This window comes from Acomys minous (assembly GCF_964271855.1).
Source record: "Acomys minous genome assembly, chromosome: 20".
NCBI lineage: Eukaryota > Metazoa > Chordata > Mammalia > Rodentia > Muridae > Acomys > Acomys minous.
The window spans coordinates 13,271,877-13,416,055 of NC_140502.1; the positions used below are offsets into that span (position 1 = coordinate 13,271,877).

General features: G+C 42.5%; 7 protein-coding genes across 12 annotated transcripts; 1 reads left to right on the forward strand and 6 right to left on the reverse strand.

Annotated features, from left to right (window-relative positions):
* Positions 1–7,277: 7,277 nt before the first annotated feature.
* Positions 7,278–38,187, reverse strand: NLRP9 (NLR family pyrin domain containing 9). 2 transcript variants are annotated; one of them, XM_084770971.1, is made up of 10 exons: positions 38,068–38,187; positions 28,234–28,567; positions 22,723–24,307; positions 20,047–20,214; positions 18,130–18,294; positions 15,606–15,773; positions 12,830–13,000; positions 10,059–10,229; positions 9,309–9,479; positions 7,278–7,632 (listed from the first exon to the last, which is right to left on the reverse strand). In XM_084770971.1, the coding sequence occupies exons 2-10, from the start codon at positions 28,502–28,504 to the stop codon at positions 7,482–7,484; spliced, it is 3,021 nt and encodes a 1,006-aa protein (XP_084627097.1). In that variant the 5' UTR covers positions 28,505–28,567; positions 38,068–38,187; the 3' UTR covers positions 7,278–7,481. The 2 variants fall into 2 exon arrangements, with proteins under 2 accessions (XP_084627097.1, XP_084627096.1); XM_084770970.1 differs by having other exon boundaries at positions 28,234–28,574.
* Positions 38,188–44,628: 6,441 nt separating this feature from the next.
* On the forward strand, positions 44,629–67,046 carry LOC311591411 (uncharacterized protein). Of its 5 annotated transcripts, XM_084770976.1 has the most exons (5): positions 44,629–44,859; positions 51,961–52,087; positions 58,989–59,027; positions 61,478–61,604; positions 63,252–67,046. In XM_084770976.1, exons 3-5 carry the CDS (start codon positions 58,995–58,997, stop codon positions 64,505–64,507), a joined length of 1,416 nt encoding a protein of 471 aa, XP_084627102.1. In that variant the 5' UTR covers positions 44,629–44,859; positions 51,961–52,087; positions 58,989–58,994; the 3' UTR covers positions 64,508–67,046. The 5 variants fall into 5 exon arrangements, with proteins under 5 accessions (XP_084627102.1, XP_084627100.1, XP_084627103.1 ...); XM_084770974.1 differs by lacking the exon at positions 51,961–52,087; XM_084770977.1 differs by lacking the exons at positions 44,629–44,859; positions 51,961–52,087 and adding an exon at positions 55,635–55,897.
* Positions 67,047–88,439: 21,393 nt separating this feature from the next.
* On the reverse strand, positions 88,440–89,372 carry LOC311591073 (vomeronasal type-1 receptor 4-like; the record flags this gene model as incomplete). Its single annotated transcript, XM_084770442.1, has 1 exon — positions 88,440–89,372. One exon carries the CDS (start codon positions 89,370–89,372, stop codon positions 88,440–88,442), a length of 933 nt encoding a protein of 310 aa, XP_084626568.1.
* Positions 89,373–101,301: 11,929 nt separating this feature from the next.
* Positions 101,302–102,204, reverse strand: LOC311591074 (vomeronasal type-1 receptor 4-like; the record flags this gene model as incomplete). Its single annotated transcript, XM_084770443.1, has 1 exon — positions 101,302–102,204. The coding sequence occupies one exon, from the start codon at positions 102,202–102,204 to the stop codon at positions 101,302–101,304; it is 903 nt and encodes a 300-aa protein (XP_084626569.1).
* A 12,799-nt stretch (positions 102,205–115,003) lies between these two features.
* LOC311591075 (vomeronasal type-1 receptor 2-like) lies at positions 115,004–115,906 on the reverse strand (the record flags this gene model as incomplete). Its single annotated transcript, XM_084770444.1, has 1 exon — positions 115,004–115,906. The coding sequence occupies one exon, from the start codon at positions 115,904–115,906 to the stop codon at positions 115,004–115,006; it is 903 nt and encodes a 300-aa protein (XP_084626570.1).
* Positions 115,907–126,269: 10,363 nt separating this feature from the next.
* Positions 126,270–127,172, reverse strand: LOC311591076 (vomeronasal type-1 receptor 2-like; the record flags this gene model as incomplete). The annotated part of the gene is made up of 1 exon (XM_084770445.1): positions 126,270–127,172. The coding sequence occupies one exon, from the start codon at positions 127,170–127,172 to the stop codon at positions 126,270–126,272; it is 903 nt and encodes a 300-aa protein (XP_084626571.1).
* A 12,087-nt stretch (positions 127,173–139,259) lies between these two features.
* On the reverse strand, positions 139,260–140,162 carry LOC311591077 (vomeronasal type-1 receptor 2-like; the record flags this gene model as incomplete). The annotated part of the gene is made up of 1 exon (XM_084770446.1): positions 139,260–140,162. One exon carries the CDS (start codon positions 140,160–140,162, stop codon positions 139,260–139,262), a length of 903 nt encoding a protein of 300 aa, XP_084626572.1.
* Between the last annotated feature and the right edge of the window lie 4,017 nt (positions 140,163–144,179).

Consider the following 144,179-nt stretch of genomic DNA (forward strand, 5'->3'; position numbering starts at 1 on the left):
TCGCTTTGTAGACCAGGCTGGCCTCAAACTCAAAGGCATCCGCCTGCTTCTGCCTCCCCAGTGCTGGGATTAAAGGCGTCCGCCACCATGCCCAGCTTTAACCTCTGTCTTTTATCTTATAATTCTTGGATTTTTAAATGATTTATTTATTTTTACTTGTTGTGCATTTGTGTCCTGCTTATGTGGATGTGTTTGTGAGGGCATCAGGTCACCTGGAACTGGAGTTACACACAGCTGTGAGCTCCCGTGTGGATGGTGGGAATTGAACCCAGGTCTTATGGAAGAGCAGCTCTTGACTACTGAGCCATCTCTCCAGCCCCCTCCCCCGTCTTTGACTTTCTAGTCATGCTTCTTCCCTTATTTCCCCAGTGCCCTTGTAATCTCTGGCTTCATTTCTTTACTTCTTATCCCGCCTTTCCATATTTTCCCCTAAATTCAGTTTAGACATTTACAACATTGATCCTTTAAGATATTTTGGGTTTTAATTGATTGTTTTGTTGTTGTTGTTGTTTGTGTTGATTTCAAATTTGAGTTTGGCTATTTCTTACAGTCCACTCATTTGGGGGCATGATTTCTTCTTTTTGTCCTATTGCTTTCGGGCTCAGAGTTTTAAGCTTTAATTTATTAGTATGAGATCTCTCCATTTTTTTTTAAATGTAGAAACATATTTGGATGAACTTGTCTCTCACAATTGCTCTCTTTGTGTCCTAAATGTTTGCATATGCTGTTTATTCATTTTTATTCAATTCTAGAAATTCTTTAATTTTTAAAAAAATTTTTCTTGACCAGTTTTTTTTTTAATTCAGTAGTGAGTTGTTCAGTTTTTATGAGTTTGTGACCTTTCTGTTGTTTCTGTTGTTATTGCTATACAACTTTAATCCGTGATGATCTGAGAAGATCCAGGGTGTTATTTCAATTTTCTTGAATCTGTTGAACTTTGTTTTGTGGCCAAGGATCTTAGAGAAAGTTCCATGAGGTGCTGATGAGAAGGTGCATTCTTTTGTGTTTGGGTGAAATGTTTTATAAATATTTATTTTATAATACCTGTTAGCTCCATTATTTCTAGGTTTAAATTTTGCCTGGATGACTTGTACACTGGGGAGAGTAGGGTCTTGAAGTCTCCCACAGCCTGTGTGTGATGATCAAAATGTGATTTAAGCTGTGTAGTAGTGTTTCTTTTATGAACTTGGGTGTCCTTGGCTTAGGGGTATAGATGTTAGGAATTGCAATATATATTTGGTGTATTAGTTTTTTCTTTGATGAGTATCTAATGTCCCTCCCTATCCCTTTTGATTAGTTTTGTTTTGAAGTCAGTTTTAGTCAGGTATTAAAATGGCTACCCCAGTTTGCTTCTTAGGCCCATTCACCATGTTTTCACCCTGAGGTAATGTCTACCCTTGATGTTATGGTGCATTTCTTATATCTGCAGCAGAAGGGATAGATCCTGGTTTTTTTGCATCCAATGTGTCATTCTGTATCTCTTTATGTGGGAATTTAGACCATTGCTGTTATTTGCTTGTTGTTGTTGTCATCATTGGTGGTGGTGGTGGTGGTGGTGGTGTGTGTGTGTGTGTGTGTGTGTGTGCGCGCGCGCGCACGCGCGCGCGTGCACGTGTGCACGTGTGCGTCTGCGTCTGTGTCTGTGTCTGTGTTCCCCCTCTTTTTATTTGTTGGCCTGGGAGTATTTGTTCCCTGTGTTTTCTTTAGATTGATGTTTTCTTTCTAGCACCTTCAGTAGGGATGAACTTATACATAGCTATAGTTTAAATTTGGCTTTCTCATGGACTGTCTTATCTTCTTCATCTATGCTGATTGAAAGTTTTGCTGTGCATAGTAGTCTGGGCTGCCCTCTGTGGCCTCCTAGAGTCTGAGCACATCTATACAGTCTGAGCACATCTGTACAGTCTGAGCACATTTATACAGGCCATTCTGGTTTTTAGCATCTCCACTGAGATGTCAGGTATAATTATTTTTTTTTTTTTACTTCTGAATGGATGCCTTTATTTTTTTAAGGTTGTTTTATTTTTAACACCTTTATATAATTTAATTCATTTATTCAGACTACAACTCAACTGTTACCCCATCACTTGTATCCTCCCTCCCTCCTACTTTTACCCTATTCCCCTCCCCTATGTCTGTGACAGAAGGGGACCTCCTCCCCCACTATATGGTCATAGGCTAGCAAGTCTCATCTTAGTAGCCTACTTATTCTTTCTCTGAGTGTCACCAGGCCTCCCTACCAAGGGGAAGTGGTCAAATATGGGGCACCAGAGTTCATGTCAAAGTCAGTCCCTGCTCTCCACACAACTGTGGAGAATATCCTGTCTCAATGTCTCTATTGAGATGTCAAGTGTTATTCTAATAGGTCTGCCTTTATATGCTATGTGGTCTTTCCCCCTTGGGACTTTTTGTTTTTCAGTGTTTCAAGACAGGGTTTCTCTGTGGATCTCTGGCTGTCCTGGAACTTGCTCTACAGACCATGCAGGCCTCAAACTCATAGAGATTCACCTGCCTCTGCCTCCTAAGTGCTGGGATTAAAGGTGTGTGCCACTGCCCTCACTTACAAATTTCAATATTCTTTGTTCTATATGTTTAGTCTTTTGACCATTATGTGCTGAGAAGACTTTCTCTTTAGGTCCAGTGTATGTGGTGTTCGGTATATTTCTTGCGCCTTGATAGGCATCCTTTCTTCAAGTTAGGAAAATTTTCTTCTGTGATTTTTTTAAAAAATTATTTTCCTTTAATGGAGTTAATGGAGAGGATGGAGTTTCTTTCCATCCTCTATTTCTATTATTTGTTACCTTGGTATTTTCGGAACATCCCAGATCTCCTGGATTGCTTTAAATATAACATTTTCTTTGAAAGAGGTGTTTATTTTTCCTTACTGTGTCTTCAGTGCCTAAGATTCTCTGTTCCATCTCATATATTGCATTGGTGAGCCTTGCCTCTGAGGTTCCTGTTTGAATTCCTAAACTTTTCATTTCCAGGTTTCCCTAACTTTGTTTTTTTTTTTTTCTTCATTGATTCTATTTCAATTTCAGGCCTTTAACTGTTTTATTCATTTCCTTTCACAATTTCTTTGTGTTTTCTTGAATTTCTTTAAGGGATTTATTGATTTTTATCTTTAAGGACCCCTACGTATTCAAGCCTCAAGCAGGCTGTTTTAAGTCTTTTTCTCGTCCTTCGGCTGTGTTGCCAGACTCATGGCCTGCTGAGGTAGGGTTGCTGGGCTCTAGTGGAGACCCTGTCCTGACTGTCTTGATTGTGTTTTTATGTTGAGGCTCCTGGGAGTGCAAAGATTGTAAATTCTAGGTGCCGGTATCTGGTCTTGTCTTTGTTGGGTGGCATTTTGTTTTGGAGGTTTTGTTTCTTCCCTGGTTTTTAGGAAAGTATGGTGGGTGGGTGCTGCTCGGTAGGAAATTCTTCTAGAATGCTGATATGTGTGGCAACCTGGGGGTTTCAGGTAAAATGTTTCTGAATATTAGGAGTTGACACTGAGGAACGGGCATAGGTTTGGCGGGGCAGTGTAGTCTACGAGAGAGAGTAATGCAATTTGTTCCACCAGCATCTGCTTGGTTCCCAGGGAACAGGAGTGAGAAGAGACCGCAGCAGAAGGCCTGCTACAGAGCTGGGGAGGAGACTAGGGGATTGGACTTGGAGAAACAGATGAAGATCTGTAGCTAGCCTCCCTGTTTCCCTGGTCAGAGCAGCCTGTGGGTTCCCAGGGAATGTGTGCTGGCTTAAAGCAACGAGTGGGAGAAAGGTTAGGAGGGGGAAGAACTGTGTGGTCCACTGGAGATGTGGGCAGTGGGGTGTGGAAGTGAGGCTGCAGCAGCAGGTGGTTGTGGGGGTTGGATTTGGAGGAGCAGAGGGAGATGTGAAGATCTGCAGTCAGCCTGTCCGCCTCCCTGGATGGAATAGCCTGTGGGTTCTCACGGTTCTCAGGGAATCCCTCCTGCTTTCATGTAACATATATCCCATCACCCTCTTCCTTGACTTTCTTCTTTCCCTTCAGAAAATCTTTCTCCACGTGCCATTGTCTGATTTATTATTCTTGGAACACACACACACATACAACACACTCTACATATGTGATGCACACATACACAGACATACACACACACCAAATCTGAACACACATACACAAGCATATACATACATACATGATACACATACATATACAAATGTACATGCACACTCACATCCCCACAGACATGTACACCACACACACACACACTGCACCCACACATGGCACACATACATAAACACAAAATACACATACACACACATAGTAGGTTCTGTATATCAAACAACACACGGTATGGTATTTTTTTTCCTGAGCCTGGTTAATTTAGCTTATCAGGTCTCCAGTACAGCGATGCAATTGAGCTGAGTGGATTAAAAACCAGGCTCCAGCCACCTGTTGTCTCTGGGAAACACTTGTCATTGGCATAGACTCTCACAGACCACGAGTGAACAGTTGGAAGTCAGTCCATCAAGAGAAGGGAGGTTGAGAAACAGGCTGGTGCATTTGTTCTGGTGTCCAGTTAAGCAGATTTCAAACCAATTACTAGTACTAACAGATGAAGAAGGCCATTCCAGATTAGTGAAGGAAAACATTTTCAAGAAGGTGTGGCACATATACACTACATGCATATTAGAGCTCGTGGTATCATAAAAAAAAAATGTGAATGGTGTAAAATTGCACGTGAATCCTTTATCTAGGACACAGGGAGGGAGATTTTGGTTCTCAGATTTATTTATGCATCCTCTTCCAGTTTTATTATTATTAGTAGTAGTAGTAGTAGTAGTAGTAATTATTATTACATCATCATTGGTTGCTGTGTTGAGACAGTTTCTCTGTGTAACCCTTTCTCTCCTGGAACTCACTCTGTACACCAGGCTGTCTTCCTGCTCAGAGATCTGCCTGCCTCTGCATCCCGAGCACAGGGGTTTCTTCTAATAAAAGCTAATATATGGTGGATTTAACTTTTACATAAAAGTGTTATATGAAGCATTAAAAAATGCATCAGTCAAATTGAAACTGAATGTTTGGGGTAGGAATAAGTCAATTATTTCTACTAGACCATATAAAGGGGGAGGAGGTCCCCCTTGGTCTTAGACCTAGGGGAGGGGAATATAGGGTGAAAGCAGGAGGGAAGGAGGAATGGGAGGATACAAGTGATGGGATAACAGTTGAGTTGTCATCTGAATAAATTAATAAAATTAAAAAATAAAAATACTGTATAGTTAAAAAAAGAAAAGAGTTTCACTGAGTTAGTAAAAATATTTTTCTAGTTTTTAAAAACCGTAATTTAAAAACTGAAGAGATGACTCAGAGATTAAGAGTCCTGTTTTACTCTTGCAGAAGACCCATGTCCTGTTTGTAGCACCCACATTGCAGCTCACAATCGACTGTAACTCCGGTTCCAAGGGCCTCTCATACTGTCTTGACTTCCAAGGGCTTCTCTACAAACATGGTGTACATAGATGACATCCCGGTACACATAACCATAACATAAATGCTTTTTAAAGGGGGAAATAATTTAGATATTATTCAGCAGTTCTCAACCTTCCTAATGCTGTGACCCTTTATAGTTCATTATATTGTGGTGACCCTCCGCCACCCATAAATTTTGTTGCTACTTCATAACCGTTATTTTGCTAACTGTTATAAGTCATAACGTAAATATCTGATATGCAGAGTATCTGATGTGCAACCCCTTTCATGAACCGGAAATTGAGAACCGCTGACTTAGATTATTAAAATAACCAACAGGACTGACCAACTTGTTATAATTGAAAGCAAATGTCGTTATGACTAACAATATGTAAAATTTTAACTTTTAAAGGCTTCTGTGTATATTTTTCATCTCTGTGTGTGCATGCTTGTCAGGGCCTGTGGAGGCCCGAAGAGCACATCGGACCCCCTACAGCTGGAGTTACAGGTAGTTTTCAGCCGCACAACGTATGTCCTGGGGTTTGAACTCCAGTCTTCTGAAGAGCAGGGAGCAGTTTTTAATCACAGAGCATCTTTCCAGCCCCAAGGGCGGGCCTTAGTTCTTCTGATCCCTAGAACTAATTAGAAGGAATTTTTGACATCACTTTTTCTGTAATTACAGGTCTATGATTTTAATCCTTGAGGATTCTAGACAGTTATCCTTACGTTTCCCATTCACTGCATTGTGTTGTTCATGTCTTTTAAGATCATGGCATGTGAAAGTCAGTCCCCGCTCTCCACTCAACTATGGAGAATGTCCTGTCCATCGGCTAGATCTGGGTAGGGGTTTGATGCTCACTGCACATATTGTCCTTGGCTGGTGCTATAGTTTGAGCAGGACCCCCTGGGCCCAGATCTGCCCATCATAATGTTATTCTTGTAGGTTTCTAGGATGCTCTGGATCCTTCTATTTCCCCATTCTGCCAGGCTTCTCTCACCCAGAGTCCCAATAGGATGTCCTCCCCTCTGTCCCACTTTCCTGGTAAGTGAAGACTTTCATGGAACATGCCCCTTGGGCTAGTGTCCTGATATAAATAAGTATATATACCATTTGAGTCTTTCTTTTTCTGGGAACTCTGGTGCCCCATATTTGACCACGTCCCCTGGATGGGGAGTCCTGGTGGCACTCAGAGGAAGGATAGCAGGCTACCGAGAAGAGACTTGATACCCTATGATCATATACAGGGGGAGGAGGTCCCCCTCAGTCACAGTCATAGGGGAGGGGAGTCAGGGGAAAATGGGAGGGAGGGAGGAATAGGAGGATACAAGGGATGGGATAACAATTGAGATGTAATATGAATAAATTAATAAAATATATTTTTTCAAAAAGATCATGGCATGAATTGCAGACAGGAAATTCAGGGGGATGTTAGCTGCACAGAGAATGACCCCAAGTGAAAACATGTTACAAACATCACTCCTACCCGGAACTCCCAACCAGAGGATGGGGGGGGGAGCTCAATTGCAAATCCCCAGCACTTTTAAGACATTCATTAAGAAAATGGTCGTGATCTGGTGGCAATCAGAGGAAGGACAGCAGGTTACCAAGAAGAGACTTGATACCCTATGATCATATAGAGGGGGAGGTAATCCCCCTCAGGAACAGTCATGGGGGAGGGGAATAAGGGGAAATTGGGAGGGAGGGAAGAATGGGAGGATACAAGGGATGGGATAACCATTGAGATGTAACAAGAATAAATTAATAAAGGAGGAAAAAAACAAACAAAAAAAATTAAAAAAAAATAAAAAATTTAAAAAAAAAGAAAGAAAATGGTCGTTTTTTTCAAAGATGCTTAGACTTTTATTGAGTGCATTGGGTATCTAAATATTGCAAAGTGGTGGAGGTGGTGGGTAATAAAGCCAGCTGTGGGCAGAAGATTGTAAAAGAACAACCCTTGCGTAAGCTGCCAACACCACGGTGTGCAACTTGGGGCAAACTACGTAGGATCAACATGACAAAGGAAAAGTCTTGGCTACAAGATCAATTTTTGCTGTTCCATACCAGACGAACACCCCTCTCCCTGCGTTCCTTTTCAACCCAGGGATAATGCAGAATATTCAGACTTTTTTTATGATGTTGCACATCTTCCAGTAGTTTCTGTGATTCCTCGGAAAGTGCGGATTTGTCCAGCCTGGGGGTGAAAAAGAAAGGTTTCTGTTTGTCTTGTTACATTTACTAATCTGTGTGTGTTTTACAGGCATGTGCTACGGCACACACGTGAGGGTCAGAGGACTATTCATGGGAGTCCATCTTCCTCTTTCTACTATGTGGGTTTTGGGCTGTCAGGCCCGATAAGAAGAACCTTCACAGCACTATCATGGGTGGATCTGGGCCCAGGGGTCCTGCTCAAACTATGGCACCAACCAAGGACAATACGTGCGGTGAGCATCAAACCCCTACCTACCCAGATCTAGCCAAGGGACAGGTCATTCTCCACAGTTAAGTGGAGAGCGGGGACTGACTTTCACATGAACCCCATTTGACCACATCCCCTGGATGGGGAGGCCTGGTGGCACTCAGAGGAAGGACAGCAGGCTACAAAGAAGAGACTTGATACCCTATGAGCATATACAGGGGGAGGAGGTCCCCCTCAGTCACAGTCATAGGGGAGGAGAATAGGGGGAAAGTGGGAGGGAGGGAGGAATGGGAGGATACACGGGATGGGATAACAATTGAGATGTAATATGAATGAATTAATTTAAAAAATTATAATGCAAAAAAGAAGAACCTTCATGCACTGAGCCATGTCACCATCCCAATTTTTCTTGACAATCATTCCCCCCTGTATACTAATGATTACCTCTCCATCACCCTTACCTAGGGATGAATGAGAAGAATGTATCGAGTGTTAAGAGAAAGCATGATTCTCTCCTAGATAGTAGAAACCTGTGTGTGTGTGTGTGTGTGTGTGTGTGTGTGTGTGTGTGTGTGTGATATAGAAGTACATATAAAGAATCTACCTACAAGGGATGGGATAACCATTGAGATGTAACAAGAATAAATTAATAAAAAAATTAAAAAAAATAAAAGAGAAAAAAGAATCTGCCTAGATGATAACATTAAAGTTAAAAATCATTGAAGTAAAAAGGACTGTTTTCACCTGTTTAATGTTTAAGTGCCTAATCATGCTTATCATATATTTACATTTTTTATTTAAGTAATTTATTCAGATTACATTATCAATTGTTATCCCTTCACTTGTATCTTCCTGTTCCCCACTCCCTCCCTCTTTCACCCTATTCCCCTCCCCTAGGTCTGTGACAAGAAGGGGACCTCCTCCCCCACCATATGGTCACAGCCTATCAAGTCTCATCTTAGTAGCCTTCCTATTTTTTCTCTGAGTGCTACCAGGCATCCCCACCAAGGGGAAGTGGTCAAATGTCCCCACTCTCCACACTTCCAAAGGTCCTGAGCCACATGGTGACTCACAACCATCTGGTACCCTCTTCTGGTGTGCAGGTGCACATGCAGGCAGAACACTGTATAAATAATAAATAATAAATCTTAAAAAAAAAAAAGGTGCGTGCCACTAAGCCTGGAAGACTTTCTTAAAAAAAAAAAAAAGAAAATGAGAGAGAGAGAGGTGGGGGGAGAGGAGAGAATGAATGTCTGGCGATATTTGGAGCAGTCACTAACAGAGCGTGGTGTTCATAAATGTGTAAAAATCAAGGATGGTTTTCAGTGTCCTACAGTGTAACAGTGGTCCCTCACAACAAAACTCTCCAGCCCATTATCAGTGGGGCTGAACTTCAGCAAAATAACACAGAAGAACTCTCTTTGAAGCCATGAGAGACAGTGTGTACTCACCCAAGAATCTTCAGGCTACAGTGTCTGGAAGTCAAAGCCTCACACAGCACCACCAACCCATTGTGGTCCAAGGCTATCCAGTCTAGATTTAGGTTAGTCAATGTTTTGCAGGTAGTAAGAGCCGAGGCTAAGTCTTCACAACAATTGGTGGTTAAGTCACACATGTCTAACCTGTGACAGAGAAAATGCCAATAAAAAGACTGTTGTTCGATGCCAGTTTCAGGTTTCTGAGCAAAGACCTAACCAGCCCCAAATGTCCACAGTACCCCATACTGAGCAAATCCTGGTTTCAAATCCAAAGGGGTTTTAAACTCATAAGTTGAGAACCATTGTTCTAAATGTCCTGCATTATTCCTATTAGTTCAGCTCTCAATCCTTATAAAAGAAGCCCTTTTGGCACCGGACTGGTTAATAATGGAGACTCACAGCTGGTCATGGTCCATGTTCAGAGACAGAGTAATCAACCTTACATGAGGCATCTATATCATCCCCTCCCCCTAAGGCTTGGGAGAACACCACAGAAGAGAGGGCAGAAAGACTAAAAGAAGCAGAGGTTGTGGTGGGGGAAGACATGATAGGAGCATTGCACCAATGCAGCAGCCGTTGCCTGCACAAGACCTGTGCAATAGCATTTCCGTCAAAACTTACGGGCCCATGCAAGGTGGAATTCTTCTTAATCCTATTAACCCTCTAGCTTGTCCGTATCTAGTTGGGACCCCTTTCCTACCTTGACAGTTAGTAGAGACTCACCCAAGACACTGCAATTTACAATTCGGATGCCTCAGAGCTTCACAGAGCTGTTTGACACCAGTGTCTTGTATGTCATTGTTACCCAGTTTCAGGGTCTTTAGATTTTTACTGCAGGTGAGGGTAGCAGAGAGCCTCTCACAGCATTCTGAGGTGAAATAGCAACCAGACAACCTGGGAAGACATACGTGCCGACATGCTCACTCGCTACTCCTTCCGTCTTGATTTGTTAACGGTAATTCTATTTTTTAGAACTTCAGTCAGAGCGCTGCATCGGCAGCCATCCTCATTGCTCTGCCTCTCCTTCCGATTTCTCCCAATTTCCCTTTCAAATTCATAATCTTTCTATTTACTGCTACATGTATACACGTATGACACATTTGTGTGCCTTGCATGCACACGTATTCACGTGTATGTGTAACCTATGAAGTCCATTTAGCTTCGCTCGTATGTACGTGTGTCCAGAGGATTAGAAAACCCAGGTGAGAGTTTGTCCCTGGAGGAGACCGAGTCTTCCCCTCTCACACGCATTCATTGAGCACCTCGCCTTTTTTGAGACAGGGTCTCATGCAACCCAGTCTGGCTTCAGACTCCTTACATAGCCGAGGATGACCTTGAACTTCTGACCCTCCTAGCTCTATCTCCTAGTGTTGAGATTATAGGTGAGTAGCTACCACAGCTTTTTTTTTTTTTTTAAATTTAAAGGCTGTGCTGGAGAATCAAACTCAGGGCTCTGTGTTAAGTGAGCATTCTACCAACTGAGTTACATCCTTACTCCATGAGATTCTACCTTAATAGCTTGGCTTATTTCTATTTATTTGTATCAATGAGAAATACCCAAGCACTTCTGAAATGCTGCTGCTGCTTCTCCATCTGGGGTACTCTGTTCCTTGTTGCCTCACTGCAGTTCTTCAGCTTTGGTCTCTTCATCTGGTGTTCCTACTCTTATTCCTCCTGGTGAAAATGCGTATGCCCTGAAAAATCAGTGGGGCTCCCTTATTGCTCATGTCAGATATCTGGGTAAATGTCACCACGTCATGAACTTCTTTCAGTATTTAATGTCCTCAAACCCTCCCTGAGCCTCAAGCTCATGGTTTTCTATGACACTTTCTTTCTTTCTTTTTTTTAAGATTTATTTATTACATATACAGTGCTCTGCCTGCATGTACACTTGCACACCAGAAGAGGGCACCAGATCTCACGATAGATGGTTGTGAGCCACCATGTGGTTGCTGGGAATTGAACTCAGGACCTCTGGAAGAGTGGACAGTGCTCTTAACCGCTGAGCCATCTCTCCAGTCCTCCTAGGACACTTTCAATAATGCTTAAGAGAGGAGTTGAGGGAGAGAAGGAATATAATACATATAAGGTAAAGAATAGAGAACACATAGATGATGCGCAGTTGTTAAATACAGACATTAGGTCTTTGTTAGGTGGTTAATGAACATATAACAGTGGATGGTATATTGGTTGATAACAGATGGTGATATGCAGGAGATTAAAGGAAGAGATGATTAGTATGAAAGTAAAAACTACATTTTTAAAATGATAGAAAAGGGAGAGATGTTAAATTCATAAATGATAGATAATAGGTAGGTAGATATAAGATAGGCAGATGTGTAAATATACATATAAACAGACATATGGATTTATGCAAGTATAATTGTTGTTAAGCAGGAATGAATTTTATCCTCCAGGGGATGCATACAGCATGTAGAGACATTTCGGTTTGCTACATTAAGAAAAAGGATGCTGCTGGCTTCTGCAAATCACAGGACAGCCACAATCAAAATGCCAACAGTGTAAAGATTTAAAAACTGCGATGTTTGCACACAGACACAGTACCTCTGTGCCTCCTATGCGTACATGGGCATCGCCTCAGTTCTCTCAGATGAGAACTGTGTTTAACCTCCTTTTGCATCAAGAGAGGTTTAACAAAGATGACCTGCCCAAGTCCCCACTGATGCTGACGGAACCCTGGATCCCACCCAGTCCCAGCTCAAGAGCAGCATACGACACGCACCCTCTTCTGACAACTTCTTTGCTCGAGACTGAGTCACCAAGGCAGTAAGCATCCCAGGAGAACCAGCTGGGAAAATCACAGCCTTGTTTTCTCAAGGAGACACCACTCTCTGTGGTGTCTTAACTGTTTGGTCTGCTTTAACAAAACATTAGATTGGATGTCTCATACACAACAGATATGTGTCACACCGTTCCAAAGACTAGAAATCCAAGATCAATGTTTATATGTTGATAGGGTATGTGTAGAAAGCCTTATTTCCTGGCTCGTGGCTATACCTTCTTTTTTGTCTGTGTCTGTGTGCATATGCCTGTGTGGGTGTATATGTACGTCTTGGGGGATACCCACGGAGGCCAGAGGAGGACATTGGATCCCTTGGCACTGGAGTTACAGGTGATTATGAGCTACTGGATCTGGGTACTGGAATCTAGGTCCTGGTCCTCATGAGTCAGTAACAAGCACTCTCGACCAGTGAGCCATCTTCCCAGCCCTGACGGAGTCTAACTGTGTCCTCGTGTGATGGAATGGATAAAGCAGTCTCTGGGGGCTTCTTTTCTCAGGGCAGTAATCTCACTCATGGGAACCCACTCTCATGACCCAATCTCTCAGTTTTCTATGTCTTAAGATGGTTACCATGGCTTCGGCACTGACTCTCAAGTGATGCTGACGTTCAGACGCGCCTCCCCTCCTACTTCTTTCTGAGCGCCACTATATGAAACAGCATTCCCATCAGTGGATGAGAACACGGCCCTACCATAATTCCTGGAGGAGGCACATTGGGTCCTTCAAAGCTTCACACAGAATATTCGCTCCAGTGTCTTCTAGGAAATTTGACCCCAGATCAAGCAGAGAGAGGTGTTGGCTCCCCAAAATGCCATCGTAGAGATGGCCACAGGCAATGAAGGTGAGACAGCAGTAAGACAGCCTGCAAGAAAATCACATATCAGCAGCTCCCTTACTCTCCCAGCATTCCCGTGTTTCTACAAAGACATTCATGTTTTTCCTTTACTGAGTTTCTACTTCGTATTAAAAAAAAAAAAAAAACTTGAAATGGGCTGGTGACATGGCTAGAGGTCCTTGCCACCAAATCTGATGACCTGGGTTTGGTCCCATGTGATGGAAGGAAATAAACAACTCACACAACTCGCCTTCCATGCTCCATATGTACACAGGTACACACACACACACACACACACACACACACACACACACACACACTGGAAAAAATGTCAAAGTTTTGAAAAATTGTCATTATAGATCAACAGAGAGGTTTCCAAAATTGACCGTTGACTTACCTGATTGATTTGCAAAACAATCAACTAATACTTCCAGCCATATCAGAAATTCACCTTCGTGTAGAATCCCTGCCCTAGTGGAATATATTCCATTGTGGTTTTTTTTCTTTATTATTTCTTTTATTGTCTATGTGAGTATGTGTATGTATGTGTGCATTTATACCTGTTTGTCTCTGTGCAGGTGCAGGTACATATGGAGGTCAAAGGACAACCTCAGACGTCATATTCTGAAACACCAGCCACACCGTTGAGCTAGGGGCTCTCGCTTTCTCAGAACTCGTTTATTAGAGATGAATGGTTGTCCAGTGAGCCACAGGGATCCTGCTGGCTCCACTTGAGTGTGGCACTACAGCTGGCTCTTTCACGTGGGTTCTGGGGGTCAAACTAAGGCCATCATGCTTGAGTGGCAAGTGTTTTTTCTTTTTTTTTTTTTGTTTTGTTTTGTTTTTACTAACTTAGCCATTATTCCAGCCCAATCCTGTTATTTTATCTTAACTATTTTTTTTCTAATCCTGTTACTTGTATGGCTTAAAGACTAGCATTTTATTTTTTAATTTTTTATTTAATTAATTTATTCAGATTATAACTCAATGGTTATCCCATCACTTGTATCCTCTCGCTCCTCCCTCCCTCCCACTTTCACCCTATTCCCCTCCCCTAGGTCTATGACTGAGGGGGACCTCCTCCTCCACATTATGGTTACAGGCTATCAAGTCCCATGTTGGTAGTCTGCTTGTTCTTTCTTTGAGTGCCACCAGGCCTCCCCAACCAAGGAGAGGTTGCCAAATATGGGGCACCAGAGTTCATAAGACTAGTATTTTAAATATAAAACTCATGATCAATGTAGCTCTTTATAATTACTAGTCACCAAGTATAACTTAATCCAATCTCCTATTTAATATCAACTAGTAATTAAATAAGCAAATAATTTTGTTTTATAATGTCATTTGTCCTGCCTCTTCTGAAACAGCCTTCTGCTTTTCTTTTATACGTTTCACTCTAGGACTGGAGAGATGGTTCAGCATTTAAGATCATTTACTGATCTTGCAGAGAAACCGGGGTTCAGTTCCAAGCACCCACACAGCACCTACATGGTGTGGCCAATTTCTATAACTATAGTTCCAGGGGCCTCTTTTAGCCTCTGCAGGCTTATGCGCTAACATAGTACACATAAGCTCATGCAAACATGCACATACATACATAAAATTTATAAATAGGTATTTTTCAAAGTTTGGTTTACTGCAAATTCAGCATTCCTAATTGAAAAATGGAAAATCCTGATGCTTCAAAGTACAAAAGGTTTTCAATATCGTATGATGACACAAGTAGAAAGTTCCACAACTGCTCTTAATGTATCCATCCCAGGTCAAAACACAAAGGCACTGAAAAAATATTATATAAAACCACTGCTAAGCCATGTGCACAATTTTTATACACCATGCAAATAAATTTCATGTTTGAACTTAGGGTCCATCACCAAGACTCCTAATATGCAAATATTACAAGAAGAAATTTAAGTAAAATACTTCTCTTCCGGTCATAAGCAATTAAGAGATTCCTAATCTGAATTAGTTTTCTTTGATAAGCAGATGTCTCTATAATGGCCCACATTCCGTGCTCTTACATTTTATACATATGCTCATATCTGTAAGCTGCACATGTACAGATACATGTATGAATGCCTGATCACAGAGGACACACTAACTTGTGTCTTTGAGCATTTTCCATCTTAAGGCTTTTGATTGATGGAGCAATAAGTTATCTAGTGTGGTTTCCCTATGACAATAGTCTGGTAGTCTCCTATTGTGAGCGATCAACCTTAACCTCAGGTCAGGAGACAGTTTACAGTGACTTAGGTAAGATGTAGGAAGCCCTGCCTTAGAATGAAATCTTTTTTTTCTTCTTCTTATTTATATTCTCCTCTGGCCTAGTAACCAATCTCTTTCCAGGGGGAATCATCTTTTTCCATTATAACAACATCTGTTAGGCTCAAAACTATGAATAAAGAGTTTCAGAATGCCTTTTCTTATTTGAAGTGGGTCTCATGGTGTCTCTGTTTGCATCAGTTCCACTTAGTGACATGGCAGCTGAGGCATGGAAAGTGACTGAGTCTAATGACACATCTCATGATCTCCTGCATTCCTCAGTGGACAGTTGACCACCTTTTATAATGGTTGGACCTGTGTTCATGTTTCTGCGATTATCTCCAGGGCGTGCTCCCCCAGACCAACTCACATAAGTGTCTCCAGGACACAGGTCGGACGCTTAAGGATTTCACACAGAAACATCACTCCTTTGTCCTTCAAGGGATTTTCAACCAACGAGAGGTGTCGCAACTTGTGGTAGTTGATGGAAGTAGCAATTATGCCACAGGCCTCACTTGAGATGTTACATTTTCCCAACCTACATTTGAGAAACATGTCATGGGTTAAAAATGGCATCTTTAGGTGATCTGTGTAAGAATGCCCTATTGTTCAAACAAATGCCCCAGATTCTTTCTTTTTTTGTCCGCATTATAATTTTTTATTAATTCATTCATATAATGCTCCCGACTCCAATACTATACGTACCAGGCCACAGCTACATCATAAGCTTATTTAACTTATAAATAGAATTGTGTGATTGTCTCTGTGAATTAGAGCTCTGCTGGCTGAGAATATACACCAGAGCCAATGGTTTTCAGCTATGGGTGATGTTTAAACTCTAGGATCCATTTGTAAATGTTTGGCGATGTTATTGATTGTCATAACAACCAGCAGAGAGATAGAGCGTTACTGGAATGTGGTGGGTAGCAGCCATGACCTTTAATGTACAGATAGACCTCAATTGCTAAAATATGACCTGAAACCCAGTAAATCTGAGTACCAATATCAACCCCCCCCACACACACACACATGCACATGCAACACGCGCACATACACACACACACACACACACACACACACACACACACACACACACACTTACTTTTTGAGTCTCTCACAGTGACCTTTCATGTGTCAGTTATAAAACCCATCGTATTTGACCTGTGTTTCTGACCAACCAGCAACAGGTTGACATTCTCACAGCCTACTCCTTGTGTTAACATACAGAGGAGATCATAAAGCCTGTGGGTTTTGTCATGGCACTTGCCAGTTTAGTATGTTCAAAAGAGATGACGAAGGAAAGATTATAGAAACAGTCACAGAGATCACGTGTGTGCCGTAATATTTAGAAGGGTTCCAAGTAAAAGAACCTTTGCCCCACGGACATAGAGTGCTCCCCCCAACACCAAACTAGAAGGCCTCTGTTCTGATTCCATTCTATCACTGTGATAAAACCCTCTTGACAAAAACAACTTAGCAAGGACATGGTTTGGCTTACACTTCCAGGTCACAGTTCACCGTTGAGGAAGTCAGAGCAGGACTGGGGATGCAAGACTCATAAAGGAGATGCCTGCTGGTTCATGCTAATTAGCAAGCTAGGTTTCTTATAAAGACCAGAACCACCTGCCTGGTAAACCATGCCTACTCAGAGTAGACTGAGACCTCTTATATCACTGAACAATCAAGAGAATTCCCTCCCCCAATATGCCCAACATAGCACCCAGACTCTTCAGGTCAAGTGACCAGATTCTTCAGGGTCAAGTTGGCAGTTAATCCTAAGCAGGGGATTGTCTTAAATGGAGGCTTTCCATATAAGTATGACTTTCTAAATCCAAACTGAACTTATCACTGAGGATGGTGAATGAGGATGATAGCTACAGAACATAGTACTAGCTGGGTTCTTCTGGGGACTGGCCGCCATGCTGTACTCCACCAGAAATCACCTCATTAGCATAAAGGTCGATCCTTGGGAAATGCCAAGAGGTTAGAATCTTCGTGCTGGGAACCAAGGCAACGGTCCCAAACATCAGAGAAAAAAAATGGTTCTTCTACTACCACTAAACACTGGTGAAATTACAAAGGTTTGCCATTCTGCCAGACTGCATGTTGTTTAGCATTAGCTGGCATACCACAAATGCCAATGGTGATGAACTGTCACCTGAGACAGCATGTCACTTAAAAATAACAGATCGTCAGCACCCTGCCACCTTCAACTCATTTTCATGCCATTTCCACATAGACTAGTTGCATGGCTGCCTCCTGTTTTTCTTCTCCAGTCTCCCATCAAAGGCCGAGGGGAAGTTTTATTTATGGACTGTGTCTGTGCCGACAGATTTTACAGAGTGCCTTTGCAAGTTGACCTCTGACACCTACAGGTACCTGCCCCCCCCATACTAAGTAAATAAATGTAATAGAATCCCTATGTGCTGTTATGTTGATATTCAAACCATTAGGGAAAAAAGTCATCAAAAATACAAGGGACAGACACCGACACAACGTTGGCAAATGAGATCAAAGTACAATATTAACATAGGTGAAAATGCTGCTGTAATGGGGTAGCTGGAGAGATAGATCAGTTATGAACACTTCCTGTGCTAACATAGGACTAGAGTTCAGTTCCAGGCACCCACATCAGGTAGCTCACAACTGCATATAACTCCAGCTCCAGGACATCTCATGCCTTCCTTCTGGCTTTTGAAGGCACCTACATGCAAGCTCCAGCACACACGCACGCAAGAAAACACTCTTAACAAAGAGAAAAGGAAGAAGTTGTCAAAATTGAACTCGTTCTGTAAGACATGTGCTAATGCAAAGCAAAACTTGCAAAGTTAAGCCTTAAAAATGGATCTTTAAAAGCCATGAGACTCCTGTACGTGGACAACCCATTGACTTACAGTAGCACCTCCACTTTGCACGTTGGGGAGCTCAGAGCCGAGCACAGAGCCTCCACCATATACACTGAGAGGTTAGTGCCATACAGGTTCAGGGACTTCAGGTGAGGCAGCTGAGGAAACGTTTTAAGCAATGACCCATCTCCAAAGTTAGTCATGAAGGAACACCTGCAAGATAAAGCCAAAAGGCACGTTATACAGGGGCATGCGCGTCCATCGCAAAAGCAACTTGTATATATGCCCTGTTCCATACTTTATCATACATGCCATGGGTGTCTGGGAATTCTGGTCACCCCATAAGTCCTCACTGGTTATCTCCAGGTGCCAGAGAAGCACCAAGGCTCAAGCTACCGTCCATTTTTTTCCATTTCCCCCTCCTCTGTGTAACACATACAACATCCTAACATGACTCACACTTACCCTCATATCAAACTCTAAACGTTGCCTGTGGCGGCTAATTGTGGTTGCCACCTTGACATCCTCTAGGAAGAGCGAACCTGAATGAGGAATTGCCTCCATCAGACTGGCATGTCTCTGGGGCCGTTTTCTTGATCGGTAATTGTTGCAGAACTGCCCTTGTGTGGGGCATTACCCCTGGGCAGGTAGGTCCGATCTGATGGTGGACAGGCCACGGAGAGAAGCCAGTAAGAAGCATTCCTTTATGGTCTCTGATTTAGTTCTTGCCTTCAGATTCCTGCCCTCACCCCTCTTGGTGATGAGTTATGACCCAAGAGTAGTAAAATTAAATTAACACTTTCTCTCCCCAGCCTGCTTTTGGTTTCTTACAGCCAACAGAAACCAAACCAGAAATAAGACCTTGTTCATAGCACAGACACCTGTGTTTGTATTAATGTTCCAAGCTGTGTGTATCCCAAGGGAAGGGCCCATTTTCTTCAAGGACTAATGCTTTTCTGTTCTTTATTTTGTTTGTTTGTTTTGTGAGATGGAGTTTTACTGTGTAGCTTTGGCTGTCCTAAAACTCACTGTGTAGACCAGGCTGGCTTTAAACTCAGTGATCCACCTGTCTCTGCCTCCCTAGTGCTGGGATTAAAGGGCATGTCACCACCACCACCACCATCTGGCTTAATATGTACTAATATTTTTAAGACACACAGAATGTGTCCTAGAGTTCATGAAAACTAGATCTAAACTTTTGGCTTTTTGTACTTATTCCCTTTTCAAAGTTGGAAAAATGTAGCCAAACATGCATGGCTATGTTTTCTTTCTTTCTTTTTTTTTTTTTTTTTTTTTGGTTTTTCAAGACAGGGTCTCTCTGTGTAGCCTTGGCTGTCCTGGACTCACTTTGTAGACCAGGCTGGCCTCGAACTCACAGCGATCCGCCTGCCTCTGCCTCCCAAGTGCTGAGATTAAAGGCGTGCGCCACCACGCCCGGCCCAATGGCTAAGTTTTCTAATGAAAATAAATAGATGTCGGCATGATGACCAAGAAATTATTATTGGGCTGGACACATGGCTCAGTGGTTAAGAGCATATACAGCTCTTGCTGAGGACTAGAGTTCAGTTCCAAGCACCTTTCTTGGGAACCTCACAACCGATCACAACTCTAATTCCAGAGGACCAAATTCAGATACACACATACATATACACAATTTAAATCAATTGAAAAATTAGACGTTTAATTAACATTCATTGAAGTCTCTAAAATTTAGTCAATTCCTATTGTGTGTTATTTTAATGCACACACATGCATGTGCACGTGCACACACACAATGTATAGGCATTTATAAACATATCAGATATATGTATGCATGACATGGAAAAATATAAATATGTGACTCTTGGTACTACTGTATCTGCTACTTTGGACTTTAGTTCTACATTTATTTATGCACTAGTCTCCTCCACAAGAAAGAGGAGATTTCTTCTATCTACTTAAACGATGACTGACTATCAAACTTACGACAAGCTTTTGAGCTTAAATGTATTCTCAGGTTCCACTATGTGAGATGGAGACAGTGATTCACAGAAAATCTGAAAGGCCTCCTTATTGAAATTACAGCTGTCTAGATCCAACACGTGCAATTTATGGAAAATGCTGCATAATGTTCTCCAATGTGTGATTCCGTTTCTGCAATGAGATAACACATCGTTATTCTCTTCTGGATAAGTGAATTTCAAGACATTCCTAAGATAGGCAAATCAACTCCCAACCCCCCTCCCAAAGCTTCCAGTTACCCTCGACACAGGAAGAAGTTCATCCAGGTAAAATGGGTCAACATCACTTACTGATTACGAAGGCAATCCCTGGGCAGGAGATAGCTCCAAGGTTAAGAGCACTTGATGCTATTACAGAGGGCCCAAGTTCAATACCCAGAACCCATGTGGAAAGTCACAACCATCTGTAGTGTCAGTTACAAAGGAGCTAATGGGCTCTTCTGAACTCCACAGGCACTGTACTCATGTGGTACACAGACATACACACAGGCAAAACACTCATACACATTAAATAAATGTTCAAAAGAGAGCAGAGGGGAGAGGGGGAGGGCACGGGTAAGCGGAGAGAAGAGAAAAAGGGACAGAGGAGAGGAGGGGAGGGGAGAGGAGAGGAGAGGAGGGCAGAGGAGGGGAGGGCAGAGGAGAGGAGGGGAGGGGAGAGGAGAGGAGAGGAGAGGAGGGCAGAGGAGAGGAGGGCAGAGGAGAGGAGGGGAGGGGAGAGGAGAGGAGAGGAGAGGAGAGGAGGGCAGAGGAGAGGAGGGGAGGGGAGAGGAGAGGAGAGGAGAGGAGAGGAGGGCAGAGGAGAGGAGGGGAGAGGAGAGGAGAGGAGAGGAGAGGAGGGCAGAGGAGAGGAGGGGAGGGGAGAGGAGAGGAGAGGAGAGGAGAGGAGGGCAGAGGAGGGGAGGGCAGAGGAGAGGAGAGGAGAGGAGAGGAGGGCAGAGGAGAGGAGGGGAGGGGAGAGGAGAGGAGAGGAGAGGAGAGGAGGGCAGAGGAGAGGAGGGGAGAGGAGAGGAGAGGAGAGGAGAGGAGGGCAGAGGAGAGGAGGGGAGGGGAGAGGAGAGGAGAGGAGAGGAGAGGAGGGCAGAGGAGGGGAGGGCAGAGGAGAGGAGAGGAGAGGAGAGGAGGGCAGAGGAGAGGAGGGCATAGGAGAGGAGGGGAGAGGGAAGGAGGGGACGGGAGAGGAGAAGAGGGAGGAGGAGAGATAGCACTGTGGGCTACAAAATCCCGTTACAGTCTTGATCCTGCAGCAGCTTCTATTGACCTGCAAAAACAACCACGCCTGATACAAAGTCAATAAAAAACTGGAGAGAGGCTCACCCAGCTCTACCCACCCCTGCTGGAACTATTTTCTTCTGTGGCAGGAGCAGTCATCTTCAGTGTTGTGTCTAGGAGTGAGCCCACCGGGGTCTAAGGCACCGTTCCAGACCCATGGACGCACTGATGTCCTTAGTTAAACTAGGTTACTGACACAACAAAAGGACATGAATGTGAGAAAAGAACTCGTAAAGAAATTGGAGTGATGGGGTAGAAGGGAAAAAGACCTGAATAGAAGGTGACAGTAATCAGACGCTATATGTGTATATATATATATATATATATATATATATATATATATATATATATATATATATATATATATATATATATATGAAATTGCACATGAATATGTTGAAGAAACATTCTAATAAGTGTGGCTTGAGATTAGTTAAGCTAGAATTGAGCCTCTGTGAGGGCCTCATTTTTAACATGTATCACTGCTGAAGAGATCCAACCTTACTCTGTTCTCTAGTGCCTCCTCTTTTAGTGAGAAAACATGATTTTTATATGAATTAGGGTGGATAGTTGGGACTCCTGAAGGAAACGCAAACTTTGCCCAATAATTATTACCATAGGAGACTTACACAGCTGAAAGGTCAGGGATGAGCTAGCAGCCTAAAGTCAATTCAGGGCAAGTCAACGAGAGCAACCTAGCCTGAGCACAACCTCAAACCAGACGTGTGTTCCCAGAATCCTCTCCAGTGCCACCAGGACACTGTCAACACACTATGGATGGAGGAAAAGAGTCACGACACTGTGATGGAGCTGCTCACATTTCCCCCCTCACAGTGGCCCGGGTGACAAATTTGTTCTTTGTGTAGATGAAGGAACTCAAGACATGGTGAGTCAGAAGCACCTAGCTCCGAACAGCAGTGTTGAGATGCAACAGGAAGTCTAATTATGTCATCTAAACATTCAAATACACACACACACACACACACACACACACACACACACACACACACACACTGCCATGCTGGAGAGAGGGGTCAGTGAGTAAGGGTATTTGCTGTACAGGCATGAAGTCCTGACTTCAGATCCACAGACCAGACATAAAAAGTTGAGCATAGTTGCATGAGGCTATTGCCCCAGCATTAGCAGATGGAAACAGGCAGATCCTGGTTTGCCTAGTCAAGATGGTGGAAGACTGTCTCAAGGGAGTAAGGCAGGAAACAACAGAGAAAGACACCCGATGTTATCCTCTGGCTTCATCATGAATTCAACATGGCTACAACATGCACACAAACACACGTATAAAAATAATGCCGTGGGCACTAAAGGCAAAAAGCGAAGAATAAAAGTGAAGGTTCGGAGATATACTCACAGTTTGTCTCGTGTAAAGGTTTCTACAGTGCTGTAATATTCTGGGTCAATGTATTCCGAGAAAACCACATTTCGTATATGAAGGCGAAGTTTCTTTAATTTTGTGGCCCTCGGCAGACCATATGAAATCACTGTCAATATTTCGGAATTACTGACATCAACCGTCATTTCTTTAAATAGACCCATCGCCTGTTTTACGAATTTTTCCTCCTGGCTGTCAAGCAGGCAGAAAGACAGACTCTCAGGACTCAGCAGCTTCTCACTGTTTTGCCGCTGGCTGAGATTTCTGAGGTATCTGATGATTTCCTGCTTTACCTCTTTGAACGGTAAATGGCCAAGGACAGGTTGCAGCATGGCAGTGACTCTTGGATTGCTAATTCCAAACACAAATATCCCCGTCTGGAGCCATCGGTTCTGGCTGTGAGCATAAAGTTCTCCTAGAACTTGGGATAAGCTTCCAACGACTGGGTGAGGTGCGTCCTTCTCTTGTCTGAGGAAATAGAACAGGGCAGCAAAGTACGACTGCAAGAAGGGATGGTAAAACGCGAAGTCGCTACCTCGTTTCTGGAGAAATTCCATCCTTAGCCACGCGCCCTTGTTATCTTCAGATATCCCGTTCCTCCTGAGGTCCTCAGAGTCAAACACAAATTCCTCTTTCCACATTCCCTCTACAGCCAAGGAACACAGGTTCCTTAACAGGGTTCTGCTCGTGTTAAGGGAAGTGTTGGCATACACTGATTTGAATGCATTTACCAAAAAGGTTGTGTAGGAAGCCGAATCGGTGTCAGTGACAAAGTTCCTTTCCTCTCCGCTGCCGAGCTGCCACTTTAAAGAACTACAGTATAACCAGCAGAAATAAGGATTCCTGCATAAAGTGAGCAATAGTTGACAGTTTCTTATATTCTCAAAGACTTGTAAGCCCTGCCGGTAGTTGAAGACAGATAAACAATAGAACTGTATAGAATCCGCAGTGAATCCGCCTATAGTTATTGCCCTTGGATACTGCAGCAAGGGATAGATTTTTGGTGCGCTTGAGTTTCCCAATTCAAGAAGCAGAGAGGATTCTGGGAGCATTATTTTCTGTAGCAAACTGCTCAAGACGATCTGTGTGGGCAGCCTCTTCCTCCAGTCATCACACAGGTTTGTCCTAAGTTCCAAGTCAAATTTCAGGTAATCAAATCCATCCAGGATGAACAATACTCTCTTTGGTCGGGATAAAATGTCATCCGGTGTCTCTGAAGACTTGGGCAACTTACTTGCGATAAGCTCAGCTAAGCTTAACTCTGGGATATTGTTAAGTGAGAAGACAGAGATGAAGAAAACGTACTGAAATCTCTTCTCCCATAAGATTCCTAGGGCCCAATTCAACATTGCTTTTTTTAAGAAAGTGGTTTTTCCTTCTCCTGTGGTACCTAGTACGACTGCAGTGACTGGTTCTGACTTAGAACGGAACACTTCTAGCAAAGCCTGGTACTGCATTTTGATAATTACATGGTAGCTTTTATCAGGCACAAGAGTCTTGGTCTCCAAAGCCCATATTTCTTCAAATGTAGTCCGCATCAACCCTTTGTATCTATTTTGTTTATCTAAGTTTGAGGAAAATCAAAATACAAGGCCGTTAGGAATAGGATACTCCGGAGAATGAAACACAATATTTCTTAAATGCATTAGACAGGAAGCGACCCATCTGCGTGAGCAGTGAGTCTCTGGGTCCTGAGGATAGAAGAATGGGAGGACAGCCACCCAGTCCTTTCCCTGAAATAACTTCCTAATTCCCCTCACCTGCGCATGCTGTAGGATTTTCCTTCCCGTTACACTACAAAGAAAGAACGTTTAGGGCCCCACTCTAATCCCAAGCAACCTGTTTTTTTCCTACACCCACACCTCTAGATAGAAGACACTATTGCATGCAACTATTTCAATGCTCGTGATGCAAATCCCCATGCTAAAGGGGGTATATGAATATTTTAGTGTCAGAGAAGAAGTGGGGTCTGCAGAAAGTAGGGATATAGGGCCCCTTCTCTACCTAAAAAAAAGTCTACAATGCCAATCAACTTTCCTTGGAACTCCTCAGGGGTGGGGGGAACTCACTTAGCTAGCCAGTATCATCTTGCTACCCAATATGAGGCCCAAACCCCAGACCCTCAGTTGGTTGTTTCCCCATATTCTGGGTCATAGTATGTTTTCTATATTGCCTATAAGAGCATTATGACCAAACTAGAAACTCACCTCTTTGTAACCGCTGTTATATAGCATGAATTCTGGGTATTTTGTCACATTACAAATTTATGAAGGGCATGGCACCTCCCCAGGAGAAAAAAAACATTCTTCATTTGTACACGATTTCGTGAGTTAGGACTCAAAATAGTGCGACGTAGTCTAAAACTTTCCTACCTTCAGTGAGTCATTTAAGACTCATTCTATTTATAATTTTTCAGTTTTGATAAACGTGTTTACAATTCTACGCTTAGTCAAAGCAAGATTTGCTTCAGGTCACAAGACAGAATGAAACAAACTCTGGGATTATGTGATGCCAAGTTGGGTAACAATCCTGACCAGGGTGTCAGGTTGTCCTGGGTTATATCATAATGCATCTCGTAGTTTTAGATACGTTATTTAATGTATCTAGATCAATGTCGTCAGTCAAATGAGATTAAGAGAAAGGGTTTCTTTTGTTATTCATGGAGGAAGTTAGCTGGCAGCTGGCACGTGATCAGTACCATACTTTAATATTTTTCCATGAGCTTCTTGTGGTACCAGGCTTTCTGAGGGCAGGAGCCTACTGCCTTCTCTGAGATTTAATGGGCCTTGGGTCAGTAATTGGTGTGTTAGAAATGTTCGATGAGTTTAAAGAACTTTTTTTGTTTTTTCCAGAGGACCTAGGTTCAGTCCTCAGCACTGACACAGGCACTGACAACCACCTGTAAAGTCAGCTCCAGGGGTTTCTGCCCTCTTCTGGTCACCACGGGCACCGACTCCATGCTGTGCCAGCAAAAATAATAACATTTATTTCTACAAATATAAAAAAATACTTCTTCAATCAGAAAGTTGGTATTTGCGTGGACTTTTTAAGTCTATTACATTTTGTTGTATTTTGAAAAAATATTTACTATATTTACACATTATAAAGTGTTGAGTGTTAGGCTAACAAATATTAGGGGAACACTGAACTGACATACAACTCCAGCAAGTGGTCCTCTGATATCCACATTCAGTCAATTGTACACTCACACAAGTAAGTAAATACGTAAATATGGGTTGGAGTAGCAGCTCACAGGGTAAAACTGCATACCACTTTTGCTGAGGAACTGAGTAAAGTTCCTAGCACCCACGTCAAGTGGCTCACAAATGCCTGCTGATTGCAGCTCCAGGGGGTCTGATGCCTCTGATCTCCAGCATCCCACACTCATGGCACATATCCACACGTCGACACACACACACACACACACACACACACAAACACACACACACACACACACACACACCTATAAATATAATTTTAAAATAATACATGTAAAATTTATGTTAAGAGTTTTGTGGCTTAGTGAATTTAGATGTTTTAAGGGGTGTGGCCTTGGTGCTTCCTGCTCCTAACACCTATACCTGTGTGTTGTCACACTTGTCTCCATAATGGACTCTTTATCACTTTAGTACCAGAGCCAAAATAAATTCCTCCACGAGTTGCTTTTGATCATAGTGCTTATCACAGCGACAGAAAAGTAACGGATGCAGTAACCGTGTCCGGTTATTCTCAATGTCTTACATGCATATGTCTACTTGGCCCACGCCAAGTGACTGATGCCTTTATCCCTATTAGGAAGCAGACGTAGTGACATTGATCATCTTGCTGCATCTGATGAGACAACCAGTCACATGACTAAGGGCCAGCCAAACCAAGCATGTGGATCCATATCCATGATCATTTTTGATGGCCACTTCTGACATTTTACAGCACCCGTTAAGTCATAGCTCTGCCAAAGGATGTATGAAAAACAGACACATTGGAGGCTTAGATGCCTCTGAAATGTGAGATGATTTGATCAGTAAGATATTCCCTCCAGAAGCGTTTTGGCATGCCCCCACCTGGAGCATCTTCCAGGGTTGTAAATTTGAGGTGTTCCCCTGCTGTCTTGAGAGATTCGTAGGAAGTAAAGGTCAGGTCTCTATCAGAGGAGATGAAGGTCTAGTCTTAGCACAACGTGTCTCGTTAGGAGGATGAGTAAGTCCTGTGCTAGAACTCTATCACAGCTGAGTGTGCCCCTGTGTACCCGTTAACCCCAGAACTCAGGAAGCAGAAGCCGGAAATCATGAGTTCAAGACACGTCTGGTCTACAGAGTGACTTTAAAGCCAGCCTGGGCAGTGCTGGAGAGATGGCTCAGTGGTTAAGAGCACTGATTGCTCTTCTAAAGGGCCCAGGGTTCAATTCCCAGCACCCACATGGCAGCTCACAACTGTCTGTAACTCCAAGATCCGACACCCTCACACAGACATACATGCAGGCAAAACACCAATGCACATACAATAAAAATAAATAAATTATTTTAAAAAATAAAAAAAAAGAAGCCAGCCTGGGCTATACAGTGAGACATTTTCAAGGATAGTGAGAACAAACAAAAGAAAGGGGAGACGGAGGAGGGAGGGAGAGAAGGAAGGAGAGGGAGGAATGACACGGTGAAATGTATTGCTTTGTATGCTAGGTTTTGGAAAGCAAATAAAAGGACAACTTTCTTGGCCAGCTGAAGAAAACAATGTTACTCTCTGGATCCGCCTTACATGTTTCAATCCCGCCTACAGTTACTTCTTTTAGGGCACCCTCCCCCACCTCAGTTAATGGATAATCTGCATATAAAACCCATTGGTTTCTTCACCCTTTCTCAACTATGGGACAGGTTAGGCTATTACTCAACAGTGACATTACCTTCACTTTATGGCTGTTAGCTTGGCGTTTCTGTGGGACTCTTTTTTTTTTTTTTTTAAGATTTATTTATTTATTATGTGTACAGTACTCTGCCTGCATGTACACCTGCAGGCCAGAAGAGGGCATCAGATCACACTATAGATGGGTGCGAGCCATCATGTGGTTGCTGGGAATTGAACTCAGGACCTCTGGAAGAACAGACAGTGCTCTTAACCTCTGAGCCATCTCTCCAGGCCCTCTGTGGGACTCTTAAGAGTGGGAGCACAGGTGTCTCTGACACTTCCGCGTGCTCTTGGGGCCCTTTTTCTTCTATCGAGTTTGTCTTGTCCAGCCCCGTAATGAGGGTTTGTGCCTCATTTTTATTGTAACCTGTGCCGCTCTGGTTGCTATCCCTGGGAGGCCTGCTGTTTTCTGAAGGTAAGTGGAGGAATAGTGGATGTGGGCAAGGGGGAGGGCTAGGTGGAGTGGACGGAGGGGAAACTGTAGTACGGACATAATGTGTGAGAGGATGTTTTTTAAAAGCAGCAGCAGCAGCAGCAGCAGCTTCTCCTTGGCTAACTTTGCCCACGCGTCCGCTTTCTCGCCATACTCACTTCTCCTCTGTTTCCGAAGCACAGTCACGAGGTCCTTCCGATTGAGTTGCCGCAACAGGCTCATCACCACATCCGGTGCCTTTCCTGGATAATGTGTGTTCAATAGCGTTACGAGGTCTTCCTTTGAAGCATTCTTTATCATAGGCCAGGAGATTGGTTTGAGTTTAAATTTCTTTGGCTCTTTTCTGAGGAGCTCTTTAAATAGCAGGAACTCTTCATCACTGAGTTTTTGCAGACACTGCAGTAAGCCATAACCGGATGAGTCCGCCATCTTGGACAGTGAGTTCAGACCGTAGAGGCTAATAAATCTTCAAAGCCAAGGAATAAGTGACACCTGTCAACTTAAAAAGTCTCAGATTATACATTATGCATTCCTTCACTCAGATATATGTGGCTTCATCCTTCACTCTTTTACTATAATTTATGTGACTCTAATGTTACAATTAGCGGCCCAGCAGTGGTGGTACACACCCTTTTTTTTTTCAATCTTTTAAAATTATATTTCTTTTTTTTACATATACATTTATATTATTACACATAAAATAAACTACATACAGCAAAAAGAACCATGAAACAATCAGGAATTATGTAAATGTTACACTCATAGTGTTTTGGTTATTTGTCTTTGGCAATCTTGAAGAAAATATCTTTCCTATCTTGGTGCATACCTTTAATAGTAGCAGTTAGAGGCAGACGTAGAAGGATCTGAATTCAGAGCCAGCCTGGTCTACAGAGAGAGAGCTCCATGACAGCTATGCCTACACAGAGAAACTGTTTCAGAAAGCCAAAATAATAATAATGCTGCTGCTGCTGATAATAATAATAATAATAATAATAATAATAATAATAATAATAATAATAATAATAATAATAATAATAATAATAATAAAAATCTTTATGCTAAGACCAGAGGAAGAATGAAAGCCAACTGGGGTAAAAAAAAAAAAAAAGGTAAATAAAGCAGTGAAGTTCATCAGTAGAGCCAAGGAAGGAGAGTTGACAACGTTTGCCTTGTTCCTGCCACCACATGCTCCTACAGACTCTTCTCAGAACTGAATGTCAACCCATGTCCTTGTGAGAACCTCTCTATAAATATTAACACACTATTTGATATTGGATTTTTGAAAAATATTGTTTGGGTGAGCTTTAATAAGTAAAAAAAAAAAAAGATTTGTGATCAGTTGTGGGGGAAGTGGGGGTGGGGAAAAGGGGAGACAGGGAAAGAGAACAGAAATCAATGTGGGGGCATCTCTGAGCCAGGGAAGGCCCCCACAGGAGTCTATGGGGGTGACCCCAGATGGGACTCCTAGAAGTGGGGGATATGGAGCCTGGAATCACTATTTTGTGTGGGCCAGGTTAGACTTGCAGTGGAGGGAGAGGGACACAAACCCACCCATAAAACCCTCCACACCAAATTTGCCTCACCTACAAGAAATGTAGGGATAAAGATGGAGCAGAGATTGAGGGAATGGCAAAGCAATGACTGGCCTCACTTGAGACCCAGCCCTTGGAGACAGCTAACCACTGACACTGTTAATGACATTCTGCTGTGCTTGCACACAGGAGCCCAGCATTACTGTCTTCTGAGAGGCTTCATCCAGCAGCTGATGGAAACAGACGCAGAGACCCACAGCCGAACAATAGGCTGAGCGCCAGAAGTTTTGAGGAAGTGTGGGAGGAAGGATTGAGGGAGCTGGAGGGATCAAAGACACCACAAAAGACCTACGGAGTAAACTAATCTGGGCCCCATGGGGGCGGGGGGGGGGGCGGCATGAAGGGTCCCATCCTAGACTCTCTACGCATATGTAGCAGATGTGCAGCTTGGTCATCTTGTGGGTTCCATATCATTGAGGATTGAGGCTCTCTGTGGCCTGCTTTTGGATCCCTTTCCCCTTTCTCTTACCTTGTCAGGCCTCAGTGGAAAGGGATGTAGGATGCACTTAGTGCTGCTGTGGCTTGAAGTGACAAGGTGGGTCTGAGAAAAAAAGAGAGGAAATGGGGGGGTGGGGAGCATGAGGATGGGACTAGGAGGAGAGGAGGGAAGGGCTGTGGACCAGTCTGTGACGTGATTGGTCACAAAAGCCAAATTGATTTTTTTTTTAAAAAAAGAAAGGCACAGTAGGGCACCTGTGTAATTCCAGCTGTACAATCATGTCTTTTAAGCCAAAAAAAGAAAAAATAAAGAAGGAAAAGAAGGAAGGAAAGAAGGAGGGAGGGAGGGAAGGAGGGAAGAAAGGAAGGAAAGGAGGAAAAGAGGAAAAGGAAAAGAAAGTGTGTGTTGGGGGGGGGCAGTATTTTGCCAGTATGCATGCACCGTGAGCATGCAGTACTGCAGAGCCCAGAAGAGGGCATCAGATCCCCTAGGACTGGAGTTATGAGTTTCTTGTGAGGCACTTTGTGGATGCTGGAAATAGACCCCAAAGGGGTCTCAACCCAGAGGTTAAGAACCGCTATACTAGAGGGTTATATTCAAACAGACCAGCAGCAGCAACATCAAAACTTTCAAAAGGTCTACTGGCTAGAACGGCTCCCTTTTAACACATGCTGAAGTTTCATGAAAGTACATGTAAAAACTTAGCACAGCCATAACCACTGGAAATGGTGAGAGTCATGAAGCCAGCACAATCTCTTGACACAACTTGAGCGAAGCTGAGCTTCTTGCTACAATCGCTTTCCTTCTATTTGTAACTTGGCTATTGGTCTCTGCATGTTGCACTATTGGGAACTTTCTGCTTTATGATTCAGTTTTTGTCTTTTCCTGAGTCTATATCTGAGTCTTTTTAGGAAAATAAAAATCCTAAAATTAACTTCATCTGGCCACTATTTGAAAGTCTTCCTTATGCCCTGGAGATCACTAAGCACAGATCAGTACATAGCTAGGTGAATCCATCACTCTCGGAATCTTCCTGGGGTATCTGCTCCTGAGCTAACTCAAAGAGTTGGTGCAACGTAAGCAGAGACCGCTGACAAACTCTTGACTGGCCAGAAGAATGAGTTACAGCCTCTTTTTATTACAGGCTTAGAGGTCTCTTGAAAATATAGTTTAAAGATAGGGGTGTTCACTCCTGAAGGAATAAAATTTAGTAAATCAGATAGATTGAGTAAAATAAACTCTTCCTACTTTGTAACATAAATAATGAAACATATAGTGAAAAGAGTTAGATATTAGTATTTGCTACTAATAAAAAAAGACCTGTTCAGATATTTTCTGTCTGTCTGTCAGTCTGTCTGTCTGTCAGGCTCTCAAACAGCAAATACTGGCAGCCTAAAAAGCAGATTGCCGTATATTAAATGTATTTGCTTTGGAGGAGACATTCTTTGGTTTCTTTCAATTTCACATATAGGAATAATAATAATAATAATAATAATAATAATAATAATAATAATAATAACAACAACAACAACAATAATAATAACAACAACAATAACAATAATAATAATATGCTCTGTTTCTACTTTCTAATTGTAACTGATCTTGTAACCCTGGACACATAATAAGAAAAATCAAGCCCCTACTCAGTACCACTTAGATAATCATTAATCTATCTTTGTTCTGTGAAACTTGTATAAAGAAAGAAGCTGCTAGAGGTTGGAGCCATAGAAAACAGCCTGACTGCTAGGAAGTCGGAGCCTCAGAAGCACCCTGGCTGCTACAAGTCAGAGCTGCTAAATCCCCTGAGCATCACACACCTGACTCCTGCCCTCCCCTCGCAGACTTTTTCTACCATACAGGAGCCCTGTCAGCGAAGACACTCCGACTCTTTCCGTACTGGGGAAGGCTCTCAGAAAAAAAAGAGTGATGAATTGAATTTACAACAATCCAGTCTAACTACAGCCAGACCAAGCTAGATACTGCGATCATGTTTCCCTCGCCACATGGTGACTCTTGTCCTAACAAATTGCTGACAAACTGCCCCATTTAACTGAACAATTCAGACCCTCGCCACATCTGTCTCCAAAATGGCTTTTACTCTTCTAAAACTGAAATCCTGTCATTTAAGCAACAAGGTCACACCCCCTGACATCATTAGTCTACTTTCTATCCCAAAGGCTTTCCACCCCATTGTTTTTATTTTATTATTTGTGACAGGGTGGCATTATAGAGCTTTGGCTGGCCTGGAACTTATTATATAGATAGAGCAGGGCCGATCTCAAACTGAGACACACCTGCGTGACTTTTGATCTCTGCTGGGATGAAAGGTCTGTGCTACCATACCCAGTCATTTCATTTTCTAAAATTGTTGCATATTTTTTCCACATAATAATGAGTTTCATGGGATGCTTTCATATAAACATATATTATAATTTGACCTGTTCCTCCCACATTCCTCTACTCTCTTTTTCTCTACTTCTCCCTACTACTGGTCCCTTTCATTCCTCTAGACAATTTGCTTCTACTTTCATTTCATATATATATATATATATATATATATATATATATATATATATATATATATATACACACACATAATAAAATGTTATATATAATGTCTATATATACATATATATTATAAAATTATATATATATGATTTTAAACATCTACATAAAAACCCATGTTCCACAAGTTATAGAAAACATGCCACATTGTCTTTCTTGCTCTGCTTCATATCAACCCTCAGTTGCATCCAGTATCCAACAAGTGACACAATTTCATTATTTTTTTGTTGCTGAGAAAATAAATGTCCAAATATTATTTATAGCTTTACAAGTATGCTTCCTAATATATAAAGTTCTACTGTGTGAAAAAGGATTTTCTGTTTTGATTAGTGTGTAGAATTCATGCCCATCAACAGGCAACTACGCAGAGTTTCAATACTTTTCTACATTGGGTAACGTTTGAACCACAAAAACACATTTTGATGTTTTTGAAACATATGCACACTTTCACTATCTATAATCACATGACTGTGGACTAAGTTTTCTATTTTAAACCTTTTCTCTTTTCTTTCTTTTTTTTTTTTAACTTTTTGTTTGTTTTTTGTTTTCTGTTTTTCCAGACAGTGTTTCTCTGTGTAGCCTTGTCTGTCCTGGACTCATTTTGTACCCCAGGCTGTCCTCAAACTCACAAAGATCCACCTGCCTCTGCCATGTATCACTGTACCTGTCTTATTTTTAAACTTCTTATTGACACTTGTCTTTAAATAAAACACTTTATACATAGCAATACAATTCCCATATTAAGTAATACTATAATGGAATTAATTAATATAGCTTTAAACATAATAAAAAGAGGAAGTTTCCAGGTCATAAAACCCCTCCCCAAGGGGCTGGAGAGATGTCTCAGTGGTTAGGAGCACTGCCTGGTCTTCCAAAGGATCCGGGTTCAATTCCCAGCACCTGCATGGTAGCTCACAACTGTGTGTGACTCCCTCACATATAAATTAAAATTAAATACAATATTTTTTTAAACCCCTCCCCATGAGTAGGGGCTGCCTCTGACATGGACGCTGTTACTTACTCATTGATCACTTCCCTCTGGCTGGGTGGCCATGCCAGCCCACGGAGACCACCAGAGCCAATGTATCTGGGCCCAGGGGGACCTGCAAAGACTGATGCATCAATAAAGGGCCATGCATGGAGAGGACCTAGATTCCCCTGCTCAGATGTAGTCTATAAGCAGCACAGTCTCCATGTAGAGCCCATAATATGGGCAGCAGGGGTGGCTTTGATCTGGACTCCCTTGCCCACTTGTTGATCAGTTCCCCTCGGCTGGGCAGCCTCGCCAGGCCACAGAGGAAGAGGATGCAGGCAGTCCAGGTGAGACTTGATTGGCTAGGGTCAGATGACAGGGAAGGAGGTTTGCCCCTTAAGGACTAGGGGAGGGGTGGGGAGAGAGAGAGAATGTGGGGCTGGAAGGAGACTGCATTAAGTTCACGTGATGAGTAAAACTTTTCATTGTACACCAACACTCAGAGTAGCAATGTTCACTAGAGCTGAGAGCTGGGAGTGGCTAAGTACCCATCGCGGGATCAATAAATAATAATATCCTATCCTAACATACAGGTATTATTTGGCCACCACAGGAAAGGAAATGTTGGCACGTGTTGTAGCATTCATGGACTTATAGAGAGGATGGTAAATAAAATCAATCAATTATATCATATTCCACTCATTTGATGTGGCCTCCAACTTTTCCAATCCTATTGTATTCGGGTTTGTTTGTTTGTTTTTAATGCTTATACCTCCCTTCCAACCCACCTACCCTAGATAGGAGAGAAAGGAGGTTTACAGGAACAGTGGAAGTAGACCTTGTTGGACTCAGTTCCTGGGAGCAATTCCCCTAGCATAGTCAGCAGGATTTCAGCAGACCAGCAATTCCACCAAAGTTGCTGCTGGAACCCAGAGCCTCAGCCAGAGCCCAAAGCCTAGAAGCCTTCAAAGGAGCTGGTCTTTCTCTTGGAGCATCTCAAAGTAGAGTGATGAAGAGCCAAACAGTACCAAGATGAAAAAGCCCAGCCTCCTGTTTTGGGCTCGTGTGTGTGTGTGTGTGTGTGTGTGTGTGTGTGTGTGTGTGTGTGTGTGTGTATCCTCTCACAGTTGGTACTAGGATGTGTTTCAGCTGGCAAAAACCAAGCCAGTCCCCCCCCCCCCCACCACATACAAAGAGGTTCAACTTCTAAGTGGATAAACATCACCTGTTCTCTCATAAGTCTGTTCCCCATCCCACACTTGGGATCAAAAAAAAAAAAAACATGTTTAGATCCACTACAATCTGAGGTACTTAAGATCCAATTCAAAGGGCTGGAAGGTAGAATCCAGGCATTGGAGAAGAGAGGAACAAAGGCAAGCTGCTTAATGGAAATCCTTTCTGTCCAGAGTACTAGCCAGTTTCTGGTGATTGATGGGTACCCAGCAAAGTAAGCATTTCAAACCACCAATGGCTCCATTTGCTTAACAATGCTTAAAATGGCAGGCGTCATGCAAGCATATTTTACAAGTCTTTAAGAACCTTTTGTGCCTCAGTCCTTGCTCTAATCATCTTTTCCTATTAGGCTTGAGGCTTTCCCTGAAGGTTCGGGATCTCTCACAGCTGTCTCAAATGCTTGATTGCTTAGTCAGCTTTGTTTGTTTGTTTGTTTGTTTAGCTTCTCTGTGTAACAGTCCTGGCTGTCCTGGACTCGCTTTTTGTAGACCAGGCTAGCCTCGAACTCACAGCAAATCCACCTGCCTCTGACTCCCAAGTGCCAGGATTAAAGGCATGTGCCACCGCGGCCGGCTGCTTAATCAGCTTTGCTCCTCGCACTGTGTCCAAGATTCCTCGCTGATGCTCTTGAAAGTTTACGGACCTATCAAGCTGACTTGAGGCTCTATTCCCTTTATCAGTTCATGCCGCGAACCTTAATGGCCCTGCCAACACCTTCCTCTCTTTTCCTAGAGGGCACCACCTCACTACTCTACCTGTAGCCCTGCCTTGTGGTCATCAGAGAGAAAGGTCGATGACCAAATGATTTTCCCTATCATTTAACATGATGATGGGATTGTCCTATCAAAACCAGCCAGCCAGATCACCACAGAAACGTGTTTCAGACTTAATTCAATGTCTCCCCGTGGAACTTCATTGCACTCACTTCCTTGGCCAGGTTCTGATCAGCTCACAGTCAGAGCTGGCACACACGCACCAAGTATGAGAAACAGACCTTTGAGTTTCAGTGGCCCCTCCTTCACCCTTAACTCTTCAATACCCACAGCTTCCAAATCTCTGGTGCCTTCAAGTAATCGTTCGAAGACCTTGGTCTCATGGAACCCAGACAGGCCTCAGATTCACCATGGATCTGAGGGCAGCCCTAATTGGGATTATAGCTATATAGATAGTCTTTGCTACTTTGTGGGTTCTTCTTTTCCCCTACTATTTACACACACACACACACACACACACACACACACACACACATACACACACACACCCCGCACCTGACCCCTGCAGTTTTAACCCTTAACAGTAGATAAGAGAGAACCCAGGGGAAGGGAAAAAGAGATCCTTGAACGTAGTTTCTTTCTTCTTTGACTAACAAACTGCAACCAGTCTCCCTAAATGACCAACAACTGCCGACGCCCATTGGGGGCCCTCTGAAAAGTTTCTGGAATTCCAAACATCGCACAGTTGCAGAAATTATCTGCAGCTAGCAAAACCATGCTTCTGGTAGAGCATGAGGCAAATTATGGTCAGCTCCTGTGGACAGGCCGAAGCAGCCCCACATCCCTACACCTGGGATCAAAACAAAACAAAACAAACAACAACAAAAAAAGCACATCCTTATAATATTTCTGTGCTTTTTTTTAAAGAAGCCAAATTTGCAGAATTCTCAAAAGTATCCCTATTTCTCATCCTGCAGTATTCACCTCCCAGGCGCTGCTGGGGTCACAGGTCTGAGCCAACATCGCCAGTTAAAAAAAAAAAAGTATTGGTTCATGACACCCAACACTAAGTTTTCAGACCTAGTTCTCAGCACAAAGGAGGTTTTATTGGCCCCAGAGAGACAGAGGGCTGAAAGAGACAAACACAGGAGATAAAGGAGAAGAGGAGAAGGGAACAAAGGGAAGAGGAGAAAGGGAGGAAGGGGTATTTGTTTGGGGCAGGTGAGACAAAAGACTGTCTCAGGAAAGGGAGAAGCCAGACTTGGCTCGCAGGCAAATGGCAGTCAATCAAGGTCTAAAGGGAACACCCCCATGTTAGGATGAGGCGTTTAATTTCAATTGGCCATGTTAATTAGGTGAGCCGAATGGGGCTTTTTTTTTTTTTTTTTTTTTTTTTGATTGCTAGACTTCAATACTTTGATAGTTGAACTTTGGTGGTCAGCCTCAGGAGGAGGAAGTGGCCAAATAAGGGAATGGACCTTGGTGGCTAGCTTTAGGGATGTAATTTAAGGATTTTTTTTTTAGCAAGGTGGAGGGAGTGAGAGGGACATGGGGGCGGGGCAAGGCCTGCCAGGGCCATGCTAGCTGCACTTGAGATGGCCAGATAATACACCAGCATAATGCAATGCTGAGGAAGGAACCTCAGACTCCATGCATGCTAGGCAAGCACCAACTAAGCTACGGTTTTCAGCCCTACTTAATTAAGAAAAAAAAAAAAAAACCTTCTCCCTCTGGAAGAGTTGTTTTCTTTCACCCAATTTAGAGTTGGAAAACACATAAAGTTTACATTTTTTTTTCTTACATTTGAGACAGAGTCTCACTGTGTAGCCCTAGCTGGCCTGAAACTACTTAGGTAGACCAGGATGGCCTCAAATTCAGAGATCTGCCTGCCTCTGCCCCTCCAGTACTGAGACTAAAGGTGTGTGTCACCATGCCTGGTCTGTTACATTTTTACCTGAGAGTGGGGCATCCATGTGCCAAGGTACACATATGAAAGCCAGAGAACAATTTGTGGGCACCTCATCTCTCCTTCCAGCAAATAGGTCCCACAGATGGAACTCAGATAGCAGCCTTGGTAGCAAGCATCCTTACCAGATGAGCCATATCAATTCCCAAAGGAAACATGGACATTTAAAGGGAATAAATGTTGAGTGCACAATCTCTATAAATTGACATGTTTTTCTTCAGAATTGTTCCTTGCAATAACCCAAGGGAAGATATTATTCCTGGAGCCCCCACTTTTGGCCACGCCCCTAAATAAGTAAAAGAACCACTGAGAAACAATACAGTGATGGTGAAGTTAATAGTATGGGCTTATATAAAATCAGAGTCCATATTGAATGAAGGCCAAAGGAATGCATGGTTCTGTAGACCATGAGTAAAGCACTGAATGGGGGGGGGGGGGGAACCAAACCAAACAAACAAACAAAAAACAGACAAGAGAGAAGACATTTCACTAGAGGAAATGAGTTTCTTACCCAGTCCAGACACAATCCTACGGGCTGGCACCTATCAAAGAACCACCATGTGAAAAAAACTAAGAATAAGAAGCCATGCTAGCATTTTGGTTGGCTGTAGACTCTCTCCCTTTCATTGGCTGCTATGGCTCTATCACGGGCTGCAGGTTTTGTAAAAATGTTTCGCCTGTGCTCTTAGATGACAGGTGTAAGTGATCACCATCTTCCAGCTGCCTGCTAGAAACTCTCACGACGCTAGCTGTGCAATTGTCATTTTTATACTGTAGCACAGAGACATTAGCATGATCCATGGACCTCTCCAAAGAGCCTTCTGTTCCCGATGAGGGAAACTGGTCAATGGGCTCCATTCTGCATATAACATGACTTCCTTTATTCTGTGATTCCCGCCCCTCCCCCCCCACCCCTCCAAGGAAAAGCACTTTGTAGGTATGGATTTTCACCGCAGGATCTTAGAATTGTATGCGAAGAGATGAATGGTGTGTCTTGAGTGACTGGTTACATTCACAAAGCGCAGATGTGTGCTTTGGGTGTCTATCAGCAGCACCCTGAGTTCCTCTTCCATCTCTAACATCAGGTAGAAGCCGATGATGTAAGGCCCTCTCACCAGGACACCACACTGTCTGACTGTCCCGTGTTCGCAGTAATAGTACAATCCCTAGTTTTCACAGTACTTAAAGGCATCAGACAGGAGGCTAGAGTTCAGAAGACAGCTGCCTGTTCAACACACACTTTAATCATTTTTCCTATGTTTCTCTGCAGCAGTGGTTCTCAACCTTACTAAAGCTGCAGCCCTTTAATACAGTTTCTCAGGCTGTGGTGACCTCAAGACATAAATTTATTTTCGTTGCTACTCCGTAACTGCAAAATTCACTATTCTTATAAGTTGTAATGTAAATGTCCGTGGCTGTGAATGGTCATAGGCAACCCCTGTGAAAGGGCCGTGCAACCAGCAAATAGGTTTTGACCCACAGATTGAGAAACACTGCCTCACAGGAAACCAAACTTCTCTGGGGGATTAGAAGGGGCTGTGTGTGAGGACAGGTGTGCTTCAGTTTTATATACTGAAATGGATCTTAGAGACATCTGAACCCTTTCTCTACAAGATCTCCTACACCATTAAGCCCCTTACTCCTCCCTTGAAATTCTGACGTGAAGCCGGTTAGTGGGAGCGCACACTTTTAATCCCAGCACTTGGGAGGCAGAAGCAGGTGGATTTCTGTATAGGTCAAGACCAGCCTGGTTCTACAGAGCTCCAGGTCAGCCAGAGCTGTCAAACAGAAAAACCTGGTCTTGAATCTGTGTGTGTACATGTGTGTGTATGAGTGTATGCACGTGTGTGTGTGTGTGTTACTGGTGATGACTTAAGCATGACTTAGTGAGAAGATTACTCATGAGAACTACGTTATAGAGCAATTGCCTCCAAATCAAAGCACCCACCCTAGGAAGGGAGACACTAGAAACTCAGGAGGTAAAAAATTTCAGAAATATGGAAAAACGCAAGCATTCACAAATCAGGAAGGCCGCTCCATAGGTTATAGGAGCAGTTTCTAAAAAACTGCTAGGAAGGAGATTCTGACCTGCTGAGCTGCCTAGAAGAGATTCTCAGCATTGTTGAGCTGCCCCCAAAGCCACGCAGAGAAATGCAGGGATGCCTCTTCTTTGAGTCATCACATCTGTCCCAGGACAGACTTTCTAATGAGGCCACCGCATTTGAGTCATCCCCACTCCTGCAAGAAAGCTAACCATCGTACTTCTGTAAGTCCAATAAACATTTTATTGGGTCATCACCATGGGCTTTGGTGTGATGGTTACTTTGGTTTGTCCCTACCTAGAGTGAATAGTCTTGTGTGCCTCGTGTCTCCCCGGGAAGCCTCTCACCACAAGCCAGGCACCCAGAAAGTTGATTTCTCCATTCCTTAGAGCTGCCTTATCTCTCTTCTTAGTCTTCACTCTCAGAGCTTTTAAACCCTTCGAGGTCGCTGGCTGAAGGAGCTGGATCTCTCAGCCTTCACTGTGAACATTTTATGACTCAGAATTCACCTCGGAATTAGGTACTGGTGCCCAGTGCCCATGTCTGAAGTTCCCTGGGATCTGAGTTGTCCACATACACTTGTGATTCTGTTATATTTTGTTCTATATATATTTGTTCTATATATATATGTATATGTATATATATAATAAGCAACAATACCTATGATTTATGAAATCTCTGTTATCAACCAAAGAGTGATGGCATTGACTTCTGGAAGAACCTAAAAAAACAATATAACTCTTCATTTCAACTGTTATGTGAGACTCTTGCTGGGGAGACAGAATATATACAAGTCTACTCACCCCAGAAATGGGACTCAAAATAAACCAAAGCAACAATTCTGCCTAGAAAGACATTTTTACCTGGAACCTCCAGTGGCCATACTAATTAAAACCCAAGAATCCTTTACCACAGGCAACACACAGCCACACACCCTTTTAACAGCCAGAGGAGAAACAGAACCCAAGAAAACACCCACCAAATAAAGACAAGACCAGACATCAGCACCCGGATTTAGCTTCTTCCCAATCATGAATGCCTACATGCCAGGCTAAAAACACAACCAGTAACAGTGAGAATAATACGTGTCTACTACAGACCAGCAGCTGTAGCACAATAAGGCCCTGAATATGGAAACTTATTTGAAATATAAGTAAAAGAGCTTAGACCAGCCTTTATAAATACGATAGAAGTCCTTGAGGAAGAAAGGGATAAATAACTTCAAGAAACTTATTAAAACATGAGCAAAGCTGGGCATGGTGGCATGCACCTCCAATCCCAGCATTCAGGGAGGCAGGCACATCTCTGTAAATTTGAGCCCAGCCTGCTCTACAAAGTGAGTCCAGGATAGCCAAGGCTACACAGAGAAACCCTGTCTCAGAAACAAAAAAACAAATAAGCAACAGGAAAAAAAATAGTAGAAGAAAATAAATAAAACCATTCAGGCCCTCAAGTGAAAATAGAATCAATAAAGAATACCCAAACTGAGGGAAATCTGAAAAGAAATGTTTTAGGAACTTGAAGAGGAATCACAGAAGCATGATTCCGCAACAGAGTACAAGAGATGAATGAGAGAATTTCAGGCACTGAAGACACAATAGAAGAAATGTGTTGAAACTAAAACACTCCTGCAACAAAACTAGGAAATTTGAGACACTGATCTTGGAGGAGGATCTTGTGCACTGTGGTTTTAGATTCTGATTTCAGTGCCCTGAGATCTGGTTACTCGCCCACCACCAGCATTGTAATGAATGCTGAAACATCTCCTGTACCCGTGAGATATAATGAATGTTCCCCAATTATCCCTGATTGGCTCAATAAAATCACCTATACACCTGGGCAGGGCAGAAAAGGGATGGAGAAGATCATAAGAAAAAGAGAAAGGGGAGGAAGAGGGGGGAGAGAAGGAGGAGGAGGAGAAGGAGGAGGAGAAGGAAGAAGAAGAAGAAGAAGAAGAAGAAGAAGAAGAAGAAGAAGAAGAAGAAGAAGAAGAAGAAGAAAAGGAAGAAGAAACAGAAGGAGACAGGAAAGCCGCCAGAGGATAGGTAAAGAGCTACATGGGCCCAGAGGAACAAACTCAGAGGATGGTGTGGAGAGGAGCAGCCCAGATAGAAAGCATGTGTAAGTCTTTATGGGGGTATCGGATGGAAAGTAGCCCAGATTGGGATGCTTAGAGCAATTGGCATAGGATGTGGGACTGGGAAATAAAGGGTAGTTTAGGAGGTTAGTATCTGCTCTATCTCAGGTAAAATAAGGCTTATTAAAAGTCAATCAGGGTGGGGGCTGGAGAGATGGCTCAGAGGTGAAGAGCACCAACTGCTCTTCCAAAGGTCATGAGTTCAATTCCCAGCAATCACATGGTGGCTCACAACCATCTATAATGAGATCTGGTGTCCCCTTCTGGCTTGCAGGCAGGATATTGTATACATAATACATAAAGAAATCTCTTTTTAAAAAATCAATCAGGTGTCTTTGTCTTTTTTTTTTAAAATATGGTAGTGGCTAGATAATTCCAGAGCAATAATTACAGGCTTTAATAATAAACATTATTAGCAATTTTTTAAATATTCTACAATACTATGAAAGCACCAAATATAAGAATATTAGGAATAGTGGAAGGAGAAGAACGCCAAATAGACTGTGTCAGAGATGAAAGTTCCCTTGGCCTATAATAATCAAAACACTAAATATGCAGAACGAAGAAAGAATATTAAAACTGTAAGAGGAAATGATCAAGTAACATATGAACACAGATCTATGAGCATTACACCTGACTCCTCAATGGAGACTCTAAAAGCCAAAAGTCCTGAACAGATATGCTGCAGACTCTAAGAGATCTCAGATGCCAGCCAAGACTGCTAAGCCCAGCAAAGCTTGCAATTACCATAGATGAAGAAAGTAAGATATTCTATGATTTAAAAAGACTTAAACAACCTCTCTTTACAAATTTTCCTGCTAACAGAAAACCTCCATCGTAAAGGGGTTAACTACATATAAGAAGAAGAAGAAGAAGAAGAAGAAGAAGAAGAAGAAGAAGAAGAAGAAGAAGAAGAAGAAGAAGAAGAAGAAGAAAAAAAAAAACCCAAACAAACAGAGAATGAATAATATTAGACCAGCAAAGTAAAAAGTCAGGAAAACACACATACCTCCATCGCTGCCACCACCAGCACCAATGACAAAATGGCAGGAATCAATATTCATTGGCCATTGATACCTCCCAACATCAGCAGTCTCGATTCCCAAATAAAAAGAAAGAGATTTACAGAATGGATATGAAAACAGGATCCACCCTTCCGCAACACTCAAGAAACATACCTTAAAATCAAGATTAGCTATCACCTCAGGGTAAAGGCTTGGACATGTTTTCTCGCAAGCAAATGGGCCCAGGAAACAAACTGGTGTTACCATTTTAGTACCTGAGAAAATAGACCAAACCAAAATAAATCAGAAGAGATAGGAAACTACAGTGTGCTTGAGTCCAGCTCCATCACACAGGGTAAGTAAAGGACCCAGAGGGGAGGGGTCAGGAGCTCCATAGGGGGACCACCAAGGCCAATTGATCTGGACCCAGGGAGCCTGTACACACTAATCCATCAACCAAGGCCAATGCATGCAGGGTACTTAGACCCTCTGTTCAGATGTAGCTGATGGACAGCTCATGCTCCGCGTGTATGGGGAGGCAGGAGAGAGGGGCCTCCCTCTGACAGGAACTCTGGTGCCTGTGATTTGATCACTGCCTCTTGCTGGGGAGGCCCTGGGGGCACACAGAGGAAGGGGATGCAGGCTACCTGGATGAGAACTGACAGATTGCGATCAAATGGTGGGGGAGGAGGCCCCCTCCATCAGAGAGGTCTAGGGGAGGGGCGGAAGAGGGAGGGAGAGTGGGAACTAGGAGATAACAGCGAGGCGATGACAATCTGGGATGTAAGATGAATAAATTATAATAAAAAAGAAAAGAAAAATCAAAGACTGGGACTAGCTCCAGGAAACATATAGATATTTCTCCCAGTCACCTTCATTAGGTCCATAAGTACTTTTGTGGATGCACAAGTCTGTGAGAAGGGGCTTAAAATCTTAAGTGCTAACAGAAAGAAGAAAGCAAGGAGTGTTAATCCCGTGATTCACCAGAAAAACCAACCCCACTATTCTGGGCCAAATTTAGGAATTTATTAAATATCAAATACTGACCAAGAAGTGGATTTTGGTCAGGACCATTACCGGTCAATTTCCCAGCTGTAAAAGCCTTGAGTCATGTGTGGCAGGAGCTTATACTGACAAATTTATAGGGCACCCTTTTTTCCCCAAGAGGCTTTGTTATTTCCCAAGAACGACAATTCCCAGCATTCCAGGCAGTTACCTGGCGTCTAGGCAAGTGGGGCTTACAGGTTAATTTTGGGCATTATAGGAGTAAAACTATCAGTGTTGCAACAGGTAAGGCAGCCGAGCCAGGGGGACACAATCTAAAGGCAGGCAACAGAGTCCATGTCGGAGACAGCTCCTGCGCCCTTTGCTAGGGGACCCACATGAAGACTAAGCTGCCCATAGGCTACATATGTGTGGGGGGCGTAGGTCCAGTCCGTGCAAGCCCTTCTTGGTCTTTTCATGGAGTTCCTTCCCCGCTCCACTGCCCACCCCCTCTTTCCACAAGGCTCCCACGCTCTGGGGTTCTGGTGTGGGTTGGTAATGAGGGGCTCCCTTTTTCTGAGGAGTAGGGGAGCGGGAGTGGGGAGGGAGGACCGGGGAAGAGGGAAGGAAGGGAGGTAGATAAAATCGGGATGTAGAGTGAGTAAATAAAATTAATAATAATAATTTAAAAAATCAATATGAGGGAGGGAGGGAAGAAGGGAAAGTAGAGAGAAAAGAAGGTCGGATTGACCGACTAGCACAACCTGTCATCCATCCACTCTTGTGAGGTGGAAAAGTTGCTTTGGCAGGGATTTCCTTAGTCAGTCACAGATTGGGCCAAGAGCCTCGCGGGTCTGAAAACTACATTACCCAGAATGCAGTGTGCCGAGTCCAGTGGTCGCTCATAGGACACAGTCTCTACGCTAGACCCTCAACAGGGAATTTGCTTTCTACTCCCAGAAGAGTAAGTCTGAAGACTGTGTAGATCCACGTGTTTCACCACTGCTACCTGTGCGGGTTTGGGCTCTCGCGGAGCATTGTCACCGCTCCCTTCTGGTTGGACTGAGGAGCTGCGTCGGTTCCCGCTGCACCAGTGGAATCTGATGGCGGTGGCTACCTGGAGCAACCCGACTCAGGTTAGTGCGGCGTCCTTTGGGCTTCGCTCCACCCTAAAGCTTGGTGCTTGGGTCATCAGCAGAGTAGAAATCCTTGTGTTCAAAATAGTGCCGGGCCCACGGATAGGTCTCCATTTCCAAAACCCAGAGTCAGGGCTGTGGGAGAGTGTTGAGTTCGGACTCTCCCGGCCGGAGGCTGGTGGCCGGCCGGTGTGGTGAGCTGAGTAAGCACACAGTCGGATTTCGGCGTTTTGAAGTTCTGTATACACTTTGTATTCCGAGGTAGAACCATTTGGAAACGGGTAAAGTGTAGCCCAGGAAAAGTTGGAAGTGTGTGCACTTGGAGCTCCGACTGTGAGTAATGGCTTTTCACCACCTACCTTTTCTGAGAAGTTTGCGTAACCATTCTAAGGGCCTCCCTGCAGCTGGTCCCATTCTTTATCTTAGAGGCTGTTGTGTCCTGGAACCTGCGTCCAAACTTGGCCTGCCAACCCGAACAACACTAAGCACAGGAGCACTACATTGGGGGACTATATGTACTGTTGTTGTTGTTTGTTTTAATGCACTGGGTCTTTATCTGCTAGAAACTAGGGCAAATGAGGTGTTGAGAGTTACCTCCTACATTCGTCCTCTGGGTATAATATGGTTATTGGCTATTTGAAGCAGAAATGCTATGGTGACCCACAAAATACTATTAGTCCCTTAGTCATGACAATGAAGTGAGCAAATCAGGATAGTGATAAATTGACACCACGACAGTAGTAGTAATGGTATTGAAACTGTTAACATTCCATTTATTTGTAGGTGGCAAAGGGAGAGGGATCACCATTTCCTCACCTGGCCTGAGAATCCATCTTTGCCGGATCTGTTGGCTCCACATCTAGGCTTGGTCTTTTTTTTTTTTTTTTTTAAGATTTATTTATTATATATACAGTGCTCTGCTTACATGTACACGTGCAGACCTAAAGAGGGCATCAGATCACATTACAGATGGTGGTGAGCCACCATGTGGTTGCTGGGAATTGAACTCAGGACCCCTGGAAGAGCAGGCAGTGCTCTTAACCTCTGAGCCACCTCTCCAGCCCCCTAGGCTTGGTCTTGTTGGGCGCTAGAGTGTTGGTTCTCAACCTGTGGGTCGCACCGGGGTCACCTAAGAAATTTACATTGTCATTCATAGCAGTGGCCAAATTACAGTTGTGAAGTCGAAACAAAAATAATTTCATGATGGGTGTGTGTGTGTGTGTGTGTGTGTGTGTGTGTGTGTGTGTGTGTCACAACATGAGGAATGCATTAAAGGGTCACAGGATTAGGGAAGCCAAGAACTACTGTTCTGGAGTAGGTAGGAGGCGGAAAGTCAGCTGGTGGAGTGAGCTGTCACCCATACTGCTGTGGTTTTTTTTTTTTTTGGACAGGGCAGCTGCTTCTGCAAGTGGCCCCTCGCTCATGTCCTGCAAATCATCTGAGTCGGGCTCTCAACATGTGGGCCGTGGCCCCCATGGGGATCTCATATTAAAATATCCTACATAGCAGACCTACTACTATTCACGACCGTAGCAAAAATTAGAGTTATAAAGTAGCCATGAAAATAATGCTATGATTATGTGGGGTCACCACAGCATAAAGAACTGTATATTAAGGGGTCACAGCATGTGGAAGGTTGAGAACCCCTGAACTAAGTAGCCCCACTGTTTCACCAAGCCAGACTGTCCCGTCCAGCAGGACCAGTAATTATGGGGTTGCGGTGGGGGGGGGGGGGAGGGAGCCATACCTGAGGGATGGAACAAGAAAGAGAGAGGCGAGACCAAGTAGCGCTCCTATCAAGGTCTGTTTATTGAATCAAAAGCAAAAGCCTATATGGGGTGGAGGCAGGGGCTAAGCAGCAGGGGCGGGGGCCCGAGAATGCCTCCAGATGATGCCATCAGGGGAACATCCTGTGGTTTATCTCGGAACACTATCTCTTGGAAAGTCCCGAGCTATCCTGCTGAACAACATCTGCAGGGGGTGAAAGGAGGAAGTTATGCAGAGGCTGAAAGGGAGAAGTTATGCAGAGGTTGAAAGGAGGAAGTTAGCTTTGGAATGGGCCATCAGTATTTTTCCATAGCCAGTAGATTCTTTTAGCCTTGAGTGACCTTGGGCTGGCTCCGGACACCAGACACTTGGCTGGTACTCATACTTTGGTCTGGTGATGCTCTGCCTGGGCTGAACAGAAGATTTCCAGGCCTTCACATAAGCTGACAAATCAGTAGGTGAAGCTGAGGCCCAGTGGTTTAGGTCTCCTTTCTCTCTCTTGGGACCTGAAAGGCAGAGCATAGTTGTCAGGCCTGCAATGGCTTTCTTAAAGGGTCTCTCTCTTCAGAACTGCTGCAGCCGGGGAATGTGGGAGCTCCTCAGACCCAGGGCACACTTGTTGTTGGTATAAAACGGATGGGATAGACAGAACCAGAAGGCTATTGAGGTCACAGAGGAAGTAGCTGTTGGGTCCTGGATGGTCCTGGGTTTGTTTAGATAAGTGTCAGGAGCTGTTCTCTTGGGGAAGGTCAGGAGGCACATGGTAATCCGTTATTTTGCAAGGTCTGTATGGTGATGCACCCCAGAATTGTCTCTAGCCTCTGACGCCCCTTCTTTCTGCGCCGCTGTATCTCTCAAAAATCTGGCATGTTGGGAACCCTCACTTCCTGGGTGTTTACTCACTCTGATTGAACAAACCTCCCCTTTGTGAAGATGCACTGCTGTTCAGATGAATTGATTCCTGGTAACACAATTCCTGACTTGATTCAAACAATTTCAGAAGTTGAAAAAAGCCAAATCATCAATAGAAAGCTTATGGCTGTAAGAAATACTTTTGTGGACCTCCAGATGCCTCATTAGGAGACAGGCTTGAGACAGATTTGTAGCTCGAGATAAGTTTTCCCTGGAGAGATGGCACCAGAAATGCTGGTTTGCACCTTAAGTATATACAAGTTGGTTTGAACTTTTCCTGTACCCAGAAAAGAATGGGACTGCCAAGAAAATGTCTAAGTTGAGTACAAACTTTATTGTTAAAAAACAAAAAAACAAAAAACCATTTTGTTGTAATTCCTTATATCTTGTCAGTTTATGACATAAAATCCTGTTGTTATCAACTTACTTTGTATCTTGGAATGTAAGACTAGATTTAAAAATGTTTAGCTTAGTCCCAAAACACTGAATCAATAAAATCCCTCCTGTCATAACAGTTTTATCTGTGTCTGTGATAAATTCTTTTGACTATGAGGTAATTCCTTCCCTCACTAGAGAGCTTTTTCTCAGGGTATACAAAGTGTAATCAGGGTAATAAAGTTGTTGGGGCTATTTGCCTCATCCATTTTCTCTCTCTCTCTCTCTGAGAGAGAGAGAGAGACAGACAGACAGACAGACAGACAGACACACACACACACACACACACACACACACACACACACAGAGAGAGAGAGAGAGGGGGGGGGGGAGTCTATTTTCTACCTCTCTTATTTTTTATTTCCCCTGTAGATTCACAAGTAAGTTAACAGACTCATGGCTCAGCCACCAGCATGATTAGCAGGTCAAGGTACTTTAGGCTGCAGACTGCCTGTCCTAGCACTAGAGCTAATCTCCAGATCAAAGAGCTATTTACAATCCCTGCAGTTTTTGGGTAGAAGCTGCCTTTAGCAAGTCTGGCTGCAGAAAGAAAGAAAGAACGAGAAAGAAAGAAAAGATAGTTTAAAACTTCAGCAGCACAGCAAGCCTTGCATCACTAGAGAAAGAACCCTTGGCTCCCTTCTTCCCTTCCTCCCTCCCGCCTCTTTATTTCCCCCTCAGTTGTCTGGCAGGAACAGCTGCCTGAGGCATCAGCTGGGCAGGCAACCTCAGAGACTGAAGTGGATGCTGAATCTGCTGTCTCCTCCCAAGATTATCCCCCTGATTGCCAAGGCTGGGCCAGCGGTAGATAAGGTTTCCAGGCATCCAGGTGAGAGGTGGGAGACTGGGAGCTAGGGTCTGTGACAGCGTGGTGTTTGGGTTTAGTAGCCACAGGCACCAAAGTGCTGCTAAGGCAGGTGTGAAGTTGATGGTAGATGTAGTTAACATTTGGAGTTTGGTAGGGGGCTTCTGGTTAGAATCTGCGATGTCTCAGAACTCCTAATTTGGACATAGCAGGGGAATGCAAATTCAGGATGGAGTCGTTCAGAAGTTGGTGTTAAAAGTACCTGTGCTAAGGTGTAATTTGAGTAACAGTTAGGAAGGGGAGTCTTGTTATTTTAGGTAGTCCTATTAGTACACTTGGGAAGGAAGGTAAGGGACCACTAGTGGGTTATGTTGGGGTGCCTGGGTGGTCATTTTGGGAATCTGAGAGACAAAAGTGGCCTTGAGGAGGGTATGAGATGTGGCAAGTTGCCAGATCAATGCGAAGTCCTAGGAGTAACTGAGCTTCTAAAGCGGAGAGTAATGCTTACCCAGAATGCTTTTGGTTTAGTGGCGTTTGGTAGTCGCCATTAGAGTGTTCGAGGAAGTTCAGTTACATCATGGGTTTAAGGGCATAGGTGTTAATCTGAGAGAGTCACCGGGCCTGAAGTCCAAGGACACTCTGGGCAGGCCACTGAATGGAGGCAAGAGAAGAAGACAGCAGTGACTGAGGAAGGAGAGGTGTGTCAGGTTCAACCAAGCTGAAGAGAGTGATGTGCGTTTGAGATCTGCAGCTTTTGTGCGACAGTCAAGCAGTGTCTACAGTGGTTTCTATACGGTTTGTGTGCCCAACTCCATGGCTTCACTGAAGTACTGCACACAATCCTCAGTGTCAGGTATTAATTAGAGTAGAAACTTATCCAGCTGTGGGGTTTAGAGAATCTTTGGGGACTGATGAGGATAAAATTAACTCTTTAGGGTTGTCCGCCCCCATGGCCGAATCCTTAAAGAGACTGTGCCCACACCCATGCTTTGCTTTCTTCCTGTCTCTTATGTGTTGCTTTCCTGCCTCAGGACCCTGCAGTAAAGGCCTTCAATTAAGAGACCTAGCTCTTCCTGAGGCCCAAACCAAAGCATACTTTTTTTCTTTATAAAGGAGTTTCCCTTGGGTACATTGTTATGTTAATGAAAGTAGACTAATCCGTGGGGCTTGAGAACAGAACTGGGGCTGCCTCTAGCATTGGGGACCTTCAGAGGGGGCTCCTCTGCTATCAAGCTGCCAAGCACCCTCTGTATTGTTGTTTTTTGTTTTTGTTTTTTTGAGGCAGGGTTTCTCTGTGTAGCCTTGCCTGTCCTAGACTCACTTTGTAGACCAGGCTGGCCTCGAACTCACGGTGATCTGCCTGCCTCTGCCTCCTAAGTGCTGGGCTTAAAGGCATGCGCCACCACTCCTGGCCACCCTCTGTGTTGTAATGAAGTGCAGGTCCGTGGAGAAGGAAGCGGAGACCCTTCAGAATAAACTGCTGGGGAGAAAACCTTGTGTCCATAAGGTCCTTGATAGGGCTGTGAGGTGGGAGCGCATCCGATGGGGACACCAGATCACACCAGGGCCGGTATTACATGGGGCGGAAAGGGGGAAGAGAAGCTTCCTTTTAAGACCAGGAAAGGACATTTCTAATAGATAGATCAAGGTAAAGGAGTAAGAGTACCAGCTACCCTGCACAGCATCATGGGGACAAGCCTTCAGAGAAATCCTCTGAAACAAGGGGATCTCCGACCTAAAAATTTTGGAGAACTGGCAAGAAACTCCACACCACTTGATTCAGTCTGACTGAGTGTTAAGTACCAAGGGGCCAGGTCCGCAGTTGGATCATAAGTTTATCTTGCAGCTTGCAGGGATGGGAGTCGGGGGCGGGGGGGGGTGTTGGGGAGGGGAAGGTTTTCTGCGAGGCCTTAGCACAGTAGAGCTTCTTACCTGTGCCCCAGAGAGATGGAATAGACCTACCTACCTACCCACGAGCAAGCTGTGCTGGGTCTTGGCCTGATTTCCTGGAAGAGGAGGAGCAGTTAGAGCGTCTGTCCCGACTCTGGATATCACGTTCTGAGTAATGTGAGGGGAGAAGAACGAGGCCTATGGAATGAGATGGGAGGTGGATGGAGAGGTGGGAAGGGAAGGAAGACTTCCGAGAGGTATGATGGAGAGTGAAAAGATACATGGCAGGGGTGAGGTTGGGCGGGGGGGTGGGACACAAATACATGGCAGAGGTGAGGTTGGGCGGGGTGGGACACAAATACATGGCAGGGGTGAGGTTGGGGGGGTGGGACACAAATACATGGCAGGGGTGAGGTTGGGGGGGGTGGGACACAAATACATGGCAGGGGTGAGGTTGGGGGGGGTGGGACACAAATACATGGCAGGGGTGAGGTTGGGTGGGGTGGGACACAAATACATGGCAGGGGTGAGGTTGGGCGGGGTGGGACACGAATACATGGCAGGGGTGAGGTTGGGCGGGGTGGGACACGAATACATGGCAGGGGTGAGGTTAGGCGGGGTGGGACACGAATACATGGCAGGGGTGAGGTTAGGCGGGGTGGGACACGAATACATGGCAGGGGTGAGGTTGGGCGGGTTGAGACACAAATACATGGCAGGGGTGAGGTTGGGCGGGTTGAGACACAAATACATGGCAGGGGTGAGGTTGGGCGGGGTGGGACACGAATACATGGCAGGGGTGAGGTTGGGCGGGGTGGGGCACGAATACATGGCAGGGGTGAGGTTGGGTGGGGTGGGACACGAATACATGGCAGGGGTGATGTTGGGCGGGGTGGGGCACGAATACATGGCAGGGGTGAGGTTGGGTGGGGTAGGACACGAATACATGGCAGGGGTGAGGTTGGGCGGGGTGGCCACAGCATTGAGAACGTCGGAATGGTAGATAAGCCCCAAACTTTTTTGCATCAGAAAGGTACAATCGGAAATTGACTGGGCTATCACATACCATGAGCAGAGTCAACGTGTCATCCATCCCATGTTTGTTTTCCCACAGTTGGTGCTTTCAGAGGACATAGAGATAATGGGACCATTGAGAGTGGGCATTAGTGTCACTGATTATCTCCTCATTGGTGGGAATTAGGAAAGGCTGTTCAGGGGACAAATGACTTGGGGGAGGGAGTGTTGCGATCCTAAGAGCTGATGCTGGAAAAATCTTGCTCCCGTCACGGCAGGACTTCGTGACCTTTGAGGATGCTGCCATCTTCTTCTCCAGGGAAGAGTGGAGGCTCCTGGACGAGGCTCAGAGGCAGCTGTACCTTGGTGTGATGCTGGAGAGCCTTGCACTTGTAACTTCACTGGGTAAGGCCCCAGACCCAGCCCATCCATGAACTTGTTTGCATTCCTCCGTTTCTCCCATACAGATTGCTTTGCCGTTTCAAGGGCAAGAGGTTGGGTTATGTTAACTCCTCCTCTGTCTTCTCATGTTTGGAGGGATTAGCTGTGTGCACTGCCGCCAAGGGTGCCCAGAAGCATCCGGGCATTGGGTACCCTGTATCAGTAAAACAAGTCTGTCCTTATTTATCTACATAGTTTTGTGGTTACTGTAACCTACGTATGTGGGAGTTCCCAATTTCCGCTCCTCCTTACTAGGTGATGCCCCTCATGATTGCCACAGTCAGAAATGACAGGCATTGTCATGGTCAATATATATTTTTTAAAGATTTATTTGTTTATTATCATGTATACAGAACTCTGCCTACATGCACATCTATAGGCCAGAGGAGGGCATCAGATCCCATTATAGATGGTCGTGAGCCATGTGGCTGCTGGGAATTGAACTCAGGACCTCTGGAAGAGCAGACAGTGCTCTTAACCGCTCATTAAGCGGTTTTATATGTTTTATATGTTTTATAATATTGACCTGACGCTACCCCCACAGCCCCTTTCTTACCATGAGCTCCCTCTTCACATCAATGCACCTGTGGCCTCATGCCTTGATGTCAGGAGACTTTCCTCCAGGATTTTTAACTGTGGAGGCAACTGAGTAATAAGCATAGAGAGGTTGGCAACGCTGACACAGGACCGTTGGTGACCCTGTGAGAAGAACCTGGTGATTAGGAGGCGGAAGCAAGGAGAGAGGGCAAACGTTGAGGTACAGCCACCATTAGAGTTTTGCCGCCCAAAAGCAGGACATGATAAGCAGTTTAGGACTGAACAACATAAATGATTTATAGCAGGTTTGTGGGACAGTTGCCCATCATTTGTCTGCTGCCTGAACTCAGCATGATTAGGGAAAGGGATATTACATCTTAAAGTGTCCAGGATAATGGTTTTTTTTTATTGGCTCATTTGCATATAAATGCTATATCCCAGTGATGTCTTTTGATAGCTGTTTTTTTTTTTAAGAAATGTTTTATTTATTATGTATACAGCACTGTGCTCTCGTGCCAGAAGAGGGCGCCAGATCCCATTGTAGATGGTCGTGAGCCACCATGTGGTTGCTGGGAATTGAACTCAGGACCTCTGGAAGAGCAGCTGGTGTTCCTACCCACTGAGCCATCTCTCCAGCCCCTTTTGTTGTTTTGTTTTGTTTTGTTTTGTTTTGTTTTGTTTTGTTTTGTTTTTGGGACGGGTGCTTGGGGATTGAGACAGGGTTTCTCTGTGTAGCCTTGGCTATCCTGGACTTGTTTTGTAGACCAGGCTGGCCTCGAACTCACAGAGATCTGCCCTCCTCTGCCTCTCTGAGTGCTAGGATTACCGGCATTTGTTTTCTCTTAAGCATTGTCTTGCATAGAGGAAGAGTAGTCTCTCCCCAGCCACCAGTATTAGGAAAAGAAAATCTGAGTTACCAGTCTTGTTTGTTGTGTTGTCTAGGATAACCCTGACCACCTTAGCTAAAACAGTTATCTTGCCTCAGTCTTCAAGATAGGTAGGACGATAGACACATGCCATCATGCCTTGCTTGGACTCATGTCTTTGAAAAATATCTAAAAATCAAGCAGTTGATATATTGCTCGGTGGTACTTGGCCTAAGGTATATAAAGCCCCAGAGCAGTGGTTCGCAACCTTCCTAATGCTGCCACTGTTTACAACAGTTTCTTACGTTGTGGTGACCCCAGCCATAATATTACCTTGTTGCTACTCCATAACTGTAATTTTGCTACGGTCACAAATTTTCATGTTATAAATTTTCTAAACTGTTATACATTTTCATCTGATTTGCAACCACCAAAGTGGCCAAGACCCACAGGTTGAGAACTGCTGCCCTGGAGTGATTCTTGCAACCAGGAAAAAAAATTGAAATTAAAACAAACAAACAAAAAACACATAACCCACAGGACGGTGGTTGTAGCTTAGTTTTAAAGCATTTTCCTATCATGCATGAAGCTGTGGGTTTGAGCACTAATACCACATATACTGGGCAAGGTAGTGCACAGGTGTTGAGGCAGGATTCAGTGTAATCCACGACTGTATGGGGTGTTTGAGGTTAGCACAGGACACATGAGATATTATCAGGGAATTAAAATGAAAAGCAATAACACTCATAAAAACTTTTTGCAAAAAAATTAAATTATTAATATACTTTTACCGTTATAAATATTCACCTCACGATAGTTTCTCTGCTTTCAGACTCCTGGCTAGGAATGGAGAACGGGAAGCTACCTTTTGATCAAATTTCTGCAGAAGGACTCTCACTGGTTAGGACTCCAAAAGCAAGTTCAGCTAAGCAGGCGTCTGACCCATGTGACGTATATGTGCCAGTCTTGAAAGGCATTTTGCACCTGGTCGATCAACTTAGGCAGAAATCCGTACATGTTCCCATCTTCCTCAGGATGGGAATTATCCCAGCTCAGAAAACACCTCAAAAACAGACTCATATATGACGTCACAGGCTGTAGAATCGGTGTGCCACAGAAGCCCTCTGCAGAGGTCGGAAAGAACCTTCCAGCTGCACTGGACCTTCTCCCTCCACAGAGCACTTCCACTTGTGAACAGCCAAACCTAATCACCATGTGTGGAGAGGGCTTTCAAAGTACAGTAAGGCGGGGCTGGAGAGATGGCTCAGTGGTTAAGAGCACTGGCGGTTCTTCCAGAGGATCCAGGTTCAATTCCCAGCACCCACATGGCAGCTCACAACTGTAGGTAACTCCAGTTCCAGGAGATCTGGCACCCTTACACCAACACACATGCAGGCAAAACATCAATACACATAAATGGAAAAATAAATAAATCTCTAAAAAAAAAAAAAAAACTGCAGTAAGGCGTTCCAAGCAGGGTGTATGCAGAGGAGCTTCGAGCTGTAAACACACCCAGGATCACCACCCAAGAGCCAATGCTGGACAAAGACTTTCCGAGTCTGCCAAATGTAGGAAAGTCCACTGCCCCCAGAGACTCTTCCTCGTTCCACAAAGTCCACAGTAGGGAAAGACCTCACACGTGCAATGAATGTGGAAAGTCTTTTAGGCAAACCTCCCACCTAAATAACCATCTTAGAGTCCGCACAGGGGAAAGACCCTATGGATGTGGTGAATGTGGGAAATCGTTTTCCCAAAGAGATACCCTCATTAAACATTACAGAGTTCACACGGGAGAAAAACCCTATGTATGTGATGAATGTGGGAAATCCTTCAGGCAAATTTCCAACCTTACTGAACACCGCAGAATCCACACTGGTGAAAGACCTTATGAGTGTATTAAATGTGGGAAATCCTTCGGGTACAAATCAACTCTTGTTCGGCACCAGAGAACTCATTCAGTCGAGAAGTGTTATCAGTGTGATGAATGTGGGAAATTCTTCACGCGGAGTCGTAGTCTGCTTGAATACCAGATGAGTCACACTGGAGCAAGGCCTTATGGGTGTCCTGAGAATGGGAAATCCTGTAGCCAAAGAGGCACTCCCAAATTTTTTCCAGAAAGCAATGGTCTCATGCAACCTCAGAAAATTCACACTGGACTAAAGCCTTATAAATGTGGCCAGTGTGGTAAATCTTTTGTCCAGAAGTTTCATCTCTTTCAACACCATGTAGTTCATACGGGAAAAAGGCCATACGTGTGTGGCAAAAGTGGGAAATCTTTTCCTCAACAGTCTACCCTGTTACTACACCGAAAAAATCGCACACCATGGTGAGGTCTCATGAAAATAACATGCAGAGTTAGCTTCAGTATAAGGTCTAATATTCTTTTTTTTTAAATATTATTTATTTATTGTATATGAGTGCTTTATCTGCAGAAGAGGGCATCAGATCACATTACAGATGGTTGTGAGCCACCATGTGGTTGCTGGGAATTGAACTCAGGACCTTTGGAAGAGCAGGCGGAACTCTTAACCACTGAGCCATCTCTCCAGCCCCAGGTCTAATTTTCTTTAGCTCTTGGAAGTTTATACTATGCTCAAGAAGATGTGGACCTGCAGGGAATGTTCTGGGTTTTGGTTTTCTTCCTCTAGTATTATTATTATTATTTTTTTTTATAATGGAACTACTTGCCTGAAGTTGAACCTTACATTTTCAAACATCCCTCTGGCATGTATTCCTTATGAGCTCAGGCATTGGTGGTGCTTACAGGAAGCGCTTCATATATACTGATGTGATTCAGGCCACTGTCTGAATCATATTTGTGCCATTTTTTTTTTTCTGGAAGAAACCGCCTTCCTCTGTCAGCTTGCTCATTGTGCATTGCTTACCTCAACGTGGGAAAGGCAAACATGTTAGGTTTCCCTGGAGGAAATCCTGAACAGAGAGCCCTACAGGGAATGTGTTTTCTGACTTAATTGAAACATATCTGTCAAGGGTTTTAACTAGGAGGAACCAGTCTTCAATCTGCTGGAGTCTCCTAGCAATGCCTTTTGCCTCTTCATGGCGATTTGTTTCATACTGACACTGTGGTTAATTTGTGTAGCCTTCCATTTATTAATATCTAGTTGGTACTCACCTAGACGTTGATTAGTCTATACGCTACTGTTTTACTGTGGAATCTACCAGAAGTTCAGCAGAGCCAAAAGTCGTTCACATTTCTTCCTTCATCTAGTTTGCTTTTCTAGCTAAGCACTGTGTAAGGCTTTGTAGTCTAAATTTGTGACCTTCTTATCTCCATTTTGCTGAAATCAGAGGTCACCAAAGAGGGTTGTTTTTCATTTTTCTTTCTCTTCTTCTTCTTCTCTTCTTCCTCTTCTTCTTCTTTCTTGTTATTTTGCACTTCTAGTGATAGCATGAACTTGTTTAGCTCCCATATCCTCCTGTGTAGGTTTCCCCTGCTGTACAAGGAGATATGTGCCCTCCTGCTTATCAGTCCACATGTGATGCTGTTGCTCAGGCTTGGTAAGAGCCAGGTGTGATCTCGGATTGGAAATATAATATTAAGCGTGATAGCCAGGAAGTACGAGAGCTTTACAGCCAAGCAAGTGGTCTCTGCCTGTGGCAGAAATTCACAGCTGAAGTGACTGTGCCTTCATTATCCCTACAGCCTCCTCGCACTATGTAAGAATGTACGCTCTGCATAGCTTTGTTGTGTAACTTAACTGTGCCTTCCTTTACTCCCTGAGCCTCCTTGTACTATGAATGAATGCATGCATAGCTTTGCTGTGTAACGGTTAGCTGTGTGGCATTGAAACATTCCATCCTTAGGTAGAAAGTTAAGGCAACTCAAAAAAAAAAAAAAAAAAAAAAAAGCTTTCAGTCCCTGAAACCAAGGAAACTCCCTAGGCCCCTTCTTCGTAAGAGTGAACAAACCAAGCCACAAAGAAGACTGAGACCAGACCAGTTGTTCAGAAGAAGCAGAAACCAGCTGGAAGATGTATTTTAAAATTAAGGGACTGTGTGTAACCTATGGTGCATTCTCTGAGGGCACAGTGAGGAAGGGGCAAGTCAAGAGCCGTGAAAGACAAGGGTGGTATTTAGAATGCGGAGGGACAGGGGATCTGTGAATCAGGGAAGTGTAGCATTCAAGACAAAGATAAAAAGATGAGATTCGCTAAAAGTCGTTTCACACAGTGGACTAGGAGGCCAAGTGCCCTAAGCTAGTTCAAGAGGCTAGCCATGGGCTTCCAATCAGGATGTCTGCCCCGCATTTGGGCACACGTAGAGAGTAAAACTACTTCCTGCGGTTTTGAGCCCTCTGAGACAACCACGGCATCTTTCGAACTCCAGTGTAGCGTTCTCTTAAGCCTTCTTTAGGGTATTCTTCTGTTTTCCCAGATTGGAAAACAGTCGGGTAGCCCAAGACGATGACCGAGGAATTAAAAAAAAAAAAAAAAAAAAAGATGGGAAAGGCTTTTCTTTGCTAGCGGCCACGACATTTCCCAGCATCCCTCTTGGCCTTTGTTCAAGGTGATTAGGGTCTGCAGCTCTCCCACCCGCAGGCGCATAACTGGCGGAACTACATTACCCAGAGTGCATTAGTCCCAGAGAGAAGAAGACAACCAATGAGCATTTAGAGTGGTGCCATCTACAGGTTTGGCTGGAAGGATGGGGAGGGATTTCCGGCTACGATCTGTGGCGCTCGTTTTTAGCGGTTTTTGGGTCCGTCCTTCCCGACCGTGCGCTGGAACCCTTTGTCCACTGTTTGGGGACGAAAGTCTGAAGGAGCGGTTAGGGATAGTATTCATCGCGCACCGCATGCTATTAGCGACAGCATTGCCCAGGTGCCCGTCTCCATCTCCCTAAAGTCTGCGCTCGCCTAGTTGAATGGCTGCATCCACGCTCAAGCACCGGGCTTAGGTAAGCGCTGCGACATCTGGGGCTCCGTTACCCTCACCACTTACCTTACAAAGCCGAAGTGAAGGAATCCACTTAGGTCACTACTCGCCCAGATCCCTGTATTAGTAGGACTTCATGATTTGGGGTTCTTATTACAAAGCTACCGCGACGAGAAGTGGCAGAGTGTGAAAGCCTGGGGCCCAGGGTGTGTGTGTAATTTTAAGAGCCACGTGGAAGCCTGGAGAATTGAAGACCATAGTAGCGAGATGGAGAGTTTTATCATTATCCCTATGACATAGGAATTTGTGCACGGAAAAAGCACACAGACAATGAATGTGGGTTTTCCTTTTCCTTAAAATGCTTTTTTTTTTTTTTTCAAAAAGCGGCTCATGGTGAGAATATATAGTACAGAGAGATTAAGTCGTTGTTCAGGGCTCCACAGGTAGAGGTCAGCGCTTGGATGCAATGAAGGCATACCCAGGTCACACTGCTCCAGGTTGGGTGAGTATAGGAAGACCCAAGGCTTTGGATCCGTGCTTACATTCCTGCCATCTCTCTTCTCACAGGTATCCATGACAGCAGAAGTGGATATGGCCCCCAGGCAGGTGAGGAGAATATGTCTTCAGCAGGTCATGATGATGTCTTAAGAACCCTTGAGAAACCCAAGCACAGAGTCCTCATCTAATATGGGTTCTTTGGAGTAGCTGCTATTGGTAACTAACAGTAGGATGCGCTTTGAAATGTTGACCCAGGCACCGGCATGTGTAAGTGCTTGGGGATGAGTCTGACGTGGTTCTTGGAGCCCCAGGTGTTTTCTTCTGCGGGAACTGAAAGCAGCAGGGTAGGATTTCAGACCCAGAATGAATTTCAGTGTCTGCCTTCGAGTGATGAGAGTCCTGGGACATTTAGAAACAGGCGAGGGAAGAAGAGGGTGGTGATGCAATTTTAGTCGCATTACCCTATGTGTTCCTGTAGCATGGTGAGGGCAGCAATAAGCAGAGCACGGAAGAAGATGCTGTAATGCTTCAGGAGACAGTGGTAACAGTGAATAGGCCAGGGTAAAGGTGGAGGAAGTAGTTAAGAGTCTAGATCGGTTTTGAAATTAGGTCAGCTTAGAGTCTCAGCTTATAAAGAGGGGACGGCAGTAGTCACCAATTGTCCAGGACAGCCATTCTCAGCCTTCGTAATACTGCGACCCTTTAATGTAGCTTCTCATGTTATAGTGACCCCAACCATAGAATTATTTTCATTGCTACTTCATAACTGTAATTTTGGTACTGTAATATAAACAGCTGTGATTTATGATAGTCCTGGGCATCCCCTGTGGAGACTCAAAAGGAGTTAGGACTCACAGGTTGAGAGCCACGGCTATAGGAGTTTTAAGATGTAGAAGGATGGAAACTTGATCAAATGGAACGTATAGTTGGTAACCAGGTCCATTTCCAATTAGAAAAAGTTTTCTTTGCTTTTGGCTACTTCTAAGGCAGCTCAGAGATCAATGAAGGAAGGCATCACATGGCGGGTGGCCTTACAGGCCTCGAATTTGGGAGTTGGCTTGAGGTAGATAGATCCAAAACAGTACTGGCTAGTATTTAGCTGAAAGTGTAATTAGGAGTAGTTCTGTTTCTCAAAAATAGTCGTCCTGTTAGCAAATCAGGAAAGGTGGCACTCTGACTGAGTCTTGGGCACCTCGGTAGAAGTGACAGGCATTAGAAAGCCAACTGTGAGAGAAGGGGCCAGAGACGGACACGAGCAAGAGGGCGAGCAAAGGCTCTAAGACACAGGGCAGTTAAGTCGTTGCACAGTCAGTAGTGCTACATAGAAGGTGTCCTGAGGTCGCAACGGAATGCTTTTTGTTGCTTCAGGATTCACTTGTTGAATCCTAAGCTGTATATATGGCCTTTGAGAGGTAATTAGATGGTGAGGCTATAGCCCTTTTTAGGTGGCATTAGTGACAAGAGGCCAGAAAACTAGTTAATGCTCTTGCTACCATATGAGGATATCAAGAGAAAATATATAACCACGCAACAGTTCCCTCGCCAGAAACTGCCACGAATGGTCCCATGACATCAGATTTAAGGCCTTCAGGTCCATGAGTTGTACCTTCCTATTGTCAACAAGCCACTCAGTAGGTAGTATTTTGTTAGAGCACCCGAACCACACCACCAAGAGCAGTGCTTGTTTACCATGCTGTAAATTTTGTTGGCGATCCTGTGAGCTCTGCAGAGTCTCATTCAGGCTCCGGGGTCCCCCAGATCTGCGCCTGTGAGTTTACTGCGCGTGGTGTGGAGAGCCATGGAGGTTTAGAAGCGTTAATAGGAGTGGTGAAGAGCTAAAGCCAGGCTGTGATTGTTGAGGGGAGGAAGTGGACGACAGTGGTATGGGGAGACCGCAAGTGATCCTGGGTAGCTAAGATTGAAACAAAGAACAAATGGTCTTTGGAGCTGGAGCCTGGACTGCTTGGAACAATCAGGACCATTGGAGGTGTGGAATATTACTTGATCCTGTTTTAAATTTCCCCACTGCTGTCTGAATGCCGTGCGCTAAGTAGGTAGGGAAGACAGGGAGTTAGCTAAGATAGGGAGGGGGAGCTGAGAGAGTGAGGTTGAGAGTGTGGTCTAACGAGGAGTGATGTCTACACGCAGAGGGAATGTGGTCTTTAAAAAAAAAAACCTAGACCCTAAAAAAAAACAAAAACAAAAAACAAAACTAGACCCTAACATTAAGGATTTAAGGGTGAAGGGTCAACTCATATCTAATTGTATCCAATAGGGACCATCAGCTTGATCCCTGAGAAATTGTCTGACAAGAACAAACATAGCCCTAGACGCCACTTTAGATTATAGCATCCTATCAGCTATTGGTGCTATGACACCAGTGCTGGAACTATTGGAATATAATCATCACCAGCAGCATTGGAACCTAGTATTGCTTCGAGGTAGGAATGTGGGGAGGAGGGAGAACGGAAGACGGGTAAATAAGTGGGTATCCTTGGCAACATGTGGGGGGAGGGGCGGTGAGCTGACTGTGGAGTGAACTGTTCCTATTATGGCAGGACTGTGTGACGTTTGAGGATGTGGCCATTTGCTTCTCACACGAAGAATGGAGACTTCTTGACAAGACTCAGAGGCTCCTGTACCTCAGTGTTACGCTGCAAAACTTTGCACTTATAAACTCCCTGGGTAAGGCTCTCCCACACCCCTAGCATCCTGAGACCCTCTGTCCCCTTTTCCCCTAGAGGAAGACAGATTGTTTTCACAGCCAGACCTTGAGCTGTGTTGTGTTCATTTCTGCATATTCTCGGTATGTGTGTGTGTGTGTGTGTGTGTGTGTGTGTGTGTGTGTGTGTGTGTGAGTGTTATGTGTGGTAGTGTTGAGCTGTGTCTAGGACCCCAAGTAAATCACTCCCTAAGTAGCCGTAATGCCTGCTTCCCATTGTATGGAAGTTGGGTCTCTTGTGACCATCCTCATTGATGGGTGCCTTGCCACTCCGCATCTACAATCGTGACGCCTTGCATCACAAGGGCTTCCTTCCCCCTGACTAGCTGGCTTTTTTTATGGCCACACATGGCAGCAAGGCTGCAGCTTTGGAGCCGTGGGTTGTTCTCACTGGGCATCCATTTTGGAGATTGAAAATCTAGTCATCCCTCTCCTGGGGTCTACAGCGATCCTTTGTGAGGTGCTCTCTGGACCTTGTTGCATGAGGTCGCCTATCTTAACATCACTTGAAGAAAAAAGGGGGGAGCGCCGGCGTGGTGGCGCACGCCTTTAATCCCAGCACTTGGGAGGCAGAGGCAGGCGGACCGCTGCGAGTTCGAGGCCAGCCTGGTCTACAAAGCTAGTCCAGGACGGCCACGATAACATAGAGAAACCCTGTCTCGAAAAACCAAAAATAAAAAAATAAAAATAAAATAAAAAGAAAGAAAGAAAGGAAAAGAAGGGGGTTCTAGTTCTTTTGAAATGTCACCTTGGATTCATAGGAGGCCTGGGTGTGGTACGTGGCATCTAGAGGAAGGCATAACATCCAGGCCATCTTAAAAAATGTCCTGTGTGTACCATTGTTTAGATGTAAGTAACTACCAGCCAAGCCTTGTTTTCATATCCTCTTCCCCAGGCGTGGTAGTTTTCTTTTCTTTTTTAAAAATATTTTATTTAATTTTTATGTGCCTTAGTATGAGAGTGTCAGATCTTGGAGTTACAGACAGTTGTGAGCCGCCATGTGGGGTGCTGGGAATTGAACCCGGGTCCTTTGGAAGAACAGGCCGTGCTCTTAACCACTGAGCCATCTCTCCAGCCCCCAGACATGGTAGTTTTCTGCCTTCTTATTTTATCTGTTGATCTCTGGCGCCTGCGTACACCTTTCTGGTCTCCATACATCCCCTATTCCTCCTGTTCAGCACTAGCTCACAGATAATCCTGAGCACAGGTGCCATTCCTTTTCAATTGGAGTTCCCTAGGCTTGCACACAACCTATCTATCGTCTGCAGAGCTTACACTTAGCCCCAGCAGATGACGTCCTACTGCAGTCTGGGTGGTAAGTTCTAGGGACTTGGAGGCTAACTCATGATGAGTGTGTGACCACTACATCATAGTAGCATAAGGCCAGTAATAGAAGACTTGGAGATCCTTTCCTTGTCATGTTGGTGGCCTTCATCCAGTGAGGTCTCCCCAGTTCCGTTGTCTTTGCCGACCTGATGGGGCCATGCAGCTCTTTCCTTAACCCACCCCTGTGTCTTTGTGGGAAACACTCTCTGGAGCGTACGTGCGCCGGGGCTCCCTCCTCCAAGCATTGTCAACATGTCTCTGTTTCATCAGTAATTCTCTTCCAGGTTGTGGGCATAGAACAGAGGATGACGAGCAGAGGGTTTCTACGCGAGCATCCCAGGTGTGCAGATCCGAGACCGCGCCACCAACACCAAAACCTCACCTCTGTGAGAGGTGTGTCCCAATTCTTCAGGACATTTTGCACCTGCCTGATCTCCCTAAGCCGAAACTCAGTGTAGAGGCATGTTCAAAATTTGACCGGCACCCCAAACACAACAGTACAGAAAAGCCCTTGAAGAAGAATGCTGACAGGGCCTCGTATTTGAAACGGTGCCTATTCCACATGTCAGCCAGGTCCTTCCCAGGTTGGGATGTTGAGAAGGACCTCCCGGATATCCTGAGCATCCTGAAGTCCCAGGTCTTTCTCAGCGTTACCAAACCCAGCAAAAGCGCCGAGGTTGCGGAAGAAACTCACAGTCATAAAAGTCACAAGTCAGGAGCCTGTGTGAAGCCTTCCAGTCAGAAGCAAGCACTTGCTCACCCGCCAAAGGCCTCCACCGGGAAAAAGCTTTATGAGTGCAACAAGTGTGGGAAAACCTTCCGTGGCAAATACTCCCTTGATCAGCATCACAGAGTCCACACTGGAGAAAGGCCTTGGGAGTGCAGTGATTGTGGGAAATTCTTCAGCCAAACCTCCCACCTGAATGACCACCGTAGAATACACACCGGGGAGAGGCCTTATGAATGCAGCGAGTGTGGCAAATTATTTAGACAGAACTCCAGTCTTGTTGACCACCAGAAAATTCACACTGGAGCAAGACCTTACGAGTGTAGCCAGTGTGGGAAATCCTTTAGTCAAAAAGCCACACTAGTTAAGCACCAGAGAGTTCACACTGGAGAAAGGCCTTACAAGTGTAGCGAGTGTGGGAATTCCTTTAGTCAAAGTGCCATTCTTAACCAACATCGGAGAATCCACACTGGAGCAAAGCCTTATGAGTGCAGCCAGTGTGGAAAGTCCTTTAGCCAAAAAGCTACCCTCATTAAACACCAGAGAGTTCACACGGGAGAAAGGCCTTATAAGTGTAGTGAGTGTGGCAAATCGTTCAGTCAAAGCTCCATCCTTATTCAACACCGGAGAATTCACACAGGAGCGAGGCCCTATGAGTGTGGCCAGTGTGGAAAGTCGTTTAGCCAAAAGTCTGGCCTCATTCAGCATCAGGTGGTTCACACTGGAGAAAGGCCTTACGAGTGTGACACGTGTGGGAATTCCTTCAGCCAGTGTTCTAGCCTGATTCATCACCAAAAATGTCACAGTACGTAAGAAACCTCATAAAAGTAGCAATTGTGGATGAGCCTTCAACCCAAGGCCTAATAATCATTTGAGAAAAGCCTTAGATGGATAGGGAATGCCCGTCACTCCCTTTTTTAAAAAAAGTATTATGACACTAGAGAACCTTCATGAGAGATCCAACTACGATCTGAGGTTGGTCTTAATTCTCACAGTATCCACGGGAATGAGATTACTCAGGAGTTGAGGCACGGGGAGGCTTGGGAGCTGCTCTGCCCATACTGAACTGGCCAGGCTCCCGCCATTCATGTTGGTACCAGTGTTTGTGGTCGAACCCGTTGTTCTCTCCCACGTGACCAGTGTGCAATGGTCACCCAATCATGCTAAGGAAGGACACATTATGCTGATTGGCTGGAGGAACTCTCGGATGGAGTATTTATGGAGAATTCATTCCCCATTTTAAACTGATTAAAAAGCCTGGGTATGACTGCTTTTACCAGGGAGACCCAACCTAGTGTCTGCTGAAGGTGTCTACACTTTGCTTACTTGCTTCTTTAAAATGGTAGTTTTTATAATGAGTTGTCACATGACAGTTGGGTGAATGTTGCCAGCCTTCCAATTACCAGTTGGTCACTGCCTTTTTCCCCCATTGCTCTGGTTTGTACATTGATAAATGCCTTATTCCTAATCCCTAAAGCTACCTTTACTCTTAGAGGCCAGTTTACTAGGTGGGAAGGCTGAGAGACAGATTAATCCTTCTAGGAAAAGATGGACAGCCTTTGTGGATGGTCTCGACTCGGCATAACTCTTCAGGGACAGTAATATGAAGAAAGAAGACTTGAATTATTGCCCAGGATGGCATCAGTAGCTGCCGGGCCTTCATTATTTTCCTTTATGACTTGGAAACTTTTCTGAGGTCATCCTGAGGAGAGGTCTGCTATTGCCATAAGCTCCTGTGCTTGTGGCAATGGAATGCCTTTGCTCTATTTTTCTCAGAGGTTGTCCTTATAATGCCCTGACTCGAGAGAGGCAGCTTCTAAGGGTCTACAAAGAATGTGTCCAGTAGCAATTCCGTAGGTGCCAGCCTGTTAGATGACCACTCATGAGATGATCAGGGGCAGATGACAACCATCATTGGCATACAAGCAATGGGTACGGTGGAATCTGCAGCCAGCCCGATGGAATGTGCGTCATATAAAAGCCCGCGCAGCAATCTTTGTCTCTGGCTGTATTCACGGTACCTAGAGATGCATGTATGTACAATAGCTGTGGTCATTGTCAAAAACAATAAGGTTTTGTGGGATAGTTAGGTCTGTCTGGATTTTTTTTTTTTTTAATCTCAAGTCTGTTGTGATAGAAATAGGAAAACATGGAGATGAAGATCCTGTAGTCCTGGAATGTAGCTGCTGTAATCACAATCCAGCCACTGTATTTGCAGTCTGGCGTGACAGCCATCACTGCTTGCCATTATTTTTGGCATTAACAGTTTTCTGCTGTCCTTAATCCGTGGATGAGGGACAGAGTTGAATCAGAATGGGGATTGCCAAGCCTTCTGGTTTCCATAAAGTAGGAGTTCTGAGCTCTCTACTTTGAGTCACTTTTTAAATAAAGTTTATGGATGTATTAGTGAAATGCAGTCATAGCTATGGCTTATTGTTTGAAAAGTCTTAAACTCATCTTTGTGATGATGAACTTGTCTTTGATTTACCTCATACCCTGTTATAATCTTCCCCATGCTCCCAGACTTATAAGTGTCCAGTAGTTTATATTTGACACACAAGAGTTCAGTTGGTGAATGAAAACAAAAGTTACTTTTTTTTTCTAGATATTATTTGTTTTGGCGATACATAACTTTTTTGACATTCATCACTGCTGCTTTTTTTTTAAAAATAGTTTATCCTTTATAATGCTGTACTGTGTTTTGTTTTTAATAACTACACCACTATTCATTGGTCTCTTAAAATTGAATCCTTTCTTGAGCTGTTCCATATAAGACTACAATGCCTATAAATATATGGCTCGGTGTGCATATGTTTTATTTCTTTTGAGCCAGTGATTCAGTATATGCGAATGTTCCCATTTTAAAGAAACTCAGTCTGATCTAGATTGATCTAGACCAGTGGTTCTCAACGCTTCTTCATGCTGTGACCCTTTAATACAGTTCCTCATCTTGTGGTGACTCTCAACCATAGAATTATTGTTGTTGCTACTTCATAGCCGTAATTTTTGCTACTGTTACGAATTTTAATGTAAGTCTCTGGTTGTAGGTGCTCCTATTAAAGGGTCATTTGATCCTCACCGCCAAAGGGTCATGAACTACAGGTTGAGGACCACTGATGTAGACAGTGTGTGAGCGTTCTTGCTAATACTTGGCATGGTTAATATGTTTGCTTTGAGCCATTTAATAGGTGTATAATAACATATAGCACAATCTTAATTGCTTTTTTGGTGGTTCGTGATATTGAGTATTTTTGTGTGTTAATTTGCCAATTGTATGTTTTTAAAACATTTTTGCCTATTTTCAAGTGGAAGTTGGTGTTAGTGTCCTTTTCATTAATAAATAGTTGAATACGGTTAAGACTTCAAGTGGAAGTTGGTGTTAGTGTCCTTTTCATTAATAAATAGTTGAATACGGTTAAGACTTCATTCATTCTTCAGGTTTTTGATATACTAGCCTTTAGGTGAGGGATATGTTTTTAATTACTGGAACAATATTTTAGCAGCATTTTTCTTCTCTTCTAGTTATGATGTTAACGGTAACAGATACTGTATTCTTTGGGGAGGGATTTTTTTTTTTTTTGACATGGTCTCTCTCTGTAGCTTTGGTTGCCCAGGCTTGCCTCTAGCTCACAGAGATCCACCTGCCTCTGCCTCCCTGAGTGCTAGAATTAAAGGCGTGCGCCACCACCGCCCAGCTCGAACTCTATTCTTTATAAACATTATCTGCATTGTTAACATATTTTCTGTCTCTTAAGTCTGGTTTGAATATGTGTTAATTGCATTCCCACCCTAGCCAGTTCCAAACTGCCAAAATGATGTTAACAAATACCGAGTTGGGACAGGATATGTAATAAGATATTCATTTTATCTTCATCATATTGAGGCAGTAGGGACAAATAACCTGAAGAACATTAATAAAGTATTAGAAAGTGACAACTTTTGATTATCACCCTTGCTTTTTAAAGATAATTTAATTGGTGTGTAATTATCTTACCGTAATTTTATATACATGTGCATAGTTTCTGTTTTAATATACATGCTTAAAACAAGGTTTCCTAATACCCATCCTTTTTCTCCTAATACTCATTTTTAATCTAGCCCACAGATGTAAAATGGACATAAGGATATATTCAACCTTTTTAATGGATATTTTCATATATGTAAATAGTAAAGATTATGTGAGGAAACCCTATGAATCCTTACAAATGAATTTGGCAATTAACTGTGTGCAATTATAGATATATGCATATTGCCAAGTAGTTTTTGTTTGTTTTATAGTCTCATGTAGTCTACGTTGGCCTTGAGCTCAGTAGCTGAGAATGATCTTGGACTTCTGGTCTTCCTGACTCTACCGTTCTAGTGCTGGGGTTACATGAATGCTAGGTAAATACTTGATCAACTAAACTACATCCCACTCCTGTATTTCGATGTTTCTCTACATTCTACTTTTTGTTGTCTTGGTTTCATTTTGTTTTGATTTGATTTATTTTGCATTTTCCTAGTGTCATGTAACTTTATACCTTGTGACTAGCTATCGTACAGTTACCAAGAGAACGAGAGCAATAGGAAATTATATATAATTGTAAGGAGATTAATGTTAAAGTAGTTCACACAAAGGCTGCGTGGTCCCCACAATGACTGGGAGGCCTAGAAAATGAGTGTTGCCCGGTTTAAGAAGCTGCGAGACTCAGAACAACAGGGCTAGGGGGGTCCCAGCCACAGTCCCAAGTCTGAAGGCCTAGAGGTTCCCTAGAGAACCACTGCAGTCTGAGGCTGTCGTTTCAAAGATGAGGCCAGGCAGTCGTAGCGAGTGCCTTTTCTCCCAGCACTCAGGAGGCGGCCACAGGTGGATCTCTGTGAGTTTGAAGCCAGCCTGGTCTATGTGGTTCCAGGGCCGCCAGAACTACACAGTGAGACCCAGTCTCAATAAATAAACAAATGAATGAGTGAATGAATGAATGAATGATCTGCATGACGTGGCGTCCTCCAGTCACGGCAGAAGCAGCAACAACAACAGCAGGATGTACTCAGTTGTTATATGGCAGCTCCACTCTTGTGGGTTTCGTTCGTCCAGCCCCCTAATGAGCAGGGCCATCAATGTCCAGGCGAGATGCACCTTCCTTACTTTTGTAATTCCATGCCAACCATTCTTGGAAATACTGTCATAAATCTTCCCAGAGGCTTTGAACGTTTTCAAAACTACTTTATTTGGGGTTCCTTAATGCCTATACCTCCCTTCCAACCCACCTACCTTAGATAGAGAAGAGAGATTAATGAGGAACAGGAGAATTAGACCTTTTTAGACTCAGTCCCCTGGTGCGAGTCCACTTTTTGTTTCAGGATTTCAGCAGACCCATTAAACAACAACAAGCCAGCAATTCAGCAAAGGTGACTGCAGCCTCAGCAGCGGGAACCTGAAATCCCAAAATGTTTCTTTTCTCCTTCTCTCTCTCTCTCTCTCTCTCTCTCTCTCTCTCTCTCTCTCTCTCTGTCTCTGTCTCTCTCTCTCTGTCTCTCTCTCTCTCTCTGTCTCTCTGTCTCTCTCTCTCTCTCTCTCTCTCTCTCTTTCTCTTCTTTCTTTCCTTTCTGTTTTGTTGTTTTTGGTTTTTGAGACTGGGTTTCTCTATGTAACTGCCCTGGACTCACTTTGTAAGCCAGGCTGGCCTCGAACTCACGGAAATGTTCCTGTTTCTGCCTCCCAACGATAGGAAGCAATGCCAAAAACAAAAGAAAACAAAACACTGCACACCCTTACACACACCTTCACATTCCACACTTGGGATAAAAAAAAAACAAAAATGTTCACATCCACTACATCTTCCTCAAGGGGCCAATGAGGTACCTCTGAGATTTACCTGGTGAAAGAAGAAAAATGATTCCTTCAAGGCACACACGCACACACACACAAACACAAACATGCATGCACACACATTAAATGTTGAAAACACTTTCACAGAAGTGTGCTTTATCAATTTTGTAGACCCTTTCAGTCCATTTAAGGGGACAAAGATTAATCATGGCATAATAAAAGGGCTGATTGAATCTATGCAGAGGTGACACTCCAGTGCGCTATAGTTTGTTTGGTTTTTGTCTATTTACAGTGGAGACTTTCAGCATTATTTCTGCATACTGCAATTTACTAGCAGACCACAGCTTGGAAAGAAAAGCATAAGTGTTGTATGCATACTGCAATTTACTAGCAGACCACAGCTTGGAAAGAAAAGCATAAGTGTTGTATTTTAAAGTTAAAAAATGTAGTAGGAATCTGTGTTTCTGTGATAGGTTCAGAGTCGTCCAGACAAACAGTAATCCCGCTTGGCAGGTGCACTAACACACAACTTGAGTAGGATATATGTATCACACAACTAAATCAAATACGATGGGAATGGTTACCAACAGTCAGCGCGTGGAAAGTGGGCCAGAGATCATTAAGACACCAAGGTCAGATGTTGATAACTACACAGCTTTCCAAGATTTTACCTGTAGATCAACTAAAGAAAGCCCAGTATGCTCCCTTAATCATGCTGGCAGCCATGTTTCCTATATATCCACCACCAGATTCCCTGTGCCAATAGCTCCCAATCATGTCAGTCTTAAAACCTTTCTATATTAAAGTTTTTGCTTCTCTGACAAATAGAAATAACCATGCTTGATTCTTTTTTTAATTAATTATGTTATTTATTCACTTTATATCGTGATTGCTCCTTCCTCCCTGACTCTTGGTCCCACCCTCCCTCTATCTTCCCCAGCAGATCTGATGTTGAGTCCTTTGGGAGAGATAAAACTGTATAGAATAACAAAAGAGTTGATGCTTGCGGAAGCCTTTTGTGACCGCAGGAAGCGCAGGAGATTCTTTAGGCGTAAGTCCCACCTCAGTAGACTCTGAGGTGATCACACATCAGCGCAGAATCACACAGGTGAGTGCAGAAAATCTCCAGGAGATAAAGCTGTTGACGTTCACCGCCAAAGTACACGCTGGAGAAAGGACTTACTAGTGAAGTGAATGCAGGAAGCGCTCCACAAGACGGTCCTACACTGTGACATACAGTCAGTATGGGGTGGGCATTAAAAAAAAAAGTGCAGGAAGTTGGGAGTGAAGAGTGGTGAGCCAATAGGGAGTAACTGAGGGAGGAAATGGCGGACTGGATTTGATAGAACAGTATATTCGTGTATACCTAATTAAGTAAACTTTTTTTTTTTTTTTTTTTTTTTTTTGGTTTTTCGAGAAAGAGTCTCTCTGTGTAGCCTTGGCTGTCCTGGACTCACTTTGTAGACCAGGCTGGCCTCGAACTCACAGCGATCCGCCTGCCTGTGCCTCCCGAGTGCTGGGATTAAAGGCGTGCGCCACCACGCCCGGCTAAGTAAAGATTTTTAAACAAAAGTAAAATCATTTAAAAAGATGAAGTGCAGTGGGAATAAGGATGCTGAAATGGACAACATCCTAGCCACGAGGGAAACGCAAATGAGAGCAGTGTGGGTACTCTGTCTCATCCCTGTCACAGTGGCTGTCATTGAGAAAACAGTGGTGAGGGTGCAAGCTGCGAGGAGAAGGAACATTTGTACATCATCAGTGGAAATGTAAATTAGTGCTATCACTGTGAGTGTGGGAGTTGCTCATTGAGCTAATTTTGTGTGTGTGTGTGTGTGTGTGTGTGTGTGTGTGTTTGTATAAATGGACACACACACACACACACACACACACACACACACACACACACACACATTCACCCCTTCCACTTATTGGGGAACACACAGACCACTCCAGCCGGGGAGGTTGATAGGCTAAGTGCAGATCTTCACCTGTCTTGCCATCCATCCTGCCGCAGCCTCCCTTAGGTCTTCTGTACCCATCTCTAGTGGCTCACATGGATAGTCCCCTCCAGAGTTTCCTCCTGCCACTCTTTGCTTTATACCAGCCCTCAATTCCAGCAGGGACTCCCTGGGAGCTCACAGGCCTAACAGCATTCCTCATCTCTCCCTGCATTCCTTAAAGCCCAACCCCCCCAACCCCCCCAAGTCTAATCCCTAGTTCTGCAGCAGAACAGGTGTGACAGCATCACTCCCCGCCCCCACGCCCCATCTCTGGTGCATTCCACGCATCTTTCCTTCCTAACCTCTCTTCCCTTTCTCATTGTTTGGCCACCACCACCCCCACCCCCAACTTCAGCAGGCACTTCTTAGAAACACACAAGCCACCCCAATCAGGGCAGCAGGCTAACTGCAGGCCTTCACCTCTCCCGTCCAAGTCTCCAAATCCAGTCTCCCAGTCTCATGCCCATCTCATCTCATTTCATCCTCCTGCTAGCTCCGTAGCAGACCATCTTCTTTGGCCTCTTCATATTCTCTACCCCCATTCCCAGAAGACTAAGAAAGGAGATCCTTGCTTTCATCCTGCTGTACACCCCTCCCCGCAAGCCAACCCGCATTCCTAAGTGCTGGCTCCCCGCACACTCAGAAACATGTTTTACTTGGAATACCCGGTGTCCACACCTGTCAGGATCCCAGACCACTTTCCTACAGGCAACAGACAGCCGCCACACCCTCCTCAGAACCAGAGAGGAAACAGAAACAAAGGGAGAAAACATGCACCCAACAAAGACAAGACCAAATATCAACACCTGCAATCGCCATCTTCCCAGACACAGATACTGCAGTAAGGCCAGCATAAAAACACAGTAACAGCCAGAACAAACTGTCTCCAGTAGAGCCCAGCAGCCCTTACGACAACAAGGCTCTATTGAATATTCCGACATAATTGAAGCACAAAGAAAAGACCTTAAATCAGGCTTTACAAATATCCATTGGTTCCCCCCCCCCCTTAATTTCTGAGAGATTGCAAGCACTGAATCCAGGCTTCAAGATCCTTGTGATTAACCCCAGGGGACCCTGGGAACCGAACTCGGGCTGTTGGGTTCTCTGCTATAAAAGGCATGTTCATAACCTCTGAACCATGTCTTCAGCCCTTTACAAATATGATAGAGCTCAATAAAGAGGAAATGAATAAATCCCTTACAGAAATTATGAAAGTACAGACAGGTAATCCTACCTATCTATGATTGTGGGAGAGCTTTCTATCTTCTGATATCCTCAATTTTCTTCTTTAGACACTTGTATATTATTTGTGGCTACTGTGAAGGGTGCTGTTCTCTGTTTTCTTTCTCAGCCCATTTGTCATTTGTGTATAGGAAAGCTACTGATTTTCTTTTCCAGCTAATTTTGTATCCAGCCACTTTGAGGAGGAGTTTATCATTATCAGCTCTAGAAGTTCCCTGGTAGAATTTTTTGGGTTGCTTAGGAATACTATCATATCATCTGAAATAATGATACTTTGACATTCTTCTTTGCAATTTGTATCCTCTTGATCTACTTTAGTCGTTTTGGTTAAAACTTCGAGGACCATACTGAGTAGCTATGGAGAGAGTGAATAGCATTGTCTTGTTCATGATTTTAGTGGAACTGCCTTAAGTTTCTCTGCATCTAATTTGATGTTGGCCATAGATTTCTGTTAACTGCCTTTTTAATGTTTAGATCTGTCCCTTGTATTCTTGATCCCTCCAAGACTATTATCATCAAAGAGTGTTAGATTTTTGTCAAAGCCTCTTTCAGCATCTAATGAGATGATCAGATGGTTTGTTTTTTCTTTTCTTTAAACACCAAGCCATCCACAAACCATTCCTCTACAATGGTTTATTTCCAGCAAGCTGTGCTAGGGTAATGGTGGCACAAAGCTTATGGGAGTAACCAATCAGTAACTGATTTTATTAAGGCTTATTTCAAGAGAGGAACCCATACTGCTAGGGACCAGCTCCAGCACACAGTGTAAACCAAGGCAGGTCACAGAGTCTGCGGATGACCAGCTGGTGGCTGCTGTCTATATACTATATTTATTCTATATACTATATACTATATACTATATGCTATATACTATATACTATATACTATATTTATTCAACTTTATACTATATACTATGCTTATATATTATATATTATATACTATATACTATATACTGTAATTATTCAACTTTCAGGCTGGCAGCCTTACTATTTACCCTTAAACTCTTAAAGTTCCAGGCTGGTGGTCTTGTTATTTAAACCTTAACTCTTAAGGAAAAGAGAGGTAACTATTCAGGCCTCCTGGCTTCTCAGCTGCCCCAGCAGCTCTCTAGCTGAGAACTTTTGTTATTAAACAACAGGAGGTCTTAATCAGCTAAACCTGGGGTTATAAAAGTGAAACAAAACAAAACAAAAAAAAACCCTCAGTTCCTTTTGACTGATGGCTTAGCAGTGAATAACACTTGCTGGAAGCTAGAGACCTAATTAAGAAAGTCAGGAAAAGACTCTGGACCCTTATTACTCAGTAAACTTAGAAGCACACATTTGGCAGACAAAGCAAGCAGATTTCTATTAACCTCACACACACACACACACACACACACACACACACACACAGACACACACACACGTGCGTACTACAATTAACAGACAAAACTAGGGAGGCTCCCAAAGACACTATTCATGTCCACATATGTGTGAACATGGATACATACATGTAAGGGGGACTGGTTAAATAAACCTACTTGGCTCCAGTTTCTTCTTAATTCAGAACGGGCCTGAGCCTCCATTCCTCAGAAATGAGCTCAGCAGTCACTGGAAATAGTGCAGAAAATGGGCAGCCAATCAGAGATGGCCTAGCCACCTGGCCGAAAAAAGAATTGATTGCTTAAGGTTGGTTGACTGATGGTTTGATTGCTTAAGGAAGATTTACTGCTGACCTCTTGTGTTTAACTCATGACCCTGATGAAGTGTGTCTGCACTTTTTCAGTTGAATGCTGTAATCATGTTAAGCATTACCTAGCCCCTCCCCAATATGAATTCCCCTGACTACCTTTAAAAGGAGCTGTAAGATCATCTCAGGGTCACCAGTGTGCCTTAATGGTCACCCCAGCATGCTAGATTTCTGCAGAGTAAATGCTCTTTGCTGCTTATATACTACTTGAGTCTGGGGTATTTTCTTCAGTGTGTTCAGGGCCCTAACACATATAGACAATACAGACAATCGGTCTTGAGGCAACATCCTTGAGGCCTTGCCTAAACCAGAGACACATCCATTTGTCAGACATGCAAAAAAACGAGTGGGCTGCCTCCAGGAAGCTCACTTGTTTGCTTTTTTCCAACCCAGCATGCAATTGCTCCCAGCACCATACCCAACACTGCTTTGGTGACCAAGAACCTGAGACTAGTTAGCTCAGGGATGTAGAACAAAACCAAGTAATATTGTTCTACATAAAGAAAAAAATCGTGATAAAATCACTTACAAAACATTCTGCTATACCCGTAGATCAGTGCATTGTTCAGCTATCATCAGAGAAACTTCTTTTGTGGCAGATGGGAACAAACAGGACACTCATTGCCAGACATTAAGCAGAGTATATAGGAAACCTCCATCAATTCTCTCCTCTTAGAGCTCAGGGAATCCTGCAAAAGAGGTGGAAAGAATTTAAGAGCCTGAGGCCAAGGATGACACCAATAAAACAGGACTTTGTAATCAGTGGTTCTCAACCTTCATAATGTTGCAGCCCTTTAACAGACTTACTCATGTTGTCGTGACCCGCAACCACAAAATTATTTTTGCTGCTTCTTCATAATTGTATTTCTGCTTCTGTTACGAATAGTAATGTCAATACTTTTGGAGATAGAGGTTTGCCAAGGGGATTGCAACTCAGCGATTGAGGAACACCTCTCTAAGTCAACGTGAACAAACTCATGGAGGCTGAAGCCGCATGTGTGGGGCCTACATGGGTCTGTACCATGTCCTTTCCATATATATTATGGCTCCCAGTTTAGTGTTTTTATGGAATTCCTGAATGACCGAATGAATGGTCTCTGATTCTTGTGCCTTCTCTTGGGCCTTTTCCCTAAAGTCGGTTTGTCTAGCCTAACTCCAAAGTGACAGTATTGTTTTATCTTATATTTTATTTTATTGTTAAAAAAAAACAGTGAACGAATGGACGAATGAATGAATGAATAAAAAGCTAGCCACTAGTCTAAAGATTAGCAACTAAACTGACACTTAAGCTTACTAGAAGAGGGAATATTAGTTTTTTTTCCCATAGAATGACACTGGTTATGTCATTCAGTCCAGGACAGGCCTCATGTTCAGGAGTAACGTCCAGCATATAATGGGTTCCACAGGTATTTTGTTTGTTTTTAATGTGTGTGCTTTTACTTGTTTATAGTTTTGTCTTTTGGGGAGGTATTTTGTTTTCTTGCTTTGGGGGCTTGCTTTTGAATTATTAATTTTTTTTTTTTTTGAGAAAACACTTAAAGTTGGCTGGGTAGAGAAGAGAGTTGGAAGGATTTGGGGAGGGGAAAAGGGGAAGAATATGATCATACTATATTAAAATTTAAAAGTTGTTTTAAGTATTAAGATTATATATATAATAGAATATATATGTAATAGAATATATATATATATATATATATATATATATATAATAGAATTAAAGCAGATGTTCATCAACTGAAAAACCAATTAAGAAAATTAATACAGACACATGGAATATACATAAAGAGGAATGATATCTCGAAATTTGCAGCAACATGAATAGAGGTTTAGGCTACTTATTGAAATAAGCCAGCCTGAGAAAGACAATGTCTACCCCCCTGTGAAATGTAAAAGATAGGTTTAAATGCAGAATACTGACTAGTAGAGGTTTTGGCATGGAGCCCGTTGTTAGGGGGAGACCGGAGGATAGCCAAGAGTATAGCTAGTGAGCCACTGAGTCTCCTGAGGTTATATTAGGAACTAGGTGAGAAGTGAGTCAGTCAAAGACAGCTGCACCATCAAGGTCATCCCACCGTGGGTGACGACTCACAATAGCTTTATCCTTGCAGGTCCTGGCAGAGCTTGGGGACAGCTCAGATGGCCAGCTCCTCTTACCAGCAATTGCCCACTGTCCATCTAAGCTTCCAGAGGAAATTCGTGAGTCTGACAATTTTACGAGCTTTGTAAATTGTGTTAGATTCCCTCCTGCCTCCCCCTTTCTCCTCCCTCCAGGATGGGATGTTTCAATTCACGGGAAGTAGCTATGAAACAGACTTTCACTATGAAACCCAGACTGGCCTTGATTCTCCTGTTGAAACGCCCCTAAATCTTGGGGTTATAGCTATGTATCACCACGTCCCCCTTAACTTCTCTCTTCCCTATTGTACATAACATTCTAGAATTCCATACAATATTGCGTTTTTCTGTATGTCTTCCTCTTTCCCGAGCAGACTTTATTATAAGACGCGTGTCTTTGCCCATTACTTTCAAATTTGCTCCACCCGCATAAGATAGTTCCTAAAACGTAGTAGGTATTTACCAAATATTTTCTAGATGTATGAAGAAGCACATTAGGATAGCAGCCCTCAACACTTCCGGGAATTATTCCATTTAGTAACATTACTTATCGCTATTTAATTTTAACCTAGGGGAACAACATCTTGATACATAGCTCAGACTGACATGGAATCCCCTATCCTGCCTCCTCCGTGTGTGACACACACTCACACACTCAGTTTTTGAGAACACAAAGAAGTTACATTTTAGGACTAAGCTCTGAAACGATCACATTTCCGGCACCCCTGTGCTCAGTTTGAGAGTGTCTGAGACTGTGGTATCGCCTTAAGCTCTCCCAACGCCTTAATTCTTTCCACCTGTCCTTGGTTTCCTCGGGGCTATGAACGGACATGTGTAGACAGCAGGGTTATGGCTAACTTTTAGTTGTTTAAACAATTCAAACCTCTACTTCCACCACGAGTCATCTTCAATTTCAATTCTAATGTCAGTACTGTAATTGTTGGTGAAATGAGGTCAGTTATTCCAGTCCCGCATTTCCATAATCTGATGTTTTCATTGCACAGGGGCAGTCTGTTAGGACTGTGCTAACCCTTTGTCTTTGCATATGGGACACTTACAGCTTAGAACGGTTCTCAATTTTCAAACAGGTGGCATATTCCTAAATGGAAATACATGTACCTCTGTTTGAAGGTGAGTGGGTACCATACGGATAAGAGTATTACTTCCTTGGTTGGATGCCACACGGAAAGGCGCTGTCTCCACTGACTACCTGCTTTCAGAGTAGTCTGATATTCGTCCCATTGGCCTTCTTTCCATGACCCTCCCCCTGGGAATTGATCTCTGAAGAAGTGCCCGTCTACTTGGGAGCTCAAATAGTCCCTCCCAAACATCTCTCTGAAAGCCATTCTTCCACTTTATGGCTTGGGACAGTTCTCATCTTTGAAGTTTGGAGGATTGACTTATAGCTCTATATTTTACTTATTTTAACAATGAAGAACAAAAGAGTGGACAATTAAACACTGATTTTGATGTGGTGTGTTCATTAGGGGAGCATCTAACATAATTTGTGTCTACGTTTGCACTCTATTTTCTGGGCCCTTGGACGATTGACTTATAGCTCTATATTTTACTTATTTTAACAATGAAGAACAAAAGGGTGGATAATTAAACACTGATTTTGATGTGGTGTGTTCATTAGGGGAGCATCTAACGTAATTTGTGTCTACGTTTGCACTCTATTTTCTTGGCCCTTTCAGAGGAAGGAAGTCCCACTCTTTACCCTGAGAACTTTCCCAGAACCTTCAGCCAAGTCACATTTTCCCCAACTGCTCTCAAGGTCAGTGCCCCTTGTGGGGGTGGTGTGTGTGTGTGTGTGTGGGGGGGGGTTGCTCTGAAGGAACTACATTGCCCAGAATCCCTCTCGCGCCGCTGGGAGCATTTCTGTTTAGGCGGGTCTCGGGCATCTTCCCAGTGAAGAGGTCCAACCTTAGGAACCGGTTCGGAATTGACTAGCTTCAATTCGCAAACGGTGAGTCCTTTACCTCCGTGGGAGGTTTGGGTGGTGAAGGTACAGGCAGATCCTATCTCTAAGACCAGCTGCAGCGGTCTCTGTTCGCCCTACTTTGGTTTGGCTCTCCGGTGATGGCTGAGGTAGGCAGGCTGAGGCCTGCGCAGGTAGGTTCTAAGTTCTCAAACCTTCACCTATCATCCTTAACGTCAAGTCACATATCTGCAGGTGGCTGCTGTGCAGGCCCTGCTTTTAGGATCGGGGCCCTTGTGAGTGGGAGGACGAGGCGTTGGAATGTAGGGAAATGTGGCAAAATGAAACAGGACAAGAGTGCATGTGGCGAGTGCGTGGAACTGCTGAAAATGTGCCTGCTCTTTTGACGCAGGCAGCAGAGATTGTAGCACTCGTTCCTGTCCCGAGTGCCCTTTGGGAACCAAGGAGCCTTTTTGAATGATGGAAAGAAATAAACGGAATTTTAAATCGTATTCCATTGTCCACTCAGGAAACAATCAACTGTGGGGTTTGGATGAAAAGGACCAAAGCAGAGAATCAGGCTCGGATGCTATTGAAACTGACTCTAAGAATGTTTTGGGAATAACTGGCCTAGCACAGCGTTGGGAGGAGCTTGGAATGAATTCTGGATGGTCACTGAAGTCTAGAGATAAGTTTGAAGATGAAACCATCAACGTTTTTCTGCAGTATCAAGTGTAGTTTTGAAAGTAGGGAGTGAAGAGCTTTCCCACTACTCCCCACCCCATTTCATAACCATCTGAAAGATTAAAAATAATACGTTAAAATGGTGCATATTTTTCAGAAGGATTAAGAGTTGGGTTTGAGCTGGGCACAGTGGCCCACGTCTGTAATCCCAGCACTAGGGGAGGCAGAGGCAGAGGCAGAGGCAGGCAGATCTCTGAATTTGAGGCTGGCCTGGTCTACAAAGGGAGTCTAGGACAGCCAAGGCTACACAAAAAAACCCTGTCTCAAAAAAAAAATCAGAGAGAGAGAGAGAGAGAGAGGAAAGAAGAAGAAGAAGAAGAAGAAGAAGAAGAAGAAGAAGAAGAAGAAGAAGAAGAAACAGAAAGACAGAGCGATGAGAGAGAGACAAACGGAATTGGTTTGAACTTGGAAAATCCAAGATGTCTCACAGTGTAACTAGTCCGAACGTTTGGAAAGTGTTCTAGTACAGCATCCTGCAGAAAGAGCGAGTGTCCTGAGACTTCACAGATGAGGCATGACACAGAGTTAGTGTGGGTGTTGTTTTATGTGGTGTTTGAGATGTGAAACAGGAAACCCGAGGGTAGTTTTCCAGTTTGCTCCGGATCATGTGACTCAGCCTAGGTGTTCTTGTTGGTTAAAGTGGGATCTCCTTGATGAAAATCAGATATTTTCCTATTGTGATATGTATTCTGTACTTCGTATTTGCCATCTCCCGCATGGGGAAGTAATCCTACGTTTGTGGGATACCCTACGTTCCTCCTCCTCCTCTTCTTTTTAAATTACAAGGCATGGTCTTTTCTTACCATATCTGGGCCGTTACTGTTTCCCTGACTCCCTCATGTGAGTCCTCTGGATGCCAAGCCTCATATGCGATAAATTTTCTTCTTCATCCCTTTGCCCTCCACGTCTTATGGCCTGGAGACTTACTTGCCAGGACATGTGCAGGGCACGTGAGAGGCAGTTCTGGCTCGGTGAAAACTTTTGCCAGAACTCAAAGCATTATACTGTAGAGAATTCTTCACCAAAAGATGAAAACAAAGCCTTGTGAATTAAGAATTTCAGAGGTGACGTGGAGCCTTAGTCATCAGAGAAGTCCTCTGCGTGTGAAGTGGAGCTATAAGGAACCTTCAGGACAGTGTGATTGGTCATCGGCAAGAGGTCACCCATAGTCACCCATAGTCACCCATAGCAAGAAGACATCAGGGGTCACTAACAGTGGGGAAGACTTTCATGTTGGGCAGATGCATTATAAGTGCCGTGAGTGTGGGAAAGATTTTAGCCACAAAGATAACACTTGTACAGCCCCAGAGGATCCGTAGCGGAAACGCCTTATGAGTGTAGTGAGTGTGGAAAAGCCTTTAGTCAAAAAGACAGCATCACTCAGCATAAGAGAATGCACACTGGAGAAAGGCTGTGCACCGAATGCAGGGGGTACTTTAGCCATCACTCCAACCTGATAGTACACCAGAGGGTTCATAGTGGGTTTGAGGCCTTATAAGTGCAATGATTGTGGGAAAGTCTTCAGGCACAAATCTACACTTGTCCAGCATGAAAGTATCTGCACTGGAGAAAATCCTTATGACTGCAGTGATTGTGGGAAATCCTTTGGGCACGGATACGCCCTCATTATGCACCGGAGAATTCACACCGAGACAAAGCCTTTTGAGTGCCCTGAATGTGGGGGAATTTTTTTTTTAGTAGAGGCTCTGGTTTTATTGCACACCAAAGGGTTCATACTGGGGAGAGGCCTTTTGTGTGCAGTAGGTATTGTTTTTAAACTTATCTGTATTGCCAGTATTATCAGTATGCCCGGAGAACAATCAGTTAAGACACTGACGCTTGTTATATTTTAAAATAGCTGTGTTAACCTGGGGCAGGGCAGACATTAATCCTCTAAACTACTTCCCATAGTGGGGCAGGCATGGGATCCCTGCCTCAATCCCATGCCATCTTTTCTAATAATTTCTATCAAGCTACCTCCCATCCGTAATCCTATATACTTGCTAATATTCTTCATCTGGGCCAGATTCTCCATCCACGCCGGCCATATGCTTCTCCTCCATCTAACCCATGGTGGCCTTCCTCTCTTCCCTTCAGGTCTCCTTTCTCCTTGTGGCAGTCTTTCTTTTTCCCAGAATTCCACTCTCTCCTAGCCCCACCTATCTCCTTTGCCCTACCAAGGTGGGATGGCCTTTTATTAAGCGAAAGGTGGGTCACAAGGACAGCAAGCAGTTATCAGCATCCAAATACATCAGACCATCCCCCAACAAGTAAGTGTGGGAGAGATCTCGCCCGGATCTCCCACCTTGTTCAGCACCAGAAAGTTCACTCTGGAGAAAGGCCATACGAGTGCAAGGGATGTGGGAAAGCCTACAGTGTAAGCTCTCACCTGAATCGGCACCAAAAGATTCATGCCCGCAAGAAGACTTTAAGAGTGCTCTCAGTAGTGAACAGTCATGTCAGGGAGATGCTTGATGAATGGCAGGCTTGTAGGAAGATTTCAAGAGCAGTGGTGTATTTTTCTGGTTGGCTCAAGTAACTTGCCAGAGTTCTGCCACTCAGCATATAGAGTTGAAACCGTACGAGCTCCAGCTTAGTCACTCTAACATCCTCTGGTAAGACGAGACTTATTTTCTCTGGCCAGTCCCTACAGTAACTGTGATGCACACGACAATAGTAAGATTCCTCAGTCTGTCCTCTCTGACTGATACAGTTGTCTAATGTGGCCAGTCATCAGCCAAGAGGATCTAAGCTTTGCAGAGACGATTTCCTTTGTAGACGTTCTAGTGTGAAATACGTTTTATTTACTTCTTTGAGACAGTGTTGCTATATTCCCTAAGCTAGTATTGAACTTCTCTTTCCTCAGCTGAGTCTAGACATGTGTCGTTATGTCTCTAGATCTTTATGAACTTTGTATTATGATGGGCTTCGCCCATCTTTTAAGTCATCCAGCCAGAGTACTTGCCTCCTTTTACTCTAGTTTCCAATAATAAATGCCTTAGAGTTTAGGTTACTTTTCATTTTAGGGGAGGTTAGAGTGTATTGAAAACAGAAGTCGGATCTGACAAACTAAAGAGACAGTCTTTTATTTTAAATGAAAGAGTGGATTGCTGGAGACAAGTATCAGTCTCGTTCTGGATTAACTTTTATTGTAAAAAAAAAAAAAAAACCTTCATAGGAAACGATTTTAAGTATTTCTGGATCTGACTTGGCTAGATTTCAGAGTTATCCTAAGACCCCCCAAACCTAGTATTGCAACAACGTGCCATGTGTTTGGCAGCAGCGTGGGTCACGCGTCTCATTTCGAGCACTTGCACTATATCTCCTTGCATGGTTGAGGAGACTTACGGGGCTGTGTTCTCCAGGGCCGGGATTGGGATACAGGCAACCAGCTGTATGAGCCAGTGTGCAACTGAATAGAAGTACGGACATTTGGAATTATGGAGAAATTTCTTTTAACTACAGTGGCAATTCACATGGTGAGAACACACCTAAATGTTCTACTCATGATAGCTGTGTATGATCAGAAGGTTTGTGGAATTCTTCAGCATAAAGTACTGGTGTCACTTAGTAGGACGGAGGTCACTAGTTCAGTATAGATTTTTTTCTGGATTCTTATGCCTCCCTGAGATCTTTGCCAAATGTATAAGCAGTAACCCCAAGAGGAGAGTGGTGAGATTCAAGAATGTAACATTTTTAAGTATCCAGAATTCTTGGTTACAAGTGGAAATGGCCTTCATTGCTTACCACGGGGGAAGGATAACTTCCTAAGTCATTTGTAGTGATATGGTGGGATTACTATATTCATATCCACTTGTTTGATTTGCCAGTGTAAGTGGGTGACTTGGGATTTCAAATGGACTATTTTTTATGAGCATTATGGGATATAATCAGCATACTCTGTCTATAATGTGTATAATTATGTAGCTCAATATATATGTATATACTGTAAAACCACTCTGAAAGTTGAAAGATGGGATTTCTTAAGGCCCAAGAGAAATCAAGTAAATAACACATGGTGTGTCCAAAGTTGCCTGAAGGTAGACATTACAATAAAATCCTCAGTAATAAAGGACAAAGAGGAGATATGCTACCTAAAGTATTATACCAAGCAAAGCCAAGAGAGATAATGACCATACCATTGAGAAAATAGATCTCTATCAGATTTGATCTAGAAAAGAAATTCTTTTTTATTTTTTTATTTTATTTTTTTTATTTTATTTTATTAATTTATTCTTATTACATCTCAATGGCTATCCCATCCCTTGTCTCCTCTCATTCCTCCCTCCCTCCCATTTTCCCCTTATTCCCCTCCCCTATGACTGTGACTGAGGGGGACCTCCTCCCCCTGTACATGCTCATAGGGTATCAAGTCTCTTCTTGGTAGCCTGCTATCCTTCCTCTGAGTGCCTCCAGGGGATGTGGTCAAATATGAGGCACCAGAGTACGTGAGAAAGTCATACCCCACTCTCCACTCAACTGTGGAGAATGTTCTGACCATTGGCTAGATCTGGGTAGGGGTTTGAAGTTTACCGCCTGTATTGTCCTTGGCTGGTGCCATAGTTTGAGCGGGACCCCTGGGCCCAAATCTGCCCATCATAGTGTTCTATGTAGGTTTCTAGGACCCTCTGGATCCTTCTACTTTGCTATTCTCCCATGCTTCTCTCATCTAGAGTCCCAATAGGATGTCCTCCCCTCTGTCCCAGTTTCCTGGTAAGTGGAGACTTTCATGGGACATGCCCCTTGGGCTAGTATGCAGATATTCTTAAGATATTCTTAAAGATACCCTTTAAGAAATTCTTAAAGGAATTTACGTATACTGATAGAGATAAAATAATGATGAACAAAGTGTGAGGCTTTATAAAAGTGTTGTTGAACATATCCCAGAGCTCTCAAGTTACCGTGTGCTCTTTCACAATTCTTCTCAGTGCCCTTTGTCCACCCCTTCACTTGATCCCTAGGCAACCACCAATTTTCCTATTCATAAATTCTTCTTCAAAAGGCTTATGTAAATGTGACTGCCAATGTTTTATGTACATTTTGTCTGCTGTTTGTCTGTGTAACTAGTTTGACATGCATTTGTGTTATGTGTGTGGTTAGCTCATTTGTTACTGATCATTAGTAGTGCGGATTTACCACAGTTATCTATTTATCATATCTGTCATTTTCCCCATCCTATCTTCTAAATATTAAAAAGCAGCTGTTGTAGATATTCCTGTATGATTTTTTAAAATGGACTTTTAACAAAACATTTTTGATCATAAACATAATGAAGTCTGAAGAGAAGAACTCAAGACTTGGTTTTGGAAATTGCCAACCCATCTTAATGACAGAAGTCCCCGAAATGAAGAGGTTTGTTGTCAGAAAGCATGTTCTGAAGAGGTAGCTCAGCATGTGGCTGAACGGCATCTGCTCATATATCAAGATCAAAAAGTCAGAGCGGTCTGTCATACAAAGTCTTTGAAGGGATAGAGACACAGACTTCCCTTACTACAACCAAAGTATTTAACCCCAGTAAAGGAACTATCACCTTCTATCTAAAAGAACAATGCATATAAAATTGGAGGGTGGCCCAGCTTTCTTTCTGTTGCTGCGATAAATACCACGACCAAAATCCACCTTGTGGAAGGAAAAGGTTTATCTGGATACAGGTTAGAGACCCTCATCAGGAGAAGGCAAGGGAGAGACTCAAAGCAGGAGCCTGGAGGCAGGAACGAAAGCAGAGGCCAACAGAGAAGGCCCCTTACTGACTTGCTCCCTGTAGCTTGCTTAGCCTCATCCATAAATATGCCCGTGGGTTAATCTAAGAGGTTCCCACTTCCCAGGTGACTGGTTTGTGTCTAGTTGACAAAAAAAACCAGATCAGCACAAAGACTTTAGTAGCTCTTAACGTTTCGCACTTAAGAAACAGGCTGACGGCTCTGAGCTGCAATCTTTTGCTAACATTAATGATGGAAGTTTGTTTGAGCAGAGGGTAGCCCAGTTTGCTTGGGTCTAGGCACAGGTATTCTCAGACCCTGATATATTGCTCAATTTGCCAGATTCATAGAGATTTCAACTCTTCTTGTGATTGGACATTTATTTTTTAACCCCTTCAATTTTTCTCCCCTTTGAAACAATGTGCATATAACTGCTCTCTAGGCTCAGCCATCCTTTTTAATTTGAGAGCCCATGATGAGTTTCCGAGATTGTGCGGTCCACAGGTGAAGGTGAACTGTACCCCTGGATGTAATTATACTACAGCTTTATAATTTAGATGATATATTCAGGACTGTGGGGTTGAGATTGCGAAGAGCTTAGAATTTTAGGTTATAACGTAATGGACTGAGACCTTTGTGGCCATGTGATGGAGTCAACTTATTTTAAATTGGAAGCTGTAGACCTTTGAGATCTAGAGAGCACCCTGGGAATCAGGTTAGCTTCTTTGAAATGCACTTTTTACTAACCTCTGTGTTCTGTAAATACAATACCCTACATGACCAGTGCATGTTGGCAGATTGATTAATCCTGTAATCAGACAGGAGATCCAAGGCGCTTATGCTAATAGGATTCTTAGAAATGTGGTGCTTTTCCCATATAAAGGGAGAAAGATGTAAAAACAGAGTATGACGTGGCTGTTTAACACTTCATTCATGGCTCTGATGTGCATTCTGTGATGGCACATGCTGATGTAAAGGGGACACTCACCAATTGCTGGTGGGGGTGCCAACTTATATAACCTCTATGGAAATCAATGCGACAGTTCCACAGGGAGATGGAAATCCATCTATCCCAAGATACAGCTGTACTACTCTTGGGCAAGCACCCAAAGGATGCTTCAGTTTTACTCTAGAGATATTTGCTCAACTATGTTCATCGTTGCTCTCTTCATAATAGCTAGAAATTGTAAACAACCTAGAGGTCCCTCAATGGAAGAATGAATAAAGAAAATGTATATTTATACAGTGGGGATAGGCATTAAAAAATGACACTGTGAAATGTGTAGACAAATGAATGGAACTGGAAGATTATCCTCAGTGAGATATTCCGGATGTAGAAAGACAGATATACTATGTAGTCTTTATATGTGGACATTAGCTTTTAAGACAATGATAACAAGCTACAATCTATAGAACTATAGAGCTTAGATCTAGAGTAAGGGCCTAGGGGGTACAGATAGATCTTGTTAGTAGACATTAGTACATGTAGATCTTACTAATAGATAGTTATGGATGCATGGGGAAGAAGAACAGAAGAGTCAAGTGGATAAGGAGCCGTATAGAGAAGATAATGGAGGGAATACAGGGTCAGAGCTGAAATTAAGAGCCATTTGAGGACAGTGTGGAAACCTAATACAGTAGAAACTGCATATAGGAAGGCGATCTAACTAAACTGTCCAATAATGGGGGTGGGGCAGAATCCCATCTGGCCATTTGTTGTGACCAAATGGACCTTCTCATACCAGGACTGGGTAACATCTAATTGAGTTGTTGGCCAAAGGGATCAGATTGGAATCCTCAAGCCACCTAGACTGTTGCCAAGAATATAGGTGCTCCATAAATTGATGGCAGAGACTCATTGCTGAAAAAACAACCACACATCTCTTAAAATAGAGAAGTTGAGCTGGTGTCTACATGGCTCCTTCACCCCCAAGTCCTAGCATCTTTGGTAAAGGAAGCTACTCTGATGACTACCAAAAACAGAAATGTAAACATCAATCCGGCCACAAAGCCTTTGATCTACAGTGCTGTCCTGTATTCAAAATATGCTATGACAACGATGACACAAAACTTGTGGAAGTACCCACCAATATCTGATTTGATATAAGGGTCATTCCACAAGATAGAACCCGTACCAGACATTGCTTGGATGGCCAAGAACCAGAGACTAGATAGCCTGGGAACCTAGGGTAAAACCAAATAATACTCTTTTTTAGAAGTAGCAATAAAATGACTCTTAAAGGCATTATGCTATACGCATAGACCAGAGCCTTGGTTTCCTATCATCGGAGGCACTTCCTCCTGCAACAGATGGAAACAAATACAGAGACTCACAGCCAAAGATGATGCAGAGAATGTGAGAGCTTGGAACATTCACTGCTAAATGGGATGTCAGTTTCAAATGCCTCCTCTCAGGGCTCATGAATCCCTATGAAAGAGGAAGGGTAAAGAGCATAAGACAAAGAGAGGATGGGGGATGCCAAGAAAGTATCAAAACTCATGAACTTACAGAGTCAATAGGCACAGGACCTGCACAGGTCTGTACCAGGTTCTTATGTACATACACACATACATACACACACACACACACACACACACACACACACACACACACACACACACATATATATACATATATATGTACACATATATCTCAATATATAATATATGCCATTGTATATAATATATATGTATGTATGTATGTGTGTGTATGTATGTATGTGTGTGTGTGTATATATATATACATTGCTTCCAGGTTAGTGTTTTTTGGGTAAATGTGCGTGTGGAAACAAGTGTGTCTCTGATTCTTATGTATTCTGTTGGGATTGTTTCCTTCTGCTTGTTCATCTCATCCAACTCTGATGTATTAGTTTCCGATTCATCTTTATTTTTTTTTTATTATCCCTTATAAGCCTGATTGTTTTCTAATGAGAGACAGAAAGGGAATTTGTCCAGATGAGAGATAGGAGGCGGGAAGGAACCAAAAGCAGTAGAGGGCAGGAAAATCATAATCAAGATATATTATGTGAGAAAAAATATTTTTTCAATGAAATGATATTTTAAAAAAAATTTAAACTATAGCTTTAATGAAATGCCTATCAAAATTCTGATGTCATAATATGCAACTTGAGACAAAAACTACTACTTATATGAATATGAAGCCAGCCTATACCACAGATAGAGAAGACAATCCTAAGGGGCAAGAAAAAAAGCTGGTTATCTCAAAAAACAAAAACAAAAATAAAACCAACCAATCAACAAACTAACAAAAAACAAAACAACAACAACAAACAGATGAAAGATCACAACCCTTGACTTTAAAGTGTCATAGTGACAGAGCATAGTGATAAAAAAAACTTGGCACTAGCATTAACACAAAGAGTCAGATAAGTACACGGAACTTAACGGAGATCATGGACATAAGTCGACATGTTGAGGATGATGGTGAATAAAAAACTAGACATTGCTAAAAAACATTGTTTACATACTTAAAATAATAGAGTTATTTCTTCTCCAGACAAAATGGGGTCTGGGCACAAAGCAGTAATGATTCATAAGAATAAAGGGTCCAAAAGAGGGAAAACACAGAGAAGTGAGGTGATGCATGGTCATTAGCCACCAACTGTGATTATACAAAAAAGCAATGCACCCTTTTAAGGTGGAGGAGAGAGTATCAAAAGCCAGAAAGGTGGACACCAGGATCAGGATGCTTTGGGTGGCTCTGGACTCAGGGGAGGCTCGGCTGGAACCACGAGAGCTGCAGATGTGTTGAACTCTCTGCTTGTGTCTGTACAGAATGACAACCAGGGAGGTACTGGACCAGGTGAAGAGCATCAAAAAGACTACTTCAGGGCACACCACCACGACTGCATAGAGCGAGTCACTGATGTCATCACTCCCTATAAGGGAACAGTATCCAAAATCTAGTTTTCTGGTCACGTTTTTGCTATGCCTTTGGGTAAATGGGTACACAAAGATAATGGAATTTATCAACATATACAAGACCCAAAGGAAGGAAATGGAGCAGCCAATGTACTTGGCAGCTCTGACTTTATGATGCTTCCAACAGGATGCTCTGGGGCTGATGGTCATGGCCCGGAAGGCACTCAGAAGGCAGGTAGTGCCAATGGACACAGTTCGGCCAAATGCTTGAATGTGTATTAGGAGCCTGCATCCGAAATCATTCAAGAACTGCGTCCACCCAAAAGCTGCCATTGTGTGGGGCACCCCTGAGGAGAGAATGATCAAGGCATTGGCCGCCATTATGTGCATGAGAATCAAGTCTGTGGGCTTTAACGCGCAGTTTCTGAGGTAAAGCACTAGGTAGTAGAACAGAATAGAGACATTCCCCAGAATTCCAACTGTGATTTGTGACAAGAAAAGGATTCTGACCGTCAGATTCCAGAAGTCCATCTTGTGATTTGGCCAAAGGTATTCCTCTGGCCAAACGAACGAGGCCAAAAGTTTGCAGCCTGGTGTGGAGGAGGAAGCCTTTTAATCCGTGGAGTTTACCGAAAGGCTGAAACAAAAGATCCCATAAGCTCAGGTGTTCAAGGTCTTCCTAGACCACACAAAAAGGCCTCATCCCCAAAATATTGACATGAATTGCTAGTTTCCACGTATGTCACTTTGAGATGTCTGAGTGCCGTAGAATGCAAATATTTATGGAAGGGGAGCTACCTGCTTTTATACAAAGTGCATAATTCTGGATGATGTGATGATGATGATGATGACCTGTGAGAACCAAGGAAACGTGACTGTCCGATACAAACAAATGTAAATTTCCTCGAGTATAATGATATTTGGTTAGTCGCAAAGTAAGACATCTTCAATAATAATCACAAACCTCACATACATACATCAATTCTTACTGTATAGTCACCACTATGATTAAAATAGAAATATTTGGATATTTATTAATACCAATCAGAATATGACCATGGTCTTGACAGGAAAAAGGTTTCTCAATTTTGTCTCATCTGGAGCCATCTTTTGTTCAGCCAGAAAATTACTTGTCCTCTTTTTAACTGTTTCATCAGAAGTCATATAGTTAAGTACCCCAATACCTGTCTAGAAGCTGGGGTCAGCATCCTCCAGCTAACTGCATGTTTTGGGCTTCCGTTAAAATGCTTGTTTGGATTACTCACCCCTTTCCACTGCTAGCTAGGATGAGGTTTTTCTGGGTTACTTGCCTTTAAAAGTGTCCTGTAAAATGCTTTCATGAATGCTCTATGAGAAGTGATTCTCTTCAGGCAGTCGCTTAATACAGATCCCCCCCCTTCTCTCTTTCTCCCTTTCTTGTTTTTCGAGACAGGGTTTCTCTGTGTAGCCTTAGCTGTCCTGGACCCGATTTGTAGACCAGGCTGGCCTCGAACTCACAGAGATCCGCCTGCCTCTGCCTCCCAAAATCCTGGGATTAAAGGCGTGCGCCACCACACCCGGCTTTTACCACAGATCTTTACAGTACTTGCCCCTGTGTTTACAAATATTGTGGCCTAGGACGTAAGAAGTATATATAAGGTAATAAGTAATAAAGTTTTCTAGATTGCATCAAATAAAGTACATTTCTTTTTTTTTTTTAAAAGATCTTTTAAAAAGGAGGACACTTTAATTTTAATCTCTTGTACACACATGCGTCTGTGTGTGGGCTTGTGCATGCACAGGACTTCAAGTGCCCCCTGAGGCCAGAAGACAGCACTAGAACCTGTGGTGCTGGAATTACCGGGGCTGTGAGCTGCTCAACCTGGGTACTGGCAGCTAAGCCTAGGTCCTCTCAGTCACAGGCCATCTCTCCAGCTCGCCAAAAGGATGATGTCTACTCTATGCTATGAAATTTAACTTGCCTCTTTGGGAAGACATTGGGAAACTGTTGCATTTTGCACTTGGTACCTTGCCTCTGTGTGTGTGTGTGTGTGTGTGTGTGTGTGTGTGTGTGTGTGTGTGTGTGTGTGTTTGTGCGAGCACGTGTGCTTGCTTTTTTTTTTTTTTTAAAGAACTCTGAAATGTATACATTTAATTTGAATAAGCTCTCTAGTATATTACTTGGGAATGTGGAACGGTTATATGACTATTCGGTTCCAATCAGGAAGAGCCTGGCCACCACCCTTTGTTGTGACACAATCTGGACGGCTCCGCATAGGTGGAGATGGAATGTATTGTGAATTTCTCTTGTCCAGTAAATGGCAAGTGATCAAGAGTTAATGATTTAACTTCACGTCTCTGTAGGTGGGTTTTTTTTTTCTTTTTACCTATTTGTTTAGTATCCATGGAGGGCATGTGCCCCCGTTGAGTGTGGAGGTGAGAAGACAGTTTGTGGGAGTTAGATTTTATCCTTTCATCATTTTTACAAGGGTGCGTTTATGTGGGAGTGAGTGTGTGCAGAGCCCAGGACACTTGAAAGAGCCTCAAAGAGGGTCTGAGAATGGGGCGTGGAAGATAAAGCAAAATATGTATTTTGAAAGTGAAAGAAGATATAATGGAGATGGGGCATTATAAGCTGGGGTATAAGCTGGGACAAAAGGAGAGAAATGGGGAAAGAGGGGGAGTTGAGCCAATCAGAACACTAAGTTTGAAAATGCATCAAGGAAGTGGGGGCAAGGTGGGCGCGCCTGTAATCCCAGCACTCAGGGAGGCAGAGGAAGGCGGATCGATGTGAGTTTGAGTTCAGCCTGGTCTACAGGGCGAGTGCAGGACAGACAAACCCTGTCTCAAAAAACCGAAACCAAAGCAAACCAAAGCAAACCAAAACAAAAACTTAATTTTAATCAAGAAAAGGCTGGAAATCACAAATTTTGGCATATTTGTAGATGAATAAGGAATCCCATGCCTGTGCAATATCTGTGAATGTCATCATGAATGTTGGAAAATGGGTTGCATCTGGTTAAGTGTTGCAACTAATTAAGCCAGTAATTATGTTCTTTTATTATTTTTTCCAACATTCTATTCAGTATTTATTTATTCTGAGAACTTCACTGCATAACTGCAATTTAATTTGTGTTACATAAATAGTTTCTATAAGCTATAGTTATACCTTCTCACTTTCTGAAATTAAAATATAATAACATCATTGTCCCTTTTCTCTTTCCACCTGCTTCCAATTACCTGCAGACAGTCCCTCTCAAAATCACGGCCTTTGGCCTCTTTTTCTACAAATGTTGTTCATACTGGTCACATCCACTGAGCTACCTTCTCAAACACACCCCAGTCTTTCATGCAGTTTGTGTTTCTCACATGACACTTTCTTTACATTGCTAATATTTTCTTTTGGCAGTAAGAAGTTTTATTTTGGGGTAGTAGAGAGCGAGCTCAGTCATAAGGAGTGCTTTATGGTGTTGCAAAGAACCTGGGTTTGGTACTCAGCACCACACGGTGGCTCTCAGCTGCCTTTAGTTACAGTTACAGGGGTTTTCACACACACACACACACACACACACACACACACACACACACACACACACACTTCTGGCTTTTATAGGTACTGCAGTCTCATAGTGCACACATATGCTCTCTCTCTCTCTCTGTCTGTCTGTCTGTCTGTCTGTCTCTCTCTCTCTCTCTCTCACACACACACACACACACATATTCAGGCAAAACATTCATGCACGCAAAACAACAATAGATAGGTAAATCTTTAAAAAATAAGATTGATTTTGAAATAAAGTTTTATTTCATAGGCAAATGCCAAGTAAGATGTTTTGGATTTTAATAAAATAAAATATTCTATGTGTGGTATGACATGATAGCTGTCCCATCACCCATTTTGGTTTCCCAAGCACAAGATGGACCTGATGTTTATGACGGCACTGGAAATATGCACTGTTAGCATTTCAGAGGTAAAAGACACAGTGGCAACTGCAGAGGATTACTCATACTGTTACTCTGTACAAAATGCAACATGACATATTAACTTGTTGAAATAGCATGAGAAGAAAATTGTTCAAAAAATTTTATTTAAAATTAACAGGGCACTGTGGCGCATACCTGTAATCCCAGCATTTGTGGGGGGGGGGGGGCAGAGGCAGGTGGATCTTTGTGAGTTCGAGGCCAGCCTGGTCTCCAAAATGAGTCCAGCATAGTCAAGGCTACACAGAGAAACCCTGTCTCAGAAAACAAGACAAAAAAAAAAAATCTTTTACTCCAGAAAATGATTCACACCCTGTACCTACCAGGGTTGCGTGCTTCTTGTATTTCCATTTGAAAGTTTACTATGGATGTGAAACTATGGTAAGTTCAACAGTGGTAATCACACTGCAAAGGCAGTCTACATATCATGTTAGGTAAGTGGAATTACCACGTTGACATATTACCACAGTACTTTAGCCCTTTCACAGATGGACTACATTAACTTGGTGATACCCAGAGTCACCTTCAGTTGGTGGGACTTATACCACAGTAATAACTAATAGGGAATGGCACAACGTTAGGTGTAAACATATTTTGGCTAATCTGTTTGCTATGATATTGCTCTTCTGCATTTTGTGCCTGTTCCATTTATCTGCTTCTACCCCAGATTCCCGTCAGCAGATACGAGCAATTTCCTACACGTTCCCCTTCTTTGCTGGCTCTGCTGCTCAGACTATAATACAGAGTACTCACCTCCTTCTTGTCTCTGCAGGATGATGAGTCCAATGGGTAGATCTAGAATCATAAATAACCACTGTAGGAGAGTCAGCTTAAGCCTGAGGCAGAGGTCTATGACTCTGTGACCTCAACTCCCTCCAGAACTGCAATTTTTATTTCACCGACAGTGGCAATGACAGTACTGGCTTTGGGAGATAAAATCATCTATGTAATTTTCTTTCCCAGACACTAATTAACAAAAGTATTTAAGAGTTCTTTTTGTGAATATATCCAAAGAGATAAGGTGTTAAAGAGGCATTGCATTTTCATCATCCCTGAGGGCTCACTTTGTCCCCTGTGGAAGCTTCTAGAAACATTGCAATCAGATGGTGAGGAAGTTAGAAAAGTCTTTATGTCTCATTGGATCCAGGCTTCACTGACATCTTCCAGCACAAGTCAGCTTAGGTCTTTAAAAAATGATTTATAATATTTATTGCTTAAAATGTCTTTTGAGTATTTCATAATGATACGTGTTTTAGACAAGTTGACCCATATCACCTCCCTTTGAATTTCGTTTTTATATCCCACCACCAACACTTCCTCTAAATTTCATTTGTTTCTTAAAAACAAGTAAACCAACCAAACAACTAACAAAACAAACATAAAACATCGAGTCTACTTAGTGATGATAGGGTGTGTCTAGGACAGGGCATCAACAGAAGCATGTGAATCAAACTCCTTTAAAAAATCTGACATTTCCTCCCTGAGAAGTTATCCTGTGACCAATAGCTCATCAGTTGGAGTGAGACTTCCTGACAATTTCCACTCTTGTGGGATTTTTTTCTAGCTCGATCTTACACAGGTTTTGTGAGTACTGTCATAACAAATGAATTCATATGTTCAAGTGCCCTGTTCAGTCTGGAAAAAGCCTGTATCCTTGGAATTATCTAGCACCTCTGGGTCTTAGAATAGTTTTGTGTCTTCCTCCATGGGTATTCACTGGGAAGAAGAGATGAGACACGTATGTTGCATTTTTAGCGGGGCACTCCAGTGTCTCTTATTCACAGCACCTGGAATGATTTTGGGCCTGTGTTTTAATCTCCATATATGGTAAAAGAAGCTTCTTTGGGAGGAGGGCTCCTGGTCCCCAGGAACATCCAACCTCTGGCCCATACTATCTCTACCGATATCAGAGTAACAGGAACTTACAATTATGGGTCATTCATATCTTTCAACATTAATGGACTCAATTCCCCAGTAAAAAGCCACAGGCTAACAGAATGGATGAGTAAACAGGAGAGAAACACACCTAAGCAACAAAATAGACATTACCTCAGAGTAAAGGGTTGGAAAAGGTCTTTCTAAGCAAACATACCCAAGAAGCAATCTACAGTAGCCATTCTAATTTCTAATAAAATAGACCTTCAACCAAATTCAATCAAAAGAGATAGGGAAGGATACTTCATGCTCATCAAAGGAAAAGTCCACCAAGATGACATCTTAACTGTCAGTATCTATGGCAGAAATAGAAGGGCACCTATACTTGTAAAGAAATCTTACTAAAGCTTAACTAACACATTGAATCCCTCACATTAATAGTGGGAAACATCAACACCCCACTCTTATCATCAAGACAGAAATTAAACAGAGAAATAATAAAACTGTCATTTGTGATCAATCAGTGGACCTAACCATATCTAAAGAACATTTTACCCAAACACAAAAGAATATACTTCTTCTCTGCACCTCATGGAACCTTCTCCAACATTGACCATATAGTCAGTCACAAAGGAAACCTCAATAGATATAAGATAATTGAAATAACTCCTTGTATCCTAACAGACCACCATGGAATAAAGCTGGAACTCAATAACAACAGAAAAAAAAAGGAAGCCTACAAACTCATGAAAAGTGAACAGTTCTCTACTCAATGATCTTGAGGTTAGGGAAGAAAAAAAAAAAGACCACTTTCCCTCATGAGCACTGATGCAAAACACTCAATAAAATACTCACAAACCAATCTAAGAACAAATCAATAATATAATCCACAATGATCAAGTAGGTTTCATCCCAAGGATGCCTGTGTGGTTCAATATGTGAAAGTACACAAATGTAATCCACCATATAAACAAACTAAAAGAAAAAACCCTCATGATCATCTGGATGATCTGATGCTGAAAAAACCATTGACAAAATTCAACACCCCTTCATATTAAAAGTCTTTGAGAGATCAGGGAAACAAGGCACATACATGACATACCTAATAAAGGCAATTTACAGCAAGCCTATAACCAAGTTCAAATTAAATGGATAGAAACTTAAAGCAATTTCACTAAAACCAGGCACAAGACAAGGATGTCCACTCTCTCTAATTTATTCAATATAGTAGTTGAAGTTTTAATTAGAGCAATAAGACAACAAAAGAAGATCAAGCGAGGTAAATATCAGAAAGGAAGAAATCAAGGTATCACTATTTGCAGATGATAGTATACGTAAGTGACCCCCAAAATTCTACCAAGGAACTCCTACAAACTGATAAGCACCTTCAACAAAGTGGCAGGATACAAAATCAACTAAAAAAATCAGAACCTCTCCAGTATACAAGTGACAAATGGACTGTTGTTGAATGATTATTAATATTTAATATTGATTTATTCCTTTAATATAAAAGCTGTTACTGCTTAACCAGCTTTATCCCCCAAATAACCATACAGAAAGGCTAGGATCTATTTGTTAGCCTACAGAACAATGCTGGGCAATAATTACTCTATCCTAAACCTTTAAGCTAGTATAGTTTCCTCCCATTCAGATTTCCCACATTACACTTGCTTTTTACTTATCTCCTAGGCCCGGCTCATTTCTCCTGGAGTTTTCTTGTCCTGTCCAACTGTATCCATCCTCTTCTTCCTCTTCGTTTCCCCTCCCCTCAGTGGATCAGGATGTCCACCTTATTCTCTGTTGTTGCTCAGCACTGGCTAGTTGGCTTATATTGACAATACACAATGGTGGCATAATTACATGAACTTGAGACAGGAGATAATTAGAGTAAATATCACAACGCAATGTCCAGATTGAAACCGGATATCGGGTTAGAAGAATCAGCATTGGAATGAACAGGGATAAACTGTACAGAGTCCACAAAAACATTAGGCCAACACTGCAATGGGCCCCAATTAAAAATTGGGTACAGGGCTAAACAGAGAATTCTCAACAAAGAAAAATCTAAGAGCCAAGAAACACTTAAAGAAATGCTCGACCCATATACAGGGGGAGGAAGTCCCCCTCAGTTACAGTCATAGGGGAGGGGAATAAGGGGAAAATGGGAGGGAGGGGGCAATGGGAGGATGCAAGGGATGGGATAACAATTGAGATGTAATATGAATAAATTAATAAAATATATTAAAAAAGAAAAGGAAGAGACGTGGGGTTAAGAAAAATAATATTCAACTCTATATTGGACTGTCAATGATCAACACTTTCTTATGACTTTAGTGATCTGTCTGAAGTTGTCAGATCTTGTCTTTTTCTGTAACTAACTGGTTGACATAGAAGCAGTATTCCTCTTTGAGGAAGAGACTACTCCTCTCTGCTGTTAGTAAATATAATCCTCTCTGATTTTGTTGCACTAAAAAAATGCTCAACATCTTTGGGGAAATGCAAATCAAAACAACTCTGAGATGCCAACTTACACCCATCAGAATGGTTAAGATAAAAATCTCAAGTGATAGCACATGATAGGGAGGATGTGGAGAAAAGAGAACACTCCTCCATTGATGATGGGAATACAAACTTTGCAACCACTTTGAAAATCAGTGGGAAACTCTCTCAAAAAAATTGGGAACAGCTCTACCTCAAGACCCAGCTGTACCACTCCTGGGCATATACCCAAAAGATGTTCCACCATACAACAGGGACATTTGCTCAACTATGCTCATAGCCACTTAACTCATAATAACCAGAATCTAGAAACAACCCAGATGCTCCTCAACTGAAGAATATATAAAGAAACTGTCATCTCTACACAAAAGAATGCTATTCAGCTATCGAAACCATGGATCATTATGAATTTTGCAGATAAATAGTTGGAGCTGGAAAAGATCATTCTGAGTGAAGTGGCCCAGAAGGACATGCATGGAATGTACTCACTTATATGGAGATATTAGCCATATAACACAGGACAACCATATTACAGTCCACAGAACTAAAGAAGCTAAGTAACGTGGAGGATCATGGGAAGGATGTTTAATTCTCACTCAGAAGGGCAAATAGAACAGACACTTGTAGCAGTCGAATAGAGAGGGAACAGGATGGGAGCCTACCATAGCTGTCTTCTGAAAAACTCCACCCAGCAGGGGATCAAAGCAGCTGAACCTCACGGCCGAAGTTTGGGCAGAGCACAGGGTGTCCTATAGAGATGAGTGGCGACTAGAAGGTCCCAGAATGGACAGGAGCTCCACAAGAAGACCAACCGAGCCAATAAATCTGGCCCCAGGGTGGGCTGCAGAGACTAATGCACCGAACAAAGACCTTGTATCGAGAGGACCTAGGGCCCCCTCTCAGATGGAGCAGATAGGCAGCTCAGTCTCCATCCGGGTCCTTTATTCAGGAAAGCAGAGGCTGTCCCTGTCATGGACTCTGTTGCCTGCGCTTTGAGCACTTCCCCTTGGCAGGATGCCTTATCATGCCGGAGAGGTAGCGAGGTAGCGGATTCAGGCAGTCCTGATGAGACTTGACAGGCTGGGTTCAGTTGGTGGGGGATAAGGGCTCCCCATCTGTGAGGACTAGGGGAGGAGAATGGGGGGTGAGGAGGGAGGAAGGGTGGGACCAGGAAGAAACAAAGGATGGGGGCTAAGATTGGGGTGTAAAGTGAATAAATTTTAAAAAATAATTTTAAATGGAAAAAAGAGAAGGGGACGATCTATGGGACTCACATGAGATGGGAACAGTGAGACCGGGAAGACTGTTGTAAAAGTTTTTGTTTGTTTTTTTGTTTTTTGTTTTTTTGTTTTTTGGGGGGGTGGTTTTCGAGACAGGGTCTCTCTGTGTAGCCTTGGCTGTTCTGGACTCACTTTGTAGACCAGGCTGGCCTCGAACTCACAGTGATCCACCTGCCTCTGCCTCCCGAGTGCTGGGACTAAAGGCGTGCACCACCACGCCCGGCTTGTTGTAGAAGTTTTAATGCAGAGCTTGGGGGGGTGAAACTGGTGGTGGTGGGGCGTGTGGATCTCGGGAGACAGGGTAGAAAAGGTTGGTAGCCAAAATACGTGGTTTTCTTGTCGGAATGACTCGTGGGTTACCAGGAGGTGCCTGCTTGAGTTGCGGGGGGGGGGGGGGGAGGTTAAATCAAGTGATGACTAGTGGGAGGGAGGTGAGGAGTAGATGATCTGTGGGTCTCCACAAACAAGATATGGGGGTGTGTGGAGACGGCGGCATCTGGTGTCCTTTTGCAGTTTAAGGATTGGACTAGGGGGGTTGGATTATGGGGGGAAGGGGAGTTGATGAAGGTTTTCAGTAAGCTTAATCCCGCCCCTCCCCCCCATTTCTGTTGGGCTGGTGTGTTTCCAATGGATGCCTGCTGGTGTTGGAAGCGAGAATATCAGCGTGAATTGGCGAGAGAAGGTATTTGAGACCCACTGAGGAGGAACGAGCATAGGGAAGAAAGGGAGGCCGCGGCAGCTTTCTCGCTATGGAGCTGGATGTGAGACTGGGTGGATTGGATCTCAAGGATTATCAGAGACACTGCCTGATTATTTTGCCCTTTTGACCCACGTCACTTCTGTTCTTTGTTTTCTGAGTCTGATGTGTAAATTTTTAAAAATATATTTTATTAATTTATTCATATTACATCTCAATTGTTATCCCGTCCCATTCCTCCCTCCCATTTTCCCCTTACTCCCCTCCCCTATGACTGTGACTGAGGGGGGACCTCCTCCCCCTGTATATGCTCATAGGGTATCAAGTTTCTTCTTGGTAGCCTGCTATCCTTCCTCTGAGTGCCACCAGGCCTCCCCACCCAGGGTATGTGGTCAAATATGGGGCACCAGAGTTCGTGTGAAAGTCATACCCCACTCTCCACTCAACTGTGGAGAATTCTCCACTGATGTGTAAATTTTTAATTAATCTTATCTTATGTTATTATTATCCCTTAGAAAGCTGTTTGTATTCTCATGTTAGACATTAAGAAAGTATAACTAGTTGGAAGGAGAGGTGGGAAAGAACTGTAAAGAGTGGAAGGATGGAAAACAATGCTGAAGACACATTACAAAAGAAAAAAAAAACTCAGCTGGCCTGTAATCCCAGCGCTCTTGGAGGCAGAGGCAGGCAGATGTCTGTGAGTTCGAGCCTAGCCTGGTCTACAAAGTGAGTCTAAGACTGCCAAGGCTACACAGAGAAACCCTGTCTCAAAAGCAAACAAACAACAGCAAATCAACACAAAAACAAAACAAAAAAGAAAATAAAAAGTCTTTTCAGTGAGAGAATCCCCCCCCCCCACCAAATAGTAACCTGCAGATTTAATGCAATGTCTATCAAATTCCGGTGTCATAATTTACAAATGAAGAAAAAAAAATCTGGAATTAGTATAACATCACAAAATTCTACAAATAACTAAGGTAATCCTAAGGGTTGAGAATAAACCTGGAATACCAGAACACTTGCCTTCAAAGTATATTACAGGGCCGTAGTAATTACAGGGCCGACTTCACATTGGCATAAAAACAGTCAAACCTATGGAACAAAACAGAGAAACTGGATATAAATTGGCAAAATTCTGGCAACCTAATTTATGATGAAAAGTAAAGCAGTAATTTTAAACATGTTTCAACTAAAAAGCACTTGTGTCCAGATAGATTCACAGCAGAATTCTGCTGGGCATTAAAAAAAAAAATACTGATACTACTCAAATCAGTGACAAAAAAATCAGAAAAGGAAAAGCGTCTTCCAAACACTTTTGATGAAACCAGGATTAACCAGGTATTAAAGTCAGGAAACTACACAACAAAAGGAGACAATTTCAGACCAGTCTCCCTGCCAAAGATGGGTGTAAAAAGTTCTGGATGAAATACTAGCAATGAAAATTCAGGGAACATCAAAACCAATGATTGATTTTAAAGTTCATTTTTTGTACAAGGTACAAAACATAAAAGAGTGGCGTGGCTTTGTTTTGCTATGTGGATGGGGGAGGTGTTTTCCTTCTTACAAATCTTGATGAGAATTGTTGCTAACGATTCAGGGAAACTACCAAGGTGTTTCTGTGAAACCGCAAGCAGTCTGTTGGAGAAGTTATGGCCAAAGGTGTTTTTCAGGGACTGGTGCAGGATGAGGCAGTTCTGACTGCACCACTGAGGTCTCCTGAAACACAAGTTCATGGCCAGCTATGGTTTCAGTCTTTCTTGCACTTAGACTTTAGGGTACTCAACCTCTCAGTGAAATCACCAAGCATTGAAGATGCCACGGCAGGATGAAAGCTGCTAACGAAATTAGCAGGATAAAATTGCTTTCAATTTAACCATCAGCTTCTTTGCTAGCTCCTTTGCACATCAGATGGGCAAGAGGAAGAGTCTAGGAGAAAGAATTGACAGTACCGTGAGCCAAGCACAGTGTGATCAGAATCATTTAGGCTGCTAATTCCCACACTCGTGTTGGTTAATTTTTAAAGAGACAAGGCACTGCCTGCTTAACGTTCTGTATTGACCTTTTAATGGTAATGGGTGAATAGAAATCTGGATATCACACAAAACATATTGTTTCGATACTTAAAATAAGATTAAATAATTGTTATTTCTTATCCACACTTTATAAGCCTGGATAAAATCGAGCAAGGATTCATAAGAACAAGGGGTCCAAAAGATGGAAAACACAGAGAAGTGAAACGACTGATGGTCATCAGCCACCGATTGTGATCGTAGAGAAGAGCAGTGCAGCCTTGTAGTATGGAGGAGAGAGTATAAAAAGCGACAAAGGTGGACACTTGGAGCAGGATGTTCTGCATAGCCCTGGAGTCGGGGGAGGTCCTGTTGGAGCCATGGGTACTGTGGATGTGTTGGACTCTCCACTTGTGTCTGTACAGAAGGACAACCATGGACATGCTGGACCAGGCAGTTAGCACAGAAAGAAAGATTTCTGGGCACACTATCAGTGCTGCGTAGATTGAGTCACTGATTTCATTACGCTCTACACTAGAGCAATATCCCAAATCCCGTTGTCTTGTAATGTTTTTACTATTCATATTGATAAATGTGTGCACACAGGAGAGGAACGTTGTCAATATGGAGAAGACCCAAAGGATGGAAATGGAGCATCCAAGGTACTTGGCAGATCTGACTTTATGATCCTTCCAGCAAGATTCCCTGGGACTGATGGTCATGGCCTGGAATGCACTCAAAAGACAAGTGGTGCTAATGGACACACTCCTGCCAAGTACTTGAGTGTACACTAGGAGCCTGCACGCCAAAGTATTCAAGAACGGCTTCCACCCAAATGCTGCCATTGTGTGAGGCACCCCAGAAGAGAGAATGATCAAGGCATTGGCTGTCATTATGTGCATGAGAATAAAATCTGTGGGCTTTAATGTGCATTGTCTGTAGTAAAGGAGTAGATAGTAGAAAATAAGAGAGAAATTCCCCAGAATTCCAACTGTAGTTTGTAATAAGAAAATGGTTCCGGTGGCCAGATTCCAGAAGTCCATCCTGGGATTCTACACAATTTCCTTGAGATTACACCCATGGATATTTCTCTGATCAAAATGAATAAAAAACAAATTCTGTAGTTCATGGAGGAAAAGGACCTTTAAACACATGGAGCTACTGTGAAACTGAAGTCTTTTAAGCTCAGGAATTCAAGGCCAACCTACATGACATGAAAAGACATCCTCCTCCAAATTTTTACAAGCATAGTTAAGTTCCATGTATCTTAGTGATATCACTTAATACCTTAACGTGGACATATTGATCAAAGGAAAGCCATGAAGTTTCATAGGAAATGCAACAATATTCAGGACAATGTAATGTTGGCCTGTGAAAAACAGTGAAAAAGCAACATCGCAGAAAAACAATTCCACAACCTATTCATATTTGCTAGTTATGACATAAAAAAGGATGATTTCAATAATGACCAAAATCTTAACTATTTTAATTATTATGTATCTTTAATTAAAGCATAAGTAATGTGAAAGTTGTAATACTACTCAGAATCTATCTATGGTCTGAGGACACGGCAAATGTTCTTCCACCTTGTCTCAGCTGGAATCATATTTTGTTTAACCTGAAACTGATACACCTCCCCCATTTGTTCCCTTTTATAACCATCACACGGGAAAGTACCCAAGCCCTTTTCATCAACTGGGGGACCAGGGAAAAATGCGTTCTGCTAAATTGCTTGCTTGCTTGTTTTATGTATCCCTTCAACTGTCAACCATTCTGTGGGTTTTCCAGCTTCTTTGCCTTTTTTGATATAGTATTTTTACTGATAGTTTTGGGAATTTCAAATCAAGACATCCCACCACACTCAATTCCCAGTCCTCTCAATTGTTCCTGTGCCTCTGCACTGTGCTCTCCATCTCCAAGTGAGGCGAACAACATAGGCAACAGGCAATGGCTCCAGGCTGGGGACTGGTTTGCGAAGCCTTGGTCCAGACCTGCTCTGTATTGCCCTGTTTCTGTGAGAGAAGCACACTCTTACCTGTCTCCCCCTTGTCAGTGTAGGCGTCCCCAAGGCTTCGTCCTTGAAGCCTCCTGACTAAGAAAGGGCAAGAAGAAATAGATCCTCATTCTCAGCTGTGCGCAGCTCTGTTTGGTAATCTTAATTTCCAGCTTCGTGGGTTCACTTTTTAAAGCATCTTCTCATAACATTTTTACTTTTTTATCCTTAGTTGTTGTGGAGATATGGTGGACTATGCAGATTCCTTTTCTGCCAGGGCATAAGCTTTCCAAGCGTCCATGGGTCTTTGAAATTCCTAGCAGCTGTGCTGTAAAACTGGTGGGTGCTCTGCTCTGTTTTCTTTGTATAATCTATGCATCTCTTCTCAGTCTATATATTACCCTTAGTATGTACATGATTTCTGAGTTCATCATTTGATAATGGATAACCAGTTGGGGCCTCTCCCCTAAAAAAGGCTGCTTTCCCGTCCTCACAGCAATCCTTCCTTGCTGTAGCTCTAAACCCTAGGGAAAATGTTCTTTTTGCAAAATAAGATCCTTAGAAAAAAATCACAACTGACAGAAATTCATGAAACATGTGATTGCTTGGTGACAAGCACCAGTTGATCCGTTTGTAATTCAGCTCCTGCACATGAGGCTCAGGGAACTTTATGGTAGAAAAGGCAGACAGACAGACCGTAATAGTCAGAAGCAGAGACAGCTGCTGTGTGACTTCATCATCTAGAAATGTCAGGGAGGCTACTCCCATGAAGTCTCAACATGGCGGCCTAAAGAAAGAAGAGCAAGGACACCAACTGACATGTTAACACGGAAGAGGGAAATCTCTGGGCCCCAGTAACCTCAGTTTTAAGAATAACCACACAAGTTGACTTTCTATTACAATTAGTAACAGTCATGGAAGCTTTGACCCGTTCATGACCAGTGACAGTCCACGATCAACTTGTTGTTACACACAAAATAGAATTATACGTATCAATTCCAGCCTCAGGAGATCCTATGGCCTCCTGTCTGGTGGATGGTTCTGGGTGGGCGTGTACTGAGGCTACTAGGCACCAGAGGCCAAGCAACCACCATGCCAAAATTTGCGCTGATAGTTTCACAGCATGAATGAAATGTGCAAAGATTCTGCTGTGCTCGAGGACCACACCATGGCTCGCAGCCTGTAAGAACCGGAGATTGAGCAGCATTCAGCATCAAGCTTTCAGCAGAGCTACTTGGATCAGCATTGTTCGTCTGTAGGCTGCTAAGCAAGTCCAAGAGGAAAATCTGGCAATGCAAACTCAGAGCCAGAAGATACAAAGATCTTGATGAAAAGGATAAAAAGAAAAACTGCTCAAGAAATGAGGAGAAGCTGGCAATCGAGACTGAGAGATGAAGCATTTGGCAGAAGACCAATGAGGACATAGCAACTTTTACATGATGATGATGATGATGATGATGATGATGATGATGATGATGATAGTTACAGGGATATAAAAAGGAAGAAATATATTTTAGAATTCTTTGGAGCCAGTTGCTATAGAGAAATGGAGGAATAAAGCCAAGAGTCATGAAAGGAAGCTATTTCTTCTCTAGCAACAGTGACCACAGGGATCCAGAGTGGCATGATTCTGATATTGCCCAGAAATTCCAAGAAAAACTATTGGAAATTCTGCTCAGTATCTGACAACTGAAGAATACTAAGTTTACAAGAAGGCCAAAGAGGTAGAAAAGTCATCCTTGGAAAAAGTCATCCTTGGGGAAAAAAAAAGTATCACCCTGAGTGCAAATAAAACAACTGAGAACACTCAAAGTTGAAAGACAGTGATGAATGCAATATTCTAAGATTGACAGGCCATCCCAAACACCACCACCTACAATGGTGGACTTTGAGGTTCTGCATTACAGCCATTTTATAAGCCAACACAATGCTACTTGTCATTTTTCTAAATCAAAGTCCTCACATAAAAGGTTCTATAACAAAAATTAAAAACAAACAATAAAATGATAAAAATTATAAGCCTCTCTTGAAATTGATCTTTCTGTAGCAAATATGACCAAACGATAAATTTCACAATGGTGAGTTTCCTTCTTTTAGGCAATCTGGGGCATTACTCTCAAGTGTTTTCCTAATTCTAAACAATTTTAGATCACTTATATAGAGTTCTAAATGACATTGTTAAGCAAGAAAAGAATGCGTTTACAAAGTCATATGAACTCATAAATGCTTCAAATGTATAATAGTTATTGATGTAAGACTCCATTTATTAAAGCCCCCACACAAGTAAAATGTGGTCTAACCTCAGAAATGTTAACAAATAGGCATGATTCATTGAAAATACAGCAGAGGTCTGTTTTGGTTAGTTAATTAAAGGAAGCATTTGAGAATTTTATAGTTTTTTTTTTTGTACTGTATCGACTATGTTCCAAATGGTTTTCTTGTGAAATTCCATTGAAAGTTATGGTTAAGATTTTTTTTTTTGTTAGTTGGAAAGAGTGCATGTCATGTCACAATCAAAAGAAAGGAATGAAGGAAGAAAAGAAGGAAGGAGAGAAAGAAACTTTGTTTAGGTATAGGTTGGTTGTTGGGAGTTGAGGTCTGTACATAACCCTCATGGAATCAGTTTGATACCATGAGGCCAACACACATCATCCAGTATTTGTGAACACTGATGCTGACTGAGGCGTGAGTCCAGTGAAATGTTCACACAACAGTATCAGATGCTCCATCTGGACATGCATGTCGTGAATATGACATCCTTTTGGATACACTGTCCAACAAGTGTCAAGTGAAAGACCAGAATTCCTTGAAGCTCTTTAAAGCTGTATCTCCCTGGAGCTGTTCTTACTGAGATGCTGTGAACATTCCCAGGAATATGATGACAGACAGTGAACCCACTGTACCACATCCATGAGGAGTGAAACTGTTTACAATTATTGACAAGATGCTTCGATCTAAGACATGCTGTGGCCTTGAGACTCCTTCATTGATAATGGCCAAAGATTATCTGTACCACGTGTTTGAGATTTGAGTATTTTGGTGCCCCCCCATGATTAAGTATAGTGAAGTAAAGAGACATGTTAAAGGGAAGAAACAGTGACCAACAGCCACCACAGTGAGACACTCCTCCTGTGTGTTCAGATCTGTGAGGTCACTCTGCTTAATCCTAAATATGACTGTTTGTCTTCACAGCCATAAGATTCTGCACTTGAAGGACCAGTGTGGTTACTTGTGTCACATCCACTGACATCCAGTATTCTCCCTGGTGAATATTCAATTCCTTACGTTTTTCTGAAGTGTTCGATGCATAAAGGCTATTATGGGAAATGCAATTATAAAGAGGCTGGCCCATTGTATGCATACCAATGTGTGTTATTCAAATCCTACAGCCTTAATACCTAGTCATGTCTCATGCTGTGGATTAACACAGCACCTAAAGGCCAATACAGGTGCTGGGGTCCCACTGATTTTATGCCTTTTTTTAACAGTGAAAACGGTCTTAACCAGCTCGGCAAACTAGAGAGCAAAAGCTGCCTCTCATGTGTCCAGTTCCCTAAGTCATTGCTGACTGATTTCTATTATCATCCAATTCCTTAAATTGACTGAAATATCACCCAGAGATAAGGTGTCTGTAGTAAGTGGAAAGAGCCAGTCGCTCCACAAACTTATCTGCTTATTGAATAAAATGTGTAGTACCTTTTTATCTCAAAGAGAAGTGGGAAGTTGCATTGTTCAGTTTTTCTTCTCCCAATGTTTTCCACATTGATCACATCAGATCAGTTTTCGGGGACCTTATGAGCCAGGTTGTAAGAAATGCTTTCCTTCCTCGTTGTGAAGTCCCCGCCAAGGTAGGCAGTTCTGATGCAGAGTATTTTCTCATTTTCACAGAATCCTGTGCTGAGCCATGATAAATATTTTATCTCCATACTTTGTCATAGATCTTTCGCTTTCTGTGGATTCTAGGTTAGACTTCATTGTGGCTTTCTACTGTTTTTTTTTTCCTGTACTCCCTCCTCTTGCATCCTCAATCTTATAAGAAATGGCAGCTGTAGTTTTTTTTATTATTTATGTGTGTAAATGGTAAACAGCAATCAGCTTATGAATTATTAAATATCCTATAAGCTTGGCATCTTTGATTTTAGTAACTGTCTCATGTGGAAGGTACTTTTACTTCCATGGTCAAGACCGGAATTTAGAAACAGAAAAAATAAGTATCTGTATAAACCCACAAGCTCTTTGTACTGGGAGATCTTAAACATGGCTAATGTGGTACAAACACAATCACCTAATTCCCTCAAACACTCTAGTCTTAAATGTTCCTTACTTGACATTCTGTTCACTTGGTTGATTTTTATTTTCTGACTTTGGTTGTAAGCCGTTTTTGTTCTGAGGAACTAGAGAGATGGCTCAGTGGTAAGGAGCAGTTGCTGCTGTTCGAGAGGACCTGGGTTGCTGATCATAACCCACATGGATGCTCATACCTGCCTGTGACTGTTTCCAGAGGTTCTGAATCCTCTTCTCTCCTCCTCAGGCATTGCATTTTCATACTCACACACATAGATGCAGGCAAAACGTTAGGCTCAAAAATAAATAAATAAATAATACATGAATAAGTCTTTAAAAAATAAATTCTCACTTTGAAATAAAGGCTTATTTAATATGCAAATGCCAAGTGCTAGTAAGGCTTCTGAGATTTTACTAAAATGCAGCCTTCTAAATATGGTCGGTCATGTGAGAGAAAATTGTCATACCTCTGAGTTGCATTTCACAAGCACAGTATAGACCCGTTGCTTATAATGCCAGCAGAAATATGAATTGTTTTCATTGCAGAAGTAAAGCTTGTACTGGTAACAACAAACCACTTCCTAATGCCATTAGTCTGTAAAATATGCAACATGAAACTCAGATGCATGCTGAAATGGCAGTAGAAGAAAATTAAGTTATTAAAAATATTTCCTTTAACATTCTCTATGTACTTTGTACTTTTTCTATTGATGAATGTATCATAATAAAACATACAGTGAAATGAAACAGAGGAGAATCCTGTGAGGTATGTGAAAATGAATTAGAAAATTTTGAACACTTTAACGTTGTCCAGACTGAAATAAAGAACTAAGCGTGATACAAATATAACAGGTGCAGAGCTCAGCCCTGCCATGCACAAAGCCTCATTTCAATAAAAAACAATAATAGCAACAGAAAGCACGGCATCAGTTTGCTTTGAACAGTAGAGTATGACTCAACCAGGAGAAATGACTCAAGGCACATTTGGTCCTGACTGTCATTGCTGATGCTCATATTGTAAGTCTCCTTCTATGATACCTTCCCGAGTGCCAGAGGGAGGTTTCAAAGCAGGCCCTTTGGCCACTGGTCATTCAATACAAACCCAGTTGTGGCACCTATGACTTATCAATACATGACTACAGAATGGGATTCACGTCCAATATCTTCCAGGTTTGTGTGCTTCTTATATTTCAAGTCAAATGTTTCCTATGGAGCTGAAACTATGGTTCAACCATAAGTTCAAGTATAATAATGGTTATGTAAAGAGAGTCTAAATAATCATGTTAGGGAAGGTGAGTTATCACATTGACTTATTACCACAATCCTCCAGCACCTACACAGATAGAGGGTGTTCCCTGGTGATAAGCACGGTCACCCTCAGTTAGGGACTAAAGTTATTAGAGAAATCAGCAGGGCCTGGCACAAGGTAATGTGTCGTATCTTTTTTTTTTTTTTTTTTAACTAACATCTTACCTAGGGAGTTAATCTCCTGCCTTCTCTGTCTGTTCAGCAGATCCGTTTGTACAGCAGGTCTCCAATATTAGATAGCCATGGGCAACTACACAGGCCTCTTCTCTGCTTCCCCTGTAACTCAGACTGAAATGCAGTGTACTCACCTGAATTCTTACCTCTAAAGGATGGTGCGTTCACTGGGCACATCCCAGACTCATACTAAGCAGTGACTCATTAATAAGTCACCCGAGTCCTGAGGTAGAGGTCTGTGACAGTGTCATCCCACTTTCCACCTGAACTGCAATTTTCATTTCAACTCAGTGGCCATGACAGTGTTTGGCCTTGGGATTCAAAAATCAATTAGGAATTGTCTCCAGTCGCTAAAGAACAAAAGTGCTTTTGAGAAGACACTGAGTTTTCATGATCTCTGAAGGCTGCCCAGGTCTCCTGTGAAAGATGGTAGAAACTCTGAGGCAGTTTTAGGACAAAGTTAGAGACACCTCCCTGTCCCTGGGGTAGCAGGCTTTAATGACTACTGCCAACAAAAAAATAAACTATGTTCTTTAAAAAAAAAAGAGTTAAAAGGCTATGTCCTAATTATTTCTTTGATTGTTGTATACTTGTTTAATTGTTTTAGTCAAGTCTCTCAACATCATCTCCGTCCACGTCTTTATCTGATTTTCCTACCTACCACTGTTTCCTTTAACCTGGATGTGTTAAAACAAAGCAAAACAACAACAACAACAACAACAACAACAAAAGACAACCAAACAAACAAAAAACAAAACAAATCAAAAAATTCTGTAGCTTACGTAATGAATTGGTATGTGTTGAGTGCCAAGGCACAAATGGAAGCCCGGCGAGCCTGTAAAATTCAAAACTATAGGATAAGTCTGTCGATTCCTTTCTCAGAAGCCACCTGCAGCCAATATCTATTCAGCTAGATAGGAGGTCTTCCTGACCTCCTTCCGCTCTGTTGGGCTGTTGTGTTGTTTGATCTTTCTCATGGTCTGTACCTACTGTCCTAACAAGTGAATTCGTGTGTACAAGTGCTCTGTTCTGTCTGGACAGAACCTGATTCCTTGGAATAATCTACCACGTGCATACTTAGACTCTTTCTGCTGTGTCTGCCATGATGATCCCTGAGCCTTGAGAGGAGAGGCGTGATATAGCTATTCCGTTTTTAGCTGCGTATTCCAGAGCAGGATATTCTCAGCATTTTGAACGATGGTAGGCCCCATATGTTAGTCACCATGGACAGAGAAAAGACACTCCTATGATGAGGATTGGGGGGCTACAACTAGAAAATATCACACTGTGTGAGAAAACCCAAGCCCAGGAGACACACACGGTATGTACTCACTTACAAGTGGATATTATCCATGTAGTACTAGACATCCACACTAGAATTCTCCATGATAGAATTATTGGGGTCAATTATGTATGCTATTTTCCACAGCTATGGTGACTCAAAATTTTGCTGGATATTGTAGTCTGGGGTGGAATTTGTGACCTCATAGAATCTGTAGCACATCCGTCCAGGCCCTTCCGGCTTTTAGAGTCTTTTTCTGAGAAGTCAGGTGTAATCTTAGCAGGTCCAACTTTAAATATTACTTAATTTTTTATTTGCAGATATTATTATTCTTTTTTGTTTTCTACAATGATAGTTTTGTTTACTATGTGCCAAGAAGACACTCTTTTCAAGTTCCATCCATTTTGTGTTCTGTTTGCTTCTTGTTTTACTTTACATCCTGATTGCAGTTTTCTTTCCCTCTTGTACCCCGAGTCTTTTCCCACTCCCCTCATCCACTCCCTGCTTCCTCTTCAGAAAAGGGGAGCCCTGCTATGGATGTCAACCAGCCTTGTCATCTGGAGGTGCAGTAGGTCTCGCTGCATCTCCTATTGAGGCTAGACAAGGCTACCCAGCTAGAGGAAAGTGTCCCAAAGGCGGGGAGCCCCTGCTCCCTTTGTCAGGAGTCCCGCATGAAGACCAAGCTACACAACTGTTGCATATGAGTAGAGGGCCTATGCCAATCCCATGCATGGTCTCTGGTTGGTGGTTTAGTTTTTATGAGGCCATATGGACAAAGCTTATTTGATTCTATAGTTTTTTTTTTAATGCTGTCCTTGATACCCGTGGCTCCTACAATCAGTCCTTCCTTCCTCTCTTCCCCAGCTCCACCTAAGTGTTTGGCTGTGTGTCTCTGCATTTGTTTCCATTAATTGCTGTGTGAAGTCCCTCTGATATTGTTTATGCTAGGCTCCTGCTTGCAATTATAGCAGAATATCATCAAAAGTGTCAGAGATGGGCTCTCTGACATGACATGAGTCTCATGCCTGGCCAGTTATTGGCTGGTCATTCCGTGTATTGTGGCTCCATTATTGCCCCTGTATATCTTACAGGCAGGGCACATTGTAGGTCTAAAGTTGTGTGGCTGGATTGGTGTCCTAATCCCTTCCTTGGAAGTCTTTCCTTTTCCAGGGGATAGCCATCTCAGGCTCCATATTTCCCATTTCTAGGAGTATTGGCTAGGGTCCCGTTTAAAGATTCCCTGGAATTTCCATTGTCCTTCATTTCTAGCTTGTCAGAGAGATGCCCCTTATGCCACATGTCTCTCCCAGTCCTTGCTTCCTCTGCCCTCCTGTCACCTGGTCTCCCCTGCTCCGATGTAAACCTCCTCCTTCCCCAAGTCCTCTCCACCTGTCCATCCATGATGTCTGTTTTATTTCCCTTTCTCGTTGAGATCCCAGTGTCCCCACCTGAGCATCCCTGTTACTTGGCTTCTTTGGATCTGTGGAATGGGACATGTTTATCCTTTAGGGTCACTATCCACTTATAAGTGAGTACGGACCAAATTTCTTCTTTCTGGGTCTGAATTATGTCATTCAGAATGATCTTTTTCTACTTCCATTCATTTGCCTGCATTTTCATGATGACATTCTTCTTAATAGATGAACAACATTCCACGTGTAGCTTCATTTTTAAGCTAGGAATTTATTCTTCTATGATTTTTTATTGGAAATACTTTTCTGTGAGTTTGAGGTGGGATTCTTCTACAACTATTCTATTGTTCTTATGTTTTGTCTTTCCATAGTGTGACAGAATTCCTCAATATTTTGTGCCAGGATCTTTTGAGATTTAACATTTTATTTGACTGATGTACCCATTTTCTTCTGCTGTGTCTTCAGTGTTTGAGATTCCCTCCTCCATTTCTTCTATTCTCTTTGTGAGGCTTGACTCCTTGGTTCCTTTTTAAATTCCTGAATTTTTCATTTCTAGAACTTCACCAATTTGTGTTTTATTTACTGATTGTACTTTCATTTTCAAGTCTTGAACTCTTCTACCTATTCCCACCAATTTGTTGGCTTGCATTTCCTTGGCTTTCTAATGTGATTTCCTCTTTAAGGACCTATTTCAGCTTCAAGTGGTTGGTTTTCAGGCATTTCACTTGTACTTCACCTATGGTGCTGTATTTGGGTCTTGCTTGGGTAGGAAATCTAAGTTCTGCTGTGGACATGCCTCCATGCCTGCTATTGTGTTTTTATGCTGGCATCTAGACATCTAGGTTTGGAATGCTTTGAGAACTACTTGCTGATTTTTGGATTTTCCCTTTTATTTTGGTGTTTTACTCCATGGGTTTTGTTCCATCTGCGGCTTTTTGGAGAGTACGATAACTGTATGTTGCTTATATTCATGTCCTATTCCCCTGGGGTCACTTACAGGGGATGTCTGCTGGTGTGCAAGTCGGGCATGATTTGGAGAAGGAAGGTTGAAAGAAAAAAGTCTCTGTGCTGTGGTTGGGGATGCAGTCAGAAAGTAAAGGGAGTCTGCAGTATGTTTCTTGCAGTAGAAGACAGATGAGACTCTGAAGTCTCTGGAGCTGATCTATGAAGGCACAGGAGAGCTGTAGGTCTGCCTTCAGCCTGCTTTTGTCGATGATTAGACTGACTTATGTTGTGGGATAAGATAAAGCACCATGTTTTGAGGGACGTTAGAAGGGGACCAGCCATGGGATCAATACAATATGAGCACGTGTTTAGAAAAGACTGCTGTGGAAGGTTTGTTTTGGAGCAGGGTGTGGGGTTGGGAGTGTGGATCTCGGGGGACACAGAGAGACATTTATGTAAAATATGTGGTTTGTGGTAGGAATGGGTGTGTGTTACCATGGGTGTTTTCTTTAAGTTGAATAAAGTGGTGGATGTTGGAATATTTAGGAGCAGATGGTCTGTGGGATCCAAAAAGCTATAGGGGGTGGAGGGAGGATGGCTGAATCTGGCCTTGTGCTGCAGCATTGAGATGTGCCTGAGCAATTGAATATAGGAGAAAGGGGGAATGGTGAAGATTTTTAGTATTCTTAATTTCCCCGCATTTCTGTTTAGCTGTGTGTTTTCAAGGAATGTCTACTGATGTTGAAAGCTGGGGTATTGGAGTGAGCTGGGGGAAGAAAATTTGGGGGAGGAAAATCTTGGAAAGGCACTGAGGATGGGGATAGTGAGGAAAGGGAGGCTATAGTATCTTTCTTGCTGCATAGCTGAGTATGAGGCTGGGTGGATTGAATCTCAGGCGCTAGAGGAGACAGTGTCTGATTCTTATGCTTTCTCTTGACATATTCGCCCCCTTCAATTCTTTTCTCCAATCTGCTGTGTTCATTTTTTAAATTTAAATTACTGAATTTTATTATTGTCCCTTATAAACCTGTTTGCATTTCTGATGAGAGGCAGAAAGAAAGAATATCTAGTTGGGAGAAAAGATGGGGAAGAGCTGTAAGGAGTAAAAAGATGGAAAACAACTTCCAAGATAGTTTATGAGAGAAAAAAAATCAATCACTTTTCAATACATTTTTTTCCAAAAATATTAACCTATAGATTTAATGCCACGCTTATCAAAACTCTGATGCCATAATTTACAAATCAAGAGGAAAAAACCTACAATGATTACAGCATCACAAATCAAACAACTAAGGCAATTCTAAGAGTTAAAAGCAAACCTACAAGGTCACAATACTTGACCTCATAGTACATTACAGAGACATGATGGTAAAAACAACTTGGCTGTGGTGGAAAAACAGTCAAAATCGTGGAACAAAATAATGAAGCTGGACAGAAATTCACAAAATTACAGCAACATGATTTATGATAAAGACTGAAGCAATAATTTCAAAAAATGTCTCAAGAAAAAAGTGCTTGTATCCACATGGATTCAGAGCAGAATGCTGCTGGATGTTCTAAAAACTAACACCAATACTACTCAACTCAGTGAGGGAAAAAAACCCACCAAAACCAAAAGACATCTTCCAAACTCTTTTGATGAAACCATGATTACCCAGATGTTAAAATCAAGAAAATGCACAATAGAAAGAGAAAATTATAGGCAAATTTCTCTGCAGGTAGAGGCATAAAAATTCTCAATGAAATACTAGTAAAGAATTCCAAGATGACATGAAAACAATTATTGATTACAAATTGGTTTTTGTTCAAGATATAAAATGTTAGAGTGGGATGGCTTTGCTTTGCTGCATAGATAGGGAAGGTAGTTTTCTTCTTGCAAAATATTGTTGAGAACTGTTGCTAAAGGTTCAGAGAATCTCAACAGGAATTTCTGTGAATCAAGAGCAAGCAGACTTTTGGAGAAGTTATGACCAAAGGAGTTTTCTGGTACTGATGCAGGATGAAGCAGTTGGGACAGGACTGGGGTTTCCTGAAGCACAAGTTCATGGCCAGCTATGGTCTCAGTCTTTCTTGGAAATTAAAGATGCCCTGACAGGACGAAAGACCCTAGGCAGGCAATTTCATCTGCAGCTCCGTTGCATAGCAGATCAGCAAGAGGAAAATTCTAGGAGAACACATTGAGAATACAATGAACTATGCTGCTAATTCAACCACCTGACAAAACTCCCATGCTCATGTTGCCTCACCTTAGAAAGACAAGGTGCTACCTGGTTAACATTCTTCTGTATTTACCTTTTTATGGTAATGTGTGAGTAAAAAGAAAACCAACCAACCAACCAACCATCCAACCAACCAACCTACAAAAAAAAACCCATATCAAAACTGGGTACCACATGAAAGATATCATTACAATACTCAAGTTAGGATTAAATAATTTTTATTTCTTATCCAGATTTTATAAGCCTGCACAAAATTGAGGAAGGATTCATAAGTACAAAGGGTGCAAAAGATGGAAAACACAGATAAATGACACGATTGATGGTCGGCAGCAACCAATCATGATTATACAAAAGAGAAATGCAGCCATGTAAGATGGAGGAAAGAGTATAAAAAACCATGAAGGTAGATACTGGGAACAAGATGTTCTGGGTGGCCCGGACGTCGGGGGAGGTCCTGCGTGAGCCACGAGTGCTACGGATGTGTTGAATTCTCTGCTTGTGTCTGTACAAAAAGAGAACCATGGATATGCTGCACCAGACAATTAGCACAGAAAGAAAGATTTCTGGGCACACTATCAGTGCTGCGTAGATTGAGTCACTGATTTCATTACGCTCTACACTAGAGCAATATCCCAAATCCCGTTGTCTTGTAAGGTTTTTACTATTCATATTGACAAATGTGTGCACACAGGAGAGGAAAGTTGTCAATATGGAGAAGACCCAAAGGATGGAAATGGAGCATGCAATGTGCTTGGCAGATCTGACTTTATGTTCTCTCCAGCAAGATTCCCTGGGACTGATGGTCATGGCCTGAAATGCACTCAAAAGACAAGTGGTGCTAATGGACACACTCCTGCCAAGTACTTGAGTGTACACTAGGAGCCTGCATGAGAAATTATTCAAGAACGGCTTCCACCCAAATGCTGCCATTGTGTGAGGCATCCCAAAAGAGAGGACGATCAAGGCGTTGGCTGTCATTATGTGCATGAGAATCAAATCTGTGGGCTTTAGTGTGCATTGTCTGTAGTAAAGGAATAGATAGTAGAAAAGAAGAGAGAAGTTCCCCAGAATTCCAACTGTAGTTTGTAATAAGAAAATGATTCTGTTGATCAGATTCCAGAAGCCCATCCTGGGATTCTACACAATTTCCTTGAGGTTACAACCATGGATATTTCTCTAGTCAAAATGAGTGAAAAAACAAATGCCGTAGTTCGTGGAGGAAGAGGACACCTTTCAAGTCATGGAGCTTCTGTGAAACTGAAACAGAGTCTTTTAAGCTCAGGAATTCAAGGCCAGCTTACATGACACAAAAAGACATTCTTCTCCAAATTTTTACAAGCATAGTTAAGTTCCATGTATCTTAGTGATATCACTTAATACCTTAACGTGGACATATTGATCAAAGGAAAGCCATGATGTTTCATAGAAAATGCAACAACATTAAGGAGAAGATAATGTTGGCCTGTGAAAAACAGTGAAAAAGCAACATCATAGACAAACAAACAATTCCACAACCTACTCATATTTTCTAGTTGTGACATAACAGAGGACGATTTCAATAATGACCAAAATCTTAACTATATTAATTATTATGTATCTTTAATTAAAGCATAGCTAATGTGAAAGTTGTAATACTACTCAGAATCTATCTATGGTCTGGTGACTCGGCAAATGTTCTTCCATTTTGTCTCAGCTGGAATCATATTTTGTTTAACCTGAAACAGATCCATGTCCCTCATTTGTCCCCTTTTATAACAATCCCATGGGAAAGTACCCAAGTCCTTTTTATCAACTGGGGGACGAGGGAAAAATGCGCTCTGCTAAATGGCTTGCTTGCCTGCTTTATGTATCCCTACACCTGTCAGCCAGCCTGCGGGGTTTCCAGCTTCTTCGCCTTTTTTGATATAGTATTTTTACTGGTTTTTTTGGTAATTTCAAATCAAGACATCCCACCACACTCAATTCCCAGTCCTCCCAATTGTTTCTGTGCCTCTGTTCTGTGCTCTCCATCTCCACGTGAGGCGAACAACATAGACCACAGGCAATGGCTCCAGGCTGGGGACTGGGTAGTGGAGCCTAGGGCCAGCCCTGCTCAGAATTGCCCTGTTTCTGTGAGAGATTCACACTCTTACCTGTCTCCCCCTTGTCAGTATAGGCATCCCTATGGCTCATCAGGCAAGACCTTCGTCCTTGAAGCCTCCTGACTAAGAAACAGCAAGTCGTAAATCCTCATTCTCAGCTGCGCTCAGCTCTGTTTGGGAATCTTAATTTCCAGCTTCATGGGTTCAATTTTAAAACATCTTCTCATAACACTTACCTTTTTATTCTTAGTTGTTGTGGAGATATGGTGGACTATGCAGACTCCTTTTCTGCCAGGGCATAAGCTTTCCTAGCATCCATAGGTCTTTGAAACTCCTAGGAGCTGTTCTGCAATACTGGTGGCTGCTCTGCTCTGTTTTCTTTGTATAATCTACAGATCTCTGCTCAGTCTATATAATGCCCTTAGTATGTACATGATTTCTGAGTTCATCATTTGATACTGAATAACCTCTCCTCTAAAAAAGGCTGCTTTCCCCCTCACAGCAATCCTTCCTTGCTGTAGCTCTAAACCCTAGGGAAAAATTTCTTTTTGCAAAATAAGTTCCTTAGGAAAAAATCACAACTGACAGAAATTCATGAAACATGTGATTACTTGGTGCCAAGCCCCAGTTGATCCATCTGTAATTCAGCTCCTGCACATGAACCAGGTTATGAGAGATGCTTTCCTTCCTCATTCTGATGTCCTCCCAATACAGGCAGTTCTGATGCAGAGTATTTTCTAGTTTTCACAGAATCCTGTACTGAGCCATGATAAATATTTTATCTCCATACTTAGTCATAGATCTTTCACTTTCTGTGGATTCTAGGTTAGACTTGATTGTGGATTTCTACTGGGTTTTTTTTCCTGTACTCCCTCCTCTTGCGTCCTCAATCTTATAAGAAATGGCAGCTGTAGTTTTTTTTTTATTATTTATGTGTGTAAATGGCAAACAGCAATCAGGTTATGAATTATTAATTGTCCAATAAGTTTGGCATCTTTGATTTTGGTAACTGTCTCATGTGGATGGTACTTTTATTTCCATGGTCAGGATCACAATTTAGAAACAGAGATCTTAAACATGGCTAATGTGGTACAAACACAATCACCTAATTCCCTCAAACACTCTAGTCTTAAATGTTCCTCACTTGACATTCTGTTCACTTGGTTGATTTTTATTTTATGACTTTGGTTGTAAGCCGTTTTTGTTCTGAGGAGCTAGAGAGATGGCTCATTGGTAAGGAGCAGTTGCTGCTGTTCGAGAGGATCTGGGTTGCTGATCATAACCCACATGGATGCTCATACCTGCCTGTGACTGTTTCCAGAGATTCTGAATCCTCTTCTCTCCTCCTCAGGCATTGCCTTTTCATACTCACACACATAGATCCAGGCAAAACATTAGGCTCAAAAATAAATAGATAAATAATACATAAATCAGTCTTTAAAAAACCAATTCTCACTTTGGAATAAAGGCTTATTTAATATGCAAATGCCAGGTGCTAGTAAGGCTTCAGAGATTTTACTAAAATGCAGCCTTCTAAATATGGTCGGTCATGTGAGAGAAAACTGTCATACCTCTGAGTTGCATTTCACAGGCACAGTATAGACCCGATGCTTATAATGCCAGCAGAAATATGCATTGTTTTCATTGCAGGAGCAGAGCTTGTATGGATAACAACAAACTACTTCCTAACGCCATTAGTCTGTAAAATATGCAACATGAAACTCAGATGCATGCTGAAATGGCACTAGAAGAAATTAAGTTATTAAAAATATTTCCTTTAACATTCTCTATGTACTTTGTACTTTTTCTATTGATGAATGTGTTATAATAAAACATACAGTGCACTGAAACAGAGGAGAATCATGTGAGATATGTTTAAATGAATTAGAAAATTTTGAACACTTTACGTTGTCCAGACTGAAATAAAGAACTAAGTGTGATTCAAATATAACAGGGCCAGAGCTCAGCCCTACCATGCACAAAGCCTCATTTCAACAAAAAACAATAATAGCAACAGAAAGCACGGCATCAGTTTGCTTTGAACAGTAGAGTATGACTCAACCAGGAGAAATGACTCAAGGCACATTTGGTCCTGACTGTCATTGCTGATGCTCATATTGTAAGTCTCCTTCTATGCTACCTTCCTGAGTGCCAGAGGGAGGTTTCAAAGCAGGCCCTTTTGCCACTGGTCATTCAATACAAACCCAGTTGGGGCACCTATGACTTATCAATACATGTCTACATAAGAATACCTTTTACTCCAGAATGGGATTCACGTCCAATATCTTGCAGGTTCATGTGCTTCTTATATTTCAAGTCAAATGTTTCCTATGGAGCTGAAACTATGGTTCAACCATAAGTTCAACTATAATAATCATTATGTGAACAGAGTCTAAATAATCAGGTTAGGGAAGGTGAGTTATCACATTGACTTATTACCACAATCCTCCAGCACGTTCACAGATAGAGGGTGTTCCCTGGTGATAAGCACGGTCGCCCTCAGTTAGGGACTAAAGTTATTAGAGGAATCAGCAGGGCCTGGCACAAGGTGAGGTGTCGTATCTTTTTTTTTTTTAAACTAACATCTTAACTATGGAGTTAATCTCCTGCCTTCTCTGTCTGTTCAGCAGATCCGTTTCTACAGCAGGTCTCCAATACTAGATAGCCATGGGCAACTACACAGTCCTTTTCTCTGCTTCCCCTGTAACTCAGACTGAAATGCAGTGTACTCACTCGAATTCTTGCCTCTACAGGACGGTGCGTTCACTGGGCACATCCCAGACTCATACTAAGCAGTGACTCATTAATAAGTCACCCGAGTCCTGAGGTAGAGGTCTGTGACAATGTCATCCCACTTCCCACCTGAACTGCAATTTTCATTTCAATTCAGTGGCAATGACAGTGCTGGCTTTGGGATTCAAAAATCAGTTAGGAATTGTTTCCAGGCTCTAAAGAACGAAAGTGCTTTTGAGAAGACACTGAGTTTTCATGATCTCTGAAGGCTGCCCAGGTCTCCTGTGGAAGATGGTAGAGACTCTGAGGCAGTTTCAGGATAAAGTTAGAGATACCTCCCTGTCTCTGGGGTAGCAGGCTTTAATGACTACTGCCAACAAAAATAAACTATGTTCTTTTTTTCAAAAATAGATTTAAAATGCTTATGTCTCAAACATTTGTTTGATTATTGTATACTTTTTTAATTGTTTTAGTCAAGTCTCTCATCATTACCTCCATCCAAGTCTTTATCTTATTTTCCTACCTACCATTGTTCCCTTCAACCTGGATGTGTTAAACCAAAATAAAACTACATCTTGGTTGACTTTACCTTTGATGAGTATGAAGTGTCCGTCCTCATCCCTTTTGGTTAATTTTGGTTGAAAGTCTATTTTGTTCGATATTAAAATGGCTACGCTTGCTTGCTTCTTGTGAGCATTTGCTTGGAATATTTTTTTCCAACCTTTTATCCTGAGGTAATGCCTATCATTATGGGTGAGATGTGTTTCTTGAATGCAGAAGAATGTTGGATCTTGTTTATGCACCCATTCAGTTAGTCTGTGTCGTTTTATTGGGGAGGGGAATAAGGGGAAAATGGGAGGGAGGGAAGAATGGGAGGATACAAGGGATGGGATAACCATTGAGATGTAACAAGAATAAATTAATAAAAAATAAAATTTAAAGGAAGGGTGAAAGAAAAAAACTACAACAACAACAAAAACCAACCAACCAACCAAAAAACAAAACAAAAAAAATCCTTTAGCTTACTTAATGAATTGTTATGTGTACTGTGCTGAGGCACAGATAGAAGCCTGGCGAGCCTCTAAAATTCAAAACTGTTGAATAAGCCTGTCGCTTCCTTTCCCAGAAGCCACCTGCAGCCAATATCTATTCAGCTAGGTAGGAGGTCTTCCTGACCTCCTTCCTCTCTGCTGGGCTGTTGTCTTGTTTGATCTTTTTCAGGGTTTGTACCTACTGTCCTAAACAAGTGAATTCCTGTGTACAAGTGCTCTATTCTGTCTGGACAGAACCTGATTCCTTGGAACAATCTCCCACCTGCATACTTAGACTCTTTCTGCTATGTCTGCCATGATGATCCCTGAGCCTTGAGAGGAGAGTCGTGATAGAGTTACTCCATTTTTAGCTCCATATTCCAGAGCAGCTTATTCTCAGCATTTTGAATGATGGTAGGCCCCATATATTAATCACCATGGATAGAGAAAAGACACTCCTATGATGAGGATTGGGGGATCTACAACTAGAAAATATCACACTGTGTGAGGAAACCCAAGCCCAGGAGAAACACACGGTATGTACTCACTTACAAGTGAATATTATTCAGGTAGTACTAAATATCCACAGTAGAATTCTCCATGAGAGAATTTTTGGGGTCAATTATATTTTCCACAACTATGGGGATTCAAAATTTTGCTGGGTATTGTAGTCTGGGGTAGAATTTGTGACCTCATAGAATCTGTAGCACATCCATCCAGGACTTTCTGGCTTTTAGAGTGGTTTTGTTTTTGTTTTTGTTTTTTTTTTTGAGAAGTGAGGTGTAATCTTAGTAGATCCAAGTTTAAATATTACTTCATTTTTTATTTGCATAGATTATTATTCTTATTTTCTACAATGATAGTTTCATTTATTATGTGCCAAGAAGACACTCTTTTCAAATTCCATCCATTTTGTGTTCTGTTTGCTTCTTGTTTTACTTTACATCCTGATTGCAGTTTTCTTTCTCTCTTGTACCCCCCGTCTTTTCCCACTTTTCTCATCCACTCCCTACTTCCTCTTCAGAAAAGGGGAGCCCTGCTATGGATGTCAACCAACCTTGTCATATGAAGGTGCGGTAGGGCTAGCTGCATTTCCTATTGAGGTTAGACAAGGCTACCCAGCTAGAGGAAAGTGTCCCAAAGGCGGGTAGCCCCTGCTCCCTTTGTCAGGAGTCCAACATGAAGACGAAGCTACACAACTGCTGCATATGAGTAGAGGGCCTATGCCAATCCCATGCATGGTCTCTGGTTGGTGGTTTAGTTTTTATGAGGCCATATCGACAAAGCTTAAATGATTCTATTTTTTTTTTATTGCTGTCCTTGATACCCGTGTCTCCTAAATCAGTCCTTCCTTCCTCTCTTCCCCAGTTCCACTTAAGTGTTTGGTTGTGTGTCTCTGCATTTGTTTCCATTAACTGCTGTGTGAAGTCCCTCTGATGTTGTTTATGCTGGGCTCCTGCCTGCAAATATAGCGGAATATCATCAAAAGTGTCAGAGATGGGCTCTCTGACATGACATGGGTCTCATGCTGGGCCAGTTATTGAATGGTCATTCAATCAATTGCTGCTGCATCCTTACCCCTGTATATCTTACAGGCAGGACAAATTGTAGGTCTAAAGTTGTGTGGCTGGATTGGTGTCCTAATCCTTTCCTTGGAAGTCTTTCTTTTTGCAGGAGATAGCCAATTCAGGCTCCATATTTTTCCACTTCTAGGAGTATTGGCTAGGGTCCCTTTTAAAGATTCCTTGGAGTTTCCATTGTCCTTCGTTTCTAGCTTGTCAGAGAGATGCCCCTTATGTCACATGTCTCTCCCAGTCCTTGCTTCCTCTGCCCTCCTGTCACCTGGTCTCCCCTGCTCCGATGTAAACCTCCTCCTTCTCCAAGTCCTCTCCACCTGTCCTTCCATAATGTCTATTTTATTTCCCTTTCTCATTGAGATCCAAGTGTCCCCACTTGAGCCATCCCTGTTTTTTAGGTACTTTGGCTCTGTGAATGAAACATATTTACCCTTTAGGGTCCCTATTCACTTATAAGCGAGTACAGACCAAATTTCTTCTTTCTGGGTTTGAATTATCTCACTCAGAATGATCTTTTTCTACTTCCATTCATTTGCCTGCATTTTCATGGTGACATTTTTCTTAATAGCTGAATAAGACTTGACATGTATCTCAATTTTTTAAGCTAGGAATTTTTTCTTCTATGGTTTTTATAGCAAATATTTTTCTGTGAGTTTGAGGTGGCGTTCTTCTACAACTATTCCTATTATTCTTATGTTTTGTCTTTCCATAGTGTTACAGATTTCCTCAATATTTTGTGACAGGATATTTTTACATTTACCATTTTATTTGACTGATGTACCCATTTTCTTCTGCTGTGTCTTCAATGTTTGAGATTCCCTCCTCCATTTCTTCCATTCTATTGGTGAGGCTTGCCTCTTTAGTTCCTTTTTATATTTCTGAAATTTTCATTTCTAGAACTTCACCATTTTGTGTTTTATTTACTGATTGTACTTTTATTTTCAGGTCTTGAACACTTCTACCTATTTCTACCAATTTGTTTGCTTGCATTTTCTTGGCTTTCTAATGGAATTTCATTTTTTAGTTTTATTTTATTAATTTATTCATATTACATCTCAATTGTTATCCCCTCCCTTATATCCTCCCATTCCTCACTCCCATTTCCCCCTTACTCCCCTCCCCTATAACTGTGACTGAGGCGTCCTCCTCCCCCTTTATATGCTCATAGGGTATCAAGTCTCTTCTTGGTAGCCTGCTATCCTTCCTCTGAGTGCCACCAGGTCTCCCCATTCAGGTGACGTGGTCAAATATGGGGCACTAGAGTACGTGTGAAAGTGAGGCCTAACTCTTCACTCTACTGTGGAGAATGTCCTGTCCAATCTAATGGGATTTCTTAATTTCCTCTTTAAGGACTTATTTTAGCTTCATGTGGTTTGTTTTAAGGCATTTTGTTTGTACTTCACCTATTGGGGTATGTTTGGGTCTTGCTTGGGTAGGAAATCCAACTTCTACTGTGGACATGCTGCCATGCCTGCTGTTGTTTTTTTATGCTGGCATCTAGACAGCTAGGTTTGGAATGATTTGAGAACTACTTGCTGATTTTTGGATTTTCTTTTTTTCTGTTGGTGTTTCATTCTATGGGTTTTGTTCCACCTCTGGTTTTTTGGATAGTATGATAACTGTATGTTGCTTATATTCATATCCTATTCCCCTGGGGGCACTTACAGGGGATGTCGGCTGGTGTGCAAGTTGGGCCTGATTTTGGGAAGGAAGGTTGAAAGAAAAGAGTCTCTGTGCTATGGTTGGGGATGCAGTCAGAAAGTAAAGGGAGTCTGCAGTATGTTTCTTGCAGTAGAAAATAGATGAGACTCTGAAATCTCTGGAGCCAATATCTGAAAACACAGGAGAGCTGTTGGTCTGCCTTGAGCCTGCTTTTATCGATGATTAGAGTGACTTAGGTTGTGGGATAAGATAAAGCTAAAAGTTTTGCGGGATATTCGAAGGGGACCAACCATGAGATCCATATGATATGAGCACGTGTTTAGAAAAGACTGCTGTAGAAGGTTTGCTTTGGAGCTGGGTGTGGGGTTGGGAGTGAGGATCTCGGGGCACACAGAGAGACATTTATGTAAAATATGTGGTTTGAGGTAGGAATGGCTGTGGGTCACCATGTGGTGTTTGCTTTAAGTTGAATAAAGTGGTAGATGATGTAATATTAAGGAGCAGATTGTCTGTGGGATCAATAAAATCTATAGGGGGTGGAGGGAGGATGGCTGAATCTGGCCTTGTGCTGCAGCATTGAGATGTGCCTGAGCGACTGAATATAGGGGAAAGGGGGAATGGTGAAGATCTTTAGTAATCTTAATGTCCCCGCAGTTCTGTTTAGCTGTGTGTTTTCAAGGAATGTCTACTGATGTTGAAAGCTGCGGTATTGGAGGAGCTGAGGGAAGAAAATTTGGGGGAGGAAAATCGTGGAGAGCCATTGGGGATGGGGACAGTGAGGAAAGGGAGGGCACAGCATCTTTCTTGCTGTTTAGCTGAGTATGAGGCTGGGTGGATTGAATCTCAGGCGCTAGAGGAGACAGTGTCTGATTCTTATGCTTTCTCTTGACATATTTCCCTCGTTTCATTTTTTTCTCCAATCAGATGTTTACATTTTTAAAATTTAAATTACTGTATGTTATTATTGTCCCTTGTAAACCTGTTTGCATTTCTGATGAGAGGCAGAAAGAAAGCATATCTAGTTGGGAAAAAAGATGGGGAAAAGCTGTAAGGAGTAAAAAGATGGAAAACAACTTCCAAGATAGATTATGAGAGAAAAAAATTAATCACTTTTCAATACATTTTTCCAAAAAATATTAACCTACAGATTTAATGCAATGCTTACCAAAACTCTGATGCTGTAATTTACAATTCAAGAGGAAAAAACGTAGAATGATTACAGCATCACAAATCAAATAACTAAGGCAATGCTACGAGTTAAGGACAAACCCACAGGTCACCATACTTGACCTCAAAGTACACTACAGAGACATGATGGTAAAAACAACTTGGCTGTGGCAGAAAAACAGTCAAATCCATGCAACAAAATAAAGAAGTTGGACAGAAATTGACAAAATTACGGCAACATGATTTATGACAAAGACTGAAGCAATAATTTCAAAAATGTCTCAAGAGAAAAGCACTTGTATCAACATGGATTCAAAGCAGGATGCTGCTGGACGTTCTAAAACACCAATACTACTCAACTCAGTGAGGGAAAAAAAAAACCCAAAAACAAAATTTATCTTCCAAACTATTTTGATGAAACCAGGATTACCTAGATGTTAAATTCAAGAAAATACACAATAGAAAGAGAAAATTATAGGCAAATTTCTCTGCAAATAGAGATAGAAAAATTCTCAATGAAATACTAGTAAAGAAAAATCCAAGATGACATGAAAAGAATTATTGATTTCAAATTGGTTTTTGTACAAGGTACAAAAGGTTAGAGTGGGGTGGCTTTGGTTTGCTGCATAGATAGTGAAGGTAGTTTTCTTCTTGCAAAATATTGATGAAAACTGTTGCTAAAGGTTCAGAGAATCTCAACAGGAATTTCTGTGAATCAGGAGCAAGCAGGCTTGTGGAGAAGTTATGACCAAAGGAGTTTTCTGGTACTGATGCAGAATGAAGCATTTGGAACAGGACTGGGGTTTCCTGAAGCACAGGTTCATGGCCAGCTATGGTTTCAGTCTTTCTTGAAATTAAAGATGCCCTGACAGGACGAAAGACCCTAGGCAGGCAATTTCATCTGCAGCTCCTTTGCATAGCAGATCAGCAAGAGGAAAATTCTAGGAGAAAGCGTTGAGAATACAATGAACTTAGCTGCTAATTCAACCACCTGACAAAACTCCCACCCTCATGTTGCCTCACCTTAGAAAGACAAGGTGCTACCTGGTTAACATTCTTCTGTATTTACCTTTTAGGGGTAATGTGTGAGTAAAAAGAAAACCAACCAACCAACCAACCAACCAACCAACCAACCAACCAAAATAAATCTCCAAAACAAAACAAAACAAAACAAAAAAACTGGGTACCACATGAAACATATCATTCAATACTTAAGTTATGATTAAATAATTTTTATTTCTTATCCAGACTTTATAAGCCTGGACAAAATTGAGGAAGGATTCGTAAGTACAAAGGGTCCAAAAGATGGAAAACACAGGTAAATGACACGATTGATGGTCGGCAGCCACCAATTATGAGTATACAAAAGAGAAATGCAGCCGTATAAGATGGAGGAAACGGTATAAAAAACCATGAATGTAGACACTAGGAAGAAGATATTCTGGGTGGCCCTGGCATCGGGGGAGGTTCTGCTGGAGCCACGAGTGCTGCGGATGCGTTGAACTCTCTGCTTGTGTCTGTACAAAAAGAGAACCATGGATATGCTGCACCAGACAATTAGCAAAGAAAGAAAGATTTCTGGGCACACTATCAGTGCTGCATAGATTGAGTCACTGATTTCAGTACGCTCTACACCAGAGCAATATCCCAAATCCCATTTTCTTGTAGTGTTTTTACTATTCATATTGATAAATATGTGCATACAGGAGAGGAAAATTGTCAATATGGAGAAGACCCAAAGGATGGAAATGGAGCATCCAATGTGCTTGGCAGATATGACTTTATGATCCTTCCAACAAGATTTCCTGGGACTGATGGTCATGGCCTGGAATGCACTCAAAAGACAAGTGGTGCTAATGGACACACTCCTGCCAAGTACTTGAGTGTACACTAGGAGCCTGCATGCGAAATTATTCAAGAACGGCTTCCACCCAAATGCTGCCATTGTGTGAGGCATCCCAAAAGAGAGAATGATCAAGGCATTGGCTGTCATTATGTGCATGAGAATCAAATCTGTGGGCTTTAGTGTGCATTGTCTGTAATAAAGGAATACATAGTAGAAAATAAGAGAGAAGTTCCCCGGAATTCCAACTGTAGTTTGTAATAAGAAAATGATTCTGTTGATCAGATTCCAGAAGCCCATCCTGGGATTCTACACAATTTCCTTGAGATTACACCCATGGATATTTCTCTGGTCAAAATGAGTAAAAAAACAAATGCCGTAGTTCGTGGAGGAAGAGGACACCTTTCAAGTCATGGAGCTTCTGTGAAACTGAAACAGAGTCTTTTAAGCTCAGGAATTCAAGGCCAGCTTACATGACACAAAAAGACATTCTTCTCCAAATTTAGACAAGCATAGTGAAGTTCCATGTATCTTAGTGATATCACTTAATACCTTAACGAGGACATATTGATCAAAGGAAAGCCATGATGTTTCATAGAAAATGCAACAACATTAAGGAGAAGATAATGTTGGCCTGTGAAAAACAGTGAAAAAGCAACATCGTAGACAAACAAACAATTCCACAACCTACTCATATTTTCTAGTTGTGACATAAAAGAGGACGATTTCAATAATGACCAAAATCTTAACTATATTAATTATTATGTATCTTTAAAGAAAGCATAACTAATGTGAAAGTTGTAATACTACTCAGAATCTATCTATGGTCTGGTGACACGGCAAATGTTCTTGCATTTTGTCTCAGCTGGAATCATATTTTGTTTAACCTGAAACAGATCCATGTCCCTCATTTATCCCCTTTTATAACAATCCCATGGGAAAGTACCCAAGTCCTTTTTATCAACTGGGGGACGAGGGAAAAATGTGCTCTGCTAAATGGCTTGCTTGCCTGCTTTATGTATCCCTTCACCTGTCAACCAGCCTGCGGGGTTTCCAGCTTCTTTGCCTTTTTTGATATAGTATTTTTACTGGTTTTTTGGGAATTTCAAATCAAGACATCCCACCACACTCAATTCCCAGTCCTCTCAATTGTTCCTGTGCCTCTGCACTGTGCTCTCCATCTCCAAGCGAGGGGAACAACATAGGCTCCAGGCAATGGCTCCAGGCTGGGGACTGGGTAGTGGAGCCTAGGGCCAACCCTGCTCAGAATTGCCCTGTTTCTGTGAGAGATTCACACTCTTACCTGTCTCCCCCTTGTCAGTATAGGCGTCCCTATGACTCATCAGGCAAGACCCTCGTCCCTGAGGCCTCCTGACTAAGAAACAGCATGTCGTACATCCTCATTCTCAGCTGCGTTCAGCTCAGTTTGGCAATCTTAATTTCCAGCTTTGTGGGTTCAATTTTAAAACATCTTCTCATAACACTTACTTTATTATTCTTAGTTGTTCTGGAGATATGGTGGACTCTGCAGATTCCTTTTCTGCCAGGGCATAAGCTTTCCTAGCATCCATGGGTCTTTGAAACTCCTAGGAGCTGTGCTGCAATACTGGGGGCTGCTCTGATCTGTTTTCTTTGTATAATCTACAGATCTCTGCTCAGTCTATATAATGCCCTTAGTATGTACATGATTTCTGAGTTCATCATTTGATACTGAATAACCAGTTGGGACCTTTCCTCTAAAAAAGGCTGCTTTCCTCCTCACAGCAATCTTTCCTTGCTGTAGCTCTAAACCCTAGGGAAAAATTTCTTTTTGCAAAATAAGTTCCTTACAAAAAATCACAACTGACAGAAATTCATAAAACATGTGATTGCTTGGTGCCAAGCCCCAGTTGATCCATCTGTAATTCAGCTCCTGCACATGAACCAGGTTATGAGAGATGCTTTCCTTCCTCATTCTGATGTCCTCCCAATACAGGCAGTTCTGATGCAGAGTATTTTCTAGTTTTCACAGAATCCTGTATTGAACCATGATAAATATTTTATCTCCATACTTAGTCATAGATCTTTTGCTTTCTGTGGATTGTAGGTTAGACTTGATTGTGGATTTCTACTGTTTTTTTTCCTGTACCCCCTCCTCTTGCGTCCTCAATCTTATAAGAAATGGCAGCTGTAGTTTTTTTTATTATTTATGTGTGTAAATGGCAAACAGCAATCAGCTTATGAATTATTAAATGTCCAATAAGTTTGGCATCTTTGATTTTAGTAACTGTCTCATGTGCATGGTACGTTTATTTCCATGGTCAAGACCAGAATTTAGAAACAGAGATCTTAAACATGGCTGATGTGGTACAACACAATCACCTAATTCCCTCAAACACTCTAGTCTTAAATGTTCCTCACTTGACATTCTGTTCACTTGGTTGATTTTTATTTTATGACTTTGGTTGTAAGCAGTTTTTGTTCTGAGGAACTAGAGAGATGGCTCAGTGGTAAGGAGCAGTTGCTGCTGTTCGAGAGGACCTGGGTTGCTGATCATAACCCACATGGATGCTCATACCTGCCTGTGACTGTTTCCAGAGGTTCTGAATCCTCTTCTCTCCTCTTCAGGCATTGCATTTTCATAGTCACACACATGGATCCAGGCAAAACATTAGGCTCAAAAATAAATAAAAGAATAATACATAAATAAGTCTTTAAGAAAACAAATTCTCAGTTTGAAATAAAGGCTTATTCAATATGCAAATGCCAAGTGCTAGTAAAGCTCTGAGATTTTACTAAAATGCAGCGTTCTAAATATGGTCGGTCATGTAAGAGAAAACTGTCATGCCTCTGAGTTGCATTTCATAAGCACAGTATAGACCCGATGCTCATAATGCCAGCAGAAATATGCATTGTTTTCATTGCAGGAGCAGAGCTTGTACTGGTAACAACAAATTACTTCCTACTGCCATTAGTCTGTAAAATATGCAACATGAAACTCAGATGCATGCAGAAATGGCACTAGAAGAAAATTAAGTTATTAAAAATATTTCCTTTAACATTCTCTATATACTTTGTACTTTTTCTATTGATGAATGTATCATAATAAAACATACAATGCAATGAAACAGAAGAGAATCATGTGAGGTATGTGAAAATGAACTAGAAAATTTTGAACACTTTAACGTTGTCCAGACTGAAATAAAGAACTAAGCGTGATACAAATATAACAGGTGCAGAGCTCAGCCCTGCCATGCACAAAGCCTCATTTCAATAAAAAAACAATAATAGCAACGTTAAGCACGGCATCAGTTTGCTTTGAACAGTAGAGTATGATTCAACCAGGAGAAATGACTCAAGGCACATTTGGTCCTGACTGTCATTGCTGATGCTCATATTGTACGTCTCCTTCTATGGTACCTTCCCGAGTGCCAGAGGGAGGTTTTAAAGCAGGCCCTTTTGCCACTGGTCATTCAATACAAAACCCAGATGCGGCACCTATAACTCATCAGTACATGTCTACATAAGAATACTGTTTACTCCAGAATAGGATTCACGTCCAATATCTTCCAGGTTCGTGTGCTTCTTATATTTCAAGTCAAATGTTTCCTATGTGGCGAAACTATGGTTCAACCATAAGTTCAAGTATAATAATGGTTATGTAAAGAGAGTCTAAATAATAATGTTAGGTAAGGTGAGTTATCACATTGACTTATTACCACAATCCCCCAGCACCTTCAAAGATAGAGGGTGTTCCCTGGTGCTCAGCACGGTCACCCTCAGTTAGGGACTAAAGTTATTAGAGGAATCAGCAGGGCCTGGCACAAGGTGAGGTGTCGTATCTTTTTTTTTTTTTAAACTAACATCTTAACTATGGAGTTAATCTCCTGCCTTCTCTGTCTGTTCAGCAGATCCGTTTCTACAGCAGGTCTCCAATACTTGATAGCCATGGGCAACTACACAGGCCTCTTCACTGCTTCCCCTCTAACTCAGACTGAAATGCAGTGTACTCACTCGAATTCTTGCCTCTACAGGATGGTGCGTTCACTGGGCACATCCAAGACTCATACTAAGCAGTGACTCATTAATAAGTCACCCGAGTCCTGAGGTAGAGGTCTGTGACAATGTCATCCCCCTTCTCACCTGAACTGCAATTTTCATTTCAACTCAGTGGCAATGACAGTGCTGGCTTTGGGATTCAAAAATCAGTTAGGAATTGTTTCCAGGCTCTAAAGAAGGAAAGTGCTTTTGAGAAGACACTGAGTTTTCATGATCTCTGAAGGCTGCCCAGGTCTCCTGTGGAAGATGGTAGAAACTCTGAGGTAGTTTCAGGATAAAGTTAGAGACACCTCCCTGTCTCTGGGGTAGCAGGCTTTAATGACTACTGCCAACCAAAAATAAACTATGTTTTTTTTTTAAAAAATTGATTTAAAACGCTTATGTCTCAAACATTTGTTTGATTATTGTATACTTGTTTAATTGTTTTATTCAAGTCTCTCATCATTATCTTTATCCAAGTCTTTATCTGATTTTCCTACCTACCACTGTTCCCTTGAACCTGGATGTGTTAAAACAAAACTTTACCTTTGATGAGTATGAAGTGTCCGTCCTCATCTTTTTTGATTAATTTTGGTTGAAAGTCTATTTTGTTCGATATTAAAATGGCTACGCCTGCTTGCTCCTTGTGAGCATTTGCTTGGAATATTTTTTTCCAACCTTTTATCCTGAGGTAATGCCTATCGTTATGGGTGAGATGTGTTTCTTGAATGCAGAAGAATGTTGGATCCTGTTTATGCACCCATTCAGTTAGTCTGTGTCATTTTATTGGGGAGGGGACTAAGGGGAAAATGGGAGGGAGGGAAGAATGGGAGGATACAAGGGATGGGATAACCATTGAGATGTAACAAGAATAAATTAATAAAAAATAAAAATAAAATAAAGGAAGGGTGAAAGGAAAAAAAACTACAACAACAACAAAAACAAACCAAACAAACAAAAAACAAAACGAAACAAAACAAAATCCTTTAGCTTACTTAATGAATTGGTATGTGTACTGTGCTGAGGCACAGATAGAAGCCTGGCGAGCCTCTAAAATTCAAAATTGTTGAATAAGCCTGTCGCTTCCTTTCCCAAAAGCCACCTGCAGCCAATATCTATTCAGCTAGATAGGAGGTCTTCCTGGCCTCCTTCCTCTCTGCTGGGCTGTTGTGCTGTTTGATCTTTCTCATGGTCTGTACCTACTGTCCTAACAAGTGAATTCGTGTGTACAAGTGCTCTGTCCTGTCTGGACAGAACCTGATTCCTTGGAATAATCTACCACCTGCATACTTAGACTCTTTCTGCTGTGTCTGCCATGATGATCCCTGAGTCTTGAGAGGAGAGGCGTGATAGAGTTACTCCGTCTTTAGCTGCGTATTCCAGAGCAGCTTATTCTCAGCATTTTGAACGATTGTAGGCCACACATATTAGTCACCATGGACAGACAGAAGACACTCCTATGATGAAGATTGGGGGATCTACAACTAGAAAATATCACACTGTGTGAGGAAACCCAAGCCCAGGAGACACACACAGCACTTACTCACTTACAAGTGGATATCAGCCAGATAGTACTAAATATCCACACTGGAATTCACAGAACAAAAGAAGGTGCAAAGGGAAGATGCTGGACCATCTCTCAGAAGGAGAAAGAGAACATGTGGCAGAAGTGGTTGAAGAGAGGGAACAGGATTGGAGAGGGAATTCAGAGTGAAATGAGGATGGGGATTGGTTGTGGGGGAGCAGGGCAGCTGGATGGGCAGAGGCTCACAGAGAGAACAGAAGTAGTGCGTGGACTAATCTCTGAGACCAGATGGAGAATTATTACAGGCTCCTGGTAGGATATGAGGGTGAATCTAGCTAAGACTTTTTTTTATTTAATTAATTTATTCAGATTATATCTCAATTGTTATCTTATCTCTTGTATCCTCCCATTCCTCCCTCCCTCCCGCTTTCACCCTATTCCCCTCCCCTATGTCTGTGACTGAGGGGGATCTCCTCCCCCATTATATGGTCATAGCCTCTCAAGTCTCATCTTGGGAGCCTGCTTATCCCTTCTCTGAGTGCTACCAGGCCTCCCCAGCAAGTGGAAGTGGTCCAATATGGGGCACCAGAGTTCACATCAGCATGAGTCCCTGCTCTCCACTCAACTGTGGAGAGTGTCCGTCCTGTTCATTGGCCTGATCTGAGTAGGGGTTTCATGTTTGCTGCATGTATTGTCCTTGGTTGGTGCAGTCTAGCTGAGTCTCTTAGCAGTGAGATTTATGGAGACTGAGAAGGCCACCCTCTAAACATACAGGACTCCTAGTATTGGTAGGAGAACACCAATCCGCCAATACAAACTTTGACCCATGATTTACCCTGCCTACAAGATTTTCAGGGACAAAGATAAATCAGAGATTAATGGAAAGCCTGGCCCAACTTGAGACCACCTCATTGGGGAGAGTCAAGCTCTGACACTATTAATGACACTGTGCTCTGCTTTCCTATGGGAGCCTAGCATATCTGCCCTCTAAGAGGCTCCACCTAGCAGCAGATAGAAACAGATGCTGAGATTCACAGCCAAACACTAGTTGGACTGAGGAGACCCTTCTGGAAGAATAAGGGGAAGGAGAGAAGGACCTGGAGGCTACAGAAGCTCCACAAGATGTCCAACAGAGGCAACTAATCTGGGCTCATGGGGGAGCTTGTGGAGACTGTCCCACCAGCCAAGCACCATGCATGGACTGGACCAAGGGTCCTGACACATATGTACCCGATGGGCAGCTTTGTCTTCATGTGGGTCCCTTACTAAAGGGAGCAGGGCCTGTCTCTGACATGGACTCTGTTGCCTGCTTTTTGTCTCACATTTGGGGATGCCTTGATAGGTCATCATGGAAGAGAATGTGTTCAGTCCTGAGGGGACTTGATGTGCCTGGGTGGGTTGGCAGAGGGGGGCTACCCTTTTCTGAGGGTAGTGGGGTTAGGAGGAAGGGGGAGGAGAGGTAGATGGAGGCTATGATCAGAATGTAAAATGAATAAGTAAGTAAATAAAATTTAAAAATGCATGTGTCCATAGATTGTGAAATTATGTCTAGGTATTCAATTTGATCCCACTGATGGTTCAAATGCCTGTTTTATGCCAGCACTATGGGGTTTTATTACTATATCACTGCAGTGCAACTTGAAATAGAGAATAGTAATTCTACTCCTATGGCAGTTCTTTTATTGTTCAGGATTGTTGACCTGTCCTTGACTTCTGTGTTTCCATATGAAGTTGGGGAAAGGTCCTTTCAAGGTTTTTAAGGATATCAAAATTTTGCTGAAAATCTGAAAGTGATCTCATTGACTCTGCAGATTGCTTTTTGTAAAATGATTATTTTTAATATATTAATCCTCTCAATCTCTGAGAGAGATCTCTCCATCTTCTGATATCTTCTTTAGTTTATTTTTTAAAAAATTTTGAGAGTGTTGTCATATAAGTCTTTTTCTTGCATAGCTTGAATCATCCCAGGATGGTTGATATTATTTGAGTCAACAGCATTCTTTTCCTCATATCACACTTAGTCCATTGTCACTCATATATAGGAGGTCACTGATTTTTCTTTTTTTCTTTCCTTTTTTTTTTTTTTTTGAGTTAATCCTGCATTCAGCTACATTGCTGAAAATGTTTCTCAGCTGTTCGGGTTCCATGATCAAATTTTTAGGGTCACTTATGTATGCTATTTTCCACAACTATGGTGATTAAAAATTTTGCTGGATATTGTAGTCTGGGGTGGAAGTTGTGACCTCATAGAATCTGTAGCACATCCGTCCAGGCCCTTCTGCTTTTAGAGTCTTTTTTTGAGAAGTCAGGTGTAATCTTAATAGGTCCAACATTAAATAGAACATCATATTTTATTTGCAGATTTTAATATTCTTTTTTGTTTTCTACAACGATAGTTTTGTTTACTACGTGCCAAGAAGACACTCTTTTCAAGTTCCATCCATTTTGTGTTCTGTTTGCTTCTTGTCTTACTTTACATCCTGATTGTAGTTTTCTTTCCCTCTTGTACCCCGAGTCTTTTCCACTCCCCTCATCCACTCCCTACTTCCTCTTCAGAAAAGGGGAGCCCTGCTATGGTTATCAACCAGCCTTGTCATCTGGAGGTGTGGTAGGTCTCGGTGCATCTCCTATTGAGGCTAGACAAGGCTACCCAGCTAGAGGAAAGTGTCCCAAAGGCAGGGAGCCCCTGCTCCCTTTGTCAGGAGTCCCGCATGAAGACGAAGCTACACAACTGTTGCATATGAGTAGAGGGCCTATGCCAATCCCATGCATGGTCTCTGATTGGTGGTTTAGTTTTTATGAGGCCATATGGACAAGCTTAAATGATTCTATAAATATTTTTTTAATGCTGTCCTTGATATCCATGGCTCCTACAATCAGTCCTTCCTTCCTCTCTTCCCCAGCTCCACCTAAGTGTTTGGCTGTGTGTCTCTGCATTTGTTTCCATTAACTGCTGTGTGAACTCACTCTGATGTTGTTTATGCTAGGCTCCTGCCTGCAGATATAGCAGAATATCATCAAAAGTGTCAGAGATGGGCTCCCGAACATGACATGAGTCTCATGCCGGGCCAGCTAATGGCTGGTCATTCCGTGTATTGTGGCTCCATTATTGCCTCTGTATATCTTACAGGCAGGGCACATTGTAGGTCTAAAGTTGTGTGGCTGGATTGGTGTCCTAATCCCTTCTTTGGAAGTCTTTCCTTTTCCAGGGGATAGCCATCTTAGGCTCCATATTTCTCATTTCTAGGAGTATTGGCTAGGTTCCCTTTTCAAGATTCCTTGGAGTTTCCATTGTCCTTCGTTTCTAGCTTGTCAGAGAGATGCCCCTTATGCCACATGTCTCTCCCAGTCCTTGCTTCCTCTGCCTTACTGTCACCTGGTCTCCCCCGCTCCGATGTAAACCTCCTCCTTCTCCAAGTCCTCTCCACCTGTCCATCTATGATGTCTATTTATTTCCCTTTCTCAGTGAGATGCAAGTGTCCCCACTTGAGCCATGCCTATTACTTAGCTTCTTTGGCTCTGTGGAACGGGACATGTTTATCCTTTAGGGTCACTATCCACTTATAAGCGAGTACAGACCAAATTTCTTCTTTCTTGGTTTGAATTATGTCATTCAGAATGATCTTTTTCTACTTCCATTCATTTGCCTGCATTTTCATGATGATATTCTTCTTAATAGCTGAATAATACTCCACGTGTAGCTCCATTTTTAAGCTAGGAATTTTTTCTTCTATGATTTTTTGTTGAAAATACTTTTCTGTGAGTTTGAGGTTGGATTCTTCTACAACTATTCCTATTGTTCTTATGTTTTGTCTTTCCATAGTGTGACAGAATTCCTCAATATTTTGTGCCAGGATCATTTGAGATTTAACATTTTATTTGACTGATGTACCCATTTTCTTCTGCTGTGTCTTCAGTGTTTGAGATTCCCTCCTCCATTTCTTCTATTCTCTTTGTGAGGCTTGACTCCTTGGTTCCTTTTTAAATTCCTGAATTTTTCCTGTCTAGAACTTCACCATTTTGTGTTTTATTTACTGACTGTACTTTCATTTTCAAGTCTTGAACTCTTCTACCTATTTCCACGAGTTTGTTGGCTTGCATTTCCTTGGCTTTCTAATGTGATTTCCTCTTTAAGGACCTATTTCAGCTTCAAGTGGTTGGTTTTAAGGCATTTCACTTGTACTTCACCTATGGTGGTGTATTTGGGTCTTGCTTGGGAAGGAAATCTAAGTTCTACTGTGGACATGCTGCCATGCCTGCTATTGTGTTTTTATGCTGGCATCTAGACATCTAGGTTTGGAATGCTTTGCGAACTCCTTGCTGAATTTTGGATTTTCTTTTTTCTTTTGGTGTTTGATTCCATGGGTTTTGTTCCATCTGTGGATTTTTGGAGAGTACCATAAGTGTCTGTTGCTTATATTCATGTCCTATTCCCCTGGGGTCACTTACCGGGGATGTCTGCTGGTGTGTAAGTCGGGCATGATTTGGGGAAGGAAGGTTGAGAGAAAAAAGTCTCTGGGCTATGGTTGGGGATGCAGTCAGAAAGTAAAGGGAGTCTGCAGTGTGTTTCTTGCAGTAGAAGACAGATGAGACTCTGAAGTCTCTGGAGCTGATCTCTGAAGGCACAGGAGAGCTGTTGGTCTGCCTTCAGCCTGCTTTTGTCGATGATTTGACTGACTTATGTTGTGGGATAAGATAAAGCACCATGTTTTGAGGGATGTTAGAAGGGGACCAGCCATGGGATCCATACAATATGAGCAGGTGTTTAGAAAAGACTGCTGTAGAAGGTTTGTTTTGGAGCCTGGTATGGGGTTGGGAGTGTGGATCTCAGGGGACAAAGAGAGACATTTGTGTAAAATATGTGGTTTATGGTAGGAATGGCTGTGTGTTACCATGGGTGTTTTCTTTAAGTTGAATAAAGTGGTGGATGTTGGAATATTTAGGAGCAGAGGGTCTGTGGGATCCAAAAAAGCTATAGGGGGTGGAGGGAGGATGGCTGAATCTGGTCTTGTGCTGCAGCATTGAGATGTGCCTGAGCAATTGAATTTAGGGGAAAGGGGGAATGGTGAAGATCTTTAGTAATCTTAATTTCCCCGCATTTCTGTTTAGCTGGTGTGTTTTCAAGGAATGTCTACTGATGTTGAAAGCTGGGGTATTGGAGTGAGCTGAGGGAAGAAAATTTGGGGGAGGAAAATCTTGGAAAGGCATTGGGGATGGGGACAGTGAGGAAAGGGAGGCTACAGCATCTTTCTTGCTGTATAGCTGAGTATGAGGCTGGGTGGATTGAGTCTCAGGCGCTAGAGGAGTCAGTGTCTGATTCTTATGCTTTCTCTTGACATATTTCCCTTCTTTCATTCTATTCTCCAATCTGCTGTGTTCATTTTTTAAATTTAAATTACTGTATGTTATTATTGTCCCTTACAAACCTGTTTGCATTTCTGATGAGAGGCAGAAAGAAAGCAGATCTTGTTGGGAGAAAAGATGGGGAAGAGCTGTAAGGAGTAAAAAGATGGAAAACAACTTCCAAGATAGTTTATGAGAGAAAAAAAATCAATCACTTTTCAATACATTTTTTCCAAAAATATTAACCTATAGATTTAATGCCATGTTTATCAACTCTGATGCCATAATTTACAAATCAAGAGGAAAAAACCTACAATGATTACAGCATCACAAATCAAACAACTAAGGCAATGCTAAGAGTTAAGAACAAACCTACAGGGTCACAATACTTGATCTTAAAGTACACTACAGAGACATGATGGTAAAAACAACTTGGCTGTGGTGGAAAAACAGTCAAATCCATGCAACAAAATAAAGAACCTGGACAGAAATTGACAAAATTACAACAACATGATTTATGACAAAGACGGAAGCAATATTTTCATAAAAGTCTCAAGAAAAAAGCACTTGTATCCACATGGATTCAGAGCAGAATGCTGCTGGATGTTCTAAAAACTAACACCAATACTACTCAACTCAGTGAGGGAAAAAAAACCCCAAACCAAAAGTTATCTTCCAAAGTCTTTTGATGAAACCAGGATTACCCAGATGTTAAAATCAAGAAAATACACAATAGAAAGAGGAAATTATAGGCAAATTTCTCTGCAAATAGAGATAGAAAAATTCTCAATGAAATATTAGTAAAGAAAATTCCAAGGTGACGTGAAAACAATGATTGATTTCAAATTGTTTTTTGTACAAGGTACAAAACGTTAGAGTGGGGTGGCTTTGCTTTGCTTCATAGATAGGGAAGGTAGTTTTCTTCTTGCAAAATATTGATGAGCACTGTTGCTAAAGGTTCAGAGAATCTCAACAGGAATTTCTGTAAATCAGGAGCAAGCAGTCTTGTGGAGAAGTTATGACCAAAGGAGTTTTCTGGTACTGATGCAGGATGAAGCAGTTGGGACAGGACTGGGGTTTCCTGAAGCACAAGTTCATGGCCAGCTATGGTCTCAGTCTTTCTTGAAATTAAAGATGCCCTGACAGGACGAAAGACCCTAGGCAGGCAATTTCATCTGCAGCTCCTTTGCATAGCAGATCAGCAAGAGGAAAATTCTAGGAGAAAGCGTTGAGAATCCAATGAACTATGCTGCTAATTCAACCAACTGACAAAACTCCCACGCTCATGTTGCCTCACCTTAGAAAGACAAGGTGCTACCTGGTTAACATTCTTCTGTATTTACCTTTTTAGGGTAATGTGTGAGTAAAAAGAAAAACAACCAACCAACCAAACAAACAAACAAATAAAATAAACCTCCAAAACAAAACAAAACAAAAAAACTGGGTACCACATGAAACATATCATTTCAATACTTAAGTTAGGATTAAATAATTTTTATTTCTTATCCCGACTTTATAAGCCTGGACAAAATTGAGGAAGGATTCATAAGTACAAAGGGTGCAAAAGATGGAAAACACAGGTAAATGACACGATTGATGGTTGGCAGCCACCAATTATGATTATACAAAAGAGAAATGCAGCCGTATAAGATGGAGGAAACGGTATAAAAAACCATGAATGTAGACACTAGGAAGAAGATGTTCTGGGTGGCCCTGGCGTCGGGGGAGGTTCTGCTAGAGCCACGAGTGCTGCGGATGTTTTGAATTCTCTGCTTGTGTCTGTACAAAAAGAGAACCATGGACATGCTGCACCAGACAATTAGCACAGAAAGAAAGATTTCTGGGCACACTATCAGTGCTGCGTAGATTGAGTCACTGATTTCAGTACGCTCTACACCAGAGCAATATCCCAAATCCCATTTTCTTGTATTGTTTTTATTATTCATATTGATAAATGTGTGCATACCGGAGAGGAAAGTTGTCAATATGGAGAAGACCCAAAGGATGGAAATTGAGCATCCAAGGTACTTGGCAGATCTGACTTTATGATCCCTCCAACAAGATTCCCTGGGACTGATGGTCATGGCCTGGAATGCACTCAAAAGACAAGTGGTGCTAATGGACACACTCCTGCCAAGTACTTGAGTGTACACTAGGAGCCTGCATGACAAATTATTCAAGAACGGCTTCCACCCAAATGCTGCCATTGTGTGAGGCATCCCAAAAGAGAGAATGATCAAGGCATTGGCTGTCATTATGTGCATGAGAATCAAATCTGTGGGCTTTAGTGTGCATTGTCGGTAGTAAAGGAGTAGATAGTAGAAAATAAGAGAGAAATTCCCCAGAATTCCAACTGTAGTTTGTAATAAGAAAATGGTTCCGGTGGTCAGATTCCAGAAGTCCATCCTGGGATTCTACACAATTTCCTTGAGATTATAGCCAGGGATATTTCTCTGGTCAAAATGAATAAAAGCAAATGATGTAGTTTAGGGAGGAAAAGATCACCTTGAAAGCATGAAGCTACTGTGAGGCTGAAACACAAATCCTGTATGCTCAGGAATTCAAGGCTAGCCTACATTACATAAAAATATGTCATCCCCCAAATTTGACAAGAATACTTAAGTTCTGTGTCTGTTACTCTGATATTGCACAATACCTCAGTATAGACATGTGGATGGAAGGAGAGCCATCAACTTTCATAGAAAATGCACCATTCCGGACAATGTAAATTTGGCCTGTGAAAAACAGTAAAAAAGTGACAGTGAATACATACAAACGGAATTCCAGCACCTACTCATATTTGAGAGTTACAATGTAAAAGAACAATTTAAATAATTTCCTAACTCTTAATTATATCAATTATTAATGTGTATCTTACCTAAAATTAAAACGTACCTTATGAGAAAGTTGTAATGCTACTCAGAATAGAGCTATTTTCTTGTGACATAGGAAAGGTTCCTTCATTTCTGCCTCAGCTGGAGCCATCTTTTTTTGTAATCTTAAACTGAAACATCCCCTTGTAGCCCCCTTCATGAAAAGTTCCATGTGAAAGTACCTAAGCCTGTAGGACCCAGTTCTACAAACTGAGGGGCAAAATATATTCTGCCAAACTGTTTGCCTGCTTTACTGGAAATTGACAACCAGCATGTGGGTTTTCTGGCTTCTTTGTCTTTTTTTTTTTTAACTTAATATTTTTATTGACATTTTTGGGAGTTCTACGTCATGAACTCCTATCACACTCCGTTCCCAGCCCTCCCAGTCCTCACTTGCCACTGCCCTGTGGTCTCCATCTTCCAACGTGGCAAATAGTCCAGGCCTCCTAGGCAGTTACTCCATACTGGGGGCCAGCTTTTGGGACCTAGGACCAGCTCTATTCAGTATTGACCTGTTTCTGTGAGTACACTATGCCCTTGCTTATCACCCTGTTGCCAGTGCAGGTGGCCCCCTGGCTCATCAGTCAAGACCTTTGTGCTTTGAGGCTGAGAAGCAACAAGAAAAGTATAGATTTCTCATTGTCATTGTCAACTGCACTCAGCTTGCTCGCTCATCTTACTTCACAGTTTTGTGAGTTCACTTTTTTAAAAGCATCTTCTCTCGAGACTTACCTGTTTTTTCTTTCCTACTTTGTTCTGTAGATATTGTGGGCTCTGCAGGTTCTTTTTTGCCAGGGCGTCACCTTTCATAGGCCCCCGTGTGTCTTTGAGACTCCTAGGAGCTCTGATGCAATATCGGTAGCTGCAGCGGTCTCTTCTCTGTGCTTCTTTGCCTTAAAACTCCCTGTAAAATTCACTCTAGGCATCTCTTCTCGGCCTGCATAATGTCTATTGTATGCACAGGATGTCGGGGCTCCCCATTTGATGCCAGATAACCAAATGGGGACTCTTCTCTAGGAAAGACTAATTTCTCCTCCACTCAGAAGTCCTCTCTTGCTGTAGTTCTAAACCGTCAGGGTAAAATTCTCTCTGCAAAATAAGGTCATTAGAAACAATCCCAGCTGATTGAACTTCAAAAAACAAGCTGTTGTGTGGTGCCAACACCCAGTTGATTCATCTATAATGCAATATAATTCTTGCGCGTGAGACTCAGAGAAGATTGTGGTAGAAAAGGCAGACAGATTGTGAGAGTCAGAGGAACAGATATTTACTGTGTGATTTCATCTTCTAGAAATGTCAGAGGAGCTATTCCCACAACATGATGGCCTAAACAAACCTGAACAAGAATAACAACAGACATGCTAACATGGAAGGGGGAAATCTCTGGGTCCCAGCAATCTCAATTTTAAGAATAACCACACAAATAATTTGACTTTTTACATCGTCTAGTAAGAATCATGGAAGCTTTGACCCGCAGATCACCTACACATGTCCATGCAGCCCATGACCAATTAATTGTTACACACAGAATAGAACCATACATACCAATTCCAGCCTTTGAAGATGCTATGGCCTCATAACCGAAGGAGTATGGGTGACTGCTGCTGGCTGCTGGGCGCACATATACCGAGGCTACCACGCCGACATTTGTATTGATGGCTCCACAGCATGAACTAAGTGTGCGCAGATTCTGCTCTGCTTGAGGACTCTAGCACCACTCACGGCCTGTAAGAACAGGAGGATGAGCAGGATTTGGTATCAAACATTCAGAAAGAGTGATTGGATAAGCATCATCTGCAGGTGGCTAAGCAACTCCAACAGGAGGATCTAAATATCAAAACTCAGAGCTAGAAGTTCTACAAAGATCTTGAACAAAAACACCTACTCGGAAAATCAGGAGGTGTGAGGCATTTCAGAGAAGACGAATGAGGATGCAGTGCACCTTCTCATAATGATAATAGTAATAATAAAATAAAACAGGTACAGGGAGAGAAAAAGAAAGAAATACATTTCAGGGTTCTCTGGCGCCAGTTACTGTGGAGAAATGGAGGAATAAAACCAAGAGTGATGAGAGAAGCTGTTTCTACTCTAGCAAGAGTGACCACAGGAACCAGTAGTGGCAATGATGCTGAAACTGCCCAGAAATTAAAAGAAAAAGTCTTGGAAATTTTGATCAATATCTGATGACTGGAGAAAACAAAGTTTACAAGAAGGCCAAAGAGAGAGAACAGTTACCCTTGGGAAAAAGAAAAACATAGTCCTGAGTGCAATGAAAGGCAGCTAAGTCACAGCACTTAAGTCAAAAGAGAGTGAAGAATACAATGTTTTAAAATTGACAGGCCTGTATTGTCCTTGTCTGGTGCCTAGTTTGAGTGGGACCCCTGTGCCCAAATCTGCCTATCATAATGTTCTATTTGTAGGCTTCTAGGACCCTCTGGGTCCTTCTACTTTGCCTTTCTCCCATGAATCTCACATCTAGAGTCCCACTAGTATGTCCTCTCTTCTGTCTCTGTTTCCTGGTAAGTGAAGGCTTTCGTGGGACATGCCCGTTGGGCTAATATGCAGATATAAGTGAGTATATACCATTTGAGTCTTTCTGCTTCTGAGTTAACTCACTCATTATGATCATTAAGAACACTCTCCACAGTAGAGTGGAGAGTGGGATATTACTTTCTCACACACTCTGGTGCCTCACCTCTGACCATATCCCCTGGACGGGGAGACCTGATGGCACTCAGAGGAAGGACAGCAGGTTACCAAGAAGAGACTTGATACCCTATGATCATATAGAGGGGGAGGTAATCCCCCTCAGGAACTGTCATAGGGGAGGGGAATAAGGGGAAAATGGGAGGGAGGGAAGAATGGGAGGATACAAGGGATGGGATAACCAATGAGATGTAACAAGAATAAATTAATAAAAAATAAATAAAAAAAATAAATAAAAAATAAAAAAATGAACAATAAAAATAAAATAAAATAAAATAAAATTGGCAGGCCATTCCAAATACCACCACCTACAACAATGGACAGACAGTCAAGTTCTGGATCATAGCCATTTTACAAACAAACACAATTCTATCCCTCATGTCTCCAAATCAAAATCTTCTCAAGGTTTCTATAACAAGGTGTAAGAAAAACCAGTAGGACAAAATTGAACAGTTAACAATCTTTCTTGAAACTGATTTTTTTCTCTGACGAAGATGATTGAATTATACCTTCTATTTGGCATTCTGAGGTGGTACACTAAAGTGTTTCCTAACTGTAAACAATTTTAGGTCATTAAAAAAATTCTAGATCTAGCCAATGGTCAGAACATTCTCCACAGTAGAGTGGAAAGTGGGATATGACTTTCTCATGTACTCTGGTGCCTCACATTTGACCATGTCCCCTGGAGGGGGAGACCTGGTGGCACTCAGAGGAAGGACAGCAGGTTACCGAGAAGAGACTTGATACCCTATGAGCATATACAGGGGGAGGTAATCCCCCTCAGGAACAGTCATAGGGGAGGGGAGTAAGGGGAAAATGGGAGGGAGGGAAGAATGGGAGGAT

Excerpts from the sequence above, each read along its gene's own strand:
- NLRP9 (XM_084770971.1), bottom strand. The coding sequence starts at position 28,504 with ATGGCGGACTCATCCGGTTATGGCTTACTGCAGTGTCTGCAAAAACTC. Across the intron at positions 20,215-22,722 it reads ACCTTTACACGAGACAAACT|AAACGGAATCACACATTGGA; the intron begins GTGAGTATATCT and ends ATCTCATTGCAG. Across the intron at positions 18,295-20,046 it reads TTTAAGCTCAAAAGCTTGTC|GTGTTCCTTCATGACTAACT; the intron begins GTAAGTTTGATA and ends TTTATCTTGCAG.
- LOC311591411 (XM_084770974.1), top strand. The coding sequence starts at position 44,827 with ATGGCGGTGGCTACCTGGAGCAACCCGACTCAG. Across the intron at positions 44,860-58,988 it reads CCTGGAGCAACCCGACTCAG|GTATCCATGACAGCAGAAGT; the intron begins GTTAGTGCGGCG and ends CTCTTCTCACAG. Across the intron at positions 61,605-63,251 it reads TGCACTTATAAACTCCCTGG|GTTGTGGGCATAGAACAGAG; the intron begins GTAAGGCTCTCC and ends ATTCTCTTCCAG.